This window comes from Notamacropus eugenii, chromosome 2, assembly GCF_028372415.1.
Source record: "Notamacropus eugenii isolate mMacEug1 chromosome 2, mMacEug1.pri_v2, whole genome shotgun sequence".
Classification (NCBI taxonomy): domain Eukaryota; kingdom Metazoa; phylum Chordata; class Mammalia; order Diprotodontia; family Macropodidae; genus Notamacropus; species Notamacropus eugenii.
In genome coordinates, this window is record NC_092873.1 from 297,012,363 (window position 1) to 297,156,541 (window position 144,179).

The 144,179-nt window shown below is 40.6% G+C and overlaps 1 protein-coding gene and 1 long non-coding RNA gene across 14 annotated transcripts; one reads left to right on the forward strand and one right to left on the reverse strand.

Annotated features, from left to right (window-relative positions):
- Positions 1-14,304: 14,304 nt before the first annotated feature.
- On the reverse strand, positions 14,305-111,965 carry VTCN1 (V-set domain containing T cell activation inhibitor 1). Of its 13 annotated transcripts, XM_072644490.1 has the most exons (9): positions 107,997-108,210; positions 61,457-61,677; positions 43,839-43,983; positions 43,258-43,312; positions 41,600-41,664; positions 26,343-26,690; positions 23,044-23,322; positions 21,293-21,462; positions 14,305-17,806 (listed from the first exon to the last, which is right to left on the reverse strand). In XM_072644490.1, exons 4-8 carry the CDS (start codon positions 43,275-43,277, stop codon positions 21,338-21,340), a joined length of 837 nt encoding a protein of 278 aa, XP_072500591.1. In that variant the 5' UTR covers positions 43,278-43,312; positions 43,839-43,983; positions 61,457-61,677; positions 107,997-108,210; the 3' UTR covers positions 14,305-17,806; positions 21,293-21,337. The 13 variants fall into 13 exon arrangements, 12 of the variants coding, with proteins under 12 accessions (XP_072500591.1, XP_072500594.1, XP_072500592.1 ...); XR_011974823.1 differs by lacking the exons at positions 43,258-43,312; positions 43,839-43,983; positions 61,457-61,677 and adding exons at positions 19,348-19,600; positions 96,705-96,795 and having other exon boundaries at positions 107,997-108,217; XM_072644493.1 differs by lacking the exons at positions 61,457-61,677; positions 107,997-108,210 and adding an exon at positions 111,919-111,942 and having other exon boundaries at positions 43,924-43,983.
- Positions 84,264-87,868, forward strand: LOC140527513 (uncharacterized). Its single transcript, XR_011974824.1, has 2 exons — positions 84,264-84,969; positions 85,416-87,868. It is a non-coding gene; the product is annotated as an uncharacterized lncRNA (long non-coding RNA).
- Positions 111,966-144,179: the final 32,214 nt, after the last annotated feature.

A 144,179-nucleotide genomic window follows, 5' to 3' on the forward strand; every position in this document is an offset into this window, starting at 1 on the left:
ACCACTGCCCCATGCTGCTTCTTCCTGACTTCTGTTACCTGTAGAACTCAGCCTGTCTAAAAGCTAATACCATCTTTTACCTCAAACCATTTGTCCCAAGGGTACCATCATTCTTCCAGTCACTCAGGCTCCTGAAATCTTGGAGTCATCCTTGACTCTAATCACTTACATGTAGTTACCTCTTTTTCATTTATCTCTTCCTTTCCTGCTGCTCCTAACCTTATTCAGTCTCTTATCACATCATTTGTCATTTTGCAACAACCTTCCAACACATCTTCCTGCTTCTAATTTTTTCTAATCAATTTATCCTCTATATGATTTTTAAAAAAATTCTTTTTGCGTAAATAAACTTGCTATCATTCAAAAACCTTCAGTGTTTGTAAGATAAAATGTATACTCCTTGGCTTATTTAACATTCAAAACTCCTTGGCTTATTTAACATTCAAAACCTACCACACTCCGATTGCTACCATCACTCTCTTCCCCAATCGTATTTTCTAGTGTTGCCCAGACCTTGTGTTTCAACTGAACCCTTCTGCTCATTGCTTTCTGAAACGTGTTTTGTACCTGTCTATGTCACTTGCTCACAGTGTTCTCCTAATTGGAAATTTCCTTCTCCCCCTCTCCCCATTTCTGTTCTTCTAAATCCTATCATTCCTTCAAAGTCTGTCTCTAGACCTACCTCCTCTATGAAGACTTCCCTAACCACCTCACCCTCCTTGGTGATCCCTGCCTCTTCTTTTCTGTACCACTTGGTACTTAGCATATAATAACTTGTCCTGTCATCATCATCATTAATATTAATGATATCTTCTATTTTCCCAGCTAGATTGTAAGCCCTTTGAAAGCTAGGACCATAACTTAGACCTCTTTTTATCTCCTGTGTCTAACATAGTTCCTCAGACATAGCGTAGGTTCTACAAATCTCTGTTGTTGATGGTGCAATGATGATGCTAATAATGAACCAACTTCTCTTTCTAGCTCATCTCTTTCCAGTAGCACCATCAATTTCCCAATTATCTAGGTTCAAAACTTGGGTATCATCTTTGACTCATTCTTATTTCTCATATGCTTTATCTCACCAGTCTCTAAATCCTATCGCTTTTCCCTTTAAAATGCCCCTCAGTCTCCCTTTCTCCCCACTTTGTAGTGCCACTTCCAGCTTCCTCCACCCCTTCCAATCCAGGCCCTCATCATGCTTGGATTATTAGAAGAGACTCTCATATACTTGGTGCCTTTTCCTCAATCCATTGTCTTTCATTACTAGGACCATTTTAAACAGTGAAATCGCCAACAAAAAGCACAAAGATGCAAAAACCAAAATAATGTGGCACTAAATAGACCGAGAAAAGGACACTTGTTTACAGTGTGAGAACATTCACAATGGGAGAGTTCAGGTTTTTGCTGCTCTGCTCATCTCCACAAATAACTGCAAAAACACCATGAGTATGGATTTTGGGGTTACAGATAAATTTCATCAAGTAGGCAAGTTCATGAATCTATGAATAATGAGGAGCACCTCTCCACACATATGCGTGTGTACATTTGTGTGTGTGTATATATACATGTGTATACACGCATATATCCATTCATACACACATACACACACACACACACTTACTTAAACAACCCCTGAAATTCAATTTTGACAATATTCTGAGAAGAAGTTTAGACTCTTACTTGGTTAGGGTACCACTGTCTCACTTTCTTGATCTTGACACACTCGATTTCTGACGAGGTAAATTGTTTTGTGGAAGGAGGTAGGGAGCAAAAAGATGTGCAGTGGTTTGGAGGGTAGCTCAGAAACTTGTTCCTCATTTGATTCTGTCCTGTCCTGTCTGACCCCCAATCCCACTGTTTCACTCACTGACCCTATCCTCAGGCCTGCCCTACCTCTAGGGCAGAATCTGGTCAAGTGAAGTAAAAGAGACTTCAAATCTCCTAGTGATCTACTGACTTCTGGAAGGCAGAGTGTGGGCGTGATCAGATAATGCATTCACTCAAGACAGCTCTGATCAACCAGTCATAAAATTATGGTCTGCTCGAAGACACAGGCAGAGCGAGCCCTGTAAACACCCAAGAAATCAGAGCAAAGGAAAACCTTAAACTAAAGCTCCACATTTTAAAATAGCTCATATAGCTAGCTCTTAGTTATCTTCATGTGGATTACTTGGCAGATTTTTTTATTTTGTAGCTATTTAATCCTGGGGCACAGGGGTGGTCTTGCCTGTATATGGAATACATAGCTATGAGATGTGATTTGAAGACTGTTAGGATATATAGGCCTCTGACCCAAAATCTGCCCCACTCGCCTCCAACCTGAAATTCCAACATTTGTCACTCCTTAGGTTAGAGTGCAAATGTAACATGGGAAGGTTGCACACTAGATAGTTATTAGGGTTTGAACTCTTCCTCTTCTGGACTCCTATAGCACTTAGTTTACATGATTCATACGGCATATTAGCATATGTCTCTCCCCTCCCTTCCCTCCACTATCAGTAGCCTAGTCATGCCTGGACCAGAGCTGTACCTAAGACAGAACTGGAACCTTGCCCCAGGATCCAAAATGTCTATGATAGGGTACGATCATTTCCAAAAATGAAAATGATACAACTTTAACAAAGTTTATAGCATTTATCATCTTTAGTCATGTCCACAAACATTTATTAAAATGCTTAACATTTGCTAGGTGTTATGCTAAGTACTGGGGATACAAATTCAAGGAAAAAGAGGAGCCTCTGAGCCACTGAGGGGCCTCCATTCTAATGGAGGAAGACAACACATAAAAGGGGGGAAGGAGACACTAGCACAGTGGCATGCTGCAGTCTAGAGAGCGAGAGTGGAGCATGGTTAGTCTGGGCTCTTCCTCAGAATAAAAGTCCCAAAGAAGTGTAAGGTAAAGGCAGCTGAAGCATCTTTAGGATAGTTCTGAAAGATGAAAAGTCCATTCACATTTGTCTTGAAGTGGTGAATGCCCATAGGCAGGGTATTTTCTAATTCCAAACGTGCAGTGGGAGTTGCCTTTATGGTAAGTGGCTAGTAGCAATAGAAGGCCCAAACCTTGGGGATTATGTGGATCTCACCTTTCTCTTCATTGACCTTCCCCAAGTTCCATAAGGCCATTCTGATACTCTGTCTCTAAGTATAGACTGTGTCAGGCCTAGAGGCCTAAGGGCTACCCGAGTCTTACCTTACCTATCGCAGGTCTTCAGCTGGCCAAACCGGATAAATGTATGAGAGAAGACACTTTCCAGAGTCGAACAAGGGTTAGGCTTTATTCAGGGTCTTGGTTACATGTGCAGGGGGAACTCTTCCTGGGGAGTGAGGAATCTCCCAAGGAGGCAAAGATCTTACAGTAAGAGATTGGAAGTGGGAGAATGGGAGAATGGGAGAATGGAAGACGGGGAGAGAGGGGAGAGGGAAGAGCGAAGAGAGGAGAGAAGGAAGAGGGGCCTTCTGTCCCCTAAGGGCCCCTCAGTGCTAAGAGCGCCTTCAGGCTTTCCTGACCCTACTTAAGCTCTCCTGCCGCATAGTTTGCACCTGAATACCGTGCCTGTTAGACAACAATAGGTGTGCTCAGACCCGGGCCAATCTCGAGGGTGGGGATGCTCTCTCCCAGCACGTTTCTCACGGGAAGAGGCGGAAATGCATGAGATAGCCCGGTCTCACACCTCAATTCCCTGCTGTTCTCTGGGGGGCCTCATGAGAACTCTAAGGTTTAGAAGTCCTCACTTTTACCTGCCCGAGACTGTCCACATGGAACTGAGCTTACACCCCCAACAGACTGAACCTCACTTCAGCCAATCTGGCCCAAATTCTGGTTTAGAGTTGAAATGAAACACTCATAGACCATGTAACAGAACAAAAGGAAGTTTATTTAGCCACAGCACAGAAAGGACATTCAGCGAGGCCTCGACACAGCATTAATTCAGTTGAGCACATGTTGACCATGCTGCCATACTAGTCAAGTCTTCTCAAAAGCAATTCTTGCTTATTTTCTGACTGGCTCTTATACTCAGAAAGCTATGTCAATGGCTGGAGACTTAGTCTCCTGCATCAATTAAGTCTTGAAGATTATTTAGTACCTTTTAAGGAAAACTAGTTCAACCTAGCAGATATTGCTCCTACTGGTCCCCTTCTCCCATTGGTCAGTTCTTTTTAGTTCCTCCATTTTGGGGAGGGGCTCAGGCTCACTAACTGTTCCTCTGTTTATGCTTCAGACTTTCCAGACATCAGTAACAGGTACCTTCATCCTCCCCCACCCCTTTCCAGCTCACTTCTGTATGGGGTCTTTCTCCATTAGAGTGTAAGCTCCTTGAGGGTTGAGGGCAAGGCTGGTTTTCTTTTTTGCTTGTATTTGTGTCCCCAGTGCTTGACATAGTACCTGGTACATAGTGCCCTTTGTAAGTGCTTATTGGCTGCTTCCCACAGGGATGAAACCTCAGAGATGTTTTGATTTGCATTTTTCTAATGACTAGTGATTGTACCTAGATTTTCATAATGTGTTTGATCAAGTATCTCATGCTATTCATGAGGAAAAGATGGAGAGATGGAGAGTAGGTAATGTGACAACTGAATAGATTGGACTCAAAAGAGTAATGATGAATGATTCTATGGCATCTTGGAAGAAAATCTGAAGTAAAATACCTAAGGAATCTATACTTGGTCCGGTACTTTTTAGCATTTTTATCAGTAATTTTGATGTAGTAATAGATGACATGTACATCAAACTTGCAGGTAGGACAAAACTGGAAAAGATAAACACTCGTCATTTATGCATCTTCCCCCTACTACTATCTTCTCCTTCATTCTTATATTGGATGAATAGGCAGCCCTTCTCCTTAACAAGGCCAGACTTTACAGGTACCTCTGATGACATATCCAGCCAACTGTCCCAGATAACATAGACAATATCTCCATTGTCTCTCTGTTCTTCAGTCTTTTCATATCTCTAGGTGCTTTCCTTTCTATTCACCAATATGTCTATGTCTCCCTCATCCTTAAAAAATAAAAGCAAAAAACCCAACCACCCACCTTTGATACGACTGTCCTCACCATCTATCTCTTCTCTCCTTCTTGGCTGAGCTCCTTGAAAAGTTTATCTATACTAGATGTCTCCACTCCATTACTTCTAAACCCTTGGCTTCAGATCTCATCATTCAATGAAAACTTCCCTTCCAAAGTTACCAATGATGTCTTAATTGCGAAAGCAATTGTCTTTTTCTCAATCCTCACCTTTCTTGTCCTCTCCTCAGAATCTGGTACTGCTGATCTCCTCCTGGATACTCTTTCATTTAGGTTTTCTTGACACCTGTCTTGGTTTTCCTCCTCTCTTTCTAACCACTCTTTGTTGGATCTTCATCCATGTCACACTAACCATAGGTGTCCCCCAAGAATCTGTCCTGGGCCCTTTTCTTTTTTTTCCTAGTAACTATCGCACTTGGTAATCTCATAAGTTCCATGGGTTGAAATATCATGTCTGTGCACTTGATTCCTAGATCTATATATCTAGCCCTGATTTTTTCCTGAGCTCTAGTCTTACATCACCAATTGCCTCAGACTAAACATTTTGTAGGCATCTCAACACATCCCCAAAAGAATGCATTATCTTTCCCCACAAACCCTCCTCTCTTCTGAACTTCCTTATTATTGATAGGGTACCCTATTCTTCTAGTGACCAGGCTCCCAACCTCGGCATCACCTAAGTTATCCTTTGCCATATCTGGCCATTTCTATTTTTTTACAACATCTCTTGTTTTTGTCTCTTTCTCCTCTCTCTGATTGCCCTGCTAGTTCATGCCTTCACCACACCTCTTGCCTGGACTATTGCAGTCATCTGATTATTTTTGTCTGTATCAAGTCTCTCCTCACTCTAATCCATCCTTGAATCATCCTCCAAAGTGGTTTTCCTAAAGCATAGCTCTAACCATGTCACTTCCCACTCATTCAGTTAGGTCTAGCATTGAATATCAAATCTTTTGTTTGACAGTTCTCTTTACAATTTGGCTTCTTCCTCCTTTTCTTCTCTACGTACCACCATTCATTTCTTTTTTTTATTAAATTACTTTATTGGTTTTCAGTGTTCTACAATCACTTCCATATATCTTAGATTTTTCCCCTCCCTCCCCTGCCTTTCCCCCTCCTTCCTCACTCTCTTCCCAAGATGGCATGCAATCATATAGGTTCTACGCATCCATTCCTATTAAATACATTTTCACCTTAGTCATGTTGAATAGAATAATTAAAATGAATGGGAGAAACCATAAAACAAAACAAAACATAATACAAAAGAAAATGGTCTGCTTCATTCTGTGACCCAATTCCATAGCTATTTCTCTGGATGAGGAAGGCGTTTTGCCTCAAAAGTCCACTAGGAATTTTTTAGGTCCTTGCATTGCTATGAAGGACCAAATCTACCAAAAAATTCCTCACATACTGTGGTTGTTGCTGCGTACAAAGTTCTCCTGGTTCTGCTCCTTTCACTCAGCATCAGTTCGTATGAGTCTTTCCAGGACTCTCTGAAGTCTTCCTGTTTATCATTTCTTATAGCACAATATTATTCCATTACATTCATATACCACAACTTGTTCAGCCATTTCCCAACTGATGGGCATCCCCTTAATTTCCAGTTTTGGGCCACCACAAAGAGAGCTGCTATAAATATTTTTGTACATGTGGGACCCTTTCCTATTTTCATGATCTCTTTGGGATACAGTCTTAGAAACAGTATTGCTAGGTCAAAGGGCATGAACATTTTTGTAGCCCTTTGGGCATAGTTCCAAACTGCTCTCCAGAATACCACTGTTCATTTCTACTGGCTTATTTGCTAATCCTCAGATACTACATCTCCCATCTCTGTGATTTTGCACCATTTTCCCAGCATGCCTAGAATGCCCTGCTTCTTCACCTCTGTATCTTAGTTTCCTTTACTTACTTCAAAACGAAGTTCAAATCTCACCTTCTTCAGGAGGCCTAGTCCCATTTGCCCCCTTTCTAATGCCTTTCTGAGATTGCCTTCCATTTCCTCTGTATTTATTGTGGAGGGTGGAGTCATGAGCCCTAAACCCTCCATGTGTAGAGGGAGCTCAGTCCAGACATCTCCTCTGCTCTTCTCTGAGACTTCCTCAGACTTTTCCATCATGCACTTAGATAACCAACCCCCTTTGTGTGTATTGTCTTATACCCATTAGATCATAGGGTCCTTGAGGGACTGTTTCTTTCTTTCTTTTTTTTTTTGTATTTGTATCCCCATTGTTTAGCACAGTGCATGGCACATAGTACGTGCTTAATAAATGTTTGTTTACTGACTGACTATTCCATATGTGCCCATGTATTTTCATGTTGTTTCCTCCATTAGAAGAATGTAAACTCCTTGAAGGTAAAGACTGTTTTTGACTTGCTTTTCATCCCTGGAACTTACCACAGTGACTGGCATTTATAATAAGAGCCTAATAAATGCTTTTGACTCTTGGCTTCACACCAAATCATGTTAGTAGTAGAGTACAAGACTACCTTCGATTGGGAAAGGTTTACACTGCCATTTTCTACCTTCCTTGTCTTTCTCTACATTATACTAGATTTTAAGAATCCTTAATTTACCTAACAGTCAATTCTGTGTCCAGGAGAGGTCAGGCTTGTTCTCTTGTAATGCTTTGCAGTCATAGCCAACAGCCATAAATACCAACCTGACATTGTTCTTGTGATATGGTATCAAGTTAATCTATTTTCTTCTGGTGGCTGTGATTTTTATGAAACACAGAAATGAGTCTCACCTATGTCTCCTCACTAGTCTGCCAACCACTAGTCCCTTCAATTTGCAATCTCTTTTGTATACTTCTGTAAGGTTAATCTCTAATAAAGCATAGCTCTGATCATGTTACTTTGCTGTTAAAGTCTTACGTGGTTCACTATTGGCTACAGTCCTCCTGCATTCAAGGCCTTCTACAGTCTGACTCTAACATACATTTTTGGGCTGTGTCTTGCCTCTAGCCAAACCAGATTACTCACTCTTACTTGAACATATGTAACACTTTTCCTCATCTTGGATCTGCCCATACCATTCTTAATCTTTCTGTCTCTGTCTGCCACTCCTCTGGTTTTACATGGTCTTGGTTCAACCTTGAAAATTAACTAATTCTTTTTGGCTTATGCTCTCTCCCAGGTTTTCCACTGAGAACACTATCATTCAGTTGCTATTCAAGTCTATTTGGAAAAAGAAAAGGGGCACTATTTCTCATGTAAGCACTTACTCCACCTAATATCATATCAAATATAGAAGAGGCTTTAATTAACCCAACAAAATATGCAAAAGATTTACACCTGAACAATAGCCAAGACAATTCTTCCCTGGGTGATGAATCTTGTCCTTCCCCAAGGAACTATATGTTCTCCTGCTTTATAGTAATATCCCAGGGTTTAGACTCCATCACTGTCAATAACAAGAAGGAAGAGAGTCAACCCCTGCTCCCCTGGACCAGTAAAATCCACCTAACCCAGCACCTGTGAAGAGCAGGATCTAGGTTTGCCCCTCCATGTCCTGACTCTAGCTCCTCCTTAGTGCAGGAATTGTTCCACTTGTTAAGGAACTTCCCCCTGGCTGTGGGATAGAAGACTTGCTCCCCTCAGTCTTCATTCTCCAAGGCCTGTGCCTCTGCTCTGCCACCATCCCTCCACTGCTAACAACCCACTTAACTTCAGCTCACTGTTTGGTCTAGGAATTCCCTGCCATTTACTTCTACCTCTCTGCTTCTATCCTTGGGCTTACAGTGGACTCTTGATACTGCATTGTGTGAGTTTACCTTCAGGTAACTTGAATTGTGTCTGTGTATCTGACCCGCTTTTCTCTACCTATGTAGGCTCTGCTTCTGTCCTGGGTATTGCCAGCTCTCCAGGCCTCCAAAAAGACCAAGTCCAAGGTGGATTACTGTCTGAGACTCAATCAGTAATCTTTAATGTGGTATTAACAGTATCCAATGCCATAACTTAATAAGTTAATTCCTTATCAAGATAACTTCATTTTTGTCAGAACAAAGGCCTCAAAGAACTGACCTGGTTAACAAGGAGAATTAACCTTATCAAGTGCTTAACATCTCATTAAGGAGACAGGAGGGATTTGTGAGTGTTTTCCTATCCTCTGTATTTGGCACAGTTCATATTTTTTGTTCATGTCTTATCAGCTCAGCTAGCTAAGATTCCCGAATGTGTTTTATTTAGCTTTAAATCACTCTCATTATCTAGCCTTGCACATAGTAAACATTTTATAATGTTTGTTGATTGTTGCTGAGTGAACTTATTGATGTAAATTCTGCCCCGAACATCTTTGGAATCCTTGGAGGCACCTTTTCTGCCAGAGAAAACATAGTTAACGTAGTTTTCTTTTAACAAAAAGAAAAAGGGAACAATGATCTGTTCTTGAAGAGGATGGCATGCCTATCATTTAGCATGTAGTTAAGATATCCTTGTTATTGTAAAGCTGGAATGAGAAGATTCTGAAAAACCAAGAAAGTGAGTTTTCATTCTCTTTCCATGACTCTTATATTACCTTTATGACCTAGAAAAGGACAAGTTATAGGCTGAATTCAACAGGAAGAAAAAAGAAATGAGGATGGTGAAGAGCAAAAGTCCCTGCCTTTACAGCCCCAGATCTCAGAAAAGATGGCCCTCTCATTTGGTTGCAAGCATAGCCCCAGGACCCAGAATTGAGATGAGGGATCTGCAACCCATCAAACCCCCCCCCCCCCCCACTTCTCAATTTTCCTTCTTTGAAGATTGGACTCACACTGGCTTTATTTCATTTTCATTCTTTTCATCCTGTGTTGTTCTTCTGAACATTTAAAATAGTTCCCTGTGGTTTGGCCAGAACTGTTGCATTCTTCCTAGAGCTGAAGAGTGCATGTTATCCACACTTGCTGAGCTGTCGTGCCCCAGTTCCATAAGTGTCCTCTGACCTGATTTGTATCAATAGGGAGTTGGGCAAGGCTTTTGGTTGTATCCCAAGTGGTCAAACACCAAACTCATCTCTGGTCAAATAGAGATTGTTAAAAGCTAGTCTCATGCATTAACATGTGAATAGCACTTTGAAATCAAAGAGCTTTGTAAATGCTATTGATAAGGATGAGAATCATGATGATGATGATGTCAATTACTTTTAGAGTTACTATGAATTCATTTCCCCCTCTCCAAAATATTGAGCTAAAAACCCTGTATATCCTAGTCTGCTTCTCTCCCAGCTCTTCCATTTTCAGGACATGGTCCTCATTGTTTTCATCTTGATATGGAGGGTACTTGGAAAATGGCATTTATGTAGGGTTTACTGGCTAGATTCCTTATGTCCTACCTTCTTTCTTATTTCTTTCTTTTATTCTTTCTTTCCTTCTTTCTCTTTTCTCAAAGACCAAACCTTAAACCCATTTCACTCTGGAGCTCATACATTGGACCACAGTAGGTCCCTGCTCAAGTACCACTTAATGGCTATACTTTGGGCCCAGTTTGATTTTTTTTTTTTAATTAAAGGGACCGTCCCTTGACTTACTTATTAAAAAGGCCTATTCACTGAATGGTCATCACCTCACTCAAAAGGAAAACCTGAAAAGGCCTTAACCTAAAAGAACCAGGGTCCCCCATTGCTTCCTGGGCCATCTCTAATCATCCTGATGAATACCTGGCCACTGGACCCAGATGACTCAGGCGGAGAAAGTGAGGCTGGTGACCTTGCAGAGCCCTCCCTCACTCAAATCAAAGTCAACTGCAAATCATGTCATTTCCCTGATGTCATGGTCCTCTTCAAAAACTAAGTTACAAACAACCTGAGGTTTATAAAGCATTTACATATGTTAACTCATTTGACCCTTGCATGTAGTCCTGGGAGAAAGGTGCAATTATTATCCCCATTTTACACATGAGGAAACTGAGGCACAGAGAGGTTAAGTGACTTCCCCAGGGTCACACACCTAGTCAGTGTCTGAGGCAGGGTATGAACTCTCATGCCTTGCTGATATTAGCACTTTTAACTTCTTGAGTTCCTCTTTTAATTGGAACTGACCTCCTCCTATTCTGTGTGTTCATTTTTGTTCATAAGATAATAGGGTTTGGCTTTGAAAGAGACCTTATTAACCAACCATCTAATCCAACCCCTTCTTTTTATAGATGCAAAAACTGAGGCCCAGCATAGAAAGTGTCTCACCCTACAGGTCAAACAACAAGTAAGAAGATGGGATTTGAACATAGTTCTTTTTGCTCCAGATTTAGTGTTCTTTCCATGCTGGCTTTTTTTCAGTAGGTGGAGGCCATCTCCAATTGTCCTGACCTATATTTTTACACTGGACCCAGATGGCTCTGGAGGAGAGAGTGAGGAGAGAGTGATACGCAGCCCTCCCTCACTTAAATCCCCCTCATAAGTCATGGCATCACCTTACTGATATCATGGTCCTCTTCAAGAATGAAAGACAGATGACAACAACAACAGATTTTTAAAAAGTGGACCAGGACAACATACTCTAAACGTATGCTTGGGACTTGCGGAGCAGTAGGTCAGGGCAGGTCAAGAGGTGCCAGGATGGGGACCAACAACTATTATTTAAGTTGGCTGGTCAAGTCCTTCCTAAGTAGAGAAGAGACTGGGAAGAGCAGGGAATTAAACAATTGGGATTAGGAACCCAGGCTGCCAGGGAATCTAGGCAAAGAGTCTATGCAACATGGAGTAAAAAACCCAGGTTAAACTCCATATCTGTCTAAACACACTATAGTTCAGAAGCTGATCAGAGTAACAGAAAGAGGCCACCATCTAGAAGAATACAACTTTCCACTGAGTTGAAGGCTCCCTGTGTACCTTTCTGCCAGGCCAGAGATGTAGTTCTGGAATATGGGTGGGCTAGAAGAGTGAGTTAGAGAGTAATAGTCAATAGCATGTTTTCATAAAAATTTGTTGTGCCAGGTTAACTTCAATTGTTTTTTATCTGGCAATTAGCCTGGTAGATTTAGAAAAATGTGGAAATACTTTATGTAGATTTTAATAAAGCTTTTGTCAGGTCTCTAATTATATCCTTCTATCAACCAATCAATCAGTCAGCATTTATTGGCTACTATGGGCTAGGCTCTGGGTAAACAAAATACAAAGAAAGAAATAATAGGATTTGTATTGAGGGATACAAGAAGTACATATATAAATGTGTACAAAATATAAATAGAATAAATACGAAAAATTCAAAACAGTTAAATACAAAGTTTCAGAGAGGACACTAGCAACTGGGTCATGAGGAAAAGGCTTCATGTTCTAGGTAGTACATGAGCTGCAGCTTGAAGAGACACCTCGAGGGCATTGAGATGAAATAGAGGTGAAGAGGGAAAGAATGCATTCCAGGAATGGCGGGCAGCTATTGCAAAGGCCTAGACTTGGGAGATGGAAGATCATGTGTGAGGAACAGAGAAGGCCAGTTTGAATGGACTGCAGAGGATAGAAGGAGTAGGGACATGTGTTGGTAATGTGTGTGTTCGTCCTTTGTTGCCGAAGAAGACCATGCCATCAGAGAAACAATGACATGACTTGCACTTGACTGTTTTGAGTGAGGGAGGGCTGTGCAAAGGTCACCAGCCTTACTTCTCCTCCAGAGCCATCTGAATTCAGGGACCAGATATTCATCAGGATGACTGGAAATGACCCAGGATGAGGCAATTGGGGTTAAGTGACTTGCCCAAGGTCACACAGCTAGTGAGTATCAAGTGTCTGAGGTGAGATTTGAACTCAGGTCCTCCTGACTCCTGCACTGGTGCTCTATCCACTGCACCACCTAGCTGCCCCATATTGGTAATATACAGTGGGGCTGGAGAGATAGATGGCGCCAAGTGGTAAAGGGGACACACTGGAAAAGAAAATGGCAAATCTCTCCAGTGCCCTTGCCAAGAAAACCCCACGGACAAAATCCATGGAGTCATGTAGAGTTAGACATGACTTGAATGACTAAACAACAACATTTTAGAAGTGAGGGGGCAGAATGACAAAATCAGAGATACCGTGACTAGTTAAGGGAAATGGGAATATTTACCCTGGAAAAAAAAGAACATTTAGCAGAAAACATTTTAATAGAAAGTCTTTAAAGATTTTAAGGGCTATTTTGTGGAAATGGGAATAGACTTGTACCACTTAGTCTCAGTGGACAGAACTGTGAGAAAATGTGTGGGAGGGACAGTGAGATAGAATTGGTCTTGATATATGGTAAAATTTCTTAATTATTAGAGCTATCCAAAAGTAAAATGGGTTAATTTTGGAGGTAATGAGTTCTCCTTCAGTAGAGATCTTTAAGGCTAAATGACCATTTATCAGAAGTATTGTACAGGGAATTCTTGGTTAGGTATAGATTAGACTAAGATTACTACTAGAGATCACTTCCAATGCTAAAATTCTAAAATTCTGTGTGAACCTTTATGCCTCAGTTTCTCATCTGTAAGATGGTCCCCACACTCTCTACTTCATTGTGTTGTGAGGAATAAATTAGATACTGTGTGTGAACACATTTTGTCAATGATGAAGTGCTATACAAGCTCCAAGAGCTATTAGGCACAATTGTCAATACCATACTTCATCTGTGTGCATTCCCTCCACCAGTACAGGTGCAGACCCTCCTTGTCGTAGTCAATGTTTTTATGGCTACCTCAAACCCTCATCACCTGGTAGCCAACCCTGGGTCAGGAACCTCTTCCCACACTTGGATAAACTTATCCTCAGGTAATAGATGCCATGGCCCAACCTGTACCTGAAACCTTCCCAGCTTGGTAGGATCTGCCAGAGCTTGCACTGCCCCGGTAGAACCTTTGAGAATTCAGGACCACCTATACTCATGATGAGGCCTCAGATGGAGAATGGTATACTCCCTGTAGTTGCTTACATCAAGAGAGAAAAGGGAGTGATTTTGGTAGTCATGACAGGTGTCAGGAACCTTACATTCTATCTATGGTTCTGCCTCCATGAATCAATACTAGGGAGACTGTTTACTAACTTCTTTTAGCCATCTCTTTCTTCAGCCAGGTTCTCCTCATAGTCTTCAGCTAGCTGGATTTAGCAATCCATATTCCTTAGCTTCCTGCACATATCAAGTCCAGAAGCCCAAGGTTGACTTTTAGCAGTTACTCTGGTAAATAGACACTCAGAGTGAAGATGGAGGTTTGGAGACACTGGAGACTGGAGCATGGCAGCTGAAAATTAAGGACCAAAACAGTCCTATGAAGATCAAGCATGTTGGGAGCCCTCCAGACTTCTGAATGTTACATTTAGTTCAGTTAGTAAATTTGGCCACTCCTGCATCAGAGCAGTAAGTCTTTAGCAAGTATTTATTGAGTACCTACAATGCGCTTGGCAGTGTACAGAATTAGAAGTGAAAGACCTAGTACCTGCTCTCAGAGAGCTTACATTCTAAGCTGGGAAGATAAAACATACACACATGAAACATATCATGCAATGTAAGATATTATACAGTCTAGTTTTAAATTGTTTGGTATAAACAACTTTAATAGGAATTCAAGGGGAGACTTGATGAGGGCTGTACCAGTTGGAGGAAACTTCATGAAAAAGGAGGCACTTCAAAACCTAGATATAAGATGGTAGGGACACCTTTGAGCCCATCTGGTCTGATCCCTTTATTTTATGAAGGAGGAAATTAAGACTCAACAAAGAAATGACTTGCCCATGGTCACAGAGGAGGTGAATGCAGAGCCAGGCCTCTGACTCCAGCTCGCACTTTTCTGACTATGCCAGAAGACTGGGTGGAACCTTAAGAAGAGAGGGACTTCAGGCAGAGGATGAGGAAGCAAGGCAACATTTAGAAGGGATGGAGAGGCTGTGCTCCTTTCTCTGGGATTCCCTTAGGATTTTCTAGTCACTGCTCCATTAGAGGATTCTAGCCCTGTATATGAAAAATACAAACCAAGACCAATTCCAAAGAGGAAGCAAACTGCCACTGGAGAGGAGGTAGTAAAGTCAATCTTGTTGGGTGGTGATTGAATGCCTGTCAGGCTGTAAGCAGCCGGAGGGAGTTTGAGAATTGCAAAGCCCTTAAGTATTCCAGAAGCACACCACACATTTCAAAATACAGTCACCCCTTCAGACAAAAAAGGCCCCACCCTCTGCAGGCACAATGCACAGACCTCCATGTGTTCTCAAAATAATCCCTCACGTAACCCAAGGGTAACTTGAGGCTCACACTTCACCTTGAGATTTGACTTGTTTGTTCCCTTGAACTTTTTAATGCTTGCAAAAGGAGTGTACACTTGGGCATCTGAGTTGGTCTTTTCCCAGGTTTGCCCAGTGACTATCATTTGCTTCACTCTTGCATTTGCTTCAGTTTATATGATTTATAGGTGTCGTCAGAAGAGTTGGGTGTGTGGTCAGTAACTAATTGTTGATGGGTATAATGTAGAATTTATTGGAGAAGGGAACCTGAATCTTTCCCAAGGCCTGACTGGCAAAGGATTTGTCTGGCATTTAAGCTGTGGAGTGCAGCAGTGGGAAGAATAGCAGAGTTCCTTAAGTGCCCCACCCCTAGACTGTTTTGCAGTTTGTAAGGACTCTACAAGTTTGTAGTCGTGGCTGTGCTGCTAATTAGCTTTGTAGTTTGGGACTAGTCATTAACTCTCTCTGGGCCCCACTTTTTAAATTTCTAGATAAGTTGAATTTGGGTCAGATGAGGTCAAGTGATTCTTTTTTTGGGTGGTGGAGAAGAGGGAATTCTTGTTGAAGATCAACTGGCCTATGAGGTCCCTTCCAAGTTCTGGACTTTGTCATCTATAAGATCTTATTTAATGCTAACATTATATGAATCTGACTCTTCACTAGTAAAAATTATAGAGCCAGTATGGCATATGTATAAAGGGCTGACTTTAGAACCAGGAAGGCCTGGGTACAAGGGCTCCTTCTGGCACTATCAGCAGTGTGACCCTAGACATTTAACCTCCCAGTACCTTGCTGATCTGTGTCCTGGAAAAGAATTTCAGTGATGAAAGTTTCCCCTATGGATGGTATCACAGGTCCAAAGTTCTTTCCCACCTCAAGGATCAGATTTGCTGGAACCTCATAGGTCAACTTTCCCCAGGGGGCCCACTCTCCTCTCCTTTGCCTCTCCAGTACTGCTTTCTAAACCAGTCATCCTCTGGAAGTGATATGGCTTCTCATAGTCACATGTCCTTAAGCACTCAAAGCCCCCTCACTTGTCAGACCTCCCTATTAATTCTTTCACCTGCCCAATCCTTTGGTTTCTCTGACCTGGTTAGCCAGAGAATGGATATAGGAAATGTAAATTGAACAACTCACAGAAATCTGGAAGTTAAGTTTCCTCCAGTAGAATTGACATAGAGTCTTGAACCATGACCTCTAGAGTAGAAGTGATGACTGTTAGTATACAGTAAACACAGTAAAGAAGGAAGGGAACCAGAGAGAAATATTCCTTTGGTCTCATTTCTTCACCCCTAGGTCCAGGCCTTGAGGGCGCACTGCCTGATCCCTCTGTCAGGACAGCATATTTGTGTTGCCTTTCATTACATTTTGTGCCAAGTTTGAGTCTGAAGATGAAACTGAGAAGTGAAGGCAGAGACTGTCAGCGGTAGCTCCTTCATGGGGCAGAGTCTTGGTTTGTAATAAAAGTCAGGGAAGATGTTGGGAATTTCAGCAGCCAGAGTGGGTATTGTCTGTGTCTAGATACTGGTAGCTTGGCAATAGCAGTGGTATGATCACCAGACATGGAGATTTGGACAGGCTGCTCATGCTGTCCCTGTATCCAGCAAGCCTGAGGATTGCACATCCCTCAGCAGTGGAAGAACTGTGCTGCTTTTCCTCTTCTTTCCTGGAATTGTTCTTCTCTGGATACTGCTGAGAAGCTGCTCACAGAGCAAAAAAGGCCACAGTCCTAAGGGTCTCCTCACATCAAACACAGCATCTTCCCTGGACTAGTAAGGGATGAATGTCTTTGTAGCAGAAAAGTCGAGTCTCAAGAAGCAGCAGAACAGAACAAGAGGCAGCCTGGGGTCCTGAAAAGAGAGGTAGACCTCTCTTTTATGTCAGATCGAGACCTGGGCTTCAGTGCCATCCTTGTGTGACCTCAGTCAAGTGACTCTGCTTCTGGGGCTTTGTTTCCTTGTCTGTCAAGTGAGGGACTTGGACTGGGTGATTTCTAAGATCTCTCCCAGCTCTAAATCCTGGGGGCCTAACAACTACTGGGCAGGGGGAGGCACTTAAATAGTTTTGTGAACTTACCTAATGAAAATATCTTACGTTTCATTGGTGCTCAACAAGTAGGAAGAGGACAACACAGCACTTTGGAAAGGTGATCCATTGACCCACTACTGAAATGCAATAACTTTGGGGCTGGGGCCATACTCTGCTGCAGGCAGTTCAAGAGGCCCAAATACACTTTATAATGGATGTTTGAAGTGAAATTTAGAGCAACTTTAGAGTCGCCCTACTTGCCAGTGGTCATCCAGGAATTGTGAGGGGAGAGGTCTATCCCTGACATGGGAGGTGGGGAAGATGTGGGTAGGATGTCCATTGTGTCCAGATACATTTATAGCAAAGCACTGAAATGGTTCTCTATTTCAGATGAATCATTTTCCCAGTTATGAACTCACTTCTAGGAAGATGGGTTAATTGTCTATATGCTGGTATGTTTTATGAGTTGTTTTTTATTTCTTTTTTGCTTCTTGATCTTATTCATTCAGTTCAGATTTCCTGAAGTGAAGGCATTTACCCTCTAGAAAAAGAAGCAGCATGTCAAAAAAAAAAATCTCGTCTTCAAGGTGTGAAACAATCCAGGAGGTTTTGGGGACTCTGAAAAGAAATAGCAATAAGCCATCATTCATCCATTTATTTGTTCAACAAGCATTTATGTGCATGGAGCTGTAATGTGTGCTTAGCAAGGAGAAACAAAAGCTAATTGTGTAGGTCTGCTCATTTCCTATTTTGTTTCTGTTTTGTTTACTCAAGATCAGAAGATAGAGAGCTATTCTGCCTTTGATGACTTGGGGGTACCTGGCCCAGAGGAAGTACATCCTAGAGTGTTAAAACAACTGATGTGATTGCTGAGCTACAGGCAGTGATCTTTGGAAAATCTTGGAGCAGGGGAGGGAGATGTGCTATACAGCACTGAAGAAGGACAAATCCCCAATTCCCAAAAAGCAAAGAAAATGAAGTTTATAAAAACTACAGGCCAGTGAGGATGACTTCTATTCCTGGCAAAGTTCTAGAGCATGCTATTAAAGGAATAATTATTGAACATCTAGAAAAGGAAGGAATGTTCACAGAGGCAGCATGGCTTCATTAAGAACATGTCAACAGGTCACAGACTTAGACCTAGGAAGGACCTCAGAGGCCTTTGAATCTTCCTCCCTCATTATACAAATGTGCTCATGCCAAACTAACCTCATTTCCTCTTTTTATAGAATTTCAACATTGGGAAACCAAGAGAAAACTGTTGGTAGATATGGTACACGTACTTTAGCAAAGCATTTGACAGAGTCTTTCACATCATTTTCATGGAAAAGATGGAGAGATGTGGACTACATGATAGTACTGTTAGATGGATGTAGAATTAGTGGAATGGCTGAATCCACAGTAATTATTAATGGTTCTGTTGAAACTTACAAGGAGGTCTCCAGTAGAGTGCCCCAGGGATGTGTGCTCGGCCCTGTGCGCTTTTAACATTTTAATTAATGACTTGGACTAAGGTACATGTATTATATGTATGTCAAATTTTCAAATGATGCAAAGCTGCTAGAAATGACTAACTAGGTGACTGAATAAGATTCAGAAAGATATTGATAGGCTGGAACACTGGGCCAAGTCCAATAGGACAAAATTTAATAAGAACAAATGTAATGTCTTACACTTAAATTCAACAAATCTACTTCATAAATACAAGATGAGGAAAGGGAGCCGTAGTTAAACAGCAATTTGATGAAGATACTGAGTTTCAGTGAGCCGCAAGTTCAGTTTGAGTCAGTAGTATGATCTAGCAGCTAAAAAAGCCAGAAGATCACAATGGTGTGATTTTAGACTCTGTTGAAAAAGGCCTGCCTTTCAGGAAAAAGGAGGTGGTATGTTGCTGTAGTCCCACCACATATGCAATATTTTGTTTACTTCTGAGCATTATATTTTAGAAAAGATAAACTGGAAAGCATTCAGGGAAAGGCAACCAGAATGGTGAATAAGCCTGAGTTCATGCCATGTGAAGACTGATGGAAGGACCTGGGGATTTTTATACTGGAGAAGAGAAAACTTAAGAGGGACGCACTAGCTGTCTTCAAATATTTGAAGGGTTGTCACATGGGAGAGGAATTAGATGTGTTCTATTTGGTCCTAGAGAGTAGTACCAGAAGTGATAGGTAGACGTTGCAAATGAGCAAATGTAGGCTTGATATCAGAAAAAGCTTCCCAACAATTAGAGCTGTGTGAGGGGGGGATGACTGAATGCCTTGGTAAGTAAGCATTGCATTCCCTTTCCCTGGGAGTCTCTGAGCAGAGGTTGAATGGCTGCTTGTCCAATAGGCTATAGAAGGATTGCTTATCAGGTAGGATTTGGATCAGATGGCCCCTGGAGTCCCTTCCATCAGAAACATTGGGGTTCTGTGAAAAGAAATACAAGATAGCATATCTGTCCTTGGAGCAACTTAAATCCTTTGTGAGGCATATTTCATGATTTGTGCAACTAGAGAATATTTGTAAAGAAACATAAACAAGCACAAGATACTGTGGCATAAATTCTATTTAATTTCCTTCAGTGTTTGAGTAGAAAGATGAGGCTCCCTTGGGAGGGCTCTTTGGAGGTCAATTTTGAGATGGATCTCAGAGGAAGCATGTGCTATTAGAGAGGAGGGGAGAGCAAATTAATTACATGTAGCAGGGACGGCAGGAGAAAAGGCAGTAAGGTGATTACAGAAAGTAGTAAGTTTAGTTTGGCTGGAGTGGAAGGCCACGTTGAGAAGTAATAAGAAATGATGACATGTCAGTGGAGGGTCTTACACACTGGGATGAGGAGCTTAGAACTGACAAAAGGGAAAAGGGAGCCATTCCTGTAGGTTTGGAGCAGCAAAATGAAATGATGAGGTGTAGGTTTGTGGAAGATTCTGATATGTTATAATCAGTTGGAATGGGGAAGAAAAGGGAGGAAAAGCAGGAGAAGTGTATTACTACCATAACTGATGGTATAACATCAATCATCACCGTACGCTAGTAAAGCTTGTAGCATTTGCTTATTTCTGAGAAAGAAATATCACATTGAAAATTCCACCCTGCTGACTCTAGCACACCCCTCCCTGGGTGTCACAGTGCTCAGTGACTATTTGTTGAACTGAAGAAGAATTAACATTTATTTGTCTTAAATTGTTTTGCTTTCATTGAAGTGTGTGATGCCCTCCCTTCAGTAAAAGATATTGAGATTTCTGTAAAAAGATCCAGTAAAATTGCCATTCAATTCAATATTGATTAATCATCTTCTATGTACAGGACATACAAAGATGAATAAAACATCATCCCTGACTCAAACGTTATACTTTACAGAGGGCTTTCTTCAAGACAACCGTGTGTAGTTGGTAGGGCAGGTATTATTATCTCCATTTTACAGATGAGGCACCTGAGGCTCAGGGAAGTTAGGGTCTCACAAATACAAAATAGACCATAATAAGTGTATGAGAAATATCAGAGCTGCATGAGGACTTAGGAAGTAATGATTATTTCTAACTATAACAGTCAGGCAAAGAATCATGTAAAAGTTAGCATTGATGTTGAATCTTGAAGGATGTGTAGGATTTCAAAAGGTAGAGATAGAGAAAAGGGCATTCTTGAAACAGGCCAAGGTTTGAGTAAAGGTACAGAGGCAAGGGTTAGATTTAACAGGAGTGGGGAACTTTTGGCCTGGAGGTCACATGTGACCCTCTAGGTCCTTTTGGGATCCTTTGACTGATACCTTTTTCATGTTATCACTTTGATTTCTGAATAGTTTGCAATTCAGAAAGCCATTCCTTCAGGAAAGATTGTAAAAGGAAAAAGAAAAAAAAATGGCCCAGAAAAACTAACCACCATGTCTGACAGTATATGCAACATTCTTCCACCACAGTCCTCCCACTTCTGTAAAAGAGGGTGGTGCATTTGGAGCATAGGGTTTTAGAAGGGAACACTATTATCCCATAGAGTATGTGAATAAATAGAGCCCGGATGAATGAACTTGGCTTAATTATGCTGTAAGACCAACAACTGTGAGCACTTTCTAGAAAGTACATCCAGAACTGGTCTCCCGTACCATTCACCTGGTCATCTTACCTGTTATGTCAATGACTATATATGTTTCTGTATGTCCCAGAGAACCTATAAAAGCATCAGGTGAGGGATGAGGGGCAGAAGTACCCAAGCAAGGGCACAGAGACATGATCCTAGCAGGGCAGCTTCCGAGTTCAAGAGCTGTAGGTGGCCCCTTTTTTTAATCTCAGAGTCTGCAGAGGGAGGAAAAAAACCATACCATTGAGAGCAAGCTGGATGCTTTTTTCTTCACATGGCTCATTAGCAAATAGCAAACATTGAAACAATAGAAGTTGTTTTTAACAAGAACCATTTTTCAGACCACTATTTAGCTTATAGTTGGCTTAAGAGCAGAGCTTTCTTCAAAGGAAGTTCCATTCCTGGACCCATTCCCATGATCACAATCAAATGAGAAACTTTGCCAATAGAATAATATTACACGTTGCCTAATAATAGAATAGACTTCCATAGTTCACTTTCTCAATAAACACATTCTTGGCAAATCCCAGCATGCATGCAGCTCTTTTCTTGCATAGTGTTTAGCTCCTTTATCATTAACCCTTACAACACTCTTGTAAAATGCTTGAGTAGAAAGTGTCATCCTTGTTTTATAAATGAGAAAGTAAATGGTTGAGTAGATTGGCTTACCAGTGGTCACCTATGTTAGCAATAGCAACAAACAAACTGTAACACATAGCTCCTACTGCCTCATTCAATCAGCCGATATTTATTGAGTGCCTACTATATGCATAGCAAAGAAGGGGTCTGTGCCAGTTAATGACTTCTTGCCATTCTGTTACAAACGCTTTCTTTGGGTCCTTGGGCCACAGATCCAATCCCGCTGTTGTAACTGATCCACTGTGAGCAGCCAAAGGATCAAGTCTCTGAATGAAGTGGAAGTCCAGCATCCATGGCTTATGCAGTTCTTCTTGCCTTTTCTATGCCAATGGACAATTCCTTGTGACTGATATATGTGGAAAAGTCATTCAGTGGGAACTGGACCCAGATTCATTCACCAATTCCTTTTTGAAAAAAGGAATCAAAGGCAACTAAACAGTGGCACTTAAACAAAGGCACTTAAAAGCAATGTTGGTTGATTGTGATATGACAGGCTAAGTAAATAACAGTTGAATTTTCTGAGTTAAATGTTCTTGGCTACTTTTTATCTTAGAGACCAATTTGATTCTACCACAGTTCTGACATTAAACCCAGGGTGTCTTAGTCATTCTAGAGAAGCATCTTGAAAGACTAGCCCAACCACAAGCTATATTCTGAACAAACCCAGGGAGAGCCCGGTGCTTCTGGAGACTGTTTAGGGCTGCATCTGTCCAACCCGGGAGGCCATTTAGGTTCTGAGCTTTCAAGCAGTGCTACTGAGCTCATTCAATGTGGCTATAAACTACTGGATCTATTCATTATCTTTTAGATACTAGAGGACAGACTAGACCTGAGACCCACATCAGAGGAAATTGCACTCCCACATTGAACTCTAAACCCATCAGCTCCCAGGCAGAGCATGAAATCAGCCTTTGTGAGCAGCTGCTTCAGGTGAATAGCTGTTTCTGTGATTCTCTTGGTGTGGCCTTACTTTGAATTGTTAGAAAACTGTTTTTGATGGCAAATACTGGTGATTGCAGAAGGTCATCCTTTAACACTGAGGTGATCCATAAATAACTGTTGAATTCAATCAAATTGAATTTCAATCTACCATCAGTTCTCTAAACCAGCCAGAGTTCCTTCAATTCCATGCAAAGAGCAGATAAAGGAGGACCCACCTGTCACTTTGATATCCCCTGTGGCTTTGGCAATGTCATTCTCAATCATGCAAGAATATGTGTTGTTGACAGTGACATTGTAGAGCACTGACACTACCTTCATGGTCACATTCTCAGAATTCATCTCAAAACTGGTGTTGGAAACTTCAGAAAAGTTGGCTCCCTGGTCAATCTGAGAGGCCCAGGCCACAGTGGGTTGTGGGAACCATCGGGGAGCCTCACAGCGCAGACTTTCTGAACTGGCATTGTAGTCTACATTCACATCTGGGATGCTGAAGGCTGAAAGGTAATCCACAGGGAGTACATAGGTCAGTACTAAAGGTGTAAGTCAGTGATTTCAGGGCAAAATTTCAAAAGTAAAGACATTGATTATCTTGCATCCATTTGGAGTTTATTTAGGGGAGTGACATGATCAGACCCATGCTTTAGGAAAATCACTTTTGCTTTGGGTGAAGAGGATGGATGGAAAAGTGAGGGACTTGAGGGAGGGAGAAGACATAGGGGGTTATTGCAAGGGTCTTGAGGACCCCATCAGCCAAAGTAACTATGACCCTTTCACTTATACCTAGCCCTGGGCATTAGGTTGCCCCAGGGTCCTGGATGTAGGTCTAGTTGTTCGTAGAAGCCTCCTAGAACTAGAACACAATTTAGTTATATTAAAAAAAAATTATTGTATCTGCTATGTGCAAGGTACTTTGCTAGAATCTGGAGATAGATGTTAATATAGCTATGACCCAGACCCTACTCTCAAGAAATTGTTCCATGGGAATGGACAAGTATACAACTGCCTTGTAAGAAAAGCAAATGAAAGTACTCAGAGGAATTTGAAAAGAGATACACACACACACACACACACACACACACACACACACAAAGAGCCAGGGAGAAAGAGACTGCTTTCACCTAAAGGGGTCAAAAAATACTTTATGGAGAAGATGCCATCTGAGTTGGGCCTTGAAGGACAGAAGAGGCCTTAGCAGGTAGAGCTGTCAAGCAGAGAGTCTACTCCAAGCAGAGATGATGATATGAAGCAGGGTACATAGATGGAAGATGGCAGGATGAAGGAGTACAGAGAGTAGTTCAGTTTGGCTGCATCAAAGAATACATGAAGAGGAGGCATACAAGCTAAGACTACATGAATTGGTTGAAACCAGATTGAAAAGCCTTGAATCCTGGGATTAGGAGATTATACTGTATTTGGTAGGCAATGGAGAAATGGAAGGTTTTTGATTAATAGTCATAGCAGTGCATTAGTAATATTACTTAGTGACATGGAGAATGGATTAGTGATAGACTGAAGACAAGAAGATTGGTTTGAAAACTGTTACAATGGTTTAGGAGAGAAAAGAGGAAGGTATGAATGAGAACGATGGCATTGGGAGTGGCCAGGGAAGGATAGCTACAGGCAGAACTGTGGAAACATCTGGCTTAAGGCCATAGGAAGCCCTCTGAGGTTTGCAATACATTCTCCACATAATAACTCTTTGGATAAGAGGAGTTTCAAGTGTTCTTAGCCCTATTTAATGGATGAGGAAGCTGAGATTTAGAAAAGTGAAGGGATTTGCCCAAAGTCAGACAACTCATAACTGTCAGAACCAGGATTAGAACCCAAGCCTTCCATTTCCAAGACAGTGCACTTCATTGCAATAGAGGACTTCCAAGCATTCTTGTTGAAAAGACCAGAGCTGAATAGAAAATTTGACTTTGAAATACAAGAATCAAGAGAAACATGAAAACATAAACAGGAAAAAAAAGCCATAAGGAACTTGTTAAAGTTGAACTGTTTACATTCCTACATGGAAAGATGATGTTTGTAACTCATGAGACCTTTTTTAGTATTAGGGTAATTAGAGGAAATATATATATGTAGGTGTATATGAGTATGCATATATATTATATACGTGTATGTATATATAGGTATGTATGGGTATGTAGGTATATATATTACATATGTATATGTAGGTATATGTATGTGTGTATGTATATGTATATATGTATCTACATATACATGTATGCATACATAGACAGAGGGCACAGGGTGAACTGAATATGAAGGGAAAATACCTAAAAAATAAAATTTACTGTTGAATGGAATGTACTAGGAGTAAGAGAAACAGAGGGGTAGAATATAGCAAATCATCTCATATAAAAGAGGCAAGAAAGAGCTTTTACAATGGAGAGGAAGGGGGGGAGATGGAAGAGAATAAGTGAGCCTCACTCTCATGGGATTTGGCTTAAGGAGGGAATAACATACACTCAGTTGGGTATGGAAATCTATTTTGCCCTGCAGGAAGGCTGGGGTGAAGGGGGATAGGAGAGGGAAGATAAAAGAAGGGATAGCAAATTGGGGAAAGGGCTAAGGGGGACAGGTCAAGGAAGAGAATGGAATAAATAGAGGGCAGGACAGGATAGACGGAAATGCAGTTAGTCTTTCACAACATAACTGTTATGGAAGTGTTTTGCATGGCTACACATGTATGACCTATATCTAATTGCTTGCTTTCTCATTGAGGGGTGGGTGAGAAGGGAGGAAGGGAGAGAGTAAGGAACTCAAAGATTTAAAAACGAGTGTTAAAAATTATTTTTTGCATGCAACTGGAAAATAAGATGTACAGGCAATGAGGTATAGAAATCTTTTTTGCCCTACAGAAAAATAGAGGGGAGGGGAATGGAAGAAGTGGGGGGATAGAAGGGAGGATAGACTGGAGAAAGGGGTGGATAGGGTGGGGGTGAGAGAAATGGGGAGAAAATTTGGAATTCAAATTCTTCTGGAAATCAATGTTAAAAACTGAAAAATAAGTAAATTATTTATATTTAAAAAAAAAAACAACAATGCTCTTCACACTGTACCATGGATACTGGCTTTGGGCCCTTGTCTTCCATTTACTCCAACTTAATAGACTTGAATAGACTTGGGACAGGGACTGGCCCGTCATGTTGTTGGTGTAGAGTACTCCCAGTTGAGGAAACTTCCTCTACCAATGCAGGAAGGCACCTGCAACCCAAGGGTCTTAGAAAGTTGCTCAAAGCCCTGGGAGGTTGTGACAGTCATTATGGGTCAGAGGTAGGGCGTGAACTTAGGTCTTCCCCTGGCTTCAAGGCCGGCTGACTGTCCATTACACCACACTGCCTCTCTTATAGACCAACAAAGCAGCATGAAGATACTTAATAAATGTTTGTTGAATTGAATTTTAAATACACATAATATGATTCTTTTTTGTTTTTAATGAACAATCCCTGTCATGTATCAACATGAGTTTGAAGGATACTTCCTTTCCCTTTTTCTAGATATAACTCACCTCCAGTTTTGTATTCCAATTTGGCATTTCCCTTGCCCTTTGAAGTAATGATGTAGCATTTGTAGGTGCCAGCGTCTGTTAACTGAACATTTTTCAATTTTAGAGAAGCATTGCCAACTATCACTTGATCTGCAAACACTGCTGTGCGGCCCTTAAACATGTCATCTTGTTCAGACAGGTCATCCTTGCCCTCCTTGAACTCATGGACCAAGCCCATGACACCTTCCTTTAGCCATTGTATCACAATGTCGCTGAGCTTGATGTCAGGTTCAAAAGTGCAGCTTAGGATCCCATCCTCACCAATGTTCCCAGCTGAGGTCAGAGTAGTGACGGTGATGGAGTGTCTCCCTGAAAGTCAAGAAGAGTTTAGGACAGGAAGGAGTGTTTGACACCTACCAACAGGTTGCGACTTTTAAGGGGAGTCCAAGAAGGGTCATCAGAAATGTAACTAACCTCCCACAAGGGACTGACAGAGAATAAAGGGCTGCGGACCCGAATAGACAGAATAGGAAGGAAATGCATCTGGAGCTATTCATCTCAATTCCAGAAGTAGACTCTGCATTTGATAGCCTAAGGCAAGTGTCAAACTGAGACAGCCTGACACAAGCAGCCCCTGGCAAAACTCCTGAGTGCCCAGACCTGGGAAACTGGGAAATGTTTAACAAAATAAATAAAAATAGGGCACAATGTAGACAATGTTAATTTGTAGTTTTCCAAGTCAGTATGCTGCCAGCAGGATCTGTTTCTGTTTGAGCTTGACACTCCTGATCTGGGGCACTTGGGAAATAATTGTATAGTTAAACAGAAGTGATACAAAAATGAAACCATAGAAAAGGTAAATATCAACAGTGGTTATTCCAGAGTGGGGTAAATGGCTGAGAGACTTCTGGCATTTAGACGGAATGACATGACGTTGTTACAAAAGACATTAAAAACAAAGTTTTTCTTTCCTTTTCGGTCATATTCTCCAATACCTTTTGAGATCGTGCCATCGTCGACATTCAGCTTCTGCTCAGCTTGGATATGACAGGCAGCACCAGGAGATTGTCAAGAGTAGTAAGAGCAGCCCCTTATGCTTCTATAGAACTTGACTGTTTGTCCTGAATGTCCTTTGGTAACAATGTCATGTCATCCTGGGTAGATCCCAGAGGTCTCTTGCCATTCACCCCGCTCTGGAGTAGCTATTGTTGATATTTATCTTTCACACGGTTTCTTTCTTCTTTTTTTTTTTTTTTTTGTCTGGTTAACTATAAAATTGTTTCCTAAGTTCCCTAGGCCAAGGGTGTCAAGCTCAAATAGCACAACCTCCTATTGTCCCCATTTTATTGATGAACTAATTGATGTTTCCTATAGCCACAGGATCATATATTTAGAGCTAGAAGGAATTTTAGAGGCCATTGAGTTGGACTACCCTCATTTTACCGGTATGGAGAGTTTAAGTGACTTATAGAAACTGAGGGAGTTTAAAGGACTTCCCCATCGGAGGAAAGACTTGGACTTGAACTTGAACATGAACATCTTCCTGGCTCCTACCCTAATCCCCTGTCCACTACAGGGTTCTTCTCACTTGAAGCACTTTGGTATTTTTGCTGTACCACAAATTTAAAAAGGAAAACCCCTGCCTATATCTTGGTCATAGTAAGCATTCAATAAATGATTGATTCATTCGTCAATCTTATCTGTCAGGTACATGAATGATAAAGATATTGACAATAAAAGTCAAGGATTGTCCTGAAGAACAGTATGAAATTCATAGGGTCATACATTTAGAATTGGAAAGGACCACCTTAGAGGCCATGTAGTCCAACCCTTTTATTTTACAGATGAGGAAACTAAGACTTGGAAAGGGTGAGTGACCTGCCCATGGTCACACAGGGAGGTCAGTGTCAGAGGGGGGATTTGAAGTTGTGTCTTTCTAACTTCCTCATTCAAGTTCAACACTTTCTCCACTATTCCTATCCTGCCTCTGTCAGTTCTGTGTGATGGATTTCAGATGGGGAAGCAGTTTGCAATAGACAGTGATAATAGTAATTCATGGATGATTGTCAGGACTACCAAGGACAAAAAGTGAAAATGGATGAGGGAGGAGAGGTGATGTGGTATAATGATGTGGTATAAAGGACTTTTGAGACAAAGTAGCCCCTGCTGCTTATTACCTATTTGACTCTGGGTGGGTCACTTCTCTGGACTTAATTTTCCTTGTGTTAAAAATAGAAATAGCACAAGATGATTTCTTTAATCCCTTTCAGTTCCAAATGTCATTGTGACTTCTCCCTCCCCCACTTCCAAGGTCAAGTGAGAGAAGAAGAACACTGATATTAGGGACCCATGAGAATTCTCTAGATGGTTTGAATTTGGGGAGTGTACCAGGGTAGTGGCAATGGGAGTGGAAGGAAAGGAACAGATACAAAAGAGGTTGTGAAGGTAGAATGAATGGATATTGTCAGTTGAGCAGATGTATAGGGTGAAAGAGAAGGAAGAATCAAAATAACTGCAAAGTTTCAAGCCTATATGACTAGGTGATGATTCTATCACCAGAAATGAGAAAATTTGGAGGAAGGATAGTTTTAGGTGGAAAGATGAGTTTAGCTTGGACCTTTTGAGTTTGAAGTTCCAGAAGTGTATCCAGATAGAAGAGAATACCAGGGAGTAGGAAACACCAAAGTTCAGGCAAGAGGTCAGGATTGATGATTACAAGTCATGGGAACATGTGAGAATAACCATAATCTTAAGCAATACTCATATTTAGGAGATGAAAAGAGGACTCAACCAATAAAGGTAGGAAAACTCAGAGAAAAGAAAGAAATTCAAACCCAAGGAGGAGAAAGTATTCAAGAGGAGGAGATGGTCAGTGGTATCAATTACTACAGAGAGGTAAAGGACAATGAGGGCAGACCAGCTAGTGAATGAATGACTGTTAAGAGAATACATTCAGTAGCATGCTAGGTTCAGAAACCAAATCAAAAGGGTTGAAAAGTCAATGGACTTTTCATAGTCAATGGACTATGGTGGGAAAGTGAAGGCATCAAGAGGAGATAACTTTTTCTAAGAGTATAGAAGTGAAAAATCAGTCAGATATATGATGATACCTTGAAGGTGGCAGATTTTCATGAAGGTCGTGTGTGTGTGTGTGTGTGTGTGTGTGTGTGTGTGTGTATGTGCTTAAAGAATAAGATAGATCTATCCATGAAGGACCCAATAGATAGTGAGAATGTTGTTGTTAATCCTTCATTTTTGAAGAGGATCAGTGATGTTACAATATGATAGGTGATGTCTTAACTTGCATGTAAATTGGATTCAAGTGAGGCAGTCATCTACCTCACTCTCTCTTCCAGAATCACTGAAGTTCAGTGGCAAGAGGAAAGTCGGGACAACAAGCAGTGGCCTGGGTTCCAGTGGATGATCTTGGTGTCTTCAGCGTCTGACCAAGCTCTGAGACTTCCACAGCACCTGCCTCAGCGCCTTCATGGCTGCTGAAACAAACTGTTCTCATGTGCCCATTTCTCCAGGGGAAGTCTTCACATGCTTGAGGTAGACATCCCCCAACTCATGAGCAGGTTTGAGGCCTGTCTGTTATCGCCCACCTGGTTTAGCCCATCTGCCAAGAAGGTTTTACTGGGGTGTGGCTTCTGTGCATACTACAGTTTCCTGGATCCACAGGTGAGAGTAGTGTGTGATGGGACTGAGACGCTGAAGCCAAATAGTTGAGGACATTGAAGACTCGACTCAAAAGTCTGGCCTTCATTCATTGGACATTGTGTCCATTGGCAAGGGGGGGAGGGGGGAGGCATAGAATTGACAGGGTCATTATGAAGATTTTGTTATGAAGGGGATGACTAATGCAGCTTACAATCATGTACAGAGGAAGGATCAGATTTGAAATTGGGAATTGTTTGAGTCCCAGGCCTTCCACTGAACATCTGTGTATGATCTTGCCTAAGTTGCAGAACTTCTCAAGGCCTTGGTTTCCTCATCTGTAAAATGAGGGTATGAAGCCAGATGACCTTGAGGATCCTACTCAGTCCTAAAACTGCATTCTTTTGAAGCAGGGTTACCTTTATGGTAACGAATGGTCATTTGCATAGACGCAAGATTTGTCAAGGAAGAGTGTAGCTTCTGGCCACATTCTCTAAAGCTAGAACAACTGAGAGGTATTAATAGGGGATATTTGCATAAGCATCAGCTCCTTTTCCATAACTATGAAAACTAAAGGAAAGTCCCTGAGTTAAATTAAAATAAAAAACATTTCTTATTTAGTTCTTGGCTGGACACACACAAATTCAACAACAATGAATTCATGCAGATTGTAGTTCAATAGAGGGGATAGGAAATGCCAGTAACTAGGTAGGTAAAGGATCAAAGAGCTGGCAGGAGCCTTCAGAGTCATCCAGGCTCTCATGTTACAAGAGGTGACCCAGAAAGTATCAGTGATATAGCCAGAATCTGAACCCAGGTCCTCTGATTCAGAGGCCATTGCTCTTTCCATTATACTGTGGATCATATGTCCTCCTTTGCTTTTGCAAACTGCTTTTAAAAAATCAAATGATATAATATTTGTAAAATGCTTAGCACAGTACCTGACATGTAGGTGCTATATAAATATTTATTTCCTTCCTCTTTTCCATTTTTAGAAGGAGTAAAAAAAAAAATTGTAAAGTCCAGGAAATAAGCAAAATCAAACAACTGAGGCCTGATTTGAAGGACTGTCTTATCAGTAAAGGAGACTCCTATGGCTTTGGCTACACTATAAGGCTGCACTGTTACAGTGCAAACCACAGAGTTCTCCAAAGGCAGAGGGTAGGGATGATAATGTATAAAACCAAGGCAAGTCCTCTTAAAAGAAATGAAAATGTACATTATTTGAAAATAGAAATTTCTAAAAAATATTGTATCACATCCATTGCAAAAAATAAAGTCTTATTTACCTTTTAGAAATCAAGACAAATTTAGCTTCATTTGACTTTTATATTAAGAAAAATTTACCAGAGCCAGTATTTTGAGTGTTTTAAGTCGGATCACAACAAATCTTGAAGACCATAAAAATCCTTTGGTTAGTGCAAAGTCTTGATCTTAGGATTTTAGATGAGAAAAGATATTTATACTTGGCTATGATCAGTCCTTGCTTGCTAGCATTCTTGAAGGCTTTGCTTAAAGAGTTCTTGGACTTCTTGTAGCCAAATCCAGCATATCTACTTCTTAATTCTCCTGCTCTTTAGATTTTAGATCCTTAGAGTTGATGAACATGATCCTGTGAGTAGATGCAGCTGACTGAATGCCAGCTGGGTACCTCACCTCCTTCTCTCCTGTCTGCCTCTCCCTCCCCTTCCTTCTCCTCTTCACACTAAGGTAAATTTGGATGGCCAAAAGTTGCCCAGTTGACCTGGGTTTTACTGCCTCCTTCCCTTCCCTTCCCTTTCCCTTTCCCTTTCCCTTTCCCTTTCCCTTTCCCTTTCCCTTTCCCTTTTCCTTTCCCTACTACAATCTGAAACTGGGACTCCAAGGGGCCCTTGCCAAGGCCTCCTGGACACCCCTAGCTTTACAGTCATTATCAGTAGTACCTGTTGCTGTTTCGCACCCAGCCTGATGTCTTTGTTTTTCTTGACCTCATTAAAGGGGCCATGCCCTGGCTACTTCTTAAACAGGCCTATTCAATGAATGGCATTTGCCCTCACCCTAAGTGACTGCCTACAAAGACCTTGGCCTAAAGGGCCCAAGGTCTCCCAGTGCATCCTGGGCCATCTCTAGTAATCCTGATTCAGATGGCTCTGGAGGAGAAGTGAGGCTAGTGACCTGCACAGTCCCCCCTTACTCAAAACAAAGTGAAGGGCAAGTCATGTTATCATTTCTCTGATGGCATGGTCTTCTTCGGCAATGAAGGATGAATATGATCCTTAGGATCACTCTGAGAAAACTGTAGAGCAGTTTGACAGAAACTAGATATAGACCAACCTCTCACACTATAACAGGAAAGGTCAAGATAGGTACATGATTTAGACATAAAAGGTGCTATCTAAGCAAATTGGGGAGCATGGAAAATTCTATCTTTCAGATCTATGGATAAGGGAAGAGTTTAAAAACAAACAAGAGAAAGAAAAGATTATGGGAGGTAAGTTGGATAAATTGGATTACATGAAATTAAAAAAGATTTTGCACAAACAAAGCCAGTGCAGCCAAAATTAGAAGGAAAACAGGAAACTGAGGGAAAATTGTTTATAGCAAATTATTCTGATAAAGACCTCACTTCTCAAATATATAGGGAACTCAGCCAAATTTGTAAAAATAAGAACCATTTTCCAATTGATAGTCATAGGATATGAACAAGCAGTTTTCAGAAGAAAAAATCAAAGCTATCAGTAGTCAAACAGAAAACATTCTACATCACTATTGATTAGAGAAATGCAAATTAAAACAGTTCTGAGGTGTTACCTCATACCTATCAAATTAGCTAATGTGACAGAAAAGGAAAATGACAAACTCTGTAGAAAAAAGGGTATACTAATGTACTGTTGGTGAAATTGTAAGTTGGTCTAACCATTCTAGAGAACAATTTGGAACAATGCCCAAAGAGCTATGAAACCATTCATACCCTCTGACCCAGAAGTACTACTACTCTGAACGGTAAGGCCAAATACAAAGCAACTTGGAGTAAAAGCAGTCTTCATATGGTCCAGAAATTGGCCGTGGATCATATGTCCTCCTTTACTTTTGCAAACATTTTTTTAAAATCAAATGATATAATATTTGTAAAGTGCTTAGCATATTACCTGGCATATATAGGTGCTGTGTAGATATTTTATTTCCTTCCCCTTAGTCAATGAAGAGTGTAGCTCTTAGTATGTGAAAAAGGCAAAAGGATGGTCCAAAATAAAATCTTAGAAGGAGAAGCCCACCATCTCTCATTTCTTACCACCTGAATTAACTTGGACAATTTCTTCATCTGTAAAATGGGAATAATAAAGTTGTGGGTGATACCACATGGTAGGCGTGAAGATGCTGCAATACATCAGCAATGAAGCAGTGTAAAAATATCATCCAGGAAATAGTCAACTAGCCCCTGCACTCCATTGGTACCTATGCAATACTGAGAGACCTTGGGAAAGGCCCCCAGCACTTTAGAACTCCCATAAACAAGTCGCAGGAAGACAGGAGCAAGAATTGTACAGTATGGAAAGTATGGGTGGGTTGTGATCTGCCTTGTTGAAGGGCATATCTAATCAACAACATCAAAGATCCATTCAAGTATAAACACTGTAGTTATTATTGACTTTCAGTAGCTTTTGATAACATCTGAGAGTGCAGCAGAATGATAGTGCGGTAGCTAAGTAGCTTACCAAATTCCAAGGTGTTTTTACTTTTGTTTAAAAAAAAGGAATATATTATTTACTTATATTCCAGGCTTTAAAAAGATTTACAAAGATGTCTTTATCTTTTAAAGTAAATAGTTTTTCTGATTACCACCTGCTAGTATGGGCGGGTTTGCTTCAAGGGTAACTGGGATTAGCATCTTCCTTTGAATACATAGAAGTTTTTACTGAGAGATATCCTTGATAATTCTAGGTATGAAGAATTGTCATTTCTAAGTCCAGCATTGGACTAGCGCCAATGTACTTGTGAATGTCTAGAATCTGATTTCTTTACATTCTTATTGATCTCATTAATATTGTCAAAGGAAGCTATCTCAGGTTCACCTGCTGTGCATCAAGTTAGATAAATCTGGCTAAAATTCAGAGAGAAGACAAGGTTTTATAGATATTAGTTCACAGATTTGGAGCTTGAAGGGTCCTTACAATCCATCTAATCCTTTCCCCCTACACCCCTTCATTTTACCTAGCCTATGGCACAGAGGGCTTCTCAAGGTCACATAGGTAAGTGACAGAGATGAGTCTTGAACCCAGGTTCTCTGACTAGAAATATAGTGCTTTTTCCAGTGTACCGCAGGTTTCTTTAAAGCACTGTCAAGGTCAAGAGAGTGAAGGAAGCAAAATGCAGGGGAGGGAGCAATGGGCTAGGAAGTCAGGGAACCAGGCTCTGCTTCTAAGCAGTGGTGTGACGTTGGCCAGACAGATTCCCTTCTCTGGACCTCCATTTCCTCATCTGTAAATGAATGGGCTGGACTAGATAATTTCTAATGTTCCTTCCAGTTCTGACATTATTCTATTCATTCTGTCCTGTCCTGTCCTGTCCTATTATATAAAAGAAACTCAGAGACTCCTAAAGACTCAGACTGTAAGATGAAAAAGAATGGAATAAGCCCAAGAGAAAAGAAGCAGTTCAAACAAGGCTAGTATTCAAAATGGAAAAAAAAAAAAAAAAGATCAAAGCATGTCAAGCTGAAATAGGAAAGGACTGAGACCATCCTCCCCACAACAATAACAGTTTGAATTCCAGAATGTATTTCAAGAATCTGTGCTGGTCTCTGCTAAATAATGAGCAGAAGCAGGTGGTGGTTCCAAGTGCAAGGAAAGCTCCGTGGAAGGGGAGGGGAGGGTGGCGGCAATGTTCTGGAAGCAGTTTATGACCTAAAAAAGATCCTGGGAAGGTTATATAGATGGGTTGATAAACAAGAGGTAGACTGTCTGACATAGACCTGATGCCATAAGATTATAAATGACCAAGTCATGGGGCTAAAACCTTGGTGGGATTCCTATCAATTTGGTAAATATTTATTAAGCACTTACTGTGGGCAAGACCCTGTGCTAAGTGATACAGATTCACAGATTTAAAAATGACATGGCTCTGCCTTGAAGTAGCTTGCAATCGAATCAGGGTGGGAAGAACATGACATGTGCACAAGTAAGTATAATACAAGCATGTGATGGGGACAGAGGAGCCATCCACACAAAGTATGTTAGGAAAACGTGTGGAAGGAAAGAATACTTTCAGCTGGGGGATGGGGCTGGTTTGAATGAGTCACAATCTGGATCCTTGAAGAGAAATGGAAATGGAAAGCACTAGATTATTAATTCTGATACCCACGTGACTGACAAAAAGTTATTTAACCTGTCTGGAACTTAGTTCCTCATCTATAACATGAGAGAATTAGATTAGTTGACCTCTGAGGCACCTTGACCTTTCAGTCTATGATCCTATGAGGATCTCTGCTCTCTAAAATGAATGAAAAAGTCTTTTCTTTCAGGATCTACAAAATCCTTCTAAAGTCATTCATACAACCTCCCTTTTGATGAGGAACAAAGACATCTATTTTCACTATGAGAAAAATGAGGACACAGGGACCACATAGCCCAACCAGACAGAGGATAGGCTGATGAGTAGTGAGTTCTAGCCTGAGCAGAACCTGAGCCATGTGACCTTGACCAAGGCATTCAGTTTCTCTGTTGCTCATTTTCTTCATTAGTCAAACAGCAATAATATCTCATATCCTCCTAAACCCAGAGGGCCATTGTCCTGATCAAGTAAAATAACAGATATAAAAAGTACTTTGCATACATTAAAAGCATTAGGTGACTGTGGGGTATTATTGGATCTTGAGTGGGGGTTATAGCTATCAGGAGCTCAGATGTCCTGCCTCTGTGTTTAGGAACTTAGAATAGCAGAAGAGACCTTCAGAGGTAGAAGGGGTCTTCTATATCATCTCATCTATTTTCCTTTTATTGTTGAGGAATCTAAAGGCCAGAGAAACTAAATGATTTGTCCATAGCCACGCAAAGTATTAACAGGGGTAGGATTTGAATCCAAGTTTCCTGACTCTCAGTATACTTTCTAGTATATCACATACTATCATTATCTCACAATTAGGGATTAATAAATACACAATGAAGTTGGTTAAAAAGTAAAAGCTGAAACAAAATTATTTCAAGGTCATCATTAATTGATGAATGAATTTTCACCTAATGCAAACCTGAAAAGTTGAGAACATCATGTAAATTACTGGCCCCTGATTATATATGTATAGCTTGTCTGTCACTGCCTATTTCAACAATCATTCCCATCTCATTTAGAGGTGTGGAGCAAGGAAAGAAGTTGAAATTCAGTTCACAACTTGAAGCTACAGTGAACCTCAGAGTTCTTAAAGGGAGGAATCCAAGAAGTCAAGTCTGATTCTTACTCTGAGCAAGAAACTCTTTGTCATAAGATTCTTACATCATTCTTCAGACAAGTGAAAAACCCTTCTGAATTATTTGGGCACGTTTCCATGCTGCTGAGAATAGCAAGAAAAATTCTTGCTGATATTGGATGTTCCCATAGTATAGTCCTTGCCTTGTTTTCTGCTGAGCTGTACACTTTGCGAAATAATTTGCACAAGTATTAGTAACAATTACGAACAATTGAAGCTTCTCTAACAACTTAACAGAGAATGATTTCACTGAATCCAGGCCTCTGAGATGCACTTGAGTTCGGTGATCATTCATGGCACTGAATTGAAGTTGTTCCCAAACCAGAAAGATCTGCCTTTGGGCATTTCACCTCCCCTAGGTCTAAGCAGAGACTGAATGATACCTGGCCAGAGATGTTGAATAATCCAGAATTGACATTCCCTGTAAGAATCATGAAGAAAATGGTAGCATATGGGGTAGTAGAAAGATCAGTGGTCTTGGAATGGAAAGGGCTGAGTTCAAACCTCAACTGTCACTTATTAGCAATGTCATAACATGTGACTCATTTAACTTCCTGGAGCCCTGGTTTCCTCATCTGTAAAACAGGAATAATAAGAACTTTATGACCTACCTCACAGAGTTGTTTGCAAGGCTCAGAAGGGATGGTGTTTATGTAAAGCACTCTGTAATGTCATGAAAATGTAAGCTATCATCATCATTATAATAATTAAATCAAGGCCAATTTCTAGTCCCAGTTGCCAAAGGTGACAATGGGAGTAGGAAATAGTTGAATATGGGGCCACCAAACCCAGAGACACTGATGGAGCTAGTTGATGAAAGAGAAGGAAATGCCTATCCCCATCAATTCTTGTTGTAATAATGGAACAAATATTACTAAGAGAAAACATCTGTCAATTTCAGCATAATGTAGCTACGCATAGCAGGAGTTTATAAAGAACCAGCCATGCTGGACGAAAGCAGATTGCTTTTTTGGATAAAAATAGGCAATTAGTAGAGCTTATGCAAAGAGTGAAATGGTAATGATGTATCTCAATTTCAGTAATAGTGCTACTCACCAAATTAATTTAAATGGGTTGGCCTTGAGCCCACAGGTAGGAAATGAACTGAAACTTCTTAGAGCGGACATAATGATTGAAAACAGGCACCTGTGGTGAGCCATGGGGATGTGCTGTGGGCTCAGGCCCCATTTACTGTTTTCATTAATACTGTGGCAGATGGAATGAACATCAATGTTAATTAAGACTGAAGACATCAAACTAGAAGTAGCAAAAACAAATATGAGCTTTGCAAGACAAATATGCAAGGGTGCCCTACACAGTGTCTGCACATAGGAAAAGCTCAATATATATTCTTTCAAATTATTAGAATTCTTTGCTAAGTGCTGGGGACAGTCCTGCCAACCACCCTTGTTGAGGTCTATCTCTTGCCTGGACTATTACGATAGCTTCATTGGTCTCCTTGCCTCCAGTCTGTCCCCCATCTTATCAGAGAGGTTGTGGCACAATGGTTAGAGTCTTGGGTTCAGATACTACCTCTGATACTTTGTAGCCAGGAGGCCATAGGCAAGTCACAGTGTCTCTGACCTTCAGTTTCTTCATCAGGAAAATGAGACACTGGGTAAGATGGCCCCTAAGGAGCCTTCTAGCTTTAAATCAATGAACCTACGATCTCTTGACTTACAAATTAACTTTACCCAAGCACAGGCCTGACCATCTCACTTCCCTCCACAAGAAGCTTTCAGGCCTCCCTACTGCTTCTAGGATACATTACAAACTCCTTTGGCATTTACAGCCCATCACAACCTGGCTCCAATCTCTCCCCCTCACACTTCTCATTGCTTGGCTTTGGGATTCCACCCATTTGGGCTTACTTGGACTTCCCCAGTCCAGGATATTGGATCTCTCCTCTCTGGACCTTAGGACAGACTGTCTTCTGGGCCTGCAGCATTGTCCCTCTGTCTCTGTTTCTTGGGTTTCTAGTATCCGCAAAGGCTCAGCCAGAGAGGCACCTCACCCACGATACCTGCCCTGATCCCTTCCAGCCTCCGAAGGTGCTTGGTATTTATTTGGTAAATACTTACCTGGGCACATATTGTTTCCCCTCAGTAAAACATAAGCTCACAGAGGACAGGGACTGCTTTCTTTTTGTCTTTCATGCCTAGCACTGAACCAAATGCCCAACACATTGTAGGAGCTTAAGAAGTACTTGCTGAATAGAACAAGTATGGGCCTAAACTACTAAAATGGAATTCAGTTTGAAATTGTACACATCAGAGCACCTCATCCATCTTAGATGCCGTGTTAAGTAGCCAAGTGCTCCACTGATTTAATGTAACATTCAAGTAAGGAGAACCTAGCAAGTAGATGGATCCCCGGGAGGATTTCTGAAAAGACATGGTAAAGATAGGATGAGAATGCATGGATGGGTTGTGCTCATCAATGATTTGGGAATTACCCATCCACACTGTGAAATCATGACTTCTCTAGAATCTTGAAGGGCCACTCTGTGGTACAATGGATAGAATGCTGGGCCTGGAGTCAGGAGTTCTGAACCCGGAGTTCGGATCTAATCCAAGTCACTATGACTATCTGTGTGACTCTTACTCAAGTCACTTAATTCCTGCCTTGGTTTCCTGATTGAAGATATGTCATGTCATGAAAATGTAATGAAGATAATAGAACATCCTAAGGTTGTTGTGAGGTCAAATGAGATAATATTTGTAAAGTGCTTTGCAAACCCTAAAGTGCTATATAAATGCTGCCTACTATTAAGTAAAGTTATATTATTTATTGCAACAAAGGATACTCATATTTATGGGGCAGCTAGGTGGTGCAGTGGATAGAGCACCAGTGCAGGAGTCAGGAGGACCTGAGTTCAAATCTTACCTCAGACACTTGACACTCACTAGCTGTGTGACCTTGGACAAGTCACTTAACCCAATTGCCTCATCCTGGGTCATCTCCAGTCATCCTGATGAATATCTGCTCACTGGATTCAGATGGCTCTGGAGGAGAAGTGAGGCTGGTGACCTGCACAGCCCTCCCTCCCTCAAAACAAAGTCAAGTGCAAGTCATGTCATCATTTGTCTGATGGCATGGTCTTCTTCAGCAACAAAGGACGAACACACTCATTCAAATCCTGAAAACCAGTAATGGTTCAAAAGTATATATACTATAGGATATATATGTATAGTTATGAAATATATATATAGGATATATTACATATACATATATATGTATATGTCAGGAGGAAAGGTGATATAGTTCAGTCTGATGTGGAATAACCTAAGAAGTCAGTTCAAAAAGAAAGCTGGAAACCTCTTCAGAAGTCCCAGTAGCTGAGTTCTTGAGAAAATGCTCCCTTTATAAAGTTTTGCCAGTTTAGTGCAGAATATTTACAGTGTTACAGTGACCTCATTATTCATGAGCTCAGATGAGGAAAGGGAGGGAGCTTAAGGCTTCCTGGCATTTGGGAAACTGCAGAGTGCTTTTGGTGCTCCCAAACACTTTGGCACTGAAAAAGAATCCATCTTTTTAACACCACAGTTTTTCTGGGTGATATTCTATGGCTGTAAATCATGGGATGTAATGATCACAAAAGGACTAAAATTAGAAACAACAAAGGGCAGTGGAGAAACAGATGGTGGCTATGAGTAGACTCTCCTGCATTATCTAGAACTAACCACATAGAAAAAGTCAAGTAGAATATGTTGTTGAGGACGTCCGAATAGAAAAGGAGATGGGCCAGCCATATAGGAAGAATAAAAGACAATAAAGTGCCAGATAGTAAATTAAGTCTTCTCAAGTCATAAACACAACTAGACATGCACATGCCATGAAGGATTTATGGGTAAAGTTTGGATGAGAATTTAAGAAGAAGGTGTATTGTGTTAACAAAGGCTACATTGTATATCAATCAGTCAACATTTGTTAAGTACCTATTTGTACCAGGTACTGTGCTTAATTCTGGGGATACAAAAAGAGTCAAAAGACAGTCCCTGCCCTTAAGGACCCTACAATCTAGGCGAGCCAGCTGATAGAATCACCATAAGACCTTTCCCACAGGTGCTGTGGCAAAGGAGATAGAAACCCTTGGCTGAGTCAGGACCACTGCCATCTAAGAGGAAGGAAATCATTCTTAAGAGTGGAAACTGCAAAGTTAAAGGGATGAAGGGACAGTTTTTGTCACGGACTATGGAAGGAAATGAGCAACTCAGAAACAGTCTTCTGCCTGAATCAGACCACAACTGGAATTTTACATTCAGTTCTGGATCAGATATCTTAGGACGGGCACTGACAAGCCAAATCCCAGACTTAGGAGGGGAGCTAAAGGGGTGGGAGGGTCTGGAAACAGTTTCCATATGACAGCCAGTTAAAGGGGTTAAAGACCCAGAGAAGATAATAATAGCTCTCTTCAAGTATATGAAGGACTGGCATGTGGAAAGAGGGATTCGGTTTGTTCTCTTTGGCTTCAGAGGGCAGACCCAGGAGTAATGGATGGTCATTGAAGAAAGGCAAAGTTGGGCTTCATAAAAGAAAACATTTCTGATAAGAAAAGCTTTCAAGAGTGAAATGGGCTTCTCCACAAGGCAACAGAGATCATTGAGCAGAGACTATGACTATTTCTCATTAATATTGTAGAGGAGACAGATGCTGAGGTAGTAAACGCTGGACTAGGTGACCTCTCCCAAGACACTAAGACATGGGCTGTATTAAGATGCAAAGGATAAGTCAGGGATATTTGCCAATTTGCACATTTCAGGTTCTTTGACGATAAATGTTAGTTGAATATATGTCAGATGGTTCCACGAAATAGCCTGTCCACCAGAAGGGAGAGGCAACTTTCTGTAACTCAAAACATAAGCTGCATTCAGAAACCAGTCATCCACACTGTGGTGGTATCTGTTACCTGCATGCTACAGTGGCCACAGTGAGTTTTGCCTTTGTCTAAAATAAGAGAACAAAGACTAAGAACTGTTAAAGACATCAGTGGCAGCCTCATTGTCCAACACAGAGCCTCCCTGTCACCCACTTGGTAAACTGGCTGTGAGCCCTAGGACCTTCACTTGGAGAGTGTGGTTGCTCCTAGAAGGACTAGACCTGTGAGAAGAGGACCTTAAGGTAAAATGGGAATAGGCTGTCCGCGAGGACTCTCCATCTCTTAATTTAACAGATCACATACCTGAAATGCCAAAGCCGATGATGAGTGCAATTGCTCCCGCCAGAATTATTATGATGCTAATAATGCTGTAGAAAACAAAACAGAGAAATAAGGGGTTATTGGTGCATGTCATAGACAGCTAGGGACTGACACTCTCAGAAAGGAATAAAAGGTGGGTCTACCACAGCTCAGGCCTCAGATATGGAGACGTGGCCTTCTCTTTCCCCAGAGAATTCCATGGCCCAGGTCAATAATGAGACCCATGTGTCAGTTCACTAGCCGCCACCCTGCTGTTCTGTTTGTCTTGATTAGCTTTGGCTACTACAGAGTGAAGAGACCAAGGTCAAAGGTGGGGATGGGGGCAGAACTGTTTGGGGGAGGTTTGCCCAGGCAGTGCCACCTGCCTTAGTGCATACTTATCAAGCATCCTTAGTTATACACCTTTGTTATTGGCGACTCCAACCCTCCCCACACCCACCCACACCAAGTTTATTAAATAAAACAAGAACAACGAAAAAGTACAAGGAGGCAAAGAGTGATACTGTAGAGAGAAGGAAACACCTTAAAAAATCTTGAATAGTCTCATTGTCTACAGCTCCCCTTGGCTCAGGTGCTGTCCCACCTCAGATAAACAACAGACCTCAAAGATAGAGCCTGAGTATGTAGCTAGCTCCCTTGGGGGTCAGTGATCATCAGGAATGTGGGGAGTGCCCTCAGCACAGTTTACTGATCTGGAGGCAGCAGCTGGAAAAATGAAATCAACATCTGCTAATTTCCCAGAAGAGTCAAAACTAGCCCACTCACCCTCCTCTTCTCTGTCCCCAGAGCAACTTTAAAACCATTAGTCTACATGTGTTTGAACTGCTGGTCCAAATGATACAAGGAGCGGGAGGCTAGCCCCATTTTGGATGCTGTCTTTCTGGCCTGAAGCACACTTGTCCTTTGGCTTTGAATCAGACTGTTAGAACTGAAAGGGACCTTGCCCTACATAAGATCATAGGCTTTGGAGTCAGAAGAAACCTTGCGGGCTAAGGGGAAATAACTATTCTGACATGCTCAATTTACAGATCAGGAAACTGAGACCCAAGTAATTAGTTACTAACAAGTAACTGAGACCAAGTGACTAATATTAGTAATATTACACAGCTACTTGGTGTTAGAACCAGTACTAGAACCTGGCTATTTGCTAGAAGATTCTTCTTAAATGTTATCACAAAATCAGACCGTGAAGCAGGGGCCCTCTTCCTGCAACAGAAGATCAGCTGACAGTCCCAAAGAATCTTGGCTATTGTGGGGTCTCACAGAGAGGTGCCTCCCTCCAACACTCACCGTTTCCCTTTGGTGAACTTTATCTCTCTCCCCTGTCCCTCCATGTGCCATTTCACTAACAGAAATAAAATGACAACATGGGGACTGCCTCCCACATGATTCAGTTCAATTCAACAAATACTCTTGGAGCTCCTACTGGGTGCAGGGCATTGTGTAAAGTTTGGAGATGCAAAGACAATAAGACTATTCCTGACCTCAACAAATTTAGATTCTTCTGGGAGAATACAACATGTAGACAGACAAATGTCAGATATATATATATATATATAAAGTTAAAGACAAGTTTGGCAGGGAGGGAAAAGGGAAAAGGTAACATTGCCCTTGTCCTTTGAATCTTGCTCCTCTCCTACCTGTCTTCCCATGATGCCATAGTTGGATTGATTTATAAGGTTGCTTCCAAAGAACCTAAGCAAGGGGGAAGATAAATGAATTGGAGTCAATTCAAAAAACAAAAATCAAAAACCGCAAGTGACAATAGAGTGTGTGTGTTAGTGTTTTCATTTAAGAAAGTTAGTTTAATCTACTGGTGCAATTTTGTTAAATTGGACTCCTCCTAGAGGGAAGAGGGGGAAGTGATCCTTTGATTTTGGAATGTGACACTTAAAGTTTACAAACTGCATATAGTTCATTGGACTCATGTTCTCAGTCTGGCCAGCTAATCATTCTTGCTAAATCGGTGCAGTACAGAAAATACTGAATTTTATAGATCAAGATAAGTGTCTTTATATTCAGGAAACTGAGGAATGCCCAGATTCTGTTTTTTTTTCTGTTTGTTTCCATTTTGGTTTGATTAACTTGAATTCTTTTGTAAGTATACTTGTATTAAGTTTGGATTTGGTGGATCGCAAAATGTAATTGGAAGAAAGATGGGTTTTGGTATGATTTTAATATGATCCATTTTATAATGGGAGAGGGAGAGACAGGAACTGGCCTTCCTTCTGGGCATGAAGGAACAAAGGCACCAAAGCAGCAGGATACAGGATGGCCTCAATCTTCTGAGTTTCCAGGATCTGTACCTCACTGGATAGGAAAGTTGTATCCTCAAAAAGGAATGTGGTCTTGCAGACTCCTAGATCCTGTTAGGAGAGAAATAAGACCAATGCTGGGGGGCCTGGTAGGGGAAGGAAGAAGCATATTTAGGATTCCTCCCTTCTGGCTGATTTTCTAGCAGTTTCATATTAATTCTCTCAAGTTATTGTCAGTGAGGTCCAGCCAGAGCCATTTCACTTGAAAATCACTTTGAAATACAGTGGCAACTCTTATGAACAAAAGACACTTGGGGGAAGTTTGTGATATAACTAGGATATGGATTTATATTTTAACTATAATAGAAAATGGGGCTAAGTCTAAAGATGAGAGGGCTGTATGTGTTTGTTAAGAGCATGGGAGGATTCAATAAATAGAGTGAATGCTTTTTAGGATAACAAGAGAGAATTGGCCTTCATAAGATGAACCATTCTATCCACTGAGACTAGAGTAAAGATGTAGCAAGACTTTTGGAGAGACAGAAAGACTAGGGACAGCCACTGGGAAGATTATAGTGAGGAGTCTATCAAGGAGGAATGAAAGGATAGCTCTGCAGTGATGGACAGGGTGGTCATTTCAAACATTTATTGAGTTTGCATGGTTTGAAAAGTGCTGTACTGGATCCTGGAGATGATACAGAGACAGAGACATCTGTCATATGGAGGTGAGAACACTGAATTCTGAGCTTAAAGATCTGAACTGAAGTCTCTGCCTCTACTGCTTACTAACAGTATGACTATTTCACTTTTCGTCTTTCAGATTCCTCTTCTCTAAAACTGTGATAATACTGCTTTTCTCATGGGTTGTTGTGAAGGCTCATTATGATTGTATCTCACATGTGTGTGGTACTTTAAGGGTTTACAAGACATTTTACATACATTACTTAATTTATTCTAACAGCAGCCCTGTGAGGTAGATGCTTTTATCACCTCCATTTTTGTACATGGGGAAAGTGAGATTCAGAGAAGTTAAGCAGTTTGCCTAGGAACACAGAGCTAGTGAAATGCTAGAAGTGGAATTTTATTTCCTTATCGGGAGTTCAGTATTCTGAAGTTAAATGAGATGACATGTATAAAATGCTCTGTAAATGCTAAGACACTGTAAGCCTCCTGCTATCATTTCAGGCCTTAGGCTGTGACAGTCTCATAGATCTGAAGTTGGAGGAGACCTCAGAATCACATGTGCTTGAATGTTTCTACTAGCTGGATATTGCTTGGCTTAGCCTCTACAATTGAAGTCCTTCAACAGAATTTTTTCTTCCTTCATAGACTACTTCAGTGGATTACCTCTGCTTAAGCACTCATTCTCAACCTAAGTATTAGGAAATTGCAACCAAAGCTGGCCATTCCTTATGAATCATGAGGAAGTCTGCCTTTACAAACCATGGAATTATCATCCTGACTTTCAAGGAGTCAATGATGCAACTATGAAGGAGACATTCTCCAAAATCTTGGGATATCCCCATTTGAATAGCAGTAGACATCCTTTCCAATGCAGCTCTGAATGAGAATCCCTGACCAGGAGTGTTCTGAAAAAGACCCAGACTAATAATGGTATATTTGCATAAAGAGTGCTGAAAATCTCAACCCCATCCATAAAAGATTCTGCATTTGGGGTTCTGGAGATCACTGTAATATAAACTTTCTAATTTAGTTTGCTGCCCCCAACTTCAAACCCAAGATGTACCAAAGACAGTGACTCCACTAGTGCCTCCAGTATATTTCCTAGGTATTCATTTTAGATTTATGGCTTCACACTTGTTTGTGAGGACAGAAAACTTATCCAAGAAATAATGCAACATACCTGCAAGGAGCCCCTATGCGCTTTTGTGTATTATCAATGAAGGAACAGAGTGTCTTAGTCTGAACAGCTAGAGTCAGACATCCATTAAGTGCAGTCCATAAGATTCTACCATGCCCTGCTTTCCTCATTTGTTATAATTTGGAGGCAGCATGGTACAATGGAAGGAACACTTGCTCTGGAGTCAGAGGTCCTAGGTTCAAATTCTTCCTATAATAATTACTGTCTGTGCAATCTTGGGCAAGTCTCTTAACCTTCTTGGGTCCCAGTTTCCTCATCTGTAAAATGAGGAGATTGAACTAGATGGCCTATGAAGTCCCTTCCACTCTAGAGCTTTGATCTCATGCTTGGAATATTTCTTATTGACTAAGATCTTCACATGCCAGACTGGTACATTTATTAAGGGTTCTAGCTCCTTTTGTCTGTCTCAGAATTAAACCCAATAGCATCTAACTCCCCTGGACCATTCAGGACTGGCCTGCAAAATTCTGTGCAGGTTTCCTGACATTATTGTGGGTTTTGCATCTTCTCTCAGGAAGCCTGAGTAGTGAGGCAGGGAAACTGAAGCCTCAATATCCTTTATCTACTAAATTGGTTTGTCCACTATCAATAAACCCCATAATTAGATGAACTGAGTGTAATATGACTGTATAATGAATTGCATGACTGGACTAGTGGACCTACTTATCTATCCCTTACCCTATTACAGGATTAAGACATTTGCTTAATACACATCCCTTAGTACCCATCCTTTCCAACTTTTAGCAAGTTCCTCAGTCCTGCTAAGATCACCTGATGTTTGTTTAGAATTGATACTCCCTTGGGAGACAAGTTGGTCTAATTAAGAGCCATGGAAAGAGGTATCAGTAATCAGGGCAGTCGAACACATCGCGTAGCTGTTCTCTGCTGCCTGTAGAAACATCAAGGTGGAGATGATACAAAGAAAAAAGCTGCTTTCCCTTTTCTCCTCCATTGATTGACTTTTATTTTTCTTATCAAAAGAGCTTGAATTAGGCACTAACTCATCTTCCTCCTCTCCTCTCCAACCTACTCTTCCTCCTAAATTGCCTGCTTCTTTTGATGGCACCACTACCCTCCCAGTCACTTGGGTTCATTTTTCTCTCATTGCCCCATTCCCCCTCCTCTTTAGACCATTAATTTGGTTGCCATATCCTGGTGATTTAGCCTCCACAGCAGCTCTAGTCATTGCTGTCATTGCCATCACAGGAGTTTGGGTAGTTCTTTCCCTGACTATGGTAATAGCCTTTTCACTGAACTTCCTGCTTCCACTCTTTGCAGTCTGTATGTCACACAACTGCCAAAGCACACTTGGGTTTTTTTGAGTCCACATTCAGGACTTTAGCATAGCTATTGTCATTAAATTTCATTTCATTAGATTGAGCTCATTGGTTTGTTTTTTTTTTTAATGGGGTGGTGGTGGTATCTTTTGAGATCCCCATTTTATCATCCAAAAATATTAACTATAACTCCAAACTTTCTTATCCCTCCAAAACCTTCCTTTCATCTTCAAATTAGATAATGATGACAGCAACATCTTCAAATAATTGATATTAAACAGGATAGGATCAAGGACAGATTGTGATTGCCACTAGAGGCATTTTTCCGGGTAGATAATTCATTCTCTTCACTTTGGGGGTTTGATTATTCAGCCAGTCATAAATTCACCTTGGTGCACTATAATTTACCCCCTTATTTTACCATATTCTCTAAAGGGAGATTGCCCAAATTCCAGGCAGTGCCAATGCAGCAGAAAGAGGAGGAAGTGAGGCTAGCAAGCACCTGACATAAGAGACTCCTATCTGAGGAAAAAAGCTGTGGGAGATAAGACCTTGCTTCAAGGACACCTGCATCTTCCCCCTGTCAAGGAGTCTTTCCCACTTGGGAATGTTGCCACAACTCTCTCCTGGCTCTTTCCTGCTTATTTAGCGAAGTCTGGTTCAACCCACTAGAGCAACTTTTTGCCCCTCTTAGATCACAACAGCCCATACCCTCTTTTTCCAGGAGGACGTTTTCCTTCAGGTCTTATTTTTTTATCCCTACTCACTATTTTGTGTTGCCCTTTTCAATTCAATTCAACTGAGTTCAGCCAACATGGGTTAAGAGCCAGCTTTATGCAAATAGGCTCCCTATTATTATACTAGGTGCTAGGAAATAGAGACAAAGAATGAAACAATCCCTAAGCCCAAGGAATCTACATTCTATCAGGATAGTCAGTGTGTACATAAAATAATTATGTAATATGTTTTCAGAAAGAAAACAGCACTAACATTTGAGGGGATCAGAAAAGTCTTCAGTTAGGAAGCGGTGTGGTTAAGAGGTGATGGTGAGGACAGAGAGCATTCCAGACATGGAGGCAATTTGTGAGAAGTCATAAAGATAGTAATAGTTGCTATGTATAATGTATATAGAGAGACATATAGAATGCTTTGAGGTTTACAAAGCACTTTACACACATTTTACATCTGATCCTTTCAATAACCCTTTGAGGTAAGAGCTATTGATATCCCCAGTTTACGGATTAGGTGAAGCATCACATAGCTAGCATCTGAGGCAGCACTCAAACTTGGGTCTTTCTTAAGTGCCCTTTAGGTCACCTAACTGCCTAGACAGCACCTATAATTGAAAGAATAGCTACCAAACCAGTTTGACTGAAGTATAGAATCAGTGATTCAATACGTCATGGGAGATCATGTCAAAAACCTGGAAGAAATCCACATATGACATTTTTTACAGCATTCCCATAATTTATTAATCCTCTCCCAGGAAAATTAAATTAATGTTCCATGACCTGTTCTTAGTAAACCCATGTTGGCTTCTAGATAATACTTTCTAAATTCTCATCAACTATCTATTTAATAATCAATTCTAGAATTTTGCCTGTGACTGACATGAAATTCACAAGCCTACGTAGATGGCGGATGGAACAGTGAACTAAGTCACGTAGCCCAGCTGTCAAGGGCTGGCCCAACAGAACAACCACATGCCATCAGAGGAGAAGTTCGATCTGTCCATTTCAGATGCACCAGCACTGGCCTCCAGCCTGGGGCACTTAAGTTTGTCTCTTATACCCTGGATATTCCATACCCCTAGAGACCAGACTTCCCTGACACCTCAACACAAATTGTCATTGTTGCTCCTGCTCACCCACATTACCCACTGGAAGCCATTTCCCCATTCCTATTTTATTCTCTATCCCTGGACTGTATCCAAGAGAGACTTCTAGGTAGCATCATCATCATTTTGCTTGCCCCCATCCTATCTCCCAGATTCATTCTGCAAGGATTGCTGGTCATAATGTCCTTTTGACCAGAAATCAGAACAATATTTACTCATTTCCAGATTTTCAGCTGTACTCTTTGCCACAGTTTTTCAAGCATCATTAATTCCTCAGTGATTACATTAGTAAATCTCCTTTACCACCTGGGGTATTATTTGTCCAGGACACAAGACTTAAAGTTATTTAGTGATGCTAGGTGTTCTCATGTTATTTCCTCCCCCCATCTTCTATTCTGCTGCCCTCAAATGAGAGGGAATACAGGGAACGGATTACATATGTAAAGTGCTTTTCAAACATTAGAGTACCACATAAATGGTGCCCATCATTAACCTCATCATTATTACTAACTATATATTTTTTTCTGCCTTAAAAAATTTGCACTTAGAGAGTTCTTCTTTTCTCAATAAAGAAAATACTCACAGTGACTACCACAATGTCAACAGAAAGGATGAAAAACCCTGAAAATGAATACTGCTTATGATGACAAAGCTTGATCTTGGAGAAGAGTTGAAAAAATGAATCTCATTCCCCTTTCTTGCAGATGTGGCAGACTGTGGGCAAGGAACATCTGCATATGCTGACAGAAATGACTCATATGTTGGTTAGTTAGGCTGAAATGCCTTTTCTTTTCCTCTTTTAAAATCTGTATTATAGGTGGGAGAAGGAGAGAGATATATTTAGAAATAAAACTCATGTGAAAATAAGAGATAACAATACAAATAAGATTTTTTTCTTAGTGAGTGCCTTTTGTACATGCTTGATGTTGAACAGAATACTGAGTCGAGAATGTACCATTACTTTCTTTGTCTTTCTGTTATGTTTATGGTTTCATCTTTCTTCATCTTTATTTTGGCATAACCAATATTGTTAGGATCCTGAAAGTTCAGCTATCTCGTCTCTCTATAGAAATAGAAAGAGATTTAAAAATAAAGACAGCTAAGAAATATAAATTATCTGACTTGACTATTAAGTTTAATATACTGAATAAGATGAGAATATTCTGTTAAAAGAGACAGAAGGAGAAAGAAAGAACCTCTAAGCCTTCTGCTAACCTGGATGGAGAACAGCACAAGTTGCCCAGAAAAAAGGAGCCAGCACCACACAGAGGAGCCAACGGACCACAGAGTCTGCCATCTTTGCTCTTGGATGGATCTTCACCTGGGGCATTTTCAAGAATTATTGGAACTCTGGGTAGAGGAATGGGTTTTCTTGATTTTCCAAAGATTCAGAGGTTAATCGTTTCCGTATTTATTACCATGCTAAGTCTATTCTCTGCTGTTTTCATTAGCTAGGGGCCCAGTTGGGATTAAACAATCTGCAACATATACTTAAGCTTAAGATACTTAAGGGTTTCTCTGGATGGGTGTGTAGGTGGAGATGGAAAAGCAAGACAAAATAACTTTGTGGGAGGTTTCCCAAAATTGTACTGGGGTCCTCAATAGGGATATTAGGGTTACATCTATATTTGAGTTTTCTCTCAAATCTTGAAAATCACACCCCTAACTATGAACACACAGTTAAGAGAGGCATTTTATGATTATAGATAAGATAACATTCATAGAATATTATTGTTCTCTTAGGTAAAATTATTTAAACTCTTTAAAAACCCTTACTCTATTATACTTTTGGGTAGCCATCCAGCTTTATTTTTGTTACCAGCTACGTTGTTCTAATTTTCTCTGATCCTTTTTTGAAATTGAGCCCTTTTTGTATTTCCTTGATGCTATTATAAAAACAATAGCTAGCATTTATAGGACACTTTAAGTTTTGCAAAGCACTCTACAGATATTATCTCATTTGATCCTCACAACAACCCTGGGAAATAGATATGATTAATATTCCCACTTTGCAGATGAGGAAACACAGAGCTTAAATAACCTACTCAGGTCATAAGGTCTACTATAGATCTGAGGCCAAATTTGAGCTCAAGTGTTTCTGACTCTGCCATTTACATAATATCAATCACATATATCTGTATATTTACATAAATAATGCATATATATATACACATTTATACATATAGAGTGTGCTAAGTACAGAACACATAGAAACTGTCTTTGTTTTTCAATAATTTCAATGAATTCTTTTCTCATCTTTTTGTCTTTTTCAAAGCTGACCAGAACTGAGTTACTAGGTTTCAGAAGTGAAAAGAATGAAGAGAGCAGGGTGAATTGCCTTTGGAAAATAGTCCTGTGCTTGCCAATGACCCAAGCTTCTCTCTGAAACAAAAAACTCCTATTTAAAAAAAAAAATCTGCATTTAATGAAAGAGAAAGATTTCTACATTTTTAAAAGCCTAAATTTTTTGGCACCAAAGAACATGGCAGTCTCTAAATTTTCAAGTTACACAGAGGACAATGGAGAGTCCTATGGTGGACATAAATAGACTATAGTGTAAGATCAGTGACCACTTGAATGCAAGAAGTGGTGGGAAAGACAGCATCCAAGGGATGGATGGCCAGGAAAGGAAGTTGCTGGTCACATAGCAGAACAGCAGAGAAGAGGTGGACAGCCAGATTGCTAAGTCAGATCCCTGAATGTGGGCTTTCTTTGGGATACATGTCTAGTAATGGTATTGCTGCATCAAAGGGTATTCATAATTTAGTGATTTAGGGCTATAAGAAATGACAAAGAGGATAGATTCAGAAAAACTTTGAAAGATTTATATGGACTCATGAAATGAGCAGAATCGGGAGTATATTTCTACAATGACTACAACCTTGTAAAAGAAAATAACTTCGAAAGGCTACAGAACTGATAAGGGCAACGAACAGCCATAATTCCAAGGACTACTGATGAAGTATGCTACCTACCTCCTGACAGAGAGGGATGGACTCAGTAGAGAATGAAACATATATTTTAGGACATGGGGGCATGGCCAGTGTAGGAATTTGTGTCATAGGACTATCTATATTTTTTCTGAAAGACATTTCCTTATTTTTTTTATAGGGGGAAAAAAGGAGTAGAGTTATATATACTATACCACCCTGAGACATTGGCACAAAGGTACTATATAAATCCAAGTTAATATTCAGCCAGTTGTGTTGGAAAGCTCTCCATAGGTCTGTGTGGTATGAGAGATTCCTCCACCACAGGAAGAAATATTGAAACAAAAGGAAAATGTGTTCATAGGATCATAGATTTCGAGTCGAAAGGAACCTTAGAGACCACCTAGTAAAACCTACTATTTTTCAGAAAAACAAAACAAAAATTAGGACCCTCTGGGGTTCAGTGGCTTGTACGAGATCATCTAGATAGCAAATACAAGAAAGCTTTGAACCCAGGTCTTCTCACTCCAGACCTGGCACTTTTTCCATTATACCATACTTCTTTTAGTAACTCTATAGGATTTACTGCTTTGAGTTAATGGACCAACACGGGAGAATTAGGCTGAAAATTCCCATTTGTTAAATGTAAATTGATACCTTTGATCAAGTAGACTTTGTGCATGAAAACTAATCTATTTTATTCTTAAACTTGTTCTATTTCAAACCCTCCCCCTGATTGCCTGTAAAGCACACATTAGTATCCCATCATCCTTATGCATCTTGTTGTGGAAAAGTAGACAACATAAGACAAAAGTCAATACAAAGTTGATTACCAGGCCTCCCTAATCATACATGTCCTTCCCTTTCTTCATCACTTTCATTGGCAAAGATTCCTTCTCAGATACCATTTCTTAGTAACCAGCATACATCAGAGCTTACACACATGTAAACAAAGCAAGTAAACACAGTGCAAGGTATAAATTGAGTCTCCTGTGTAAAACTTCCCCCCAATGTTCTATCAAACAAAAGAGCATTTGTTAAGCCCATAGCACCATGCCTGACAGAGCAGAGATTTAATAAATGCTTGTCCCCTTCCCATCCCTTTCCCTTGTCCATTATGTTGGAAAGTTTGAACTAAAACCAGTCTAAATTGTGGTTTCAACCCTAGATCATGGAGATCATTAGTTTCAAAGGGTTTGATGGCTGGAACTGAGTACAATTTATTTTAAAATGTGTTGTCTTGATGACTTGTCAGCCCAGTAATCAGTTTCTCCTTGTTGATGAAAATCAGGTTCAGAATAGCCTTTTTACTTATTAGTTGAAGAGTGAAATTATCATTACAGTAATCCAGATTTATGAGAGAGACAGAGACAGAGACAGAGACAGAGAGAACGTACATACTTTAGCAGATGTCCAGATAATTTTCTTCCCTTACCACTAACAGCAAGAGGCAGATGGGATGGTGGATAAAGCATTGACATCACAGTAAGACCTAGTTCAAGTCCTCCCTCTGAGGGACTGTGCTGACTTTTTGACTCAGCAATTCACCTCCTTCCTCAGTGCTCTGGGCACCTCTCTAAGACTAAGTCACAGGAATAGTGCTGACCTGCATTGGTGAAGTGAGTTTCTTTATTTCACCAGGGAATTGTCTATATCAGAAAAATTACAGCCCAGATCCAGTCCTTATCTCTATCACAATGAGATCATGCCTCTGTACTAGGCTTACAATCTGTTTCCCCATATTTCATCTATGTTCTCTGTCTGTCCCATATTCCTAATATACAATGTTACTCCACCACCCCTATTTTACTGATCCCATTGCTTTGACATAAAACAAATCTTTCCAGAACCATGTTCTAGTCATGTGTTCAACCTTGCCACATCTCCGTGATACTTATTAGGTAAAATTTATTTCATTTCAGTAGTATAATGAGTCTATTTCCCATTTTATTTCTCTTCAGTATATCCCTTTATGCCTGTTCCTCCCACTCCCATAATCTAGCTTACTTTCCATTTCCAGATGCAATTTTTTTCTCTTTATGCATTGCACAAATGTATCTAGAACATCTTTCATTTTGTCTTGCATTTTATCTCTCTCTCTTGGGGAAGGTAGCCAGGTATGGTAGAACAGGCACTAGCTCTGGAATTAGGGGACTAGGTTCAAATCCTATCCCTGATGTGGACCATGATACCTTGAGCGAGCCACTGGGCCTCAGTTTCCTTATCTGTAGGCTGGATGGATTTTAAGATTTCTTCCAAATCCAGATTTGTGATTCTATGATCTCTAACTCTTTCTAGAGTTGTTGAAATGTGCTACTAATTCAGGTAATCCAAACCACAGACTCTCTCCCCATAATGTTTAACAAGTATTTCCTATCCTCCTCCCCAAGTCAGATAGTAGAAATACCAAACCCATTATGGTCCTCAGAAAGCTAGCCACCTGTATCCTTTTTGTGGATGGCAATGTTCTTATTATTCTCCTAGTATGGTCTGTGTAGATTTTTTTAAACATATTTTTGTCTCAGCTCCTACCAGTTTCTACCAGGAAAACTTCCTTTTTCCCTTCTCTGTTGTATTTTAATTGAGTCACACCAGCATGGATTAACCATATAATTTATTAATAACCATAGAAACAAAGATGAATGAGACCAAATACCTTAAAATATAATAGGGACTAAGCATTTGAAGTTCCCCCCCCCCCAGATCTGTATAGGCTCAGGAATTCCAAGCACACCATTTTAGTACTTCAATTCAGAGCTCTTCCTCTTACTGTTGCAGGGAAGGAGAAGTATTCACCACTCATGAAGTTCTGATTGTCAAGGTACGGTAGATCCTCCACCACTCCTGATTCTGCTGCTTTGCAGAAGAGCTCTTTATATCACCAAGTTCAGTGGAAGTGGGCCCCCATACCCAGTGCTTTTGGATCTACCCGTAGCCAGGGCCCCATGTTTCCCTCTCTTTTAAAGATGGAATGTTGATTGCATCCTGCATCACTTCCTCCTTGCGACTAATCTGCCTCTCCTACTTTTTAGCTCTTTGTCCTCTTAGCAGCGTAGCCATTCCCCAGTGTCTCCCTCGGGAGGTAGGCATGCTCTCTTTTGGCTTTTTAAGAAAGGTTATGGGTAGGGCCAACTCAAGTGAGACGTGGAAATGATTGATGCTCATGAGCTGAGAGCATAGGTATAACTCCTCCTACCCAAATTTCTCCATGGTGCCTACAAATGTGCTCAGGGTTCTCTTGTTCTTTTTGAAAAAACAAAACAAAACAAACAAACAACAACCCTTAACTCTTCCATCCCAGAATCACAGAATATGAGAGTTGGAATGACCAACTGTGGCCATCTAGTCCAACTATTACACAAAAGGAACCCATACTATAACATACCCAACAAGTCACCCCCCAGCCTCTGCTTATAAACTCTAAGAAGGGTGAACCCCTCAGCTCTTTTTGTACCTGGTATGGCATTTTATAGAGTGGGCATCTTAAAATTAAAACAGTTGTCAAGGGAATATAATGTGGAAGAGAGACAATGTGGTATAAAGGGGGGAACAGCCTCACCCAGGCTGGAAGACTTGGGTTTGAGAAAAATGATTATTTCTCTCTTGTATCAATAACTAATTATTGAATCAGGACCAAGGTTTTTCCTTTTTCTACTTTCTCATCCATGTGGGAAATCCTGGGCGAAGACTTACCCAAGCTAAGATTTAATCAGACAGTAGAAAACATTCTAAGTTTAGGCTAATGGGGGAATTCCTGCTCATTGTGTTTATTCAAACAGGAAAATGTAGATTCTCCCTTTTAATCAGATATGTGATATGGTAATTGATAAGTCTCTTTGACCACGACTTGGGTGATTCCCCCCAAGATCTCCACTGGAATATAACTCACCTCATTATCATATTCATTCTCTCATTAATTGTTAATCAATCAGAGTTGATTGCTTCCCTCAGGAACAACTGCTCTTGCAAGAGCATATAAACTGTGAGCCTACCACCATGATGGGATCTTTGGCATTTGAGAGTGCTACTGGCCTATTTTATTAAAATACTAATATTATTAATAAAATGGCTAATTACCCAGAAATTATGTCTCTCAATCTTTTTAAAAGCCACAGGTTCTAGTCCTGATTCTGAATTGTCAAGTCTCGTCATTTCTCAGTGCCCTCAACACCTCTCCAAGACCACAAAATACAGATAAGTTTCTGACATGCATTGTGAAAGGGGGGTTTCCACACTGGGAGTTCCCTACACCAATATAATTATAGGTCTGTGCTAGGCACGGGAAAATATAAAAAGGGGAAAAAAAAGTCTCCTTTCTTGAGACAACTGTAGTGGAATAGTTGTAATGGAACCTTGGCCAGAGAAGAAAGTATTCACTACTCCATCCTTCTCTTCCATTTTGTTTTGGTTCCAGAAAGCATCATTTCTGCCCCTCAGTGTTGGCATGATGTGGAATCCTTTCCCAGCACTCCCTCTTACCCTTTCCACCTCCTGATAATGACCAGTAGAGGGAGCACTTTGTCTTGCTTCACTGGCTCTACTCAAACTTCTCTTGAATCTCTTACTCTATCTGAAACCATCACTGATGACCATGCATTAAATGGGGAATGGGAGAAAAGGGTCAGGGCTAAAAGTAGAGGAAGATATATTAATATAATAAGTTATCATACTTATCTATTCCCTAGTAATGTGTGCTTTTAAAGTCTGTCTTTTATTACTAATATTCCCATATGTCAACCATCAGCTCTATATTCTTTCTTGTTTAGACCATGCCCACAGCTACTCCACCCTTCCCCATGTACCTGTTCCTCCTGGTTTTCTAGGCAGTCCCCTGACCCTGCCTGGCGTGGCTGGCCAATGTGCTTAGGGTCCATCCATGGGACCAGTAGGGTCTTGGCAAAGGATAAAAGTTGCCAGCACATCTTCCTGGTTGTTTACATGGGTGAGCCCCAGGGCCTTTAGTTTGTATTTGACATTTACTTTATAATGTAACTGATGATACATCACTTAATCAGCCCTGTTGGATCCCTTTCCTTTCTCAAGAGAAAGGAAAAAAAGAATTATTCTCTTAACAGAATTTTCCCAAGGAAATTTCCATTACTAGATGAAAATCGACAAAATTGACCTTGACCTTTGTAGTTTTCCACAGATGAAACAAACATGATCATCTTTACAAAATAAAGTCTGCCTGACCTCCTGCTTTATTCCCACAGCCTTCAGCAATCAGTATTTTTAAAAGGATATCAAAAATAATGAGGAAAGCTATAGTTTTGTGAAAGCACTAGAGAACTGAGAGTGAGGAGACATAGGCTATAATCTTGTTTGAGCCTCTTGGCAGCTGTGTGACCTTCAGTAAGTCACTTCCACTTTTGGGCTGCAGTTTCTTTATCTGTAAAATACATGGATTGCCAGGAAGTCAAAGACAGAAAGAATGATATCTTACACTAAAATATAAGAGCATTTTTTATAGTAACAAAGAATCCGAAACAAAGTAGATCCCATCATTTGAGAAATGGCTAAAAATTATGGTTCATGAATATTGAATATGAATACTGTGCTATATATGTGTTCGTCCTTCATTGCCGAAGAAGACCATGCCATCAGAGAAATGATGACATGACTTGCACTTGACATTGTTTTGAGTGAGGGAGGGCTGTGCAGGTCACCAGCCTCATTTCTTCTCCAGAGCCATCTGAATCCAGTGAGCAGATATTCATCAGGATGACTGGAGATGACCCAAGATGAGGCAATTGGGGTTAAGTGACTTGCCCAAGGTCACACAGCTAGTGAGTGTCAAGTGTCTGAGGTAAGATTTGAACTCAGGTCCTCCTGACTCCTGCACTGGTGCTCTATCCACTGCACCACCTAGCTGCCCCAACTATGTTATGAGAAACTATGTATATGAAGAGTTTACAGAAAGATAGGATGAATTATATGAACTGATACAAACTCAAGTAAGCAGAACCAAGAAAAGAATATACATCTAGCAGGTCAAGTAGTTGTTTATGCTCTAGGAAGCTAGTATTGATGAACTGGAACTAATTCCCTTTATTTGGCTTCCACCCTTTGTGTGGGTGGTACCATTCTTTCCCTGAGGCCATCTTCAGTCATCCCAATCTATATCTTGTCACTGGACCTAAATGGCTCCAGAGGAGAGTGAGGGGCTGGTGACTTTGCACAGCTCTCCCTCACTTAAATCTAATTCACTTGTAAGTCATGGCATCACCTTCCTAATGTCCCTCCTCTTCAAGAATGAAAGAACAGACAACAACCTGTGAGTATTAGTAACTGCCTCATTGGCACCCAATTGGCCAGTTCGAGTTGGGCAACACAGCTCCTTCTTTCCTTTCTTTCTTCCTTTCTTCCTTCTCTCTCTCCCTCCCTGCCTCCCTCCCTCCTTCTCTTCCTCCCTCTTCTCCCTCTGTGCATATAGGGAATCATACCCTTACCTATGGGTTCTCTGCCCAAAGGAATATAAATTTTGATCACTGATCAAAGATACCTCACAAGATATCTTGGGGTTTAAGGGCTAGATTTCTTCAGGACCATATCTTAAACCAGACCCACACAACTTGGCAGTACATAGGGGCCAAAATTTAAATAGGCTAAACTTCGTTGGGCCACAGGTGGTTTTTTTAGTGGCTCACTTTCTAAGTAAAGGTAACTAGAGACAAACTGACATTGGTTGGTTGCCGAGGGCCATGTAACAAACAGGAGAAACTTTGATGGGCACAGGTGGCATGTGGACTGTATGTTGTGCCAGCTTACTTTAAATCCAGATTATTCTGGTTTTCATTGATTGGTCAACAACAGATCCCAGCCCAAGCCTCACTTGGTCATTGTTTGGGTCCTATGACTCAGAGTGAGTGTAAATAGCAATTATTTCTGTTTTTCCAGAAACCCTCAGAGTCTTCCCCTCCCAGAATGATTTTTTTTTTTTGGACTAGGTAAAAGAGGCCATTCTTTGCCTCGTTTCTTACCTAGCCTTAATCACTGAATAAGTGTTGCCTCAGTCAAACTGAGACCTGTGAAAGACCTTAACTTAAAAAGATATGGTTTTCCACTGTATCTAGGGCCATCTCTAGTTGTCCTGACCTATATCTTGCCATTGGACCAAAATGACTTCAGAGGAGAAAGTAGGGCTCATGACCTTGGACAATCCTCCTTCACTTAAATCCAATTCACTTGCAAGTCATGGCATCATCTTGCTGATGTCATGGTCCTCTTCAAGAACTGACAAGTAACAACTACTCTTCCCTAGCTTTCTCCCTCTTTCTTCCCCTTGAGTATGACCTCTTCCCTAGTCATTCCCCCTGAAGGTGAAGTTTTTCTTTTAAACCTGAGAAGAAATAATGAGAAAATGGAAGTTAATAAAGTAATCACAAACCACTTTCCACCAGTATTGCTAAGCTTTTTTGTCTGGGACTAGCCAGCATCCATGTTTTCTCTCTGATTTTGGGAGGCGATACAAATGAGAACCAACTTCTCTCTTTTGTACAACTCTGAGCCCCTATGATGACAAAGCTTAGCAGTTATTTTAAAAACTCTCTCTCCCTCCCTCTCTCTCCCTGTCTCCCCCTCCCTCTCTCTCCCTCCCTCTCTCTCCCTGTCTCTCCCTCCCTCTCTCTCCCTCTCTCTCCCCTCCCTCCCTCTCCCCCTCCCTCTCTCTCTCTCTCCCTCTCTCTCTCTCTCTTTCCCCTCCTTCAGCCTTCAGTACCCTACCACCTGATACCTCTCACTTCGCCATAGTTGCATAAACGAGTCATTCACTGGTTAACCACTTTATTGCAAAAAGAAACAACAAAATAGAAAATAAAACAAACTGTTACGAAATAGGGATTGAGAAATATGCTTATTTCCCTCCTGAGAAAATGAAATGGGAAAGTACAAATTCATCACGTCTATTCTCAGGAGCATGAACAGCTCCAGCTACTCTGTATTTACCCCATGTGGTTCCCACAGAACTTAGCCAGTGCTTGCCTTAGAGTCTGACCTTTTCATTCCTTTGTCACTTCACTCAGAATAAACAACAGTCCTGCACCTGGAGACTTAGCTGGCTTTCCCCCAGCCTCCCTGTAATGTAGTTGTTTCTGAGTCTGTTCCTTAAGCCCATTCTACTCTCTCAGGGCTTACTATTTTCAGACTTCTTTTCCTCCCTCGTCAGAGGAGACCTTTCAGTCATTGATCTCTAGGCCTCACATAGATAAACATTCAGCATTCTAGTTTGCCAGCAGATGTAAGTCTCTACCAATGTTGTGTTATAATGACTATATTAACAATCAGGAACAATAACATTAAAACTGAACCTGATGTCATTATAATGGCCAAGTCTGGCCTAGAAAAAGGCCAGAAGCCAAGAAGGCCAACCTTGGTTGGCAAAGGTGGAGGACCACTGGGGTGGAATGTTCTAAATGCTGTTCAGACAGCATTCACATAGCTAATGTGTTGGTTGGTTTTGCTGAATTGCCTTTAATCTTTAGATGGATGGATGGAGAGAGAAGAGATAGGGATTATATTTAGAAATCAGAGTGATATAAAATAACAGATAGCAATAAAAATAAGTAGAAATTTTTTTAAATGAATGGACCAGCATTATATGTATCTTAAATTTATATTTAGTAGATTGATAACACAACAGGTTATTAAGGGAAATGAGGAATGTTTGAGCAAATATTTTCAACCATTTGACATATCCTCTGTGAGAGAATGATTTTCTTCTTCCCTTGGCACAGAATGTTTTGTTGTATGTGTAAATTTAAAAATGCATATATTCTAAAATACATAAGAATTTTAAGTATAGCTATAAAATATTTTCAAATTCAAATGTCTGATTAGATATACACATATAAAAATAAGTACATAGATGTATAATCACACGTGTCCACATACACATGTGTGTGTGTATGTAGCATTCCCCGGGGCCATTTCCCCAGCTCATCCTCTTATTGGCAGACCAGACTCCCAAAAGGAGGCCAGCTGCTACTCTAAGGATTCTGGGAGTAGTTCTGAGAGGCTGGGTTTCTAGCATTGCCCCGCATAAACTTCTACTGGTATGCTTGCTGTTAATATCAAGTTTCACTTAGCTTCTTAAAAAGGGGACCTACTTATTATATGGTCTGTTACCAAAATGCAACTGGGTGACTCAGTGGGTATGAGAGTTGAACTTGGAATGAGGAAACCCTGGAGTCAAATTCTATCTCAGAAATTTACTGTGTGAATCACTTAACCTTTCTCAGCCTCAATTTCCTCATCTATATAATGGAGATGATAATAGTGTTATTGTGAGGATACACAATGAGATAAACACACGCACTAGCCATGTGACACACCAAACTAGATGACAGTGGAAAGAGCGCTAAACCTGGAGTCAACTAGACCTGAGTTCTAATCCCACCTCAGACACTTACTTGCCATGTGACCAAGTCATTTAACTTCTGCCTGCCTCAGTTTCCTCATATGTAAAATATCAGGATTATTGTAGCACCCATCTCCCAGGATTGTTGTGAGAATTAAATGAGATAATATTTGTAAAATGCAGACTATAAAATACTATATCAATGCTAGCTATTTATAGGACTATTTTTGTTGTCATGGGATAGTAAACTGGTATAAAACATCCCCCAAAAGCCTGGAGTCATGTTTTCCCATGCATACATACCTGTCCATAAAAAGAGTGGCCTCAAACTTCATGGTAACGAGTATAGCTATTATCATGCAAAGACCCAGAGGAGCTTCTGCACAGCATTCTTCAGCTGATGGCTAATAATAGCCCTACCTCTTACAGTTGATTAAGGACTTCTTCACAATTCCTTAATGCCTTGTCACACCTTTGATGGATTGGTTGATGTATACAATTTGAGGATTATGAGCTTTCAGTGACTGTATTGTTTGTCCGGCAAAAAAAAAAAAAAAAAAAGGCAGGGAGAAATTAATTCAGGCATAAAGAGTAAGAGGGAATTCCAAGAATCTGGAACTATATAAGCCTCTAGGACAGGGAAGGGGACATGCAGAGCCAGTATAGAACAGCCTTAAATCTAAAGAAAGCTGGAAGGTCAGCAAGCCCAGAGAGATGGGCAAATATTGTGCCGATGTTCAAAAAGTGGAGGATGGAGTGTCCAAACTACAGGAAAATTGTTCCTCTTAGGCTCCCACCTTCCCTCACCTCCCCCACCTACTGTATTTTCCCACCTCTCCATCTTAAGGGACTGGTAACTAAGGAGAGAAGAAGGGAAAGAAAGTAGTAAGGAGGGGGGAGCAACCAAAGATACTTTTTTTTAACCCTTGTTTTGCTATGGAGAGACAACACTTAAAGATTGGGATACTTTATAGAGAATTTCTAGGCTTGCCTGGAAAAGTGATGAATTGTATGTTACAATAATGTGGAGAGAAAGGGAGAAGGCAGAAAGAAGAGACAGAGAGCAGTGTGGCCCCTGGGACTTGTGGGTCACTACCTTCACATTGGAGCCAACATGCTAGGAACTGTTTAGTTACACTGGGAATTACCTAACCTTGGGACTAATGGTTGACCAAGAAAGGATTTGTTTCGTTTCCTCCTCTTAATAAATTAAAACATGGTCCTGTGATACTAGGAACTGCATTCCTACAAGCAGGGAAGGGCTTCAGGACACTGAGTATATTATGCATTCATGATCCTGGGTTTCCAGTGTCACACAGATAGAAAGCTCATGGGTGCAGCTCCCCACATGTACATTTGCACAACACAGCTGATGTCTAACAGGATTGTTGTGGGAGAACAATCCCATAAATTGCAATGGATGTAAGGGGAAAAGATAAATGAGAGGAGAGAAACCCAGAAGTGTGCTTCTTACAGGTTCCCAGAGATAAAAGCTCTCCTCTCTCTTAATACCTCTCCAACAACAACATCTCTAGTCAGGGAAATATGACTCACGGCAGGTTACTAATCACTTTCTGCCTATTACTTCTACTTATGGCCCTGGGCTAGTCATAGAGGCAGCTGCAGCAGAATCCCTGGCTTTGGGAGCGCTTAGGGAGAGCTCGTTTTTTAAAGTTGCTTCCCTGTTCCTCACTAGGCACTGGATGGATTTGCCAGATTCTTCCAGACTATGATGACTCTCAATTTCTATTGCCCACATAACAGAAAACTAATTTATTTTATGTGATACTATAATAATCAGTGGCAAAGGAATGTACAGAAATGGTAGGGAGGAGTAGAAATCACCATGGGGATACACGTTGACTGGGTACACTCAGAAACCAAGACTTCCCTGCATGAATTTCTTCTGTTTAGAAAGAAGTGAAGCACAAAGTTGGAAGGAGTGTTGCTTTTCCCAATAGCCGCACCTTCTCCCCAGCTCTGGACCATGGGGGGAAGAACTTGTCTCTAAGAGCAACTTGGGTCATCTCATCCAACCTACTGGGCTCAGCATTCATTGGTCATAGTCATTCTTGCCTTGCCTCAGCCCCATGTTAACTGGTGGCTTGATCAACAACTGTTTCTGTAGGTGGCTTTGAAGGGCTGAAAAGCACATGCCCAGTTCCATGGGCTTGGCTGTGCAAAAGGCTGCATAGGCTTAGGTAAGTGACGGAGACCCAATGATACAATCCTAGTTCACAGATTTCTTATTCTGTTTCTGGCTTCTTTCTTTCAGAACTTTCCACAAGCAATCTCAGAAGCCTTCACATAGTTCAAGACTGTGGTGGTCAATAGAATCGTGGGAAACCATCTGAATATCTGTGGCTGCCCTGGCACACAGCCAACTTCTGATGCTGAATTATGTCTAAATAAGAAACTATAAATCAGAAGAGCAAGAAAATCCCCCAAAATATACCTGAGCTCTTTGTTTCATAAAAGAGTCTCTGACTCAAGGACTGTATATATAGGTGAGTGAGTTTGACTCTAATTGCTAACAAAATTTTAGATTATACTTTCAAATGAATGAAAGCATTTTGAAGGGCAATAGTAACTGCTAAGGGAGCTTCCCTGTATCCATCAAAAGTGATAGTACCAGATTAACTTAATTTCCTTTTTTGATGTGATTATTAGACTGGTAAATCAAGAGAATTCTATAGACATAGTTTACATGGATTTCAACAAGACTTTTTAAGAAGTCCCATATGATGTCCTTGTGTACAACCCATAAATAGATGTGGGTTAAATCAGAGGTTTGCCCCCCTCATTACCCATAAGTGGCTGGCGAAATTCCCAAGTGTGGCTTGAACCAGATTAAAATGTAATTGAGAAATGTTTAAATAAAAATAAAATACATCATAGATAATGTTAATTTGTGGTTTTCTAAATCAATATGCAGCCTTTTCTGTTTGAGTTTGACGTCAGTGGGTTAGGTGATTATAGTTAGGTGACTTGAAACTGGTTCAATGACTACCTATAAAGGGTAGTGTGTCTATATGGATTTCTAGTGGATTACTTTGCCATTCATTGTTCTTATCAGCAGCTTAGAGGAAGTCATAGATAGCATGCTTATTCATTTGCAGATGACATATAATTTATTCATTGGTGTAAGAAGCTACCCATGAGCCAATTTTCTCTATCAAGGCAAATTGGGATCAACAACTGTTCTGCACCTTATAAGCTGACATAGTTAAATGGGACCCGGATGTTCTACATAGTCAGAGTCAAGATGAACTTAGGTCCTGCTGACTCAGAGACCAGCTCTATATCCACCATGTGATACTGTCTCTCAGGATGAAGTTTAAATAAGTGTTAATTCCTACACTTGGGTTCAAAAAAATCAACTATACAAACACAGAATGAGGGAGGCATGAACACAGTTTGCATTTTTAAAGAAACTACGTTTTTTAGTAGACCACAAACTCATAGTGTGTTGATAGTGTAACTAACAGAGCCAAACAAAACTAATTCAATCATAGTTTAGATCAGGGGTGGGGAACCTGTGGCCTCAAGGCCACATATGGCCCTCTGGATCCTCAATTGTGGTGGCCCTTTGACTGAATCCAAACTTCACAGAACTTTGTATCAGAGGGAAGAGAGACAAGTTTGACACTTTCAAAGGCTATGGGTAGATAAGATCTTGTCCAGAGTGAAGAAATTGATAGACTCACTCTATTTTGCCTTGATCAGACCATATTGAGAGAGTTCTATTCTGTTCCAGGTACCACCGTTTGGGAAGGGCATTGACAAACTGGCATTCCCAAATAATTTAGTGAAATGACTAAAAACCCTGCCATAAAAGGATCAGTTCAAGAAACTGGGGGTGTTGAGCCTAGAGAAGACAAGAATTATGGGGAACATGACAGCAGTCTTTAAACATTGGAAAGGCAGTCATGTAGAAGAAAAATTGGATTTGTTCCATATGGCCCCAGAAGACATTAGGATCATGAGTGGAAATTGAAGCTGGAGAGAGACCTATTCAAAGAAAAAAGTTCTTAATATTTAGAGATGCCCCCAAAGGAAATTACTTCATTCCCTAGGAGGTCTTCAGGCAAGCTTGGATGACAACTAATAAGGAATGTTGTAGAGGGGATTCCTATTCAGGCTCAGGCTCAGGCTCAGGCTCAGGCTCAGGCTCAGGCTCAGGCTCAGATTCAGGTTAATCTAGGCGGCCTTTGAGGTTTCCTTTTCCTTGACATTTTGTGATTTCACAAAACCTTGGTGAGCAGCTAATGGCAATGCCTTGTCTCCTCCAGAGGGATGATGTGGGGGGTGGAGGAGGTCAGGAAAGGATCTGAGAAGAGAAGGCAAGGATCACTGAACCAGAATGTTTTATTAACAACATCCAATCTTTGCTTGAAGACCTCTTATAAGAGGGTCACAAAACAGTTTTGTGTTTACACTCATTATGGTATCTTTTATCCAGTCTTTAACATATGGCTCCAAAGATTCCTTGTTGAAGGGGCTTGCCTAAGGTCACTCAGCCAGTATGTGGCAGAACTGGCTGAATCTGAGGCCGGCTCTTTATCCACTGCTTGATAAACTATATATAACAGAAGTTCAGAGTTTCATTTATAATCCTCTTTTTTGTTTTTTTTATATTGAGATGTTTGAAGATTAAGTTCATAATTAAAAAATAAAAATTTAAAAGCAACAAAGCTTTATAGCACAGCCTAGGGCCAAAAAGAGCAATCAAGACTGCTTACATCAAGAGAAAACACTAAAAGTTGATTTTGGGAGGGACTAAAAATCCCATCTGGCTTCAAAATGGCACCTTGGGCCAGCCTTGAGTAGCATTGTCTCATAGTCAACACTACATGAGTTTGACACAAGGCAAAAATCTCCAATGGGTGCACGGGCTAAGCCAATCTTTGCTAAGATGATAATAGTATAAAAAAATTTATTTTCATTCTTTGGCTTTTCTTTTCTTTTTCCATAGCTTCCTAGTAAGTTCATTCTGGGGGAGAAAACAAATGTAATTTTACCTTGCCTGAACTATGGAAAAGGGCTTTTTTTTTATACTTTGTGAACTCTGTGATAATAATGCATCTTTATATAGTACCTCTGCATTTGCAGACCATGTTCTTCAAGTAACCCTGTGGAGTAGGTAATGAATATATTACCACTCCAGTTTTACAAAGGAGGAAACTGAGGCACAGAGAATTAAAATCTTTTGTCCATGATCACTAATAAATATCAGAGCCAGGGTTTGATCAGGACTCCCTGATGACAAATCCAGACTTCTTCCATTATACCACAGTACAATCTCACCCCAATGGCTGAGTGTGTTGATGAAGAGTTTTCCTCATTTAGAACCCCAGAAAGAGCCCGTGGACCTGATGCAGACAAAATTCATTAGTTTCCACATTTTTTAAATGACGAGAACATAGGATCAGAGATATAGAGGAGAAAGAGACCTCAGAGGCAATCTAACCTAAACTTCTCCTTTTCCAAATGCAGAAACTCAGTTAAGTTGACTCAAGTTAAGTGACTTGTCCAAAGTCCCACATTTATTAAATAGGAGTGAGGTTAGGTGATCTCTAGGTTCCCTTCTAGCGCTGAGATTCTGTGAGTGGATATGGAACCCAGTATCACAAGTGGAAAAATGAGAGAAAACTATAGAAGATGTATCTACACTGTCATCTACCTGGATCATTTACTTAAAACATTGTGGAAGCCTAACAAAAATGAAATTAAAGCAATTATAAGAGTTCTTTTGCCCAATGATATGCCAATAAATCTAACCATTTAAGTGAAATGGAAGAATATTTACAAAAGAATATAAATTGCCTAGATTAGCAGAAGAGGAAATAGAATATCTAAAAACATGTAGTTTAGAAAAAAAAAATTGAACAGGTCATAAATGAGATTCCTAAGGAAAAAGCACCAGGACCAGATAAATTTACAAGTGAATTCTATCAAACATTTAAAGATCAACTAATTCAAATATTACATAATTTGGAATAATAGGCAAAGAAGAGATCTTTCCAAACTCCTTTCATGAAACAAATATGATACTGATACCTAAACCAGAAAGAGTAAAAACAGAGAAAGAAAATTATAGATCAATTTCATTAATGAATATTGATGAAAATTTCTAAATAAAATGCTAGCTAAAAGATTACAATATATTACAAAGATTATACATTATGGCCATGTTGGATTCACACCAGGAATGCAGGGAAGGTTTAAAATAAGGAAAACTACTAATGTAACTGGTTGTATGAATCCTAAAAGTAAAAATAAATCATATGATTGTATCAGTAGATGCACAGAGCTTTTGATGAAGTACAACATTCATTTCTATTAGAAAACCTTGAAAGTATAGGTATAAATAGATTTTTTTCCCTTAAATTGGTAAAAAAGCATTTACCTAAAACCGTCAGCAAGCATTATTTGTAAATGGAGCTAAGCTAGAAGCCTTCCCAGTAAGAGTGAATATGTAACAAGGATGCCCACTGTCACCAGTATTATTCATTTACCAAGATAAGGTCAAATTGGATGCATGACCTAGTTATAAAGAGAGAGATTACAAGAAAATTCAAAGAACATAAAACTTATTACTTAACAAACTCATAGAAAGGCATATAATTTATGAATAAACAAGAGAGAGAACAGAGTGGGGTGTAAAATTGATAATTTTGATTACATTAAATAAAAAATTCTGCATAAATAAAACAAATGTTGCCAAGACCAGAAGGAAAGCAGAAAATTGGGCAAAAAATTATACACAGTTTCTCAGATGAAGGTCTCACATCTCAAATATATAAACAAATTTGTAAAATCCATAAGAATATGAGTCATTCAATTGATAAACAGTCAAAGAATGTGAACAGGCAGTCTTTAGATAAAAAAATCAAGACAATTTATAATCATCAAAAAAATGCCCTAAATCATTACTGATTAAAGAAATACAAATTAAACAACCTTGAGATATCATTTTATACCTATAAGATTGGCTAAAATGATTGAAGGGAAAAGACACAAATGTCGGAGGGGATGTGGAAACATTGGGACATTGATTCATTGTTGGTGGAATTGTGAAATGATCCAACCATTTTGGAGAGCAATCTGGAACTATTCCCAAAGAGTTATTAAACTATCTATATCTATACTATCTATACTATCTATACTATATTTGACCCAGCAATACCACTACTGGCTCTATTTCCAAAGATGATTAAGGAAAAAAGAAAAGCATCTATATGTTCTAAAATATCCATAGCAGCTCTCTTTGTGGTGTCAAAGAACTAGAACTTGCAGAAATGTCCATCAATTGGGGAATGGCTGAACAAATTGTAGTATAAAAGTGATGGAATACTACTGTACTATGAGAAACAATGAGCTGGATGATTTTGAAAAGCATGGTTAGATTTGCACAAAATAATGAAAATCAAAATGAGGAGAATCATGAGAATGCTGTGTATAGTAACAACAATATTGTTTTAAGAACAACGTTGAGTGGCTGATTTTTAGTATTATAAATACCCAAATTTACTACAAAGAATATATGAAGGAAGAAGCTATCTGCATCCAGAAAAATAGAATAGAATAGAAGTATGTATAGAATGATCTTACACACACACACACACACATGCACACACACACGCATGCACACACACATGTATCTAAGGGTAGCTATCTCTAGGATGGGAGGGTGGGGAGAGGGAAGAAAAAAAGAAAAAATTTTACATGATAACTTTAATATATATTTAAAAGGAATAGAGAGCTGTATATAATAGATGTGCAGTTTTAGGTGCATTCATCTTTTTTTTATCATGCTGTGCTATGGAAATGTTTGTTTTGTTCCATAAATTAAAAATAAATTTTAAAAAAATTATAGAAGCCAACCTGGCCTTCTCCAACAGAGTCTTGGGTGTCATTGTTAGAAAGAGAGTCTGGACTTGGTCGTCTGGCAGCCCTGGCATTTCTTAGGCAAACTTCTTCTCTAGCAATCTCTACTAAATCTGTACCTCAAAGAAAGAGGAAGAGGACCCATAGGTACAAAAATACAATAGCTCTTTTTGAAGTGGCAAAGCACTGGAAACTAAGAGGGTGCTTATAATTAGAGAATGGCTAAACAAATCATGACATATAACTATAATGGAATGTTCTTATGCCATGGAAACTAAGCAGTGCAGTGGATAGAGTACTGACTGGAATCAGGAAGACCTTAATTCGAATCCAGCTTCAGACACTTACTGGCTGTAAGACCCTGGGGAAGTCACTTAATCTCTGTTGGCCTCAGTTTCCTCAACTGTAAAATTGAAAGATAATAACAACACCTCACTTGGTAAGGTTATTGTGAGTATCAAAGGAGATAATATGTGTAAAGAGCTTAGCATAGTACCTAGCACATAGTAGGGTTATTCCCTTTTCATTCACAAGAACTGACACAAGTTAGTTTCAGAGAGACTTAGGAAGACTTGTATGAACTAATGGACGTTAAGTGAGCAAGAGAATAATTTATATGATACCAAACAACTTTGAAAGACTTAAGAACCTTGACCAATGTGATGGTCAACCAAGATTCTAGAAGACTGATGATGAACCTCCTGACAGAGAAGTGATGGATTTTAGATAGAATAAGACCTGCATTTCTGAACATGGACAACATGGAAATTTGTTTTGCTTCTCTATGCATATTTGTTACAAGAGTTTGGTTTTCTTTTTCTTTTACATTGGCAGGTGGAGGTAGGAGGGAGAGAAAATGAAAGCTTGTTAAATTAAAAATAAAGTGAAAGATTAAAAAAATTATACTCCACATTTAGTAGGGTAAAACAATTTAGAAAATATTATCTGCTTAAAACAGGAATGAGTGTATGCAGTAGCTTTTTAACATGAAATAACCCTTTGGATAGCATATTTCTCCTTTCTTGCAAATATTGCTAAGATTCTAAGTCTTGATACAAAGTCCTAGACCCAAGCCCCACAGAGCATTTCTCCTCAGTTCCACCAACCATCTTAAGCAACCCAAAATTGCCAGATGCATTAGGAGCAGACTAAACTATTTCTCATTTTTTAATGGTCTATCTTCATCCCATTTTGTAGTGAATTTTGAGGGTAGGATGAGAGGGGAAGAGTCAAAAGTCTTCCTGCCTTTTGACTTGGGTTGAAGATAGTGAAAACAGAGAAGATATAATTAGAGAAGGGAAGCTAGTTGGCACAGAGGACGGAGTGCTGAGCCTGGAGTCAGGAAACCTGAGTTCAAATCCAGTCATAGACACTTAATAGCTATGTGACCCTGGACAAGTCACTTAACTCTGCCTCAGTTTCCTCATCTGTAAAATGAGCTGGAGAAGGAAATGGTAAACAGCTCCAGCATCCTTGCCAAGAAAACCCAAAATGGGGTCACAAAGAGCCAGACACAAATGAAAAACACAATCACAGAGGGTAATTAGAAAGACAAAGAAAGTTCCATTTGAAGCTCAGAGATGAGATCTAATTGGTAAGGTGAGGTAATGTCCCTTTTCGTCCATTTTCCTACACTTAAAGTCTGAGAGGCCACACTGTATTCTGGTTTTCTTAGGCTCATGCAGATATCATGGATAAATACAAGGTTACTTGGATCCAAGACTGTCATCGTTGGGAGCTGGTAAATAGCACAAAGCACTTGACTTGGCTCCATTTCTATAAGATCTTATGATGGACTCAGAGATGTTCACTGTTTCTTACTGCCAAGAATGCTGGGCCACAGTTCAAATCCTTAGAAAAGAGCCCCTTCCACACTGTTTTTATCATCCCTGCCATCAAGCAAATCATCTATAACTCAGCCATATTCTCCAGGCAGTTACTGAGTTACTAGTTCTTAATCTTTATTCTGGGGCATGTGGTTTCCACTGCGGGGAAATATATTTCTTTAAGCAGAACTTTTAAACTCTATACATCATCCAAATCATCAGTGCATGGGGTTTCCCTTCAGTTAACATCTGGGGAATGCCAATGGAAGAATTTTGGTTCTGTCGAAGTAAGTTTGAGGTTGTCCAGTTGAATATGTCGCCCAATTAATAATACTCAGAATGTCATCATTTCCTAGGACAAAGCACACCTTGGGGATAATTTCAATATAAGAGTAAATTTTGGCAAACCACACCCATATTCTTGCCAAGAAAACCCCAAATGGGGTCACAAAGAACCAGACACAACTGAAAAACATAATCACAGAGGGTAATTAGAAGGACAGAGTTCCATCTGAAGCACAGAGATTTTCTTGGCAAAGATATCGGCATGATTTGCAACTTCCTTTCCCAACTCATTTTACAGATGAGGAAACTGAGGCAAATAAACCTAATAAGTCTCTAAGGCCAGATTTAAACTGAGGAAGATGAGACTTCTTGCTCCCAAGCTGGGTGCTTTAGCCACTGTGCCACCTAGATACCCTGGCCTGAGAGCATGTTGTGCTGCTCTTATTAAGAACTTGCTAATGAAACTTTTACTTATGAATTTAACTTAAAATCTCAACTAGACTATTTTCAGTCAGCTCAGATTCTCAGCATAAAATCCATTCATGTGATTTAAGTTCATAAAAACTTATACCTGAATGAGTTTATATGTCTGTGTGTTTTTATACTCACTAGAAAACAACTAGTTTTTTTGTTTTGTTTTATATAAGTAACAAGTATTGCTTTTTCCTAATTCTATACAAATCTGTGTTGAAATGGAAGATGAAGTTATCTTGGACAGATAATCCCAACTCTGAATTTCTGTCTCTTAATTGATCAAGTGAGGCAGCTGGACTGCTTAGTTTCTAAGGTTCTATCCATCAAGCAATGGTTTGCTGTGGATTTTATGTTTGGTGAATAGCTTTCCCTAAGAAGCTTCAAAAGCCTTCTTTCCCAAAGCCATCAGAATATTCAATCAAACTGAATACATTCTATGGGTACTTCAACACCTTGTAGAAAAGCTGATCATTACAAGTTTGGGATTCACAAAGACTCAATTCTGTGTAGCAGTACTTGGAAGCAATTGACAAAGAAGCTTGACACCCAATAGAATCCAGTCATGAGATTGCTTGACCTTATGTCTAGGGTTGTCCTGGAACCAGCTCAAACTGACTTTTGAGAGGGATTGTTAAATTTTCAATGTGAGCATTTACATATTGGAAATCAGCAAACTACAAATCAGTGCTTGATTTAATCTTTTGTTGATTTCTAGATGTAAGAAAATGATGGAAAAAATATTAATAATACAGATGTATTTAAAAGTGTGTCCTGCAGTACATTTTTTTTTTCCTCAAAGAGCAAACCAACACAGCACTGCTTAGATTACTTCGCAAATTTATATCAAGGGACCAGAAGAACAAAGAACATTCACTCCTCTCCTCTCACACCAAAGTATGGGTTTTTTTTTAGGTTGATTGACTTCTTGTGAATGAGAATGCCATCTTTCTGCCATAGCTGTGAAAATAAAACCCTGGTTATTTGCCAGTCCCCTGAGAGGCAAAGATGTTACTGATTTTGTAGGCCAATCTTAAAAAACAAATTAACCTGTCAGAGTAGATACATGAATAAATGTCAGCAGAATTTTTAAAGTGTTTTAATTCTTTTAACTACAGACATTGTAAGGCTGGTGTCTTTCTCTATATCACTTTGAAAAGTAAGAAGGAAATCCCCATTCCTACTCCAGAATATCAGGAAAACAGAGGTAGAGCTAAAAGAATCCTTGTTCATTTTTTACAACAGAGGAAACTGAGGCTCAGAAGTGTAAAATGACTTGCCCAAGATAGTGGGACAGCTATGATTTGAAATCACACCCTCTGACTCCAAACACAGGTTTGATTCACTCTACTTTCCTAGAGCAATTGGCAATTTATTTAACAAACAAAAAAAGGTCCTCTTTTAACCAACTTGTTCAGTCATTTCAGTTGTGTCTGACTCTTTGTGACTCCATTTGGGGGTTTTCTTGGCAAAGACACTGGAGTGGCTTGCCATTTCCTTCTTCAGCTTATTTTACAGATGAGGAAACTGAGGCACATGAGGAAAGTGACTTACCCAGGGTCACATAGTAAGTGTCTGAGGTCAGATTTGAACTTAAGAAGAAGAGTCTTCCTGACATCTGGCCTGGCAGTCTATCCACTAAGATCTTTTAACTAACAAAAGATCCTCCTTTAATGGAGTAAAATCCCTAGTCTACTGGAAATTTGGAGTTTTTCAGCTAAATGTTTTTTAAAGGCAACTTGATCAACTGAGACACAGGTTCATTTTACAGAGCTAGAATTATAGGGCCCTTTGGAGAGGAGATGCTATTTAGTATTCTAGCCCATGTTTCCTCCCACCCCCAGCCTCCCTGTACTGCACATTCAGATGCTGCCCTCCTCTCATCCTTCCTCTTTTGTTTCATAGTATCACATCTTCAAAGGACACAAAACTGGAATCAGGAGCAGGGAGTGAATGCCAGGAAATGATCTTGGTTCCAGTAGATTTTGAGTAGATGGAAGAAAGGGCCATGTCTAAATGATGATACTTAATTAGGATAAATAGAAAGTCCTGCCTTCAGAGTTAACTGGAAAACCTGGCCAGACCTCAGTCTGTATGAAAAGTCCACTGCAGCTCTATTCAAATGTGTGATGGAACTGCTACAAAAACAAGAAACCCTGACTGATTCTGCATTAGATGGCTTTGATAGAAATATTATGATCAAAGAAAGAAGCGAATAGTCCAACTCTGTTCTCCAGTGATCAGGATCATATTTAGGGCATCGTATTCATGCTATATTTTAGATGGACATTGAAAATTGGAGAAGAAGGAAAGAAGCGTTTATTAAGCACCTACTTTGTGCCAGGTGTTTTACAAATGCTATCTCATTCAATCCTCACAATAATCCTGGGAGATAAGAGCAAATATTATGCCAATTTGACAGTTGAGGAAACTGAGGTTGTGACTTACCCAGAGTCACACAACTAATAAGTGTTAGAATCCAGGTTTGAACTCAGGTCTTCATGACTGCAAGTCAATCACTCTTATCTAGTGACTGCCACTCAATGTAAAGAAGTGTGAAATGACCTTAAAACCTGCTAAGGAGAGACTTAACGTCATTGCCCATTCCTACAGCCTTGCCAATCTGGAAGGGACAAGGAAAAACCCAAACATGCTTACAAGGTCTCAAATCACAGCAAGGTATGGATGGAAAACACTGTCAAAGGGTAGGACTTTGCCAAAAGGGTAAAACTTGATGAAAAGCTGTATTATAAGGTCGTTTTGTGGATTCATCTAAACATTCATTAATTTTCGGTCATCTCCAACTCTTCATGACCCCATTTGGGGTCTTCTTGGCTAAGATACTGCAGTTGTTTGCCATTTCCTCCTCCAGTTTATTTTACAGATAAGGAACTGAGGCAAGGAGGGTTAAGTGACTTTTCCAAGGTCACACAACTAATTAGAGTCTGAGGTCACCTTTGATGTCAGGTCTTCCTGACTCCAAGCCTGGTGCTCTATGCATTTGCCACCTAGCTGCACTAACAAGCCTCTTATTAAATTCTGCAATCTGATAAGAAGTTTAAATTTAAAAATCTACTTCATGAGTACTGGATGGGGAGGCATGATTAGACATAATTTTCTCTGAAAAAGGTCTGGGAGGTTTAGAGAACCACAAACTCCCTATGAGTCAGCAAGTCATGTGATGTGGCCAAAAAGCCTCAGGTGATCTTTGATCATTGAAGGGTGTCTGAGAATAAGGAGGTGATGGTCCTTCCTGCTCTTATATACAGTTCTAGGCATCATATTTTAGCAAGGATGTTGATAAGGACATTGTGGAGAGTGTCCACAGGAAGGCAACTAGGTTGGCACAGGACCTAAATTTAGACTTGAAGGATCCGTAGATGTTTATTCTGACAAATAGAGAAGATTGAGGGGATCGTATGTTCAAGGGTCTGAAGAACCATCTTAGGAAAGGGGGATTAGGTTTGATCTGTTTGACATGAGAGGACAGAAATGAGACCAACCTGTGGAAGATGCAGAGAGGAAGATTCCCTATTACTCCTTACCTGTGTGACCTTGGATGAGTCACTTAATCTCTTAATCACCAATACCTATAAAATGAGGGAATTTTAAGGGAGAATAGATGCCCTCTTAGGTCCTTTATAGTTCCTCAATAATCAGGAAAAAAGAAAACTTTCTAACAGTTAGAGCTAACCAATGTGAAATTGGCAGCCTTGAGAGATTGCAGGTTCTCCTTCTATGGAGGTCTTCAAGCAGAAGCTGAATGACCACTTGCCTGGTGTGTCATAGTGGGGACCAGCTGGCTTCTGAGGTTCTCCCCTGTCTCTATGATTCTGACCTCTATGGTATGAAATCTCCTGTTCCAGTCTTGATTCCTGTTCCTTTCTTAGTACCTCGGACCTTCTTTCTTGAGAAGCCCCTGGTTCATAACCCAACAAGCTTTGCACTTATACTTATACCTGACAAACTGTCCCTGATTTCCCCAGGATGGGGTTCCCTCTCTAGCCTAATAACAGCCCTAATCCCTAATGTAGTTGGACACTATTGTCTAATTTCCTTCTAAGTAATCTGCTTCGGACTGGTGATCAGTTGGCTGGGGTTGCCCAATTCAACCATGGCTTGGAACCAGGGGAAGGTCCTATTCTGAGCCCAGGGCTCCGCAACATGAGACCTAGAATGCATGCATGTCTCAAACAGCCAGACTCTGGGCTAGCGCTCACTCCCCAGCACCAGAACTATGGGGATGCTTTTAGTTCTCTTTGAGTATTGCCCTTGAATAGGTGGTAAGGAATAATAATGATGATGGTGATAATGATAATTGCTATTCATAAAGTGTTTTAAAGTTTGAAAATCCCTTCACAGATATTATTACATATGGTCCTTACAAGGAACCTATGAAACACGTACAACATGCATTGTTATCCTTATTTTACAGATTAGAAAACTGAGGCTCTGAGAGGTTAAGTGACTTGCCCAGAGAGAGTAGTCAAAGCCAGGATTTCCACCAGTGTCTCATCTGTCTCCAGGCCTCTGCAGTTGGAGGATCAGCCCTCACATGAGCAGAGAAAGAGCACAACCCAGCATCTGGTATCTCATCTCCAGTGCTACTGCTTCTAACATCAGAGTGACCCACTGACCACTGTTCCAGGAATTCCACTCAGAAAAGAACTCTTCATGAAAACTCCAGCTTCTAACCTTCATCTTCCTCAGCACTTGCCCTGCCCTCTACAGCTGCCTAGGCAGTGAACACCTAGAGGATGCCAGGCTGACTTGCAGTATACTCTAAGAGCAGCCAAAATAATATCGAAAGGCACCAACAAGCATTATATTCTGGAGGAGGTAATAGGCATGGGGACATGGTGGAGAATTCAAGTGTTCAGAGTGATTGCAGCTGGATTGGAAATGAGGATATAAATGCTAGATATTATTTTCATTGTTATTATTCTAATAGTTCTTAATAATAGCTAGCATTTATGTTATGTCTTAAGATTTGCAAAGTGCTTTTCAAATATTATCTCATTTGATCTTGTCTAGTTCTTACTACAAAAGTTCCTAAGAGTTAGAGCTGCTCAAAGGTAACGAATGGGCTACCTTGGGAGGTGGTTGGTTTCATCATCGTAGGTCTTTTTGCAGAGGCAACTTGGCCACTCCTCTAGAATGTTGTAGAAGGGGATTCTTGTTGGTGGAGATGACCTCTGAGATCTCTCCAGCTGTGAAATACTCACCTCCACTCCAGACTTCACCTTGCCCATCCCTCCTAGTGGTGGAGGGACAAGATGTCTTCATCCACAACATCCTAGACTCATGAAACCTGGCTCATTCCATGACTCCCTCAATAACTTCTCCACATCTTCCTCCACAGTGCCAATGCCTCCATCCCTCCAGTTGGTGGATTCCTCCCCAGAACCTCCATTTGAGGAAGCACCCACTCCAGTCATGCTCACTTCAGACTGGCCCAACCTATGACTCCCCAGACAACTTCTCCACCATGCACCCTTTGCCCCCTTTCAGCTCCTTTATGCAGGTTATCTTCTCCCACTAGAATGGAAACTCTTTGAAGGCAAGGATTGTTTTTTTAGCTTCTATTTATATTCCCAGTGCTTAGCACAGTGATTGGTACTTAGTAAATATTCTCTCTCCCTCCTTCCCTTCCTCTCTCTCCCTTTCTCCCCCCCCCCTTTCCCTCTCCTTCTCTCCCCCTTCTCTCCCTCTCCCTCTGCCCCTCCTCTTTTTCTTTCTCTTCCCCCCTCCCCCTGGGTAGTACCTACTGCTATCAGAGTCATGAGCTCAAGGAGCAGTCATGGAAGCCAATGACCATGATTGGTAGAGGCTTTCCATCAGAGCAAAGCCTTGAGGTCCCGGGATATGCTTAGCTTGTGCTGTTTAATTTTTTTTCAGGGACCTGTATAAAGTCACAAATCTGAAGATGCCACAAAGTTGAAAGAGATCATTCTCCCATGAATAGCAAAATTAGGGTCCAAAAAAATCTTAAAGCAAACTACACTGGGCTGAATGCAATAAGATGAAATTTAACAGGGACAAATGTGAAATCTTAAGCTGGACTTACAAGACAGGGGAAGCACGATCTGACAGCAGTTTGTTGGGGAAATATCTGAAGTATTAGTGATTTGCAAGTAGAAATCAACAGTTGTATGACAGGCACGAAAGGAAATGAGATCTTGGGCTGTTGAAAGGGACAGCTTTCCAGAACAAAGAGTTACTAGTCCAGCTGTGCTCTGTTCTGATCAAACCACACATCTGGAGAACTGTGTTTAATTTAGATGTAAGAAGGACATCATTAAGCTGGAAAGCACTCAGACAACAACAAGGGCAGCTACTAATGGTGAAAGGTCTTGTGTTCATACTCTATGAGAAAGGAAATAAAAATGTTTATCCTGGAGAAGTGTCCTGGAAAAACATGGATGCTTTCTTCAAGTGTTTGAAGGGCTGTCACAAGGAAGAAGGACTGGACTTGTTCTCTTTGGTCCCAGAGTGCAGAACCAAGAGAATCTGGTCAAAGAGCCACATTTCAGCTTGATGTTAGGAAAGCCTTTCTAAATGAGCAAACCGCAAGTGGAAAGAGCTGCATCAGGAAGGGTCCAATTCCCTCTCCTTGGAGGTCTTCAGTAAGATGCTGGATATGGGGGATCCACTTGTTGGGGATGTGGGGGATCTTTTTTTCTGGTATGGATTGGACTAGATGGTTAATGAGGTCCTTCTAACTCTCAAATTTTGTGAATCTGGGTGGATAAATGGTTTCTTTTCCCACATCTTATGGGCCCAAATATGAGAGCAAAGCAGAGCTGGGGACTGATCACCACTGTAATAAAATGGTGGTTTTAAAGGAGCATATGTACCTTTCAAATGGTTGTTTCTCAGCCACTCCTAATAGTGTAGCTCCACTTCAATTCACCAATTCACTTTAGCAGGCATCGAGAAAAGGCCCATTATGTATCAGGCACCATGTTATAAGGACAAAAATGCGAACAGTCTCTACTCTTGAGAACCTTATATTCTACATTCTCTTCTTCCCAGACTTGAACTGTACTGAACACCTGGACTCATACTCTTATATTGGTTCCTTGGATATGGTATCTTGAGAAAATCACTTATACTTTGGATCTTACCTGTCTTTCTTCTGGAGAGAATTTACCCTTAGAGCTGGTAACATCACCATAATCACCACCAAATATCTGTTACTCTTCCACCTCTCTCACAAACATACACCATATGAGACACATATAGTGTCTACACAACAGGTAGAGTGCTAGTCTTGGGGTTAGGAAAACCAGAGTTTGAATACTGCCTCAGCCACCTATTACTTATGGATCTGGCAGAGTCACTTATCTTTTCTGAGCCTGGGGTAATCTGTAGAATACCTTACCGAGTGGCTGTGAGGATCAAAGGAGATAATGTATGTGAAGTGCTAACTGCTCTTATTATTCTCAAAGAAACTAGGATTATTTAGCTTGGAGAAGACACGCTAAAGAAATAGTTTAGCTGTTTTCAGCTTTTTAAAGGGCTGCTATATAAAGGTAGAAAAACGTGGAGTAAGAGGATCTGAGTTTAAATCCAGACTGCTAATTTCTACCTATATGACCTTGGTCAAGTCTCTTCACCTATAATGGTAGGTCTTTTATTGTTAAATGGTACCAGACTGGATGACCTCAGAGTTCCTTTTGGCTCTGAATCTGTGAGTTCATAAACTATTGAAGTTATTCTGCTTGGTTCTAGAGAAGAGAGTTAGGAAATCAAAGAAAATAGATTTCAGCTCCATATAATGGGTTGTTTCATTTGAATTCCTTTTTAATTGAGGGATTCAAACAGAGGTCTGAAAACAATTTTTTCGAACACCATAGAGGGGATACATTCCTCTAGAAGGTCAAGAGCACCCACGTTTTTCCATTCTCATCCACAGGATCAAAAATCCATGTATGAAAGCTGCAAGAATTTAATTATAAAATTAATTACTTTCCACTTCAATTATAATTGCTAATTGATCCAAGCTTAAGCAGAGTGACACCTTGGTAGTAATCAGTTATACAACAGTAATGGGAAACAGGGAGTTGGATCCTACTGACCTACTTGTCAGTGTGTGCTAACTAATTAGAGAAAACTTTTTTCCCTAAAATTCTCAAGTAGGCCACCTCACCAATCAGGTGGGCTACTCTGGACCTTCTGTCACGGGGAGTATGGGCCTAGTCAGTCCCTTTCAAATCTCCGATTTTATGGCATTCCTGCTGATTTGCAGTGACTGATGAAAGGCTTTCAAAAGTAACTCCATGCGCTAGCAGATGGGGAGGATAACTTCTTTCAGCTCAGGAAGCTGTCAGATATACAGTGGGGTGCCTGTCTTATGCTGCCAGAGATGGAGCTCATTCCTAAGTAAATTATACAGAGGTAGAAGCAGAGGCTCCAGGGTTCTTACTGCTGGACATTCTACAGCTGACTCCAGGCTTGAACCAAGGCAGTTGTCCTATTCCTCACCTTGCAAAGATCTGGTGGTAAAGTACAAAGAAACTGGTGAAAAAGACAAGACAGTGGCTACAAGCTGTTGGTGCTTTGCCTTTCTCCATATGCCTCTCACCCTGAAGGTTGCTCTCATGTGACTACTCATCCCTTTCAGAATGGCACTTGGTGTTCATATTAAACTTATTCTACCTTTAGAAAAATGTTTGGAGTGGTGGTGATCACCAGCATGATTTTCCTTTGCATCTTTCCCCCACTTAAAGAGATAGCCTTGCCACTCTCTCTTCTGAAGGGTACTTTTGACATGAAAGTTTGATTTGGAGTCCAACCATTCATACTTCCCAAATGTCTCAGATATTTACATGAAGGTAGTTTCTGAGGGAAGGGTATCACAGAATATAGATGTGGAAAGAGCCAAGGAACCTACTACAATAGTGCAGCGGTGTAGTGGGGAGGGTCTCTGCTATGATGGGACAGTGGGGACAACAGAGAAGGGGATGAAATACTAGGTAGAACCAACAGAAGTTGGTAATTATTTGGATGAAGAAAGTGAGAAAGAGGAAAGAATCAAAGAAATACCAACATTTCAAACCCTGGGTTTTCACACTTGGAGAACTGATAGTAACACTGAAGCCAGAAGGTAGAACAGTTTTACACTCTGATCAAGACAATGATCCAAGACAATTCTAAAGGACACACGATGAAAAATTCTATTCACCCCTAGAAAGAGAACTGATGAACTCTGATTTCAGATTGAAGCATCCTTTTTTTTGCTTTATTTTCTTGGGCTTTTTTAAATCTTTGTTTTCTTTCACAACATGGCTAATATTTGCATAAATACCCATGAATACTCAATATTGGATTATATGCCTTCTCAAGGAGAGGGAAGGGAGAAGAAACAAAGAGAGAATTTAGCACTCAAATTTTTTTAAATGAATGTTTAAAAAATTTATATATAATTGGAAAATAATGAAATAAATAAAAAAGAAATAAAAACAAATTAAAAAGTAATTTAAAATAGAAAGTAGAACAGTTTTAGTAGAAAAGCTAAGCCTGGTTTGGAACTTGTTGAGTTTAAGGTATCAATGAGACATACAAATAGAGAGAGATGTCCTGTGAGGGAATGGAGGTAGGGGTCTAACGCTCAGGAGAAGTCAGACTTTTGGAATCATCTTCATAGAGGTCATAGTTGAAGGCACAGGAATGAATGAGATTGCTGAAGGAGGGAGTGCAGGGAAAAGAAGGGGAGACTAAGGACAGAAGAACCCCAGGGAAGAACAGTCTGAGCAGTCAACAATAGAGAGAGTGTTATCAGACAGGTAAGAACTAAGAGAATGTAGGCATTTCTGAAACCAAAGGAAGGGAGAATATCCAGCAGGAAGGGGTGGCTGTCGGCAAAAGCTTACCATGGACTGATCACAGATGTGGAGTTGGAAAGGACTTTAGAGGTCGGCTAGTCTACCCCCCTCATTTTATAGATGAGGAAGTAAAGAGTCAAAAAGCTTGGGTGGTTTGCCCAAGATCATACAGTTAGTAAGTGACAGAGTCAAGATTTGAACCTAGGTTTCCAACTCAAAAATCCAAAGTTCTTTCCCCTGTACCAGGATGCCTAATACTGACTCCCACAACAATTAAACCAAAATCAAACAAACAGAGATTGTCTCACTTCTCCTTGACTAAGCTGTTACCTCAGAGAATGAGCATGGTGATGGTGGTGGTAAGAGCTCTTCAGCAGAAGAGACTTTGGAAGAAACTGGAGCTCTAACCCCTGTTGACTAAGTAAGTCTTTGGAGAGACTGGGCTGGTAACAGTGCCTTCAGTTGGGATCAGAGACCCTGGACCAATGGAAGATAATACCTACAGCTGGAAACCATTGCCATCCAAAGCAGATAGCAGTGCGGGCTATGTACTTTACAAAGGCACTGACTCTCAGAGTACAGAGAGCTATAACTAAGGGGAATTTCATGAAGACTCCATGACAAGAGAAAAGGAGTTAGTGCAACCAAGGTTGTCAAGTGCAACCTTTGTTTCCTGCCTCTTTCACTCCAAGTGGGAAGGATTCATTTAGCACTATAGACCCAGCTCACCTACAGTCCTTAACAGATCCCTTCACAGGCACCAAGCAAGAGTACATAGCAGGGGTTATACAGGAGGCAAGAGTGCTAAATTAGAGGAGAAGCATCATTGAGGAACAACTGAACAAAGTGCAGTGTATGATTACAACAGGATATTATCAGGTCATAAGAAAGTATCAATATAAAAAATTCAGAGAAACATGGGAAACCTTATGTGAACTGATTCAGAGTGAGGTAAGTAGAGCCAGAAGAGCAACATACATCAAGACTGCAACAAAGTAAATGACAATAAATCAATAAGCATTTATTAAATGTCTGCTATGTGACAAGACTATGCTAAGTACTGAGAATACAAATGCAAAAGATTCCCTAGAACAATTTCAGACACCGAATGATTATAACAACCAGCATTGACCTTGGAGAAGTTTGTCTCCTTCCTCTTGGCATTCATAGCATCCCCTATCAGATAAAACCACCGTACTGGTTTTGCTTAGCCGTTTTTCTTTGTTAGAGGGGAGGTTCATGGTGAAAGAAGCAGGATATTTCTATAAATGACCATAACATAAAAATAAAAGCCAACAATAGAACTTAACCACATTTTTAAAGGAATAGAAAATGTAGTATAAAAGATTCTATGAAGCATAGAAACATACCTTTCATATTGGTTCAATTTTCTTAGTACCAGTATAACTTTTCTTTCCTTCCCATATGGTAAACCTTGGAGTATCTCTATTTTTGTAAGAAATACTTCTCATAGAAAAAAAAAAAGGGATCCTTCCTCAGAAGTGAAGAAAAAGAAACTATACAATTTTGATCAAAATGTTGTTTTTCTGAACAAAATGGTAAAATTTCCATTTGTTTTCTTTCCCCATCGGTAATGTCCTTGAAAGTAAGTAATTTTTACTCTTTGTACCTGACATTTAGATTTTTCTGGTTAGGCCAGGAAAATTAGGCCTTTGGTTGTTTTGTCAAACGCTATCAAATAGAGTGGCTAAAACAATCAATGCTATCTCATATGACCTAGAGCTAAAGCTAATCTGAGGAGCAGGTATGAATGATATTCACCCAGAGCAAACTTTGGCAAATAGTAGGCAATTAATAAGTGCTCGTTGACTTATTGATCAGGCTTTTTGCTGACTTTGTCCTCTGGAAATTCTACTGGGCGAAGCTGCTGCTCAATTTGCTGGCACTGACAAAAGTGAACCAACAAAAGCACTCTAAGGCACACACAGCAGGTGGCTGGCTTGACTCCTCAGACAGTCAGGTAGAGTTTCTATCTCTGAATGCCATTTTTAAGGCTGTGCTAACCTTTTCATTCTTGATAGAGAATTGACCTTAAACATCTGAATTCGAGGCTGCATAGGCTTCACATAGGTGTCACACTGGCTAGAGTCCTAGGCCTAGAGTCAGGAAGACCTGAGTTCAAACCCAACCTCAGACATACACTAGCTTTGTGATCCTGTGTGTCTATAGAAATGTCATAGAAATGCTTATTCCCTCCCTTCCATCATCTTAAGAAGCATACTGGCTGCAAGACCTTGGGCAAGTCACTTGATTTCTCAGTTACTCCAAGAAACTATCTGGTTGTCCAAAAGTAGCAGTACAGGCATTGGTGAAGGGGGTTTTCACTTCAGTGATTCCCTGCACGGAATGAAATCACAGAGTCCTCCTAGGCTATAAATATGTACGGGGAAGATAGCAGTACAGCATGGTTAACAGAATCAAAGATTGGGTGGGAAAGAAAGGGAAGAACAGTGGAGACTAATCGTTTGTCAGGAGTCAGCAGACAGGCAAAGGGGCTGCGTAGGAGGCCTGTCTACTTGTGGTGTCACTCTCATAGGGGACATGAGGAAACTCCCTCTGCCACATCTTTTCTGCAGCTTAAGAGTGATCTGGAGCCCTGAGAGGCTAATCAATGTATCCAGGGTCACACAGCCAGTATGTGCCAGAGACAGGGCTAAGACCCAGGTCTTCCTGGTTCTCCAGTCAGCCTTTATTGTCCTTCATCTGCCTCTATAATAATACCTTAACAAATGTTGACCTGCATTAGGAATGGAGAGATCTGAATTTGAGTCTCAGCTTGGTTGAGGCAGCTAGGTGGCACCATAATGCATAGAGTGCTGGACCTGGAGTAAAGAAGACCTGAGTTCAAATTCCGCCTTAGACACATCTTAGCTGTGTGATCCTGGGCAAGTCACTTAACCCTGTTTGCCTCCGTTTCCTCATCTGTAAAATGAGCTGGAGAAAGAAATGGCAAACCCCTCCAGTATCTTTGCCAAGAAAACCCCAAATTGGGTCAAAGAGTTGGACATGACTGAAAAATGACTCAACAACAAAACTCAGCTTGGAACTACCCTGTGCTCTGTGACTTTGAGCAAGTCATTTCACCTTGGGGTCTGAGTTTTCTCTTCTTGTAAGCTGAGAGGATTGAACTAACTGATCTCTTAGGGTCCCTTCTACCTCTTTCTACCGCTCTATGCATTTACACCTGCTCCTCAGATTAATGTCAGCTCCGGGTCATATGAGTCACCATTGATTGTTGGAGTGGAGCAGTTCTTAACGCTCCTGGCCTAACCAGAAAAATCTAGACGTCATAGAAACACTTTCTCTACAGCGCCTTTGACCCATGAATCTCAGAACGCTCGACACACACCATTTGACAACAAATACAATTTTGACTTTTACAAATAAGAAATGGAATCTGCAAGATGACGCGACTGGTTGGGGCAGTTTTATCCAATCAGTGCTTTTAAGGGGAAAGCAGACTGTCTTCATCACTGATTACTTTCTGCTTTGCAGGGTGAGTAATGGGTATTTGTTTTTACCCCGATAATTGTGTGTTTGCGCTGCCTTCGGGACAAGGGAGACTTGGGGAACTTTCTGACTGTCACTTAATAAGTTCTACCCAGGCTGCGAGGAAGCCGTTAGTTAATTTAACTCAGGCAGAGATAAATACTCCACTTTTCAACTCCCTTGTTTGCCAGGTATCAAGAGAATATTAATATATAATTAAGCATTAAGGCTGTTTGGGTCAGCCTGGAATCAGAAAACCTGGGTTCAGATCCAGCCTCCTCAGGAGCGGAGTAACCCTGGACAAGTCATTTAACCTCTAAATTCCTCAGATAACTCTTCGATCTACTAAACCCTTGCTTGTAGAGGCAGTAGATGTACTAGGGGTTGCGTAGACTGATGAAGTCACAGATCTTTTGGGAATTCTCTCTCCTTCTTGGTTAATATCTGTTCTAGATCTATGCCCCCTGAAGTTTGGAGACCTGATCACTGCACAAATTTTGTAGCTACCCTCATCACCATGTAAGCCACTGAAAGGGCTGGAGTGGAGAAAGGAAGACTCCAGAGACACCAGCAGTCACTATGAGGAGAAGCAGACAGACAACAAACAAACATTCCCAGGATCACAGATTTACAGCTACAAGGGAACTTGGAGGCCATCTAAATTCAACATTCTCACTTTACAGGTGAAGAAACTGAGGTACAGAGAGATCAGGTGACTCAATATTAGCTATTATTATTGTCACAAAAATAAGGTAGAAGAAGCAAACCCTGAGGCAGGCCTCTCAATTCACATCCATCACTCATTCCATTGCATCTGGGTGTAGCCAGGTGGCCCAGTGAGTAGAAGGAACTCAGAGCCTGGAGTTGGAAACATGAGTTCATGGAAAGTGCTGTCCACATCCAGAATGAGAACTACGGAGTCTGAATGCAGACCAAAGCATACTATTTTTACTTTATTGTTGGGTTTTTTTCCTTTCTCATGGTTTTTCCCTTTTGTTCTGATTCTTCTTTTACAGCATGACTAATATATAAATACATTTAACATGATTGCACATGTGTAGCCTGTACCAGATTGTTTGCGGTCTTAGGGAGAGGGGAGGGAGAAAAATTTGGACCTCAAAATCTTATAAAAATGAAAACTTAAAAAGGCATGAATTCAAATTCAACCTTGGGCATTTACTTGCAGTGTTACCCTGGGCAAGTCACTTTACCTGGATTCCATTTACCTTTGTTTTCCCATCCATAAAATGTGGATAATAATAGTACCCTACCCAGGATTGTTGTGAGGGTCAAATAGGATCATATCTATAAAGTACTTAGCACATAGGAAGTGCTATATAAATATTAGCAATTATTATCTCCTGATTACCCCAGACACCACACAGTAGTACACAGTACCTCAGAATACATCTGAAGTCAGAGTGTGTTGGTAGCAATGAAAGAAAAGGCTATTCTACAATTATATGTCCACAGCAGAAGATATGTCTTAGTTAAGGCTCCTTCTGCTGCCCAGTTTGGATCAGAAAAGGCCCGAGAGGACAGCTCTGACCTGCTGAACCCAAACCTCTGACCTGGTAGGGTTTGTTTCTGATCTGAGCTAGCCCCTGGATACCTGTGAGATCACAGAGCTCTGCCTGGTTTCAGAACCATCTCAGGAGCACTCCTGGGGCTCTCAAGCATTTCTCTCTAGCCCTGCTAGGACGAGGATGAAGATGATACCATTTCAGAAAACATTTACTCCCTAGGCGATGCCAGGCTTTCTGCTAGGTAATGGTGAAATCAAAGAAATGAAACCATTTCTGCTGTCAAGGAGCTCACAGTCTAATGAGGGTGACAACAGGTGAACAAATATATGTAAATAAGATGGGGATGGGAGAAATAGGAGATGATAAACAGAGGGGAGGCCCTGGGCCTAAGGGGATTGGGACAGGCTTCTGAATGAAATCGACATCTTAGCTTGACCTGAAGGGAGCCAGGAAGGGCAAGAGACCAAGACGAAAAAGGGAGAGAATGGAAGACCTGGAGGTCAGACACTGGAGACACACTGAGTCAGGAGATGGAGTGACTTGCTGTTCCTGAATCACATGCAGCCAGGAAGCAGAGGCATTGGAATCCTTCTCCCCAAAGGAGAATGAATCGAGTTAGGCTCATTCTGGGAGGTGGAGGGTGGGGTCCCTTATCTCTGTTCCCTTAGTCCCTGATCATTTGCATGACTGAAAACAATTTTAAAGGTCTGTGTCAGCCCCAAACCTATTTCCATGTCCCCATTAGAGTCGATTGCAGATAGTGCCTCAGGATATTATCCTCCTGTTCCCCAGCTCTGAGGGCAGAGGCTCTTTGCTCCTTCAGAGTGGAGGCTGTCATGGTTGAGGATGTGACTTATTTGTTCTTGTTGTCAGTCTTTATTTAGAATTGCTTTGACCCCTTTTGGAGTTTTCTTGGCAAAGATACTGGAGTGGTCTGCCATTTCCTTTTCCAGCTCATTTTACAGATGAGGAAACTGAGGCAAACAAGGGTTAAGTGACTTGCCCAGGGTCACACAGCTAGTAAGTGTCTGAAGCCAGATTTGAACTCAGGAAAAGGGGTTTTCCTGACTCCAGGCCTGGTGCTCTATCCAGCTGCCCAAGAAACAATGTTTTATGTATCTGTTACATCAGATATGTAATATGTAAGATACATGTGAAACAATGTTATATATAATGACATTGTATGCATATTGTATATTACATTTTATGTGTGTATATACATACCTATGCATATATATATGTATATTGTGTATTTCATATATGTACGTATGTATAACATATGTTTGTGTATGTGCACGTGTATGCTAGGTTTCCAGGACAGCTTAGTCTTAAACCACTTTAACCCAAACTGTAACTGAACAATAAAACTATTAGAGATAACCTGAGCTCTGAGTCTTTGTGGGTGGGTTGGGGGGGGGTTGTACACAGTGTTAGATAGAAAGAACTTTTTCCTCCTTGGGTATGGGGCAAGCCCAAGGTAAACTTTTTGAAATATGAATTTTGGTTTTGCTACTATCCCATCTTCCTTTCTGTTTCTCTCTAACATCTCCTGGTGACCCTCTTTCCAGATTCCCAAAGTCCCTAGTCACCCACTGCATCTCTACACCTAGGCCTGCCCTATTCCAGCAAAGTGCTCCATGACCCTAAAGTACCCATCTTTTCCTTAAGCATAAGTCAAAATTCCCCACCCCTTGGTAAAGGAATCTCAACCAGATATGAGAATAAGAATCTGACACCTAATTCATACTAATATGTGGATGACTGATAAGTCCTTTCATCCACTCAGAACTATTTAAATTTAATTCACCATTCATTAGGTACCTACTACCTACTAAGTAGAAGCTAATTATCTTTTTAAAAGAAATTGTTAACCCATGTCCAATTAATGGAATTTCAGCCAGCATGACAGAACACGGTGAAGCTTTTCAGATTTAGAAGATGATTGAGAGCTGTAAGGGCCACAGAAATATAGGCCTGAGATTGTGACAGCTTCTACCTGTAAGCTTTTTAAGGAGTTGTCATCTCACAGTCATTTCCTTCCTTTCACTTCTAAATCTGGAAATTTTCCAAAAGCTTCACATTTTTGTTTCTGTCTTTTTTTTCCACAAGGGGTCTGAAGTAGCTTCAGCAATGCCATGGATGGGTGATGTTGGGCCAGGCGATTTGCATTTAAGAGTCATTCATAAACCACAGAACCTTGAGAGTGGCTCGGACCTTAGAGGTCAGCTTGTTCAGCCTCCTGCCTCATGCAGGAATCCCTAAGGCCTCTGTAATATGAACTGTTTGGACTTCACAAAGACATCTTAGCATCTACCAGCTCCTATACTCCATGGACCTCTAAGTCTAGTGAATTGGGCACATCCTGTGTTCTCATGTCATCATAACCACTTTTTGGAGGCAGCAAAAATAACAGCAGTTTGTTTTAGACCTGCCACACAAGAAGGCAAAAAAGAAGTTCCGTTCTGTTCTTTCACTACATGCTAGTACCTTTCATCTCATCTCCAAATGGCCTCATTAACATGTGAAGTCAAAGGAAGTACAGGGAGCTGAGCCCAGAGGGAGATGTTGCAGATAACCTAGGCCTGTGGCTCCCTGAAGTCTTGGCATGCCCCAGTGATTCCCAGCCAGGCACTTGCCTGCCAAGGTAACTAACTGAATGAGGGTGGAAGTATTGATTGCCTATTTACTCCATCATGTTATGCCCCTCACAGCACTCACAAGCAGGCTGGTATAGCATGGAAAGAGCAATGCATTTAACAGTCAAGAGACATAGGGTTCAAATGCCATCTCTTCATTGTGGGCAAGTCATTAAAAGGAAAGGATTGGACCAGAGGACCTTTGAGGTCCTTCTAATTTGAAATGTATGCTACTGCCATCCTTTTCAGTCTGACCTCATGGTTTTCCCAATCTCTCTTATGTCTCCTTGCAATGAGAGGAAGTCAACCTAGGGATCTATAGCAGGAGACATTCCATTAGGAGAGGAAAACCTTCATTATGCAGGTTGAGTCGAGTGATACCAGAATGCTCAGCCCAGCTGAGTAAGCAGGGCAGGTAAAACTCACCCTTCCCTACAGAATACAGGTTACTCCATAGGTCTAGAGGCTAATGCTCTATTACCACAGTGGAGGGGGAGGGAGTTGAAAAGGGCTGCAGGAGTGGGGGGCTTGGCTGTGAGATGGCTCAGCTAGTAGGCTGCAACTACTGCCAAAACCTGGAAGGAGGTCAGGTGGTCTGTCATGCTCTGAGGCTGCTTGTGACTAATAGATAAAAGCAGGGAAATCCTATGCCCTTGGATTGGCATTCCTTAAACTGGCCTTTGTGGTTGTTCAGTTGTTTTCAGACATGTCCAACTCTCTGTGACCCCCTTTGGGGGTTTTCTTGGCAGAGATACTAGAGTGGTTAGCCATTTCCTTCTCCAGCTCATTTTATAGAAGAGGAAACTGAGGCAAACAGGGTGAAGTGGCTTGCCCAGGGTCACCCAGCTAGGAAATGTCTGACAATGGATTTGAACTCAAGAAGATGAGCCTCCCTGACTACACGCTATCCAAGTACTCTATGGACTGTACCATCTAGCTGCCCCTACAACTAACCTTTACATTGAGTAAATCTGGTTATTGACAGAAAAAAGAGACACATTCTCACTGTGGAAGCATAGAGCTTTGCCAAAGCGCGTTACCTGAATGAATTTCCCCAAATTTCTGTGTTTCTCTGCAGTGTCCACGTCCCCCCAACCCCTTCATTCAGTCAACTCCAGTGGCTTTTCATTACCTGCAGAATCAGATATGAAAGTTCTCTGGCTTTGAAAGCCCTTCACAACTTGGCCTTTTACCTTTCCAGCCTGCTTATACCTAATTTGCCATTTGTAGCCTAGAATCCAGAGCTACTGGCCTCCTTGCAGTTCCACTGCATTCCCAGACTGGTTATCCCTCTATGTTGGAATTCTCTCCTTCCTCGTCTTTACTTCCTGGCTCCCCTCACTCCCTTCAGGTCTCAGCTAACATCTCAGCTTCTGTAAGAAATCTTTCCACTTCCTTTTAATGGTAATGCCTTCCCTCTGCTAATTAGCTCCAATTTCTCTTGCATATATCTCATTTGTATATGGTTATTTACATGTTGTCTCTCCCCCTTAAACTGTGAGAATCTTGAAAACAAGAACTGTTTTTTACCCCTTTTTGTATCCCCAATATTTAGTACAATGCCTGGTGCTTAATATATGTTTATTGACTTGGCTTGAAAGTACTCTGTGCTTTATGGTAAACCACATGAAGTCTTAGGCACAGAATCCACCAAGAGGGCAATGATGAAGTAGCATCCCAAAGTTAATACCATCTATATCCTTGGCAACAGCTTTTGAACTATTTCCTATTTTCTCCAGTGTGACTGCTTTGGTGATCAAGAGACCCTGACTTATTGTGGGTCTTAATGGACAAGAGTTCCCCAGGTCATAGGATCCGTGCAGAACCAGGTAGAAAATGCCTTTTATTAAGCCCTGGGTCTTATTATAATTCCTGGAGACAGGTAAAGTGAAACTGAGGCATATCACAGAAACAAAGAAGTCAAGTGAGAATGAGATAGGACAATAAAGCTGGTGGAACCCCGCATCTTTCTAAAAAAATGTCCCTTGGGCACTGGGTTCCTTTGGGAAACCATTGCCTCAGTACAAGACCCAGCCAACGAGACAGGGAGCTGGTGAGACAGGGAACTCAAAATAGCATTGTCTGGTTCTGCAGCCTCCAATTTGCAGGAACTCAAAGGAATAATGATAATCATAGCTGGCATTTCTGTAAGCACATTGAGGTTTGCCAAGAAGTACATATTATTTCATTTAAATCTTGAAATAACTTTGTGAAGTTTGTACTACAAGGAGAAATTTTATCCCCATTTTTCAGATGACAAAATTCAGACTCAAAAAAAGTTAAGTGAATTAAAGTGCCTTTAATTCACTTCCATAGAATTCTGGGTTTGGAATCAGAAGACCTGGGTTCAGATTCTGACTCTGCTTTTATTTCTGTGAGGTCTTCAACAAATCCCTTGGCCTTTTTAGATTTCCATTTCATCTCCTATAAAACCAAGGGCTGGAACAGCTGGTCACTTAGGTTCTTTCAGATTCTGAATGGAAAATCTTATGACCATCCTGTGGTCATAGCATGTGAGGATCTGGGACAAAATTTGAACTGAGTCCTTCCCAATTCCCAAATCCACTACAGCACTCTGCCCCTCAAAGGACAGTGGATCCCCTTTATGGATTTGTATAAAACTGAGGAGGGGAAAATAGAAACAAGTTCTAGGGGATCAATTTGATATAGTGAAACAACTTGAATGTCCTGTTAAAAGAAACCTGCAGTCATTCATGGACCTAATGAAATGGTTGAGAATGTAATAAAGAAAAGGAAAACTATTTTCTGCCACATGCTACTGTATTGAATCTTAGCCTTCTGCCAGAGAATCCCGAGTACTTAAGAGCTGGAAGGGACCCTAGCATCATTTAGTTCAACCTCCTCATTTTACAGTGAAAGGCCTTCATTATTTCATTCAAAATGTTGATAATTCCAAAGATGAATACCTTCAAGAACTTATTTTTGATTGGCTTCGTTTTGAGACTTTTCTCTTTCCTTTCTTTGTCCATCCCCTTCCCTCTCACCCCTATGATTTTTCCCTCTCCACTGGCTGTATTAAATAATCCAGAATCCACTGCTGAAGTATTCACGGTTTGTATATATTGCTCAATAGAGCTCCAGAGAACGAAATCAGAAAGAATCCTCTTTGCGAGTTCAAATCTGTCCTCAGACCCTTACTAGCTGAGCAAGTTACTTACCCCTGTTTGCCTCAGTTTCTTCATCTGTAAAATGATCTGGAGAAGATAATGGCAAACCATTCTAGTATCTCTGCCAAGAAAACCCCCAAATGGGGTCATAAAGAATCAGACTTGACTGAGATGACTGAACAGCAGGTGTGTAACAAGATTAGATGGTGTGTGTATTTGGTCTGTTCTATACTATAAACTTACAATTATTCTTCATGGCATCTTAGCCCTTGGTTACTCTGCATCTTCAGCAATAGGTAGAGTTGGGGGGAAGGAGGGGGAATGGGAATGGAAGTACAAGGTAATAGGGTGAGTATAATGGTAGGACTGCTGGGTCTCTTGCAGGAAGTCTGACTTCAGATCCCAGATCTACTCTTTCTTACCCTTATGAGGCAGATTGGCCCAGGAGGCCTCCAAGCTCCCTTCAAGCTACAATGTTCTATCATCTCTCCTGTTATAATGGTCCATGTTGCTACTAGTCCTTAGCACTAGTGCTGCAGTTACATATCTCCTCTTTGGGAATGCATTCTGAAAGGGCACACCTTTCCTCCTTTCTGGGTTCAGAGAACCATGAAAGCAGCTGGTGTGTGTAAATAATAGAGATTTAGTAGTCCTTCCCAGGACTATTTGATCTTACCAAAGATGGCAAAGTTCAGGTACAGAATGCCATCTTTTATTTTATTTTTAATTTTATTTTATTCTTTCCCCATCATTCCACTATAGTTATAGCTCCAAACTAAGAAATCATCTCCAGGGAAGAGTTGTCTATCTAGCTCTGCTTCTGAAACTGGTTTCCCCATTACAAATCAGAGCAATATATCTGAAAAGGAAGGAAATTTTGGCCAAGAATCTAATACTAATGTTAATTTTTCCATGTTGACACCTTATCCATGTACCCAAATACAGGATACCATCTTGGAGTTCATAGGAACATAAGTAGATCTGGAAGGAACTTTAGAAATCATTTGATCTAACCTCATTTACAGATGAGGAAACTCAGCCCCAGAGCAGCGAAGTTATTTGCCTGTGGTCACAGAGGTCAGACAGAGCCTGTATTTGAACCCAGGTTCTCTGACTCTGAAGCCACAGCCATCTTTTCACTGCATCAGAATGCCTCTAGCAGTGGAACTTGGGTGATATTCAAATATGTATTCTAGACTTTAGGAAAGCAGCTTTCAAAATATTCAAAGAAATGACAAACATGATCCCATAGCCTTCAATACTAAAAATACCTAAAAATGAAAGCAACTCAAGGACAGGAGGCTCGCAAAAGCAAAATGATAATTAAGAATAGGCCCCTACAAGGAAAAAGGGGTGGGGTTGGGGGATCTGAAGAGAACAATGTAGCTGCAAAGGGAACTCTCTAGTGAACTCAGATTTTTAAAGGCCTTATAAACTATGGAAAGAGGGAAGCATAATTAAGGATGGATACAAAATAATTCCGTGTTTCTGTAAAAGAACATTTCAAGTTGTATAAGACTCTATGAGAAACTCAGCAGTGATTTAATCATACCAAGACTGTTTTTTGTCACTGAAATCCATCTTTTGTACACTAATGTTATCTTAGTGATGCTAAATGACTGAAAAATCATGAATGAATGAAATAGCATTTATTTGTTTACTTTGTGCCAAGAACTGTGCTAAGCTCTGGGGAAACAATTGGAAAAGCAAAGACAATCCCTGTCCTCACAGAGTTTCTATTCTAACAGAGGAGATAGCATTCATAGGAGAGTGGGGACCAGAGAGGAGACTGAAAGTTACAGGAATACAACATCATTGTCTCTGAAGAACCAAAATTGTAGATAATGAAATAGTGATTGCTGGGAATGAACATCATTAGGAGAAGGAGCAAGGAATGATGGATAGGGAGATTAGTTCAGAGTCAGAAAAACCTGGCTTCAAATCCTGCTTCTGATACATGATGGCGCAGGGACCCTTAGTGCAGTGTCCCAGGTCACTCTCTAAAATTCTAAATTGCAGAAGAGGTGCTGGTATTCATTGGTAAAATGGGGTTCCTCAGTGGGAATTCCCCTTACCATTGAAATACAGATTAAATCCAGGGAAGGGAAGGGGGAAGGGAAAGAAATGGGAAAGATGGAAGATTGTTAGGGGAGGGAAGGGTGAAGAAGAGAAAGGAAAGAAAGAGCTACTATTTATATAGCACTTTAAGGTTTTGCAAAGTACTTTACAAAAACTATCTCATTCAATCCTCATAACAATCCTGGGAGGTGGGTGCTATTCTCATCCCCATTTTACAGATGATGAAATTAAAGCAGAGAGAGGTTCAGTAGGTTTGCCATTTCCTTCTCCTGCGAATTAAGGCAAAGGTTAAGTGACTGACTCAAGGTCACACAGCTAATAAGTGTCTGAGGGTGGATTTGAACTCAAGTCTTCCTGACCAATGGTTCAGTACTCTATCTACCACACTGCCACGCTGCCTTTCTAGAAGAGAAAAGCAACAAACATGACTCAGCTAAACAAATTATACTGCATTAACCTGATTTCCTTTCTTCAGTGAAGTTCCTAGATGGGCCAAGAAAAAAACTGTAGACATTGTATACCTGTATTTCAACAAGACTTTTAACAAAGCCTTTTGTAGTATCCCCATGGACAACATAGAGCAAAATATTCCACATGGTAACATGGTTAGGTGAATTTGCCACTGGTTGAATGCATGTGTCCAAGAATGCTAATTTATGGTCCAGTATCAACCTGCAGAGACATTTCTAGTGGTAGACCACAATGATCTGCCCTTAGCCCTCTTCTGGTCAACATTTTTATTAATTATTTGAATGAAGTTAGAGATGATAAAGCTTGGAGAAATAGTCATGGCAACATGTTAGACATGAGACTCAAGACCTAAATATTTGACAGAGTAGAATAGTAATAAGAATCTAAGAAGGTGAAATTTAATACAGATAAATTTATAGCCATATACCTGGAACATATCTCCTCTCGCTTCTCACTGTAACTATCCATGGAAAATGGAGCACTCTCTCTTCCCAAGGAGTCTCTCCTAGGCTAGGTCCCTCCCTGAAGCTTGAATGGGCTTCACCACCTTCTCATCGTCCAGTCTCAATCACTCACAAGTGCAAAAAACCCAGAACATTAATCAAAGACCAAAGTATTCAGAAAATAACTCTAGCTACAATTTTTTGGGGGTTTTTTTTGGTTCTTTTGGAGATTGGGTCTCACTACGTCACCTAGGTTGGAAATATAAGCAGCTCCTCACAGACTTGCCCCCAATACTGATTGGCTCAGTGGCTTTGGCCTGTTCTATTTCTAACTCGGGCCATTTTGCCCCTCCTTAGGCAGAATGATACCCCGCCCCCCCTCCCCGTTCCCTGGGGCTCACCATATTGGTGCTGGACTGTCTATCAGCTTTTCCCCTACTGCAGCACAGAATACTCAAACTCAACGGATCCACCAGTCAAAGAAGCAAGGAATTAATGTGTTTGCCACCATATCCAGCACCAGCTACTTTTCTTACGCACCTGTGCAGCCTGGCCAAAGACCTGGTATAGTGTTGAAAAATCAGAAAGCAGCAATGAGAGCACTAGTTCTCTGGCCTGTGCGGAATTTAAAACCAACCTGGAATTTTTAGTCACCCAGAGTATTTTATTATCCATAATGAGATGTATGGTTCCTCAAAAGAGATCGGCTTTGCTTTCCCTCCAGGAAAATATCCTTTGGGTATGTTCATTTAACTAGCTACAAATTCACCTAATTGTATTACCCCCAGCCCACATTTCTCTGTCTTATTTATGAGTCTGTACCAAAAGATTTTGTAAAATGTCTTGTTAAACTACAGATACACAGTGCCAATACTAGGAAAACGAAGTGTACCTGTTTCTCCAGTTATGATAAGCTTTTGCATGGACAGTCTCCTCACTAAGTCAACTAGTAGGTGTATCTTGGACAAGGACTGCAGATAGATAATGAGTTACACACAGCACTGAATTAGATGAGGGGAGTTGGGCAATTCGGGTCACCAAGTGGCACAGATCACTTACTTCAAATCCTGCTTCAGACAAGCTGTGGCAAGATACTTAACCCCTCTGTTCCTCAATTTCTTTATCTGTGGCATGGGGATAATAAAAGCATTTACTTTTACAATGTTGTTATGAAGCCTAAATAAAACAACATGAGTAAAGGACTTTTCAAACCACCAGATAAATACTGACTATATTATGACTTTTGGGAAACTGGTCAGTGATTTTGGTGATCCCAAACTACTTACTTCTATAAAAACACTTTTTTAATAGCAGTATTTTCCTGTTGGTGCTATGCTGCTGTGAATCATAGGATAACAAGATCTCTGGAGAATTAAAATGGCAGTAGAAAGACACATGGTGGTTGTAAGTAGGATATGACCCACAATTTGTACCTGAAAAGTAGCATCAAATTACTCACTGAGAATGTGAATGATTATAAAAGGAGGTGGTCCAGCCATGTAGTGGGAGGACAGGATAATGTCTGAAAAACTTGAGTGCCATACTGGGACCTGTAAAATATAGGGAGACACAGAAGAATACCTCTGATGTGTTGTGTGGCTGTTCTATGGAACACATGAAAAAACTTGGACAGGAAGTTCATAGGATAGAAAGGGTCAGGAGGTTGTGATCTAGATTGATGCCCTTGCAGATGGGATCCCTGAGGCATTCAAGCATTGAAGTGTAGTCAAAAGAGTGGAGGTCAAATGATCTCAGTTTGAATCTTGGCTTTTCCAGTTAATGACTAGGTGACCTTGGGCAACACCCTTAACATGTAGTCAAAATGAGGGGGTTGGGCTAGGTGGCCTCTGAGGACTGCAGTTCTAGATCTAAATCTAGGATCTTATTTTCCAAGACTAAAAGGACCTGCCAACTCAAGAGTGTTAGAGTTATTGACAGCTTTCTTTACCAAGACTCTACCAACCTTATCTCAGGTTTCAGAGTGTAGAGCTGTTTGCCTCAAGGGTCAGAAGGACTTCCCAAGTCCTCATTCACCATTACACAATTAAGTTAATATATTCTTAGGTTTTTCCCAAATTCTAAAACATTGTACTATAAAATTTCGCCCTGCTGATGTCACTTGTTAGTGTTAATTGTCTATATTCTGTTCATGAATTTTAAAGGCAGTTAGAAAAGGGAGAAACTTATATGCAAATGCAGGGAATAAAATAATGTTGACTTATACCATGGGGAAATCTATAAGTTAGCCATGTGTCAGTGACCTAAGCTTTTATGCCAATAGACGGTACAGAGGTTATGGAATTATTAGACTTACCATCGTAATAATTCTAAATGAAATTTAGTTAACTCCAGAAGATGTGGAGTGGTAATATGGATAATGCTATTAGACCATAGTGGAAAGATGTGAAATGCAGGTCTGTTTCACTACTATGGAAGAAAGAGAGGAAGCTAAAGACAACAGCATATTTTGGAAAGGTGGAATGTTGTACTTGAAAGAATATTGACTTTTAAGTTATTATATATGTCTTGAGTTCTGCTTTTGGCTCTGTAAATAACTGGCTATATGACCCTCAGTGAGTCATTTTCCCTCTATGGGCTTCAGCCTCCTCACTCAAATATAATCTTTATACCAGAGACTCCTTCCTTTCAGAATTCATTCTGCTTACCTGCCATCCCACAAATGAAACCAAGGAATCTCATGTTTGGCACACTCAAAAATGTAGTGGCTATCAACTCATCCATCTCATTAATGTTACTTTTCTGTACTCCCCTCTCCAACCATGAGGCACCTAAGATCATCAGCATAGGGCATGCATAATCCAAAGGGTGACTATCAACTCCTCTTAAAAGCACTTAGGCTCATAAGGCATTAAACAAAAAATAAGTTTAATAAGTATAGCGAAGAACATAGAAAAGACTTGTACCAGAGTCCACTGAAAGTCAAGAACTTTGTTGGAACTCTGACATCCCCAGGACCTATACAGTCCTTGACATTTTTGGTTATACTCTGTTGGGGAACCACCAAGGGGAAACAGCTTGGGATTTGATCCTTCCTGTTGTTTACCACTGTGACTCTGCTTACTCTTTCTTTCTTCTTTCCCTTTTCCTGACTTCTCTCCTTTTCATTCTCTACTGCTACTGTCCATGGTTTAGTTTAGCTGCTTTGACTCTTTGCCATGCCAGGTGCCGTTTGGTGTTCACATGTTCTGCTGCTGCTGCTGTCTGTTCCTGATAGCTGTCAGAAGTCCATCTGGCTACAGTCCCTGCCCTCTGTTCCCAGCTGATATCATGGTCTTTCTTGGAGCTATCCTAAGTTTGGCATTGCTGTTTCAGCCCCATGTTAGGCTGCTTCTCCTCCTCAGAAAATGGTGCTATAGCTCTTTCTAAATGAAATGGCCAAGCACTACATGTCTTCAGTCTACTAAAAAGTTTCCAGCTCTTTCAGGCTCAGAACCTTTGAAGCCTTTCATTGCCTCAATACCATTGCAGACCTTTGGTTGTCTCTTTTGCTCTCCACAAAGTTTTTTGTTTGACTGTTGAAGAAGAGTATGTATTACCTTTTGAACTATTACTTTGATGTGAAACAATTTTTAAAAAAACCAGTTTCCAGTCTACAGAGCTGTGGGAGAGGGCATTCTGTAGTAGGGCTTCTTTTTTTATTTGTTAAATATGTTATTATGGATATCTTTTGTTTCTTTGTCACCCAGTATCACCAATATTTATATTTCCTAATATCTCTCTCTCTTTTACCTCTTCTACCTCTCCTAGAAAGTAGCCCCTGATAACAAATAAAAAAGAGAGAAAATAGTTCAGCAAAGCTAGTCAGCTTATTGGAGAAAACCTCAGATTGTATGTAATCTTTCCACCCATATCTTCCCACCTTTGGAAACCAGTGGGAGAGGGGGGGGTACCTTTTTAGATCTCTTTTTCCATGGCCAAGCTTGGTCATTGCACTTTCATAGCATTGTTTTGATGATTTTACTCTTGTCCTTTCCGTTTACATTTTTGTAGGCATGGTATGTTTGCTTTTTTTCTGATTCTACTTTACTTTGCATCAGTTTATATTTCTTTCTATGCTTCTCTGTAGTCATCTTGATTCAATATTTCTTATAGCACAGTGACATTCATTAAATTCATGTCCCACACTCGGTTTAGCCATTCCCTAACAAACGAGTATCTATTTTGTTTACAGACCTCTGTTCTTTCATTAATTCCCACAATTCCGGCCTTTCACACAAAGGCCTGCCTCAAGCAACTGTGGGAACTGATTTGTCCTGCTCAAAAAAAAAAAAAAGATTCAAGAATGCCACTCCTGGTCTAATTCGGATGAATTGGTCCAATGTGTCTTGTCCCTTTCTTCTCTGTCCTTCTCTTCTTTCCCAATTCTATCTCCCCCATTCTTCCTCCACTCTGCTTCTTAGAATCCCTTCCAAGCTCTGCTGACACCACTTGCATGGATTGCTGACCTCCTCCCACCCCTTCTAGTGCTCCCTGCCTGAAAATACTCAGTTCATATTTTGTAATATCTTTATGTATGTAGATGTTGTTTCCTCCAGAGAAGGTAAGCTCCTTGAGGGCAGAAGTTTTCATTTTTTTTCTCTATAGACCCAGCACCTAGTAAAGTACTTTTCTTGTTGACTGACTGTTCGATTCCCATTTGTCTAGCACTTGGGCAGCCCTTCCCCAGAAAGCCCTAGAACCCTCTTTGCATTCCAACATTCCTCCTTGGGTGCTGGGGCATTTTTGAACCTCAAGAAAGCAATGAAAATGCTGCGGAGAGGAGGGACAAAGCCCCATGACAAACGGAGGGGGGGAGAAACGGGGGAGAAGGTAGGGCTCTGTTGCAAATGCTACACTTGTACTATGGAAACCTCTAGCGTTTCTGGCATGAAGATTGCTTAAGTCACATTACTATGCTCAGCTTGATTGTTCCTCCCCCTCATTCTGGTCATAGTGTCCTACTTTCCCTTATAGTTGACTGCTTAGTACTAGAGGAAAAGGGTCATTACACCTACGCAATATCTTGCCCTGCATTTTAGGTAGATTCACCTGGAGACAATATGGTGCATGGGAGGAATGCTGTTTTTAGTCTGGGCTTTGCTGCTCATAAATTGCATGACCTTAGGCAAGTCACTTCATCTCTAGGGCCTTAATTTTTTATTAGTATAATTAAAGTGAATTAAAATGGGTGATCTTTAGGTCCCTTTCTGATATGCTATGCAGCTAGCTATAAAAGAGCCTTATTCAGTGTACACCCAGCCAAGTGTCTGAAAAAAATAAAAAGAGGGACAGGAGTCTACCATAATGATAATAACCTTTATATAATGCTTTAAGATTTGCAAAATGCCTTATAAATACTTGCCAATTTTATCTTCTGGGATTCTCTGGGAGTCAGGTACTATTATTACCCCCATTACATAGATGAGGAAACTGAGGCAAACAGAAATTAAATAACTTGCCCAGGGTCACACAGCTAGTAAATTTCTAAGACAGGATTTGAACTCAGGTCTTCCTGGCCCTAGGTCCAGGGCTCTTTCCATCATGCTATCTAACTTGTCCACTGCCAAGACAAGAGGACACAAGGAAGCTGCACAAAATTTCTTTGGACCCATCATAGGATACATCTATCCGTTTGGCTCATTCCAAACCATCTGGAATAGTTTTCATATTAGTAAATGAATAACTTCTTTAAGAAGAAATATAAGTCTAATATTTCACTTTGGGAGCAAGAAAATTATTTATTTTCCCTTTTGACAGTGTTGATTATTTTGCTTCCAACTTCTTATATCAAAGAAATTGATCTCCAGATTGGTAAGAGAAGAACAAATACCATTAAGAGGGAATTGAAACCCAAGATAAATGAAGAGGCCATGAAGAGTGCTTAGCTATTTTAAATTAATTCAAGCCTTCTGGCCCAAACAAAATTACATCTCAAGGAGCTCCGAGAATTTGTGTATATATAATTGCTGAACCCACGATCTGTAGTCTTTTAGGAATAATGGAGGACAGAGGTGTCCAAAAACTGGAGGCAAGAACACTTTCCTCCTATTTTCCAAAAGGTTAGGTAACTAGGTGAGTGATCTCAGGATCATCTCAACTCCCACTCATCTCGCCTGTCCAATTAGTTGTCAAATCTTGCTTCTATCTCTGCATTCCTCACATCTCTCCCCTTCTTTCCATTCACACAGTCATCTTCCTAGTTCTGGTCATCATCCTTCTCCTTCTAAATGGTCTCCTTCTAATGGCCTTCTGATTGGTCTTGCTGCCTCAAGTCTCTTCCCACTCCAAGCCACCCTCTGAGATTTTCCTAAAGCTCTGTTCTGACCATATTACTCCCCTTCTCATTAAATTCCAGTGTTTCCCCATTATTTCTATAAAATACAATTTTGCATTTAAAACCTTTCACAACCTGACTTCAGCCTACCCTTCCAGTCTTATTACACCTCATTTCCTCTCCACTCATTCTATAGTGTGGCCAAATTGGCCTTCTTTTTAATCCCCATCCATTGTACTCCATCGCTTATCTCTGCTGAAAAAAAAACCAAAACATTCCTTCTTCACCCCACCTCTTGGAATCCCTAGTTACCTTTAAGACACAGTTCATGTCCCATTGTTGATGTGAAACCTCTTCTGTTCCCTCTACTACTAGTATCTTTCCCCAACACCTCCAAAAATTATGTCTATTTTGTATTTATCTATATATGTAGATGTTGGCTTTTTCAATTGAATGTAAGCTCCTTGAGGGTAGGGACAGTTTCATTTGTCTCCCTGTAACCCTCATTACCTAACAGTTCCTGGCTCTAATGCTTAATAAAAGGGCATTTTTTTCCTTTAATCCAATTTCTTTTTTTTTTTAAGCAAATTAATGGATATGTTGTCAGGTCTTCCATTTGTCTGGAATTAGATGCCTTCCCCTACAAACACTGGGCAACTAGGTGGTACAATGGATAGAATGCCAGGCCTGAAGTCAGGAAGACTCATTTTCAAATCTGGCCTCAGATACTTACTAGCTGTGTAACCCTGGGCAAGTCTCAACCTTATATGCCTTTGCCTCAGTTCCTCATCTTTAAAATGATCTGGAGGAGGAAATGGTAAATCACTTTAGTATTTTTGCCAAGAAAATCTCAAACTGGAGTCACAAAGAGTCATATATGATGAAATGACGAACATTATGCCTACTGCCACTTAGAAATACAATTTGAATAAAATCTTTAAACCTCCAAAAATTGATTGATATTAGAAATTACAGATTAATAAACCATATCAATCCTTAGCAGTATTTTAGAAGAGATAGTTAAAGATGAACTGATGATTTCATGGAGCCAGCATGGGTTCAGTAAGAACAAGTTTGTCAAAGTAATCTCTTCCACCTTTCTCATAGAATTACTAGTCTGGTAGATGAGGAAACATGGTAGCTATACATCTGCATTCCATCAAAATATCTAACCAAATCTTTTACAATGTTTTTATGGATAAGATAGAAATGATAATACCTACATAGGTAGATTCTTAGCTAGTTGAATGCTCATAGCCCCAAAATGATGATTAATGAATCAGTCCAAATTGGGGGATATCTTTATTGGTGTGACAAATGATTCTGTCCTTGGCCCTGTCCTTTCAGCATTTTTAAATCAACATCTTGAGTGAAAACATAAATTACTTGCTTATCAAAGTTAAAGATAGTGCAAATATGGGAAGGGTAGTTAATGTATCGGATAAGAGGTATAGAATCAAAAAGAATCTTGACAAGCTGTAATGACAAGCTGAATCTAACAAGATAAAATATTTAAAAAGACATAAAAAATCTGGCATTTAGGCTTAAAAAAATCAAGGGTATAAATAATGCAAGGTGGGAGAGATCTCGCTATGAGCAGTTCATTAGCTGACTGCAGTTTCAATATGAGCCAGCTATTTAATGTGACTGCCAAAAAAAAGAAAAAGAGAAGTAATGTGATCTTAGGCTGAATTAAGACAATCAAAGTGTGGAACAAGGGCGGGAATGGTTTTACCGGACTCAGCCCTAGACTATGGAGTTACATTTTAAGAAGGACATTGACAAAGTGGAGTGACTGCAGGGAAAAGACCAATTCTGAAAAGACCAGTCTGATGCAAAAACTCAAGAAGTCTTGTTATGTGAGGAATGGTTGAAGGAAGTGATATCCTTAAGACAAATGAGATGACTTAGAGGGAACCGTGATAGCTTTTTTTGAAAAAAGCGAGAGGTTTTCATATAGAAAAAGAATGATCACTTTTCTTCCTGTTTCCAGAGAAAAGAATTGGGTTTAAGAAAGACAGTTGGAAAGGAGATAAGGGGTCATCTAGACCAATCCATATTTGAACAGAATCTACTCTACTAATAATAATACATGGCTTTTACTTACAGCTTTAAGGTTTACACAAACCTTCATAAACAATCTCTCATTTGATCCTCACAGCAACTCCAGGAGGTAGGTGCTATTATTATCCCCATTTTATAGATGAGAAAACTGAGGTAGACAGAGGTAGAGTGACTTGCTCAGGGTCACACAAACAGTAAGGTTTTGAACTTAGGTCTTTTTGACTCCGACTCCTGTGTTCTATCCTCTGGGTCACCTAGCTGGCTTTAGCTGGTTGTCTACAAGCAAGCACCCAGCCTCTGCCTGAACACCACTAGTGACAGGGAGTCTATCACCTTTTGATTCACATCATTCCACTTTGGGGCAGCTCTGAGTAATAGGAACTTTTTCCTAACATCAAACTAAAATGTGCTTTTCTGTAACTTCCTCCCTTGATTCAGTTCCTGATCTTTGGGACCAGCTAGGGAGGTGCCATAGAGCAATGGGCCTGGATTCAGGAAGACCTGAGTTCAAATCTAACCTCAGACACTTACTGTTTGACTCTGGGCAAATCACTTACTCCTGTTTGCCTTAGTTTCCTCATCTGTTAAAGGAGCTGGAGAAGGAAATGGTAAATTACCAAGAAAACCTCAAATGGGGTCACAAAGAGTCTGAAACAATTGAACAAGGAAAAGTCTGATTCCTTTTCTTCATGACAGCCCTGTGGTGGGTATTAATGGATAGATGTTATTGGAAGACAAGTTTTTAGCCAGTATGGAGAACTATTTAAAAGTAAAACCTGTCCAAAAACTAAAAAGACACTTGTGAGATAGTGAGCTCCCTGTCACTGGTGGTATCCTGACCAAGGCTGAATGCTCATCTGTCAGGTATATTATAGAAAGGAATCCCACCTGGGGTAAGAGATTGGACTCCATAGCCTCTGAGATTCTGTTCCACCTGCAGCCTGGAGGCCACATGGGGCATGTTTAGATAATGAAAGACAAGAGACACAGTTGATCTGATGATGGAGAGTTCCTTTGCAGATCTCTAGGCAAGAGCTTGTCAGCTCTCACCTTGGCTCTGGCACCAATCTGCTGTGAGTTGTTAGGAGAGTGACCTTTCCTCAATTTTTACATCTGTCAAATGGGAATAATTATATTGGTTGGCTTTCATGTATGCAGTATGACAACTAATTAATGGCTTAACAAGGTATTTGGGCATAACTCTACTGAGGTAGTGAATCTCCCCCCCATTGAAGTATTTCTACACAGCTTTCAAACCTGATGATGTCAAATTTCAGAAATGTAAAAAAGATCTAAAATATACTCTTCCCCATGCTGGCAAACAATTAATCCCTATTTAATGCCTGTTTTTTAAAACCCCAAATAAATGCCGTTTCCTCCATGAAGCCTTCTGTGATCTCCGCCCCCCACACACACACACCTTTGTTCTAGGATTTTACAATATGTTTTATTATGTACCCCTTTTGTTCATTAATCAGTCAATCAACATTTATTAAGCTCCTGCCTTGTCCTAGACAATTGAAATACAAAGATAAAAATGAATAATCCCTAAGGGTCTATAAATAAAACCTGAAAGTCTGTCTAGGGAGACAATGTATGTTGTCTATAATGCACTCAGAATATTGTATATTGTTATTGTCCATGTTTGTGTTCTATCCCCCTACTGGACTTTGTCTCTCTTACCTCTGAACACAATAGATACTGAAGTTACTGAATGAAAGTGTGTACAAGTTTCTGTATCATGCATTAAAGGATTAGAAAGAAGAAAGGAAGGGAAGGAGGGAAGAAAAGAAAGACAGAGGGAAAGAAGGAAGGAAGGAAGGAAGGAAGGAAGGAAGGAAGGAAGGAAGGAAGGAAGGAAGGAAGGAAGGAAGGAAGGAAGGAAGGAAAAGAGGGAGGGAAGGAGAGAAGGAGGGAGGGAGAGGGGAAGAGAAGAGAGGGAGGGAGGAAGTAAGAAAGAGAAAGAAAGAAAAAAGAAAGAAAAAGAAAGAGAAAAAGAAAAAGAAAGGAGAGAAGAATGGAAGGAAAGGGAAGGGAAGGGAAGGGAAGGGAGAGGAGAGGAGAGGAAAGGAAAAGGAAGAGATAGTACCTAGGATTCTTAAATCCAAACCTTTATTGGGAAGCCTATTAAATAATGCTCAGTGGGACAATGTTCCCCAGGGCTTTGGATGAGGCAAGAAAATGTCTTTGAGATCTGCACTGTCCTATCCTCCCAGTGCCAGATGATTCCAGATATGCCCTCACAGGAGAACATATTACAATTAGGGAAGAGCCAATAAGGCAACATCTCTCTATGACCATCTGTCACTGGCACCTGTTTGAGCCTTTTGCTTCCAGGAGTACAAATAGTTTCTCATCTTCCTTATTCACGTCCTGGTCCTGGGAGATAACCAGACCCTGCCACCTCAGACAGGGATGAGGTCTTGATGTCCTGCTAGCTGGACCTTCGCTCCCATGCTCTGAAGAGGTACACGTACCAGGCCAGAAAAGTTTTCTTACTGATTGCCAAGCTCGGTATCCCTTGTCCTGAAAGATCTGGGATGTCTGAGCTCTGCCACACCCTGACAACTAAGGAATGGGATGGAGAGATTCCAGAGTAGGGCTGCCCCATAACCCCTTGGTTTCTTTCTCCCTCATTATTTTGGAGGCCTTTCCACACTAACCTGCTTCAGTCTAGGTCTCCTCACCTCTGTCCCCCTACCAGTGTCTTCCCTTCTCTTCTTTCTTAATTTTAAGAAATCAATTTTATTTATATCTTTTGGTTTTACAAGTCAATGACTTCTGGAAGTACTCCTCTGCTTCCCCACATTCCTGTACATTCAATGGTAACCATTCTTTCTGACAAAGAAAATTGCTCACAAACCTATGATACAGTGACCACAGTTGACTTGTACAGCATTCTACCCTGTTTTCTCTGTCAAGAGGAAGAAGATAGATTTTGTTATCTGTCCTCTGGGATAGTTTTTTACATCCCTTCCCCCAAGAGTCTTTGCTTCAGAGTTTTCCCCTAGGCTTACACACCTAAAGGGAAACCTCCTGAAACAGACTTCAGAATGTGACTAAATAAATCCTTCAAAACAATGAGCCTCCACTAGGGGAAGAAGAAAGGAAGAAAATTGAAACCCAAGTGCTAATGAGCTCTCAGTAGCTCCAGCTTTTCAGATTTATCATCGCTTGTATCTTATCTAGTTGGCCAATGGACTGGGTAGGGACTATGTGTTCCCAGAATTCTGTTATAGCCCTGACATTGGCAGATGCTCAACAAATGGTAATTAATACTCATCATCCTTGAAGCTGTCTGCTAAGGCTAGACTCCCAATGCTCATCATGGTGCGATGGGGAAAAAAAATACTGGCTAGCATTATTTTGTTATCCCCATTTGACAGATTAGGAAACTGAGGCAGGTAAAGATTGACTTGCCCAGAGTCACATAGCATCTGAAGTCAGATTTGAATTCAGGTCTCCATGACTCCAGAACCACCCAGACATCTCTGAAATACCAAACAGATCTTTCTATTCCTACCTTGATTGTCCTGGATTTTTGTGACAGGGCTTTGAAAATCAGGAAGGGCTGTAGGAGTAGAAAGTGGTTCCTATAAATTATGACAATCCCTCTGGGCAGCAGTCATCCTTGGTCCTCTCATACTACACAGATATGTCATTCACTGACTACTCTGGTCATCTGTACTCATAGAGTCCTAAAGCCAGAGGTTCACAGTGGCAAGGGACCTTCAGGATGGCTTCTAGAATACTTCAGACAGAATAGGTAGTCAAATAATAATAACATCTCACATGTACATTCCACTCTGGTTTGCAACAGACTGTAGAAACACTATCTTCTTTGAGCTTCACAACCCTGGGAGGCAGATTCTACAGGTATTATCATCATCCCCATTCCACAGATGAGAAATTGAGGATCTGAAAGAGATCTAAACCTAGGGGTCATGCAGCTAACATAACTGAGGCATGATTTGGACTCATATCTTTTTACCACATATCTGGTGCCTATCCATGGACAGATTGCACACAACCCATGAATTTGGATGGGAAAAAAACAACCTCTTTATGTTCACTAACCTTGAACTGAAATTGGACAGTTCCTTCAACTACTTAAAGAACATTCGTATGAGAAGGTGAATTTTTGATAAACCAGAGTCCACAACACAAGCTGTGTTCACACCCATTCTCCCTCATTATCGTTATACCAACCCTATATGTTAGTCAGGACTGTTATGCATGACAAAACTTTTCTCTCATAACAGCACTGTTTTGACAGATGAGGAAAGTGAGACCCAAACAAGCAAAATGACTAAGCCCTAATACAGACAGCCAGTTGTCATATTTAGTCACAAAACCAGACCCAGGTCCCCCAACACCTTGTCTGGTGCTCCAAAGGCCTAAAGTGGGACCTACCTGTGTACAAAGGACATGTTTTCTAGCGGCTACGTCCTCCCAGGGCTGCCCACAGAGGCAGATGCAGATGCGGACTGGATGGTGGGAGGGTGGAAGAAGCTGCTTCTTCTGAAAAGAGCCCTGCCTACATGGCACATTGCTCTTGTGGGGGCCAGGCATAAATATGCTAATGGGCCATGCCCTAGCTTAGCCAACAAGAAGAGCCTCTGTTGACTCTAGTGGGTTTCTGAAGGAGTGGGGAGGGGGAACCCATATTTCGAACTCCTACCTGCTGCTAATCCTCCAGAAAAACCAGTCAGGCTGGTTGTCGGTGTATCATTAGAAAGCCCACACACCCCTGAACAACAGACACTTGTTGCCTGAAGAAGGATTTCGAATGGAACAGGAGTCAGACATAGGGACAGTAGAATGGACATGGAGGGAAGGGGAGCACCAGGCTGGGGTTCAAGCTCAGATGAAGCGATTCTGGGTAGGAGCATGGCCAGAGATGAGGCATCCCTAGCATAGGTGGGCATGTAAGGGCAGGCAAGCAGACACGGATATTGCCCAGATTGCCCTTGAAAAACTGGTAGGGCCATTAAACCATCCCACTTCCCCCCCCCCCCCAATACTGGAGATTGGTTTGTGGTTGGTACAGGACAAGGTTAGTGGGTGGGAGTAGGGGCTGCTTGGCATTTAAGCTTTTTGTGTGTATGTGTCTGTATCTATGATTCCACTGTTGTAGGGAACTCCCAGTGGGGAAATGCCCTCTATCAATGTATATCAGTTGCAACTTAGAGACTTTCAGAAATACCTGGGACACTGAGAAGTTAAATGACCAGCCCAGGGTCACACAGGCAATATTTGTCAGCGGTAGGACTCAATTACAACTCATCCTGATGCCAAGGTTCACTGTCTTTCAGTGTACCATACTGTTTCTTTTACTCATGGGACCAAAATTTAACATCATCTGGTGGCCCCAAAGGACTCTTTCCTGGGAAATGAGAGAACATCCATGTATTCGTAGACCTTTTCTAAGACAACCAGCTAGCAAGCTGAGAAAGGAAAATGATTCTATTAACCAATGCTACAGTGATGAGGGTGAGAGGCAGCTAGATGATCTAGATGCCTAACACTAGCATTAGACCTTCAACCTCTTTATTTGACAGATTAGGAAACTGAGGCCTAGGGAAATGAAATGACTTATGCAAAGTCACAGAGGTGCCTAGCACCAGAATTCCTCATACTCCAGAGTCAGGGCTTTTACCTCCTGTATCACTGGTGCCTAATCTCCTCATTTCATAGATGGGCAACCTGAGATCTTGAGAGGTTAAATAATTTTCACAAGGTTACAGAACTGTTGAATAGCAGAGCAGGATCTTAACCTAGGTTTTTTAATATCCAATTCAATATACCTTCTGGAACCTGCTCTTAGATCAATAGAACGTTAGTCCTAGAATATCAGAGTGGAAACTTTAAAAAAAATAAAGATCAATTAATACAACCCTATCGTTTTACATTTGAAGAAACTGAGGCCCAGAGAAGTCATATGAGACACAATGAATAAAGGGTAGAGCTGAGACTAAAGGCCAAATCCGCTGCTCTTTCCACTACCCTCCAATTCCTGAGAATGCAATGGTTCTTATCCTGGGATCTGGGAACTTGTTTATTTTTTAATGTTTTAATCACTGTATTTCAACATAATTGGTTGCCTTTGTAATCTAATGTATTTTACACATTTGGAAACATTCTCCTGAGAAATCCATAGGCTTCACCAGATTGTTAAAGGGGACCACTAAGAACTGTTGCCCTAATGATTTGGGAATGGCCCCTTGGAGCCAAAGGGTCTCCTACCCCTCTGATGCTACCCACAGCTGGGACCCATCATCCTAGGAGCTTGCTCTAAGTCTTGGCTTTGGGGCAGGTTCACAAAGTGTCTCATCAAAGGGACTGGCTGTTTTTTCTTGTCTGTATAGAAAGACAGTTATTGTTTTGAGACTAGGAGGCGAAAGAATGTGGAAGGAACAGAAGATTGGCAATCTGCCATTGAACCTTGCCTCTTTCCCTTGGGGAAGTTTGGAATTGTCTGGAAAACTGCCTTGGCCCAAAGGTTTTACTGTTCATCCCCTGAACACATGCAAATAGCAGTCAGCTCCCATTTTACATTTGTTCTTGTTTAGTAGTTTCAGTTGTGTCTGACTCTGTGACCCCATTTGAGATTTTCTTGGCAAAGATACTGGAATGGTTTGCCATTTCCTTCTCTGGCCCATTTGACAGATGAGGAAACTGAGGCAAACAGGGTACCGTGACTTGCCCAGAGCCACACAGCTAGTAAGTGTCTGAGGGCAGTTTGGAACTCAGGAAGATGAGTCTTCCTGACTCCGCACCCAGCACTCTATCTACTGCATTCCCTAGCTGCCCCAAATATTTTACATACATTATCTCAATGATCTGCAGTATACGTTTTTGAATGGATGATTGTTCTTATTTTAGAGTTGAGGAAATTAAGACTGGGAGTTGTCTAAAATGGTCTGATTAGTCAATGAGTGGTAGAGAGGGTCTTCCAGCTCCTAGTATAGGACTTGGCAATGCATCTCCACTGAAAGCTCTTCCCCTCTGCCCACACTGGACTTCACATTTCTGCAGCTTGAAGGTTTACAAACCACATAGCCATGCAGCATGGTGCCCCTGCTGCTGCTAGTCCCCATAGGTCCTGGAAACTCCAGGAGAGCCGAGTCTGGGCTCTACTATCTTGTCTATACAAGCCCTCCATTGGGCTGGGTTTGGGGCTGAGCATCAATGAGCACTCCCTAAGCCACTGCTCCTGGGCTTCTTTGAATGTGTTAACAGGGGACTGAATAAATGAAACCTACTGAATCACTGTGAGGGACTGAGAATGGGAATTTCTCAGCAATAAGAAATTCCAATAACCCTTCTGGGCATAGAGAAGATTAGACATTTTTTTCACTCTTAGAGTATGGGAAAAACCAGAGATTTGGGATCTTGGTTCTCTCATTTACTAGAGGGATAGGTGTCGGTTCTCAATCTATTCTCATCTATAAACTGGGGAATATTATCTGTCATATCTACCTCATAGAATTGTGAGGTCCTGATGTGATGGTCACTTTTAAGTGATTTACAAAGCTTAAATCTCTATTATATGGTACAGCTCCATGGACAGAGAGAGTTAGGAAGATGTAGGTTCAAGTCCTGCCTCTGTCATAGAAGAGCTATTTGATGTGGGTGAATTATTTCTCCTGTCATTGCCCCAAGCAGTTCTCTTAAGACTCAGTTCCAGAAGAGTTGTTGGTCTGAATTGGTGAAGTCAGTTTCCACACCTGGAGATGAGCTCACAAGACCATGTCCTTCCCTTTCCCCCCAACAATGTTCCTGAAATGTAATAAGCTCTGTATTTTTATGGTTATTATTATTTATTCTGGGATCTACCTCTGGGGATTCCATGCATCAGTAATGCCTGATTTTAAATAGAAAGCTATCAAAGCAGAGTCACTGGTGCTGATCCCCCTTCCATTTTGAAGAGCCCAGCCACCTTATCTAGGACCTGGATAGATCACAAAGAAAACAATCACCCATTGTGTCATACTCTCTCACCAGCCTCTTTCAGCACCAGCATCTTGACTTCAAACTGGGGTAAACCCTCCTTGATCAGGTATAGCTAAAAAAAACCAAACCCATTCTAAATTTCAAGTAGTCCCTAGTAATGGGTCTGAGGTTTGAGTTAGAACTGTGGCAGAGTCACATCTCACATCTCCTCTAGCTGGGGTTGGATCTAGGCCAGGAAATGACCTCTCCAAGATGCCCTAGCTGCACAGAAACTGGTACTTCCCAGACCCAATGGGACAGCCACCTAACTAATCCTTACCACTGACTCCTGCCGACCCCAATCTCTTTTTCCAAGAACAGAGAAAGATGAATACACTACCTCCAGAAAATGACCTGTCCAAGGGGACTCATGGTGAGTTGAGGCAGGCAGCATGCAAAGTCAGCTCTGTCTTTGGTGAGGCCTCTCCCCACCACTGATGCATGGGAGGTACTGCCAGCACCCTTAAATAGTTTCACCCAAACAAGGAGTGATGACTGCAGATGAGAAAAGCTCAGGTATGAGGAAACCACAGGCTAGTGGAGAGAGCTCCCTGCGGGGAGTGAATAACTGGGGAGGGAGCAGTAGCAGTAGTGGTGCCATAGTGGCAAGAAAAACCTCAAGGAAGAGAAGTTAAATGCCCAAACCAGTCATCCCAAAGCCCTGGCCACGAGGTTGTGTGGGTGTCAGTGCCTGTGTGTCTACATAGGGGAAAGAGGGAGAAGATCCAAATTATTAGGGCATAAAAGTACCCTGAAGCCTACCATTTGGAGCATATGCTCAAAAAGAGGGGTAGGGAACCTGTGGCTTCCAGGCCATATGTGGCCTTCTAGGTCCTTGGGTGCGGCCTTTTGATGGAGTCCAAGTTTTACAGAACAAATCCTTTATAGGGGATCTGTTCTGTGCGGTTGGAATTCAGTCAAAGGACCACACTGGAGGACTTAGAGGACCATATGTGGCCTCAAGCCTGCATGTTCCCCACTCTTACTCAAAACAAGCCAACAGTTTTAGCTCCCCAGCTAGACTGTGAGCTCTGATTTGTTGCACAGTAAATACTCAACTGATTTCTTTTCATTTTCACAACCACTGGCAAGGCAGGGACATGAACCCAGGCCTATTTACTCCAAATCTGGAGTTTTTTCAAAGAAATTGAAATCAGGGGCTGGAGAAAGTGAATAGAGAGTTCTGTAGAACATGTGAATTGCCTGTTTAAATGAGGCTTGGGCCTTCCCAAAGTGCCAGGCTACATGAAGAAGAGGCAGTTATTCATTCAGACACTTGTTTATCCCACCTCCAAATTCATGGTGTAATTCTGCTATTTTATTTAAGCAGAGGGGGAAGGTGGTCTGAATTGTCTAGCTTTTCCACCCATCTTTCCCAATTGACAAAGTAATTTTGCTCAGCCTCCCCACCAATATCCCTATCTCTTAGTCACCCAACCTACAGATGCTGGCCTGGGCAGACTCTCACACTGCCTCAAGTAGAGTCATTGGGCCTAGCAGGTCCTTATTCTATAGAATGGAATGGAATGATGTAGCTTGCTGAGTCCGGGGAAAAGTCAAAGAAGAAAAATAGGACATGCCGCCCCAGCTTGTCTCTCAAGCCATTGCCCATTATTTCTTCCTCACTTCATAGCTACACTCTCAACTCTCCTCCTACCTGGCTGACTAATCCTTTGTCACTTTGCTGGGTCATCATGCATCTTTCATCATTAAACGTGAGTGTCCTTCAAGGCTTTGTCCTGAGTTCCCTTCTCTCTCTTTCTTGGTGATCTCATCAGATCTTTATCATCTTTATACAGATGACCCAGTAGACCCAATAGCTGCTGGACAGCTCCAATTAGATAACTCTCTCATACTCAAGACAGAGAATTTAGGATTCTCACGCACTACTCCCAATCCCTAGATCAACCTTTTTCCTGAACTCTATTTCTAATGAGAATACCACTACCCTTCCAGTTCACAAGGTTTGCAATCTTAGAGTCACCCTTGACTCTTTCTCACTGTCTGCATCCAGTCAATTGTCAAATATCAGTTCTAATTACACATCTCTTGAGTCTGTCTTTTCTGTCCACTGACATGGTCTTAATCCTACATGAAGCTCTTCCTTCTTACCTAGACTATTGAAATAGCCTCATATCTGTGCTTTCAATCTCTCCCCTGTCCAATGCATCCTGCACACAGCTGCCAAATAGATATGTGGAAGAAGACAACAGGTATAACGATGTCTCTCTTCTGTTCACACACTGTCAGTGGTTTCTCATTGTTTTTAGGATAATAAAATCCCTCAGTTTGGTATCTGACTCATTTCACATTATTTTTCTTCATTCATTCCTTGTTCTAGTCAATTTGGGCTACCAACTATTCTCCAAACTCTCATTCCATCTGTCTTTGCCTTTGTACAGGCTGTCCCCAGGACCTAGAATACACTCCCTCATTGTCTTTGCATCAAAAAATCCCTAGAAACTCATGATTTCCTTCAAAACTCACCTCACATTTCTGTGTAAGGCTTTTGGGGGTTTGCCTTCCCATCCCCCACTTCTAGCTACCAGTGACTTCTCCTGCAAGGTTGTTATATATCTGCTTTATATGTGATTCTTAAATGCCTATGTATGTGTTATACATATACATATATGTGTGTGTGCCTGTGTACATATATATGTGCATGAGGTCTCCTCCACTGGAATAGAAACTTCTTGTAGCAGGGACTGTTCCATTTTTGCCTCTATATTCCCATCACCTAGCATACTACTTGACATATAGTAGGCCCTTAATAAATGCTTGCTTACTTTTTGCTTGACTCAAAAGCTCAGCTCAAGTGTCACCTACTACAGAAAGCCTCCCCTAATTATCCATGACTAGTATTCTCCCACCAGAAAAATTACTTCATGTGTATTTTGCATATAATTTTTTGCAAATACAGCATTTCACCAGTACAAAGTTGGCAGCAGGAATCCTTAAGGGCAGGGATTATTTTTGTCTGTTTGTTTTTGTATTCTCCCCCTCTCCCCTCTCCAACCTAGTAGGTGGTCAGGCTTATTGAATGAATGAACGAAGGAATTGTGGGAAATGAGGAAGGAGTTCTGTTTCCACAGGGTTAAAACTCCCAGCTTTAAGTGGTCAGAGTTGTGACCTAACATAGTCAAATTAAAGGTCAGAGACTTGTGTGCAGGCTTGATAAGTTGTTTGAGGGAAAGCCTATCAGAAAGGAGAACATGAAGTCAACGGATGGTGTGGCAGAAAGTCTGAAATTTGGAAGAGTATAAAGGGCTTTCATTGGCCTGAACAAATTGTAGTCTTCCTGTAGCCTTACTTGGGAGTTACCCTTTCATTCAGGAGGAATGAATATAGAAGGCCCTCCCTCCACCTGAAAAGAGGGGTGGGGTCCCCTTTGGCCAAAGCCTTCAATTCCTCTGAACTCTGCTGCAATAAATTTTCCTTGATACCTTTTTGTGTGTCAAGTGTGTTTCTAACAGAATGAATCTAAGCTAGTAAAGTATTTTGTACACAGTATGTGCTTAATAAATTTCTGTTGATGGCTTGATTTGTTAATTGATCCAAATATGGATGTGTGGGGAAAACCATGGAGCAAGTACATACAAAGTGAAAGAGAATAATTCGAGATTAGAATAATATAGAATAATTAGAATAGATAAGGAAGAAACAGACCACGGCTCTTTCCAGGAATTAAGGTGGTGAAAATTATCATGATAATGGTGACTCACATTTTTATATATTGCCTTAAGGTTTACAAAGCACTTTAAGTTTCTCCCATTAAATATCTCCTCTCACGCCTTATCATTTGGTCCTAAACTTGGGTTCCCCATATCATGCTAACGCAGTGTTTGTCGGCTTGAACAGGTCCCATGAATTTGGGAAGACCATGAGTGTGGGTCTAGTGCTAGACTATGGGTCTGTTGGCCAAAGGCCAGCCCAGCTAATTTCAGAGAGACTCATTGCCAGAATCACGGATATTTGGTTCATTTTTTTGGCCACTAAAACTCCTGAAGCCCCTCAGCTGTGGTATGGAGTGGTTGTGATCTATATAGATGAAGGGAGAACCCACACCAATGAAATGGTGGATCTTCAAAGTGTGACATGTGTATGAATTGGTTTCACTGTATTTAAAGGCAAAAAGATTAAACCAAAGGGCTTCTGAGAGAGCCTCCCTGCTCTGCTCTCCTGTGACCATTTAACCCACAATGACAAAGTGTAGCCAGAGGTTCAATCTGACCAGCCTCGTTGCATAGCCCCATGAGCTAAGAATATTTTTTACATTTTAAAATACAATAAAACTATATTTTTACAAGACCATTTAAAGACCATTTACAAGACCACTATTTTAAAAGACCACTCTTTGCTCCTAGGCCTTACAAAATATAGCAGAACTTGAATTTGGCCCACAGGCCATACAGAGCTGAGCCCTGCTTTAGAGAGTCCTTCAGAAAAAAAAAAGACAGAAATCCCTACCTCTCACAGAAGATTGGTATTACATGGAGGAGCTTTCAAGAATCTATGAGGTCTCAGATAAATATGTTTTGCATATTGCCCTAAAAAAAACTCCTAGTAATCATCAGGTGTCAAACAGAATCATTTCCCTAAAGTACTTAGACATAGTCACTGAATCTTGGCAAAGTTCTCACTGAGCTGACTCCCAAAGCAAGTGTACATGAATAAAGGTTTCTGACCTCAGAGAGGAGAACTGAATCATCACAGCTGGAAGTATTTTGATTTCTCCCTCTGCATCCTGCTGCCCTATGCAACCCAGCCTTCCACCAACATATACACATTTTTAAATCTTTGCCAGCGTGACTATAGACACAAGAGTAGGACTCTTGTTATCATCTTCTGTTCTGTCTCACTGCAGAATTTGCTGCTAAAACTTCAGACTACAAGGTTTTCAGAGAAGATAATGAGACTGGTATATTGAGTGTTTCTGCCTTGTGGAACCCTCCAGAACTAGAAAGATCCACATAGTTGAATCTATAGGATGGTATACTCTGGTGTAATTTTGCAGGAACTGAAAAAAACATTTAATGGAGGGGATAAGACCATGAAGTAGGTTTACCTAAGCATTGTCCTGGGTCCTCATTGACTTTTTCCCTCTCTGTGAGAATTTTGCTCTCTAAATGATATCTCCTTAATGAGTTGTGAATGGATTGACTCATTTTTACAACACTGAGGAAGACCGATTGATTTATAGATAGCTTATATCCCTGGGCTTTGACCTTGGATTTGACCTTTCAAAAGGAGAGCATAAACTCACAGCTATAGGAGCAGAGAGGAAGATGTTGAAGGTTAATTAGAAGCTGATCATTCCTATGTGCATTTGAACTGAGAAAATATACGGCACATCCTACAAACCCTTTGCTCTAGGCAACCAGGCACAGTGGAGGAGCTCCAAAATCAAATGGAGGAGGCACTGGACCCATAAGAGGTGTGTGAGATTATGAGTAGTACCTGGAACAAGGAGCAACAAGGGAAAGAGACATGATGTAAACTCAAAAGTTGTTTTTCCCTGGTGCTGTACATTATATAGACTGTGCAGGTCTAAGGAACTAGTCCAACCAGAGAACTGGAAACCTGAATTCTTTCCACTGGCAGGAGAATCTTAGCCACTGGGAAATATGTAAGTATTGGAGGAAAAATCTAAGTATTAGTGACTGAGAGAGGTAGAGCTCACTGGAGGGAACATGACTTTCTTACATTCCTCATATTCTTAGTTCATTTGGGGGAAGACCCAACCCCAGAATAATACTATAAAAGGATGGTGTAGACCTTTCGAGAAGTGAGGTTCACAAGAAAGGGAAGAACTTGTTTTAATTATTTAGGGACTCATCTGATCATATTTTATGGTTGTGTTGGGTCAAACATGAACTGCACTATACTCAGTGCATTGTTAGCTTAAGGACTTGCATAAGAGATAATAGCCAACATTTATGTAGTGTATTAAGGTCTGTAAAACATTTATATCTGTTATATAAACATATAAATATATATACATCTATACATGCATGCAGTAAACGTATAAATGTGTTTTGCTTTACTATGCATAATTTATGGTTTGGTTTTGTTTTTTCTAATGAGGAGGTGGGAGAGAGAAAATAAATATTCGTTAGTTTTTTTTAAAGAAATGTATATATTATTTCATTTGCTCCTCACCAAAACTCTGAGGTAGACACTATTATTATTTCTATTTTACAGCTGAAGAAACTGAGGCTAAGAGAGGTTAAGTGACTTGCTGAGCATCACAAAGCTAGCATGCGTCTGAAGAAGGATTTGACCTCAGGTCTTTCTTATTCCAAGGCCAGGGCTTATTAGGAAGTTTTCCCCTTGCACAGATCCTAGATCGACCTCAGTCCAAGTCAATTAACCTCTCTCAGCCTCAGTTTTCTCTCTGTCAGCCAGTTACCTAGCATTTATTATGACCCCAGCATCAGAGATAATAAGGAAAGGAAAAAAAACCCAAACCCTGCCCTGAGAAGTTCATGGTTTAATGGAGGAGATGGCTTACAAGCGGCCATGTGATCATGATAATAACAGCAGCGTTTTTATAGCACTTTAATCAACAGGCTGGGTGGGTACTTGTTGAGGATGCTTTAGGGGGGACCCTCATTCAGGTACAAATTGGCCCCGATGGCCCATGGAATCCCTTCCAACTGTGCATTCTCTTATTCTGTGACCTGTTGCTCAATTTTACTTGCTGATATTTAAGACAGCCTAATCCAATGCTAGCCCTAGCACAGTGCCATCTATGTGATAGATTCTCACTAAATCCAGTCGAACCTAAGCCAATCCAATAAACTTGAGTATATAAGAGACACGATGCCTGCTTGCTTGATATGACTAATGGCCTGGAGGAAACAATAACAAACAAAGGATAGATTACTGCTGTGTAAGTAGAAATTCAGGAAAGTAAGTAGCCATTGTAGGGAATTAGATTATTGGAGATAACTAATCAATTCCAAAGCTTCTGCCACGGTCAGAAAATCTGACTGGTTTACAAGATTGTTCCCTGCTCTCATTAATCAGGCACCCACCTCCCCAGAAGCTACCTTGGGCATGGATGGCTCTAAGACAGGTATTTATTACATAGGGGCACTGCTAGCACAGAATCCCTCTTGATCTGGTCAGATGTGTGTGTATGTCCTTCATTGCCGAAGAAGATCATGCCATCAGAGAAAGATAATGACATGACTTGCACTTGACTTTGTTTTGAGTGAGGGAGGGCTGTGCAGGTCACCAGCCTCACTTCTCCTCCAGAGCCATATGAATCCAGTGACCAGATATTCATTAGGATGACTGGAGATGACCCAGGATGAGGCAATTGGGGTTAAGTGACTTGCCCAAGGTCACCCAGCTAGTCAGTGTCAAGTGTCTGAGGTGAGATTTGAACTTCTGCACTGGTGCTTTATCCATTGCACCACCTAGCTGCCCCCATTGGAGGTATAAATAGAAAAGCAAGACAAGACAGTTCTGGCTTTCAAAGAGCTCATGCTCTAATAAGGGGTCATAAGACATGTAGGAGGGTCCATTGGAAGGGCAGAGGGAAAGGCCCAGTGGTCTTTGGGGTGCAGCAACAAGGCAAATAGTAATGAATCTGCTAGGATATTTCCATTGATAAAACCATATCCAATTCTGATGTTGAACAATTGATAATGCCAAAATCTTTGGATTCTTTTCTGGGCTTTCAGTCAGAGTGCTGCCTGAAGATGCCTTGTCAAGTATCCTCAAGAGTTGCTCCCCTGGACTGTGGTTATGGGGGGATTGAGTGGAATTGGAACTGGTGGCCTGGGAGGGACAATGCTACTATTCCCTAGTTTCTTGGACTCAAGGTCCTCAACTATCTTGACTGTGGTCTAAGGGTAGGTGGTGAAGGTTTAAGCTGCCTGACACAAACTACTACCTGTATCTTCCCCATGGTACCTTGTTTCAGGTAGGCTTGCTCGCCTGCCTGTCAGGTTTTAACTAGTTGGTGCTGGCTCAAAGGGGCTCAATGATTTGCCCAAGTTAACTCTTCCAGAACCAGGTTTCAATTCCAAGCCCCTGAATCCAAATTCAATGCTTTTCCCTACATTCCACATGACAGACTGGAAAGCCCATCACTAGCAGAAATCTATTTTACTATGAAATAATTATATCATTTCTAGAGGCAGGAGAAGGCTGGCAGCTAGGGGCAAACCAGGAAGACAACCTGTAGAGTTGCTCAAGATAGGGAAACACTGGCTCATTTACCTTTGGGTTCAGCTATTTATTTAGCAGAAAGAAAATACAAAGGCCAAATATGAAAAATAAAGACTGAAACAAAAGACTGAAGTGACTATGTTTCATTGTCCAAACAAGCAGCCACATGAGAGCATTTTCTCCTTTCAGAGAGAGCCAAAGCTAATGACTTCCGTCATAGCCTCCTGAGTTATTTTCTCCAGTCAACAATAGGTAGGGCCTATATTTCATTTCTGGGATGGCCATTCATGAGCCGCTGGGAAGCTGGAGGTTGGACTGACCCTGGGGGCACCAATTTCAGTCATTTCTCCTTGAACAATTGCCCAAGAGCTTCTGCATTGCTGCACACTGGAGACAACTGGGCAGCTTCTATGGGAGAAGGCTGTGGAGGGCCAGCTGGATGAGTTGCCAAGACAGTTCATCTCTGGGCCCTGCTCTTTCATTAACTAGCTATGGGACTATGGACAAGTCAATTTAATCTCATTGGGTCTCACTTTCCCCATCTGTAACACAAAGAAGTAGAATCAGATAAACCTTGAGTTTTAAAGTTTTCTTCCCTCCTATCTCTCTCTCTCTCTCTCTCTCTCTCTCTCTCTCTCTCTCCTCCCCCCCCCCCCCCCATCTTTTTGGCTATGAATTTTCTTATATCAGGGTCTTGGTTACAGGACCAATCATTTCCTCTTGGAAAGTTATGTTTTTCTTTACACTGTTCACAAATTGGCCATATAATGGAATGTCTTACAGACTGGATGATTGGATTTCCTTGCTCACTGAAACTGAAGAAATAGAACAAGTCACTCAGAACCCATTCGAATTACATCTGGAGGCTGGAGCGATTTGTATAAAAAAAAATTCCACCTTTTTCTTTACGGGATTTATCATGAACAGAACAAACTTGGTCATGTTTGTGAGTAGGACAGCCATGGATTGAGATCCCGTGGAGGGTGGGGTAAGGAGAAGAGAGAGATCAGTTCCCCCACCTTTGCTTTATCATACCTTTTCTACTCACTCAGAGTGGTCACTGCCCACCCCCACCCCACCTCCAGCATCCCATATTTCAGTCTTTGTCATCCTTCAAGGCTGAGCCCAAATGCCACCTCCTCCATGAAGCCTTCATTTGTAAAGCTGTGCCTCTCCTCAGCACTCCTTGTAGCTCTTAGGCTGAAATCTCAGGAAGGAAGGAAGGAAGGAAGGAAGGAAGGAAGGAAGGAAGGAAGGAAGGAAGGAAGGAAGGAAGGAAGGAAGGAAGGAATGACAAAGCAACTACCTAGTGCATACTACGTGCAAGCACAAAGTGAAATGCTGGAGATACAGATGGACAAAAAAGACAACTCCTACTCTCAAGGAGCTCACACTTTAATTGTCACCTGTAGGTTACAGGGCACACAGAAAGTCTGAGAGTCATAAAAGTGTAGCTATGAGTAGAATAGCATTACAGGAGGCATTGTTAGCCTTGAGGCTGCTGAAAACAGGAAGCAGGAGGTACCTTCTGCAATCCCCCAAATGTTGACAGGTTTGGATACCACCTCCTTGCTTTGCATCCAGCTTTTGTTATGCTGTTTGGCCCACATCAACGCAACACAGTAATAATTTCCTCTGCACCCTCTGAAGTCCTCTGACTGCAGAAATGAACCTGATTCCATCCTCCTTGGAGAAAATAATCTCTCCATTCTGTGCCCTCTGCCTGCTTCTCTCCCCAAATTTCAGCATCCAGTTCCCATTCATGGAGGCGAGTAGTTCACTGGACACAACTTCATCACTGCACGTGAGTCCATCCTGTAGCCCCAAGAAACAGTTAAGGGGACATTGGCAGCTGCGTTCCTCATGTCTGTTGTCTGCTGTCTCACATCTGAATACTGAGGAACTCTAGAAGCATTCAGTGGTACCTTAAATAATGGCTCTGGGAAGGAAAGGCGTGGGGGGAAAGACTCAGAAAGAGCAACCTGCCAGAGACATGGCACAACAGCTAAGAATGAAAGGAAATATTTTGGATTTTCTTAGTCATCAAATGTTAGAATTAGAAGGGTGCTAGAACTCTCACCTCCTCATTTTGCAGATGGAGAAACTGAGACCCAGAGAATGATTATAACGATGAGACTAAAGGTAGTGAGGAAAAGGTCAATGGGAAAGGACCATTTCAAGGATAAAGCAAAAATCCCAAGTTAGCCTTCTTCCATATCCACTGCCATGCCCTGGGCATGAGGTGGCACATTGACTCCTCAGATGCTGCATGTGAATGACCTTCTAGCACTTCAAATTCAACATGTCCAAAACCAAACTCATTACAAGACAAGAGGTTCTCTGGGGTCTTTCCAATCCTGAGATTCTGTGATGACAGGATCATAAGTCTAAAGCTAGCATGTTCCTCAGAAGCCATTTAGTCTAATGCCATCTTTTTACTGTTGGGAAATTAATGCCATTGGAACTTAAGTGACTCATCCAAAGTCACATAGGCAGTAAGCAATGCAGGACCTTAGACCAGAAAGCCAGGTTTCTTCCATTGTGCCACATTGCTTTCTGTGAACCTCCTGTGGTTGTCAGGAGAGTCGTCAGCTTCTCAAAATGGGCTCCCTCTTCTCGTTTTCCTTTTCCTTTTAATGGTCCCTGTATTTGCATGATCACCCAAGTCAGTCATTTTTCTTTTTCCTTTTCTTTCAATTCCCATATCTAATCAATTACTAAGTTCTGTGATTTCTTGCGATTAATCCGACAAACCCATCCTACATTAATCCTCTGCCTTGATGCTATCCTGCCTTGCTCAAGCACCTTTTAAATTGCTTCCTCATCACCTTTATGAGAATGCTTTCAAGAGCTGCCATATTTTGGACCCAGTTTATCTTTCTAGGCTTATCTCCTATTTTATGCCAACATCCATTCTAGCATATGGGATTATAACCTTTTGTGTATCTTGTAACCCACTGGCAGCCTAATAATATTTTTAAATGCATAAAATAAAACATAGGGGATTATAGAAAAGCTAATTGTGTTGAAATAAAGTTATCAAAATATTTAAAAAACACAGACCCCAAGTAAAATCTGCGTCTAACTAGATCACCCTATTCCCCTTCCCCTAGTGTGTTACACATGCTCACCTTTGTACATCTTATTCTTACTGAACATGCTTTCACCTTTTGTTCTACTTATTTGAATCTATCCATCAGCTAACTCAAGACTCCTGTCCTCCTTGGAATCTTCCCTGATGACTCCAGCCTTCAATAAGCCTGTCTCAGCTCACTTCTAAGATATTTAGTGTTTGTACCATTCATTTGACCCTTGTGGTCTTCCTGAAATCATTAGACATCTTTTTAGATTCTAAATTTCTGGAGCAAATGGTCTGTCTTATACCTGTTTTTGACTTCCACAATGCCTAGTACACAACAAATCATCAATACCCATTGATTGATTATTGTTGACTGGTTTTGTACCCATGCTTAATAGCAACTTGACCCCAGACATGGCACTTTCATATTACTTATTCTGACCACACATAGAGCTCCATCCTTTCTGTCTCCATTTTGTTAGGAAATCTTTTTTCACTAACTCAACTGTGTGGTCTCTGCTCCATAAGGAAAAATATACTTAAAGGTACTCAGTTAAAAGCCTTGTGATAAGATTGAAAAGGAGTAGTCTATGGGCAGAAACTACTGCCTTTTAGGAGATACGACATGAATTTTCAGAGTCATTAATGTAGCAGTGCAGAGATCTAGAGATTCAGGCTCTGTTGTATCACTTGGGCACAGCTCTGAGGGCATTTTAAAATATCCCTAATCCCCCTGATTGGCTGGTTCCATCAGGCCAGCTCATGAAAAATCACTCTCTGCTTTTTAAAACTCTCTAATACGATCATAATGCTAGAGCTAGAAGGAACCTCAGAGGCTATCCTACTGTCTCATTTTATAGATGAGAAAACTAAGACTGAGGGAGTCTAAGTAACTTGCCCAAGATCACATCAGTAATTTAGATACTAATCACTTTACCTTCCTGATAACTAGAAAGATGATATTAGGAAGACCACCGTGGGGGAATCAGGAGACCTAGGTTCTAATCCCTGCTCTTCTAACTAACTGTGTGATCTTAGGATGGAAAAGTTTTCTTATCTGTACAGTGGGGGAGCAGGAGAGGACTAGATAATGGAAAAGTGTGGCATCATGAGAGGATCATTCAACGTGGGTTCAGAAGATATGGGTTCAAATCTAACTCTGCCACTTCCCACCTGCATGTTTTCAGCCCAGTCATTCTACCTTTTAGGCCCTCAGTTACCTTAACTGTAATAGCTAACATTTACATGTTAGCACTTTAAGGTTGGCAAAGTACTATATACATGATCCCCATGACAACCCTGTGAGGCAGGTGCTATCATCACCCCAATTTTACATATGGAGAAAGTGAGACTGGGAGACAAGTGATTTTGCCCATGGTCATACAGTAGCCAAATGTTGGGGAAACAATTTGAACTCAGGTCTTCCCGACCCCAAGTCCAGCACTCTATCTACTGTACCAATCCAGCTTCCTAACGAAAACAAAGGGGTGTTCTAAACTTTCTCTAAGTTTCCTTCCAACTCATAACATTGTATTATTCAATAAGAAGTATATGTTAGACCTTGGGTTTTTAATAGCGTTATTCAGTATGAAATAGAATTTGGTCTTACAAAGGGTCATGGGATGTTATCATCTGTACTGTTGTACAGTGCAGACCCCAAGAACATGATTATAATGGCATTTCCATACACTCTCTTTTAGGACACCTGGCTGGGCACACAGCCTTCCAGATTCAATTTACTGTAAAAGAGGTACAGAGTGATCAGAATAAACTCCCACACCCAGTCTTACCTTTGCCTAAATAAATAAGGCCAGCCCAGGTATGACAGGGGGCAATTAGAGTTAACAAAGCAATGATTACTACTTGGTCATGATTGGGAACCTGGTTCCCATAAGAACTCTTTCCAGAGGACTCATTGTAGGACCAAGTCTTTCTTTCCTTGAAGAGGGTTCCAAGCATTGAGACTCCAAGATATTCCTCCTTTCTCCCAAATTGTTACTTTGGAAGGGATGTGGACAAGATGCAGCATGTCCAGAGGAGGCTGACCAGGAAGGTGAGGGAAGTAAATCTCATGTCACATGAGGATCAGTTGAAGCAAAAGGGGTTATTGAGTTTTGCCCCAGGAGGCAGAATTAGGAGCAATGGGTATAAGTTAATGAGAAGCAGATTTCAGAATCCTATAAAGGAGTTTTTCTGAATCAGAGCTATTTAAAAATGAAGAGGCAATTAGTCAGTCAGAAAGCATTAATTAAGCACCTACTATGAGCCAGACACTATGGTAAGCACTTGGGAATACAAAGAAAGGCAAAACTCAGTCCTATGGTCTAATAGGAAGGATGGCATGCAAAAAAAAAAAAGCTATGGACAAATAAGAAATGAGGGGTGGGGCGTAGTCTCAGAAGGAAGGCTTTAGAAATAAGGGTATTAGAAAGCTTTCTGTAAAAGGTGGAATTTTAGCTGAGACTTGAAGGAAGACAGGGAGGTCAGGAGACAGATGAGGAGGGAGAGAAGTTGAATTCCCTGTCACTGGAGGTTTTTAAGCAGTGACTGGAGAATCATTTGTCAGATGTTATAAAACGAACATCCTCAGGTTAGAACAGTACTAGATGCCCTATAAGTTCCTTTCCATTGCTAAGATCTGTGATTATGCATTAATCCATGATATACATAAAGAAACTTTTTTTTTCACATATTTTTGATACTTAATACATAGTAAGAGAAGCAACTTGGTATAATGGATAGAGAACTGTTGTGGGAGTCAGGAAGGTGTGGCTAGGTTCATGTCCTACCTCTTTCATATGTATGCTGCATGATTTTCGACACATCATTTAACCTCTGAATGCCAGAGACAACTTGACAAGACTATAAGTTGCAGAGCAGGTACCAATCTGCTTCAGTAAAAGGAGTTTCCTTATCAGTAGTTCCACATAAAATCCCAGTTCTGAAAGTATGTCTAGAAGCATAATTTAACAAACAAAAGACTCCCACCATATAGAGTTATTCTGGTGACAGAGCACCTGAGACATAATTACAAAAGAAGAGAATGACACCACTCTATATAAGCAAAGCCTCAAAGAAAAACACAAATTGAATTAGAATTCTGGAAAAAATGAAATAAGCATTTTAAAATTAGTTTATAAATTAAATGAGAGAACTAGAGGAAAGAACTGGAAAATAAATGAGAGTTTTTTGGAAGAAGAATTAATAGCTTAGTAAATAATTAACAATAGTTCAAAATTTTACCTAAGGTTTTGACTATAGACTCTTTAAAAATTAGAATGAACCAAACTGAAGTTAATGATTCCTTCAGACAATAAAAAATTAAAAAAAAATTAAATCAAAGACAAATGACTGAAAATAATAGAAGAAAATGTCTGGTATCTCATATTTTTAAGATAAAAATAGACCAAGAATTATTGGGCTAATTGAAAACCATGACCAGAAAATGATTCTGGATATCATACTTTAAGAAATCATTAAAGAAAACCTGAGAACCAGTGGGCAAAAATAAAAATATAAAGTTCATCTTAAAAGAGATCCCAGAAAACTCCTAGGAATATCACAGCCAAAACTCAGAGCTTTTTCAAAGAAAAATACTGCTAGCACCCAGAAAGAAAATATTCAAGTAGCGACCATCAAAATGATAAAGATTTAGCAGCCACAACTATCAAGGAGTGGAGAGCTTGGAATGCAACATTCCATAAAGCAATAAATAAAGGCTTAACACCAAGAATAACTTACACAGCAAAACTGATCATAATCCTATGGGGAGGAAATGACCTATAATGAAATGGTGGACTTTCAAGTATTCCTGCTGAAAAGACCAGAACTGAAAAGAAACTTTGATATATAAACAAAGTCAAGAGAAACATAAAAAAGTGAATACAAGCAACCTATAAAAAGGGACTACACAAGGATGGAATGTTTATATTCTAATAGGAAAAGAGGGTAGATGTGTCCCCTCGGAACGCTAATAGTGTCAGGGTTCAGAGAGGGAGTTCAATAAACCAGAGGGACTCAAAATTATTTTATGTTTCGATGATCTTAAAAGAAAAAAGAAAAAGAGAGAAGAGAGAAGAAAGGTAGAGGACTTTGTCTCACATAATTGGTGTGCATAATGAGAAGACTACACAAAAAAGAAACAAGGGATGGGAGAAGCAGGTGACGCTTCAACCTCATTTTCATTTGAACTGGTCAGAGGATGGTAGAATACACAAAAAGTGGCAAGAAGCTCTAATTGAGCTCCAGGTGAGAGAAAGAAAAGAGGAATAAAAGAGCAAAAAATAGATTGTGTCAAGCACAGAGCTCAGACCACTGGTGCTAAGCATATTACTCTCTCACCAACCCTTTTCTTCTTGGTAAAGACGGGGTAGGTAACTGAAAGAGGGAAAAATATAAGTGAATAGGATGGGAAATACACAAATAATGATCGTAACTGTGAATGTGAATGGGATGAACTCACTTATAAAGTGAAAGAGGACAGCAAAATGGATTCGAATCAAACAATATGTTGTTTACAAGGAATATAAGTGAAACATAAAGAATCAGGTAATGTTCTAACATGACTAATATGAAAATATGTTTAATAGAAATATATATGTGAAGCCTATATAAGATTGCAGACCATTTTGGGAGAAAGGGGGAAAATTTAAAACTTATGGAAGTAGATGCTGAAAACCAAAAATAAATAAATTAACTTTTAAAAAAAGACTCAGGCAAGGTTAAATTACAAACTAGAGAAAAATATAGTATTCTTCAAGTGAAGTAAAAAATACAGGGGCATCAATCATGCTAACAACAAAGACAGACTTGATCTAAGGAGATAAACAAGGAAAATATAGTATGCTGAAAGGTACTATAAACAATGGATCAGTATAATATTTAAAATATGCACTGAATAGCATAGCTTTTAAATACTTAAAAGGAGGTAAACAAGTTAAAGGGGGAAATAGAGTAACATTATCATAGTGGGGGACCTCAATGTATTCCTTTAGCCCTAAACAAAGTTAGAATGATAAACCTCTGGTAAAAATTGAATAGGAATAGAAAGGAGTGTGTGTATGTGTGTGTGTGTGTGTGTGTGTGTGTGTGTGTGTGTGTACAAATACATATACATACTATATAGAGAGAGATATATGTGCATATATATATATTTATGTAGATATATATATATTTGTCAGTTTTCAGGACACCTTTATGAAAATTTACATGTATGAGGGTCTTAAAAACCTGAAAATCAAATAAGAATAAAGGAAAGTTCTATAATAAATAACCAGGATTCTTTCTGTTACCTAAAACAAGAAACTCTATCTATTAAATAGAGTGCTTCTAACTTAGTTAGAACGACCTAAGTTCGAATTCTACTTTAGACACTTATTAGTTATATATCCCTTGGCAAAGTCATTTAATATTCTTTAGTTTTAGTTTCCCCATTTTTAAAATGAACATATGAGAACGCCTCTCTCACAGGGTTATTGTGAGACCCAAATAAGACAATACATGTAAAATGCTTTGTAAAACTTAAAGTGTTGCATAAATTTTGACTGTTAGTATAACTACCAACAATGATAACAATATCTGTGTTTGCGCAGTTCTTTATGACTTACACCTAGGACACCTAGGTGGTGCAGTGGATAGAGTATTGGGCCTGGAGTCGACTTGAGTTTAAATTCAGCCTCAGGAACTTGCTAGCTGTGTGACCCTGAGCAAGTCACATAACCCTGTTTACCTCAGTTCCTCATCTCTAAAAAATGAACTAGAGAAGGAAATGGCAAACCATTCCATTATCTTTGCTAAGAAAACCCTAAAAGGGGTCATGAAGAATCAGATATGACTGAACGACAACAACAATTTTATGGTTTATGGATCACTTTTATATTCATTATCTGTTTTGATTCACATAACAACCTACAAGAGTTAGGTAGGACAGGTGTATCTCCACATTTTACAGATAAGAAAACTGAAGTCAGAGAAGTTATATGACTTGCCCAAGGTCAGACAGTGCACTGATGCCAAAATCTTTGTCTGGTGCTCATTTCAATCCAACTACATCTATCTTTCTCACCTGAGAAGCCTCTGTCTAAACCAGGTGTGGGGGACCTGTTGCCTCAAGGCCACTTACAGCCTCCTAGGTCCTTGGATATGACCTTTTGAATGAGTCCAAGTTTTATAGAACGAATCCTTTTATTAAGGGGATCTGTTCTGTGAAGTTGGGGTTCAGGGCCACACTTAAGGACCTAGAGAGCCACATGTTGCCTTGAGGCCATAGGTTCCCCACTCCTGGTCTAAACCCTTGCTGTACTCTGAAGTGATCGATTACTTACCAGGAGGAAGGTTGAGCAGAGCCCAGGTATTTAGTCATCCATCGTCTCTTTACTTGGGGGGGAGGGAAGAGAGATTCCTGAGAATTCTCTTGACATAAACTTGTTAGTTTCCCCACAGCTGTCACTGAGCCATCAAAATCTTCTTTTCAGCCCCAAAGTGGAACTCCTTTGAGCTAAAATATGTAAGAGTGTGCTGGAAACTATAAAACACTGTGTATATAAATACACTTAGTATTCCTGGTGGTAAGTGCTCTTAATAAAACACTTCTCCCTAAAGCTTTGTGCCACTTCTTTCCTAAAAGTAATTCTGAGGTGATGAAATGCCCTATTTTTTTATTTTTATTTTTTTCTTTTTTTCCCCATTTTTATTACCATCAAAGTCCAGCTAATGTCATTATCTCCTTCCATGAAAACACAATATTAGGGGAAACAGCATTCCCAAAAAGATACAACAAATAAGCAATCATTTGAATGATGCCATAACATAACTCTGTGGTAGGCTTCCCTTATAGCTAGCAGTTATATAAACAATCTGCTTTGAGTCTCACAATTCTGGGAAGCAGGGGCTATTATCATACTCATTTTACAATTGAAGAAACTGAGGGAGAAAGCAGGTAAGTGACTTGTCCAGGGTCACACAGATAGGCAGTGTTTGGGACTAGATTTGAACTCAAACCTTCCTGATTCCTGGCCCAGCACTCTATCCACTATACCACCTAGTTGCCTTATAACATTAATGATTTTATTGGGAATGACATAAATCTGAAGCAATATGTTGAAGTGGAAATGGTTGTGTGACCGAGTCACTGCATCTTTCTGAACCTCAATCAGTTCCATCTGCAAAAGGGGATGAAATGACCTGTAGTAGTTACGCATCATGGTCAGGCTGAAGATCTAGTGAGACTATGTATAGTCTCAGTATACAGCCAATCTTTCCATCTTCGTCTCTTCTGCTGGATGATCATTCGTGTCTTGCCCTCTTTGTACTGCTGTCTCTCAGGGGTCTATCCTCGACCCTTTTCTCATCTCTCCACATTACTCCCAGGGTTGTTGTGAGGAACACTTTGTAAACTCCTTTAAGCCTATATGAATGCAAGGGTGGGATTTGGCAGGTGCCAGTTAAGCCCTCTGCTCTGGACAACAAGCCTAGTGATTTTAGAGATGAAGAAGAAGTCTGACATTGTACTTACAGCATAGTCACAATGGCAAAAGGAGGATTGGGAACTCAGAGTCCATAATGCTCAATGATGATTTACAAAATACTTGCAAAATACAAGCAATCTTCAAGGAAAAAGAGGACTTGATCAAACATGATAGAAATGTAGCAAGTATGTTCTGGCTCACTCTCCCAGAGCTAGGCCTGCTCCGTCTTCCTACTAGAGGCCTGAGGTAATACCTCTTGTGCCACCATGAGCTTGAGGCCCCTCCCTCTGTGTTTCCTTCATTGTTGGGCCAGTAGCTAGTACCTCAGTTCCATTTAACTACATAATATTGATTAGCTTTTAAAAAGGGACATTTGCTTCAAAGCTTTAGCAAGAACATACATAAACATTTTTCTCCCTACACTCTAAGGGCACCCTTTCCTTTATACCTCCTTGGTCTCTTATGGGGAATAGGTTCAAAACTTAGTTCCTACGTACCATTGGTTCCACCAAGTTCATTTCCAGATATGCCATGCCTGCCAATAAGTCCACATCTCAGCCACCATTGATCTGGTCTTCCATTATTGCTTCCTTAGATTATTCCTCACTCCTTATAGCATCTGTGATGCTCTGGCTATAAACCCACAGATGCTGGAAGGCTGTGCTGCTAAGGCAGCCTCTGAACCTTTCAAACTTAAAAGATCATAGAGGCACCTTTCCCTTCATCTAGAACACATGCAGAGGCCAAGAAATAAAACCCTTACACTGGGCCATATGGCCTCAGAGAGAGAAAAGGCTCCAAAACCTTCTGTCTTAATAGTGTTGTCTCACATCAAGTCCCATGAATGAAAGAGTCACCTAGAACGCCGAAGAATAAATGAGGTTTAAAAAAAAGTAGTTGATACAGACAGGCCTTTTTGAATTCCTCCACAATCAATCAAAGAGTCTTCTTTTCAATAGATGGTTTGCCAGTCATAAGTAGTTATAGAATGTCCACCATCCACTTCGATAAATGAGAGATCACAGTCTCTTCAACCTACTTTCCTTTGATCAATCATAATTCTCCCATAAACAAGCTTCCTAGCCTCTCCACTCCTAGAGATGATGTCCCAAGGGCTCTTTCTCTCTGTCTCTGTCTCTTTCCCCCTTCTTTCTCTCTCCCTCTCCCTCTCTTTTCTCCTTCTTCCTCCCTCCCTCTCCCCCCACCCACACATCCCAGACCTCCATTACACAAATTTTATGGTTGAGTTCTAAGAGTAATTGAATCACTGAAGCCTCCTACATAATTGACCCTGACAGTGTGGACTCTTCATTTGTCATGTTGCTTTCTCTTCTGGTATTTGACACACTGTGCATGTTTTCTTTCAAAGGTCCATCCATCATTTAGAAACATTCCTTTGATGTGTTAAGATACTGTCACCTACAAAGTGGTGGATCTTGGACTATCTCAGCTCGTCTGAGGGCAAGACCAGGGCTTTGCCCACATCACCACATTCCTTTCTACTCTGTTCTCTTTGCAATATCTCAATTTCAATGTTCTCAAAATGGAACTCCTTATCTCCCCTAGTGACCAAAGATGCCCCTTCCCCAACTTCTCTATTTCTACTGATGTTTCCACAGTCTTTCTATCCATTCAGTTATACAGACCCATCCTAGACTTTCTTCTCCACTCTCACCCCTCATCATCAGTTGCCAAGTCTTATCAAATCTAGCTCATATCTCGCTTACCTTGTTTTTTTCTCCACTACCCTATTCAAAAACTTATATCCTCTCACCCAGATTATTGCAATGATAATAGCTAGCATTTGTATAGCATTTTAAGGTTTGCAAAGCTCTTTTGAAATGGTAGAGCATTTTATTCTCACAACAACCCTCATAGGCAGATACTATTATTATCCCTATTTGACAAATGAGGAAACTGAGGCCCAGAGAAGCAAAGTGATTTGCCCCAGACCACACGAATAGTAAGTGTCGGAGCGGGAGTTGAACTAAGGTCTTCCTCACTCTTCCTTCTCCAATCCATCTTCTACACACACAGCTGCTGAAATAATCTTCCTAAGGCATAAGTCTGAGACAAAAATGCCAACTTCTCATCCTATTATTTAAAGCCTTCCACCATCTGGCCTCCACCTTCCTTTCCAGACTTAATTCCAATTATTCCCTTTCACACAATCTGTTCTTGTCATATTGGACTGTCTGCTGTTCTCAAGTTCAAAATTCTGTCTCCTGTCTCTTTGACTTCCCTTGTGGTTTCCTCACCTCTGCCTCTTAGAATGCTTCTTTTCCTTTTAAAGTCTCCTTCCTTAAAGTAAATGCCACCCTACAGAATCCTTCCCTGATTTCTTCTTCCCAATAGCCAAGGGTCCCAAAATTTGTTGTTGTTGAGTTGTTTCAGTCATGTCCAGTTCTTCATGATCTTGTGGACCTCTGTCCATGGGGTTTTCTTGGCAAAAATACTGGAGTGGTTTGCCCTTTCCTTCTTCAGTGATAAACAGAGGTTAAATGCCTTGCTTAAGATCACACAGCTAAGATGTTTCTGAGGTTGGAATTGAACTGTCTTCCTGACTCCAAGCCCAGCTCTCTATCCACTGTGCCACCTAGCTGCCTAAAAAAAAAACCAAAAGCCTTAAAATTCTTGTCACTGTTGTTGTTCAGTTGTTCAGTCATGTCTGACTCTATGTGACCCCACGGATGTTGTCCATGAGGTTTTCATGGCAAAGATAATGGAATGGTTTGCCATTTCCTTCTCCAGTGTGTTCCTATTTTACAGATGAGGAACTGAGGCAAATAAGGGGTAAGTGACTTCCCCAGGTCACGCAACTAGTAAATGTCTGATACTACATTTAAATTCAGATCTTCCTGACTCTAGACCCAGTGTGCTATACACTGTACCACCTAGCAGAAATTACTTTGTTCTTATTTGTCTATTCGTGTTGTGTCCCCCATTTTAACTCCCTCTTCCTACCTGCCTCCACAGTAGAAAGTAAGGCTCTTGGGAGCCAGGACTGTTCTTGTATACACTTAAAAACTGATGTTGAATTGTGCCATTTCTTTCACCTTTGCAAGGTGCAAGGCTAGCATAAGAGTTGGAAGGAGAGAGTGTACATCCATGGAACAAGGATTTCTCCCCAAAGACTACTAACTAGCTTCTATTGGGATGAAATCTATGATCATGACTTCTCTAGTATCTGGCTCAAAGTGACTGAGTTACTTCATAATTATGTGGAAGGGGAAGCCAGCAGGCAGAATGATTTATACAAGTTAGTAATGGACCAGGAAGATACAGGCTCTGTTTCTGCTTCCACAGCTAACTCAAGGTGTTACTGCTGCTGATTCACTTAACCATCAGAAAGATGGCACTAATAATGCCCATAGCTTCCCTGCCCTCCCCTGCAGGAAATTGTGAGTGTTAATGAGATCAACTGTGAAAGATAATCTGAGTCTCTTAAAGACAGCTGCTATAACTTAGATTTATAGGCTGCCAGATCTCCAAGGATCTCAGCACCCTTTTTGCACTGTACCTCATTAACTCATCTCCTTTGGCAGGTGATGAAACTGAGGTACAGGTGATTTGCCTGAGGTCACACAATGAATATCCCAGCAGAGGTAGAATATAGTCTGATAGGATGGGGAAATTTTTCTAGGTTAGATATTTAAAAAGAACTTTTTGCCTTCAAGGATTTTTAAATTAGAACTGACTACCAAGGGATGACTGTATTAATTCCTAAATTGGACATCTTTAAGAATTTCATGGTCTTTGGCCTGGTATGGCAGAAATGCAATTTTGCTCTGCACCAGCGAGATGGACCAAGGGACCTTTAAGTCACCTTTTCAGAATTATAATATATGGTTCTGTGATTATAAAATGTGCACATTTATTGAAATATAGGAAATTCAAATGAATAATAATTTTTATTATGACAAGGCCAAAAAAGTCCTTATCTATGCCTTCCTAATTTTTTTAAAAAGAGGATCACATATCAACAAACTCTGAATCCGTTATTCAAAGTCAATCAAGTCTTATCTTTGATACTATTGGCCACCTCTCCCACCAACTTTCCCACTTTGTCTTTGTTTTCAATTGTTCTTCTCATCATTTCTTTTCTGTTTCTCTCAGTGGGCCTTCTTGTTCTTCCTCCCTCAAGTCTCAGACAAGGATTGTCTTCTTTATTTCTATCCTCTTTCTTCTTTGGTAATGTTATCTGTTACCTACAATTTTACCTATCGTTTCCCCTTGAAACCACTCTATTTCTTTATCTCTTACCCTGTCCACGCTTCCGATTTACACTCATCTCCAACTGGTTGTTCCGTCAACACCTCAAACTAGCAAGTTCAAATTCAATTTCATCATCATTTCCCCCAAATCTACTCTTTCTCATGACTTCCCTATTTCTTTTTTAAATTTGTTCAAGTGTATGTTTTCATTCTGGACAAAGCAATGATAAACGACTCCAGTATCCTTGCCGAGAAAACCCTATGGACAGTATTGATGTGCTGTGGTTCAATGGGGTCATAAAATTAGGTACAACTGAATGACTGAACGTCTTCATTGGTACAGGAAATGGATAGTGAAGAAACTCCCTCCACTGATGATGATGATGATGATGATAACTAATATTTCTGTAGTGCTTACTATCTTTATCTCTGATGGAGAACTGTTCGGAAATTTATGGTTTTATAGAATTGCCTGGGGAACTGAAAAGTTAAGTAATTTGCATAGTATAAGGTCACACAGCCAGTATATATCAATAGAGGACTAGACTTCCTATATCTGTTATTAGTATCAAAATTCTCTCAGTCCTCCAGGCTCAGTATACAGGAGGTTCTTAGGAAGCATTTGTTTGAAATGAATTGATTCTGCCCTTCTTCTTTGCCCTACACATTCAATAAGTCATGAAGAAGGTATTGTAATTCCTTTATTATTTCTCATATCTGTTCCTAGGAACTGGCTTAGGCAAATAAATAAAATTTAACAAATGTTTATTTAGCACCTAATACATGCAATAGGAACTAAGTTCTTTAGATTGACCTGATCAGTTTTTGTCTTAGTATTCTGAGTGTCTAGTCCACTGTCTTTTATATATTGGAGGATAGAGAGAATAAGCATTTATATGGTTCCTACTATATACCATGTTTCACAAGCATATGATAACGAGGTCAGCACAACGGCTCTGTAGACCTTCAGTTTGGTAGACAGTCTAATACCTCTTCTCTCTCAAACTTTTCTTTGGAGCCTCCCAAATGCTGAGCTAGCTCTGGCAACGCATGCTTCAACCTCATTGTCAATGTGTACATCCCTTCAAAGTGTACTACCAAAGTAAATGAACTTATCCAAAACATTCAAAACTTCTCCATTTGTTGTAACTGATGGTTCCATGTATGGATGATGTGGTGGTGGCTGATGGAGCACCTGTGTTTTTTTGGTGTTAACTATTATGCCGAAATTAGCACAGGCAGCAGAGAATTAATCCATACTTTGTTGCATCTCAGCTTCAGAGGCTGCACTGAATGCACAATTATCTGCAAACAGAAATTCATGCACCAACACTCCCTCCACTTTGGGCTTGGCTTGTAGCCTTTTCAAATTGAAGAACTTACCATCAGTACGGTAGTTGGGACTTTAGTGGTCATCTAATATAACCCATTCATTTTACAGCTGGAGAAACTGAGGCCCCAAGAGGCAAATGACATACCCAAAGTGATAAAGCAGTAAAGAGCAGAATTAGGATGTTAACCCAAGTCATTTGACTCTAAATCTCTCTATTATACCATACTGACTTTTATATCTTATGGTCTATGGACAGAAATGCCAAGTGATCTGTGCAGATCTTCTGTTTCATTGAGAGGCTATGACCCTATCTTTCTCTCATTAATGTTCACAGCTGTATTTTTATGTTCTATACATAGCTGACATTTAATAAACCTTTATTAAACTGATAGGGGCAGATATCAATTGTGCCTAATAAACTGTGTCTTCTTCAATAGTCAAGCTATTTGGACCTTTTTACGCTTCCCTAAGGTCCGTGTTAGGACTGTGCAAAGATTTGGCTTCCTTGTTATAAGGAAAGTGTCAGGGCCAATAGAATTAAATTGAGTTCATAGAGACAGCAAATCAAGCAGGGTCAACAAGCATTTTTTAAGTATCTACTAGATATCAGGCACTGTGCTAAGTGCTGGGGACACCAAAAAGAGACAAAAAAATCCCACATATTAAACAGATCACAGTCTAGTGAGGAGATAGCATGCAAACAACTTTGTGGAAATACTCCATATACTGGATGAACTGGAGATAACCTAAGGGGAAGGCACTAGCATTAAAGGAGATTAGGAAAGACTTTTTGTAGAAAGTAGGGTTTTATCTGAGACTTGAAGGAAATCAGGAAAGTCAGGGGTCAGAGATGAGAAGAGAGTAGACAGGAAAGAGGGAAGCAGGTGAAATAGCAAAGAAGAAATAGCTAGCTAATTAACACTTGAATATTAAATCCAAGTTGCTGAACCACCACAGCCATCCAAGAAAGTCAAGCAAGGCCAATGTTTCTGGCAATTTGTATTAAAAGATCACAGTTTGGTATGGAGTTTAAGGTGAAAAAGCCCCAGAAGTGAGGTCACTTGAATCAGCTCTAGAAATAAGAACCAGTATCTGAATAAGTTAATGGAGGACCATATGACCTAAAGTCTATAGCTGGATCCTTATATATCCTTACGTACATATGATCAGAGGATCTCAGAGTTGGAAGGAATCTCAGAAGTCTAGTCTAATCTGTACCCTCTACATCATACCTGGTTAAGTACTCATTTGCTTTTGCTTAAAGATCTCTAGTGATCCCAAGGCAATATATCCCACTTTTGGATATTGCTAATTGTTGGGAAGTTTTTCCATAGGTATTTCAGAGGCTCTCCTCCAATGTAGTCCCCTGAAAGCTACCCAGATTCCAGTACTGCTTTGGGTCAGTATTTAAAACCATAGCCCAAAAGCTCCATTCTGATGCTTCTTTTTTCACATCAAACCAGAGGACATATTAATTCAAAACATAAGATATTTAATTAAATAGCATTGTAAGGTGAATGAGAAGAAGTGTGGTATAGTTACAGAATTACCTTGTAATCAGGAAAACCTGAGTTAATGAGTTCTAGTCCTGGTTCTGGCTCTGACAACTACTGTGTGTGTGTGTGTGTGTGTGTGTGTGTGTGTGTGTGTGTGTGTGTGTGTGTGTGTGTGTGTGTGAGGTGGAGGGGGAGGGACGGAAGAGACAGACAGACAGACCATGGGCAAATCACTTAACCCCTTTAGCACTGTAAATTGAAACTTCATTGCTAATTTGCATGGATGGAAGGAGTTTCCAAATGGGAGTTCCCTGCACCAATTAAATCATAGGTCTGAATCTCTCCCTCCAAAAATGTGAATAATAAATGAAATCCCCCTGCACTCACAGGAAAATACTCTCATACAGCTCCTAATATCTCCTGTGGAGAGGGAAAAGGCATAAAAGTAATATGTAGCCAGGACAACTTAACACTCTTAAACTTTATCCTAGCTAGATCATCTCCTTTGATGCTTCTCTTAAGAGTTGCTGATGTTATCTGTTGGTTTGGTGATAGGATCTGATGGGCTGGTTTCTCTGCTGAGGCAAAATGCCTTCATCATCTACCAGGGCGGCTTCTTTACTGTACTGCTATCTGTTGGTTGGCTGCTTAGTTACCATTGAGCTACTACCATATGCTGGTTATCTATCTACTTACAGCTTCTGTTTAACCATTCTTGCTCATACACTGCTTTTTCCTTCCACCTTAAAACCATCCCCTTCCATGGATCAAAGGTCTTTTGACCTTTGATCAACTCAGGGATTTTTCATCTCTTTTTTTGAGTGAGACCCCCAGTTGTACCCAGCCAGCCAGAGAGATTCCTTAAATCAAATCTTTCTTGTGATCTGCTTTCTTCCTTCCCAGAAGCAGTACCTTCAGAACTGCTGGCTAGCTGGGTGGGGGGTGAGGACTTTCCTTTTAATTCCTACTGTGCCTATGGATGCTATCAGTGTGCCCTTGCAAATTACCGCAGAGCTTCACTTAGAAAGATGAGAAGGATAAGGTAGAGTTAGTGGTCTATCTACTGCATATCTGTCAGCAGAAAATATTCCCCCTCCACTCACACCAAGTATAAATCTTTCCTTTTGCAACTTCTATCTATTAGTATTACTTCTGTCCTCTGGGCCCAAGGTGAATAAGTCCAGTGCCCTCTCCCACATGTTTTCATAAGACAGCCAGCTATCATGCCTTCCTCATATCTATTCTCTAGGCTAAATGTTCTCACTTCCTTTAGTTGACTCTCATATAGGATAATCTCAAGGCCCTTCACTATCTTAATAAGACTGCTCTGCAAACTGATTTGTCAATACCCTTCTTAAAGCATGGCACTCAGAAATGAACAGAATATTCCAGATATAATCTGATAAGGGCAGAAAACAGGGCGACTATTTCTTTCTTATTCTTAGAAGCTATGCCTCTCCTAAGAGCTGTGCTTTCTCCTTAGACTATGCCCAAGATATTTGATTTCTTTACTGTCATATTATAAATTGGAACTTATATTGAGCTTACTAAAACAAGTCAACTTAACAAGTAAGTTAACAAATCAAGTTAAATTTAAGTGTTTACTATATGCAGGTCACTGTGCTAAGTGTTAATAAAAATCAAGCAGAGACAGCCCCTGCCCTCAAGGACTTTACTGGGGGGAAGACAACATATAAAAAGAAACTGAAAGGGGGAAAGGGGAAGGGAGGATGGGAGTATCTCTGTAGGGACATGGTAAAGAAAGTTGGGTGAGTCAGGAATATAGTCTGGAAAGGAATGAAGACATGCTTGGCCTGGACATCCTCCCTAAAATGGAGGTTCTAAGAGGATCTAGCCAATAAGAGGAAGAGGCTACAGGAGTGGATGGCACATCCATTGTGTGAAGTCCACAGAGTGAGACGAACTTTCAGGATGAAGAGAATTCTATGGCAATAGAGAAAGTCTGGAGGAGAGTCAGGAGTGCAACCAGGAGAGAAATAAATGAAACAAATGCAAACCCCCAGCCTTTTGGGGGGTGGGCGGGAGAGAGATGGCTATTTGGCCTTCTAGTATTGTCTTTGTTAAGTTGATTTTTTGAACCCAGGTACAAGCCTTTATATTTATCACTCTTAAATTTCATCTCATTAGAGTCTGCTTGATGTTCTATCAGTCAATCAACAAAGATTTTTAAAGTACTCACTATGTACCAGGTACTGTGCTGAGCACTAGGGTTATATAGAAAAAGCAAAAACAATCATGCTATTTTTGGATCCTGATTCTGTCATCCTGGGTGTTCTCTATCCCACCTAGCTTTTTGTCTTCTGCTTATCTAAGAAGCATGCCTTCTACCTACATACACACATAAACACAGCAGAGATTTGAATCAAATAAATATCATTTCAATTACAGTTTGGTTCAGATGCCATTTTGACAATCTGTTTTTTTAAAATAAGAATCATTTTTGTCAGCTAATACTTTGTGGTTAATAATAATACCTTCAATTTCCTTAGTACTTTCTAATTTGTAAGTCTCTTCTTCCCGATTACCTTGTGAAACAGTCAGTTCTGCTCTTTTGCACACAAGGGAACTGAGGTTCAGAGGAGTTAAATGACTAGTCCATGATCACATAGCTATTGATTTTGAAGACTACGACTTGAATACAGGTCTCTTGACTGCAACTATATTTCTTTAACCATTTCTTAAACACTGACTATGTGTAAGGTACGATGCTAGACATTGAGACTTAGTGATTGGTGCTGGTCCTGTAATTAAAGCCCTTCTAACTTCATAGGTCCCACCAAGCTTATGGTCCCCTGGAACAGCTTTAGGGAACCCAGAGTGACTTCTATTCCACAATGGATTGGGAGAAATTCCTGGATAACAACCATGCAGAGAGAAAAGGATGCACATGGCTCCATACTGATAGAACAGCAAGGTATTGAGCTACCATATGGAGAAAGAAAAAAAAAAACACCTTTGAAGTTTTCCTCTGACTCATGAGTTATTCATATAGTGTTGGTCTCATGGGAGTAGGATGTCTTTGTGGCAACTCCAATTTCACTTGTTTCCCAAGGAGTTTCTGAGCACTCAGAATAGTACCATAATTTGGAAGCCTTATATGAGTCTCTGAGGCAAAGGAGAGACTCACTAGAATGTTGCAGGGGGATTAGGGGTTGCCTCTTTAGCCCGATGAGGGCATTCTAAAACTCACAGTGGAACTAGGAGTCAAGAGTTATGTACATCCCTGAAAGCAAGGTGGGACTCACAAGAAAGAAGAAAACTTTATCAATTGTTTATATGCTACTATGACTCTATAATATTTTTTCCTTTTTCAGTGAGGATTAAATAAAGATTATCCTGTGACAAAAATATTGTTACCCAGAGTGCTTGCATTCAGGACATTAGATATTTTGGAACTGGGGCTATTTAACCCACATTGGTGGAGACCTAGATACAAACTATCTTTTGAGATTTCCCAGAGTCAATTCTGTATGGGGCTAAAAGGAACCAAAGAGAATCATTTGGGACCATCTATGAGAGGGAAGCTGGTACATGTAACCTCAAAGTTTGGCGTACTGAGTCAAGGGTTACACAAATGTGTGAATGTTGTTCGAATGTATTTGTGGTGAGTTGCATAGTCTAAAGAGCACTGGATTTAGAATCAAAAGATCTGGGTTTGAACCTTAGCTTTATGACTTACACCCATGTGACTCTGGGCAAGTGACTAACCTCTCTGAGCTTCAAATTTCCTCACATGTAAAACATCCTGCCATGCTGGTTGGGAAACTAGAGGAGTAGAAAAGTGTGGTAGAAAAGTCTGTGCATGCCTATAACAGTACAAGTAGAAAGAGAAGTAGACAATGGAGAGTCTATTATCTCTTTTGTTGTGTTTGTCCTTCATTCTCGAAGAGGACCATTACATCAGCGAGATGATGACATGACTTGCAGTTGACTTGGATTTGAGTGAGGGAGGGTTGTGCAAGGTCACCAGTCACACTTTCTCCTCCAGAACCATCTGGGTCTAGTGGCCATATATTCATCAGGATGACTGGAGATGGCCCAGGATGCAATCAGAGATCCTGGCCCTTTTAGGTTAAGGCTTTTCAGGTTCTCATTTAGAGTGAGGTAAGGCCTATTCAGTGAATACACCTCTTTTAAAAGTCAGTCAAAGGATGGCCCCTTTAATTACAAAAAAGAAAAAAAAATCAAACTGAGAGGGGAAGACCCTCAGGGTTGCTAGTCAAAACAGAAACAGTTACCATTGACATTCACTCCGAGTCAGAAGAGCTCAAAATACAGTTATTAAAAGGACCTTGGGCAGGGACCTATTGTCGTCCAATCTATAAACTTGAGAGTGAAATGGGTGGGAGAGAGAGAGAGAGAGAGAGAGAGAGAGAGAGAGAGAGAGAGAGAGAGAGAAGGAAGGAAGGAAGGAAGGAAGGAAGGAAGGAAGGAAGGAAGGAAGGAAGGAAGGAAGGAAGGAAGGAAGGAAGGAAGGAAGGAAGGAAAAAAAGAAAGAAAGATCTCTATATAAGACAAGGGACAAATACTTAATCTAACATTAAAAAGCCTCCCTGCTTTGGGAGCTTTGGGGAGTAAGCATTCCAGGCTTATTTATGTTTTTCAGTCATGTCCAACTCTTTGTGATCCCATTTGGGGTTTTCTTGTCAGAGATACTGGAGTGGTTTGTCATTTCCTTCTTCAATTCCTTGTACAGATGAAGAAACCGAGGCAAACAGAGTTAAGTGACTTGCCTAGCATCACACAGCTATTAAGTATCTGAGGCTGGATTTGAAATCAGGAAGATGAGTCTTCCTCTCTCAAAGCCTGGGGAGCTCTAACCACTGCACCACCTAGCTACCACCAGCTTACTTTATATTACGCCAGTTCAGGCATTCAGCACTCCAACTAAACCAGACAATTTACCATTCTCCTAATTCTTCCTTGCCTTTCCTGCATTTGCATGAATCATCACCCATCTGTGAATCTGCATGCATGTCTCCCCCTCACTCCCCAGTAGAACATAAGCTTCTTGAAGGTAGGGATTTTTTCACGTTGATTTTTAGATCTCCATCTCAGAGAATATTGCCTGTCGCAAGGTTAGTGCTTAATAAACGCTTGTTGAATTTAAGTGTATTCTTCAAAGTCTAGCTTCTGCATAAGTCCAGTCTCGACTTCCCACAGTTAGAGTAATACTATAACTTGGAAATGGCAATACTTCCCGCCCAGGCCCTGCAGCTGTCATGCTGAGAAGCAGCCCCTGTGGAGATGCAGCCCAGCAATTGATTCTGGAGATATTACAAGCCATAGTTACTGACAACCCAGAAAAGAAAGTTTCAGTCACTGGTTTAATGGGGGTGGGGATACTTGGGCCTCGAGTCCACATGTGGCCCTCTAGATCCTCAAGTGTGGTCCTTTGACTGAATCCAAACTTCACAGAACAAATCACTTAATAAAAGAATTTGTTCTCTAAAACTTGGACTCAGTCAGGCCACACCCAAGGACCTAGAAGACTACAGGTTTCCCATTCTGTATACTTTTATCATTCTACCTTGTATCAGGTTTGTTTGTAAGTTCCTAGAGGGCAGAACCTGTTCTATTTCATATTTGTATCTCCAGTGCCTAGCCGTATCTGGCATAGGGAGGCCTTTCAACAAATTTGTGTTGAAATTGAATTTGAATGGTACTGCAGAAATGGAGACAAACAGCACTCTGAGGGAAACCGCTTGTAGCAATTGATTTAAACCATCACCACCACCTCCCTTCAGACCCCAATGAGATAGCGCAGGACCCTGAGTCTAAGACAGCAGGGCTAGCCAGACCTTACACCCCATTTCTTACAGCCCCATTCTCACAGGAGGAAGCCACACTGGGGAGAAGCAGCCCACCATCCTTAAAAGCGTCATTGCTAACTACTGATCACTTGCCTATAACAGACAGGTGTTACAGGCCCTGCTTCCTCTGCAGCCATAGTTACTGAAGACCCAGAAGAAAGTTCTCTCCACCCAAATCCCTGGTGCTGTCGAATAGTTCAACAGATGTGGTTTTATCAGTGAAAATGATGTATAAAAAGATGCATTGCCATCCGCTATGCTGCTGAACCCCAAAGGCCGGGAGTCCTTGCATCTAAGTTACAACTCAAACTTTCTATTCGGGTTGTTTTCCCAAAGAGAGTGTGAGTTCCTTGAGAACTCTGACTCTGCTTCATTCTGTGTCCCCAGGGCTTAGCATGATGATTTGCACATAGTCAGTGCTTAAAGAATGTCTTTTCATTCATTCATGAAGGAGGAAAGAAGAAATGGCGAAGAAGAAGAAAAGGAAAAGGAAGAAATAAAGTAGCTGCAATAAGAAAAAAGGAGCAGGAAAAAAGAAAAAAGAAGGGGGAAAAGGAAGGGAGGCAGAGAGAGAGAGAGAGATGGAAGAAGTAAGTTAGGAAATGGAAGAAAAAATATGATGGATTAGACCAAGGATCAACAGACTATGGCCCATTTTTTAAAGCGTAAAAATTACTGTTACCTCACAGGCCATACAATGAGCTCGATTTGGCTTTTGGGCCATAATTTGGATAAAATCAAGCATGTAACACAGAGCCTCACACATAATAAGTACTTGATAGATGCTGATTCCAACTGAAGAGAAGGAAGAAAGAAAAGAAAAAGCAGACAGTGAAAGGAAGAGAGGAAAAAAGTTGGAAAGATGAAAAGTTAGTGTACAACAGGCCCTCATCTAACCCTGTTTCAGGCTCAGCATGTAATGACCTGACTTAGCTTTGGCTTCTTATCTTTCTCCACTCCTTGATCTCAGGCTGAGAATGTGAAGGGAAAGGAAATGC

What these genes read in the sequence shown, in the direction of transcription:
- VTCN1 (XM_072644485.1), bottom strand. Translation starts at nt 96,787, where the DNA reads ATGGCACTCAAGTTTTTCAGACATTATCCTGTCCTCCCACTACATGGC. An exon ending in CATCGGCTTTGGCATTTCAG is followed by an intron (nt 26,691 to 41,599) that starts GTATGTGATCTG and finishes CTTGACTTTCAG; the next exon opens with GGAGACACTCCATCACCGTC. An exon ending in ATTGGAATACAAAACTGGAG is followed by an intron (nt 23,323 to 26,342) that starts GTGAGTTATATC and finishes ATTACCTTTCAG; the next exon opens with CCTTCAGCATCCCAGATGTG.